Raw genomic sequence first — 143,101 nt, 5'->3', positions numbered from 1 at the left:
ATGTTTTATTGGCAGGGACAAATGCACATGTTCTGAATATTGAGGAGGACGTGTCCCCTGTATCCCCCTTAAAATCTACAGCTATGCATGTTAATCAAAGAAATACACTGATTTGAGAGCTCTTATTTCTTTAAGCTGACTCACAGAACTTGTACAGCTGCAGCACTCTGAGCCTTATCCTTAGCTTGGCGCCATTTTTGTGGCAGTTTTCTGTCGCTGTTTTTCCTGCTCACACACAGGACGATGGCACTCCCATTCTTAATCCTATTTACGAAGGTATGATTTGCAGGGTTGTTTTTTCCATAATGGACATCATTTGAATTACTGAAAAAAAAGTAGTTGTAGACAGCTCAAGGGTTGTTTTAATGTGCCATTTATGTTTTACATGATGTTATTGATTATTTAATAATCACACTTTTGCTGTGATTTTGTGGCATATTTTGTATTATCTGTCTCATGTTGTTAAATTCTTGATATTGCTGCCTATCTCAACCAGGGCGATACTGAAAATATATGTTTAATCCCATTAAGGCTTTTCAGGTTTATCGGTGGGGAAAAGATCTGAGTAGCTCTGGAACCAGGTTTTTCTTAAAATACTTTGTGGTAAAAAGGTACATAAATACAACATTTTCACACTTGAGAATGAAGTACTTTTATATGCATCCTTAAATCACATCTCCTCCTCACATTGCTTGTGAGGGGTCTCTGCAACCTTAAGACCCTGATCCACTGCCTCTCACCCAAGGCCCTGATCCTTTTAATGCCCCCTTTGATTGGCTCCCTGCTGTCGCTGACAGGAAGCACTCATGGGTCACCTCAGGTCTGCCCCAGGCACACTGGAGTCTGGGACAGTTGCCCACATTCTTGAGACAACTGTGAAGCCACACAGCCGGCTAATTTTTCACCGCCACATGTGCTTGTGTGTGCAGAGCTGGCTTGTGATGCATGAGTAGCTTTCGCCCAAAATGTCTCATTTTCTCATATCCATTTTTTTATATCAATAACTTGTTGGCATAAATATACTTAATTATAAACAGACTCATTTAAGGTGGCTGTTCTGCCATTAAGTCTACCTTTATTATACCTATGATGTTCAGGGTTTTTACACTGTCAGAGAGGTGTTAATCACATTATATGTTTTAGTACTAAGGGCCCTGTACATGGTGGTGGCGGTGTCATTCAAGAGCAGCAAGGTGCAAGAACATGACTCAGTTAAACCCAGAACATCAGACAGATTGCCACAGACCTCCCCCAAAATATTTTTCACATCCTTGCATTCCCAATACATATTAGGAACCCATGAGTCCTTCTGTGCACAAGGTGCAGTTTGGGGACCATTTCATAAGATAAGCCCTTCTCGGAGTGAGGTTGGTCCAATGAATAAAGCTCATCGGTCCATACTTTTGTTGTGGAAAAAGCGTTACAGGAAGTATTCTGGAACAGTAAGTATAGCTAAGAGTCTTCTTTTTCGTCCTCTGTTGACCAAAATGGAGTGCAAATTCACTTGTACACTTGTGAGACAAAGGAAAACGCTGCTGTCAATTCGTTCTCAAGACACTTCTGACTGCTGTGTTGTCTAACACTTAAAATACATTACTGGTCCAATCCCACTGTGTTTGTACCCTACACTTAATTTCCACTGGCCTGACAGAACCTAAAATGTGCATGGCATGAATTTAACTGAGGAGTGCAGAGGCTCTGGAAGAAAAAAAAAATCACTTTCTTGAGACATCATTTTACCGGTCAGTGAATCCTATTTCTTCCCGCGTAAAGGATTCTAACCTGCAGTAATGCAATAATCTAACATGTTTCCTCTGGGCCTGCACTGCTCAACATCAATTTGGAGTATTTTCAAGGGAAGGCACACAGACTCTTTGAGCCATTCTGATTTTACTGTGAATTTCCCTTCCCTTCCTTGTTTGCTTAGTCATGCAACATTGATATATTTTTGTGGGTGAAGTGGCCTTTTGTTTTTAGACGGTCAAGCTGAACCAAAAGGACAGTTAAAAACAAACAAGGGATTATTTCTTTTATATTACATGTTCAACAGTGAGACAAGGTTCACAGGAAGTGACCTACAATAGCATCACTTCAGTGTGTGCAGCAAACCCACAAAGGGACACTGCTACCGTGTTTCCAGTGTGGATTGCTGCACTTGTTTAATGATACAGCAAACATCTGGGAGTTTGTATTCGCTGAAAGCTTTCCTAATGTAACAATAAAGTGTCTGAGAGTCATCCTTGTCCACTGTCCAGGAGTACAAGTATCAGCCTGTGTGGGTGAGTGTCTCTGTGTACACAAGCACAGATACTCCCTGTTCATTAAAGCCTGAGAACAAAACTCACACTCTCCATCCACCTGCTCAGGCATCTCCATCAGAGGGGAGTGAGGAGAATACAGGGGCAAAATAAATACACTAATACTTCTCTGGATTGTATAGCATACTGCATCCTTACTCTCAGGTTTATCAGCAGGTTCATTCTCTCCCCTTAAACCCCACGCAGCCAAACTTGGTGTTCTCCATAGAGGCATATAAGAAAAAAAAGAAGTTGTGCGATTTGAATATTGCATTGTGTTTACATTCTGACATCTATTGTGAGCACTGCACACAGTTTCAGCATCTGCTCTGATTGCTGCTGGGTTAATAAAAGCTGACAAGCAACATGGGAAATGTGTGTGCAAATGTATCAGTTTGTGTACATTTCTGAAAAGCATAAGGTGCAAGTGTTTCAGCAGGTTAAAGGGGCTTTTAAAGGATAGGTTCGTCAATGAATACTACTCACATGACCAATATGGACACGAGGAACAATCACAGCTACTAAAAACTGTTCTTATGTACATATAGGCATGTGAGTGTTTAATAACGCATTGAAAAACTGTCCTTTAATGTTACACATTACACTGTAAATAAAGTGCACAAGGCTGTTCTGGGTAACCAGAACCTGAATGTTTTGCAATCTAAACGTTACATCTCGTTTCTGTAAAAATGACAAGTTGTTGTTTCACAGAGGAGGTTATGTGCCGGATTATTTCTTGGCCAGGCACAGTGACTTCCTGGAGTCGTCATCTTGAGGTTGCCAGTGGGGGTGTGCAGGATTTTTGACGAGACGATTAAAGATCAACTACCCTTGCTACTTGGTACCAGAATTACTAGTCGGTAAAACGTCATGTAAAGATACCCAGAGAAAAACAAAAGTTTGGATCAGCAGGGGAGATTCACCAGTGGCTCTGATCATCAACGGCTCATCTTTCCCACACATGCAAACACACGTGCTTTCAGACTCAGCTGATGGCACCATGTGCACACGACTGGCACAAGCCCTGAAGAGTCTGCGGATGTTCAACATGGAAAGTCTGTCTGAGCCTCATGCACACTTGTGCCGGGTGGATGTCCCCTTGCCAGGGTGAATCATAGGTGCATTTGGGTGCAGGGGAGACCCCAACAAGACTGGACATATGTTTGTGTGTGTCAGTTTACATGCACACTCATGCATGAGAAAGTTACCGTGTGAGTGAGTTTTTGGATGATGAGTCGGGATGTTAAAAACTCAGTAAATTAATTTTATTTGATAACTTTTACTTAGTGAGTTGTCATGTTCTGTAGAATAATGTGCAATGTTCATAATGCACGGTGCAAAGTACCACACATTTCAGCATCATTTCAAATATGATTTGGTAATTGAAAAATGTGATTACGCCCTCAAATAGCTCTTATTGGCTTAATATATGCAATATTTTTTTTGTGGGCAGGGGCTTTTTGCCTTTATTTGATAGGACAGCTTCTGTATAGCGTGAAAGGGGAGAGAGGAGGGATGACATGCAGCAAAGCAGAGTGGGTTGCTGCTACAACAACGACACAGCCTTTGTACATGAGGTGCCTGCTCTACCAGGTGAGCCAGCAGGTGCCACAGTAAGTGCAATATTTCTGACGACAATTGTTAATCTTATAATTTGTGCTCAATTTTGCCTGTTTTTTGAGTGTTTTCTTACTTTTAAACTAGTTGTCTGATCTTAGTCATTATGAACATGCACAGTTACCATGACGTCACTGCATCCGGCCAAGAAACAGTCACACTATAGTAACGGATGGACATGAGAGTGTGTGTGGATCTTCTCAGTAGCTCAATTTGGAGCGGCAGTAGCTCAGTCCATACGTACCTATAATGAAAAGCTGAAGATGGGAGGATGGTGTGTCTGTGGTGAAAGTTGTTGTTTTACATGGCAGGTCATGTGCCAAGCTATTTCTTGATTGGCACAGTGACTTCCTGGAATCTTGTCATCACCATGAGGTTGCCAGGACGTCACACACAATAGAAGCAGGTAGACATGAGCGTGTATGTGGATCTTCTCATCCAGCTCTCTGCAAAAAAGCAACCGAAATGTAGCCTATATCTTAAAAAAAAAGCAAACTGTCCAAAACAGAAGACAAAAAAATATCTTTATCTACCTTCCGTATGATTCAAATTCAAACATGATGACTGCTTTCCCTATAGCTCACTAAAAAAATAAATGCCTAAAACCTATTATAAAACCTATAATGTAAAATTGAAAATGGAGGGATGGCGTGTCTGGAGCGAGATGATTAAAATGTGTGGAGCAGTAATTAGCACAGCCTCTGTGAACTGCCAGATGAGAGTTAATCACACCCTCACTGAGGTGGCATTGGCCAGATATAGACGAACACACACACACACACACACACACACACACACACACACACACACGGCTCTTTCCCACATCTCTGCAAGCAAGCAAAACAGACTCACTCTACCAAGTAAACACAGCCGGCCACGCCGGTCTGCTGTGTGGACAGCGAAAGCCAGCGCAGCGGCGTGCTGCCCTGCGATGGCACCAGTGACTGCTTTATCAGCATCCCATCATTTATGTTGTGTTAATTAGGTCCCTGTGGCTGTGGCTGGCTGGTAGCAGTGGCTGTTCCCATGAAGGGAGAAAAGGATGGAGGCAAGAAAGGAAAGGAAGGGGTGGTCCTCACAGACACAGTCACATTAACATGCCCTCAGCAATGGCACCAGACTGAGATACAGGCATGTCATAGCCTAATTAATGTTGAATGTTAATAGTGAATTATTAATGCACTCGATATGTTTGTGTGTGCAAACTCTTGTGATTGTGCATGTTTACCCACAGTCTCCTGTGATTTAGAGAGTGCCGAGCTGCCTCCCTCGCATTCTTTCAGCGATGAGGACGAATGTCATCATCTGGAACTGGGAGTAAAGCTCAGCTGCCGTAAGGCCCCCAGCTCAGCTATCCTACCTGCTCATTAGCCCAGGCCGAGGTCAGCAGGTCAGGCAGGGGAGAGCTGCAGCACGCCGGCGCCACGGTGCACAGGGGCCGACACACAGGCGGTCCTGCAGGCCCCGCTGCCGTGTTATTAGCTCACAGTCATGCTGCAGAGGGCCGGTGCAGGTCGCACACTATGGTCCTCTGCAGCTCCTATGAGGATCCTACACAAGTACACAAACATACACACGCTAAGCTGTGAACAGTAGAATACAGAATAGAGTACACTCATAGAGAGTACTTCCCAGAAAAGGGGGGGAAACTTGCACACACACACACACACACACACACACATAAAATGGAAAGGCTGAGTGGTATTAAGATCCATATTGACAGAGTGGAATCCCATAAGCACCCCAGTTCTCTCCGTATGTCAAATATTCCTCTAGGTGCGGATCATTCAGTTTTATTACCTTGCTTTAAAATTCAATTGCACGAGAGATTTAAGTCTTTGGGTGGAATAAGAACACACACACACACATACATACCAGCACACATTCTCTGGAGGTATTATTACTGACAAAGTGAAATACAGCTTAAAGTACCGATCCTAATTTTTGCGACCATATAAATTTGAGTTAAATCCACTCATATTTGACCTACACATAAAAAAAGCCACTTGTATTTAACTTGAGTATTTCCATTTCATGCTATGTTATATTTCTAATCTACTACATTTTGAAAGGAAATATTGTACTTTTTACTCCACTACATTTATTTAACAGCCGGTTACTTTACAAATAAAGAATTTCCACATCCAGTCATATCAGTCATATCATGATTCATCCGTAGATTGAGTTTCCTCAATTGTCATGAAGTTGTGGATGTTTAAATTTCCAGTTTTCTTGGGTCACTTTAAGGAGTTCGTGCCATGGTAGCTTAGATCTGATGCTCAAAGATTACAATGACCTTGGAGATGTGGAGAAAACAAAATAAATCGTCTAATGAAAACAATCAAATCAAAAGATTCAGGAATCAAGTTGTTGTGTTTGTTTTAGTTCATATATAAAAAAGACCTACCAATTAAAATTGGGAGCATACGAGGTGTTTCGTCTTTTGGAACTTCCCTTTTGATCAGCTTGGGATATAGTAGCAGAGCCTGTGCATTTTCTATTATATATTTGTATTTATTCCGACCACAGGCAACCTGCACCTCTTTAGCCCTTCTCCAGTGGCTCCCTTTGGGTTTGACAAAAACTTATACGTAAATAAATAACAGTTAGTAATTCTTACATTTTCAAATTGAAAAAAAAGTGTAGCCTTTACACCAAATTTAAAAAAAAAAAGAAAAAAAAAAGGTTATCACATTTCATCAACTAAAATGTGCATCATATGATTATGGCTTGGCACCTTTTTCTCTTTTGCCGGACCTGGCTAGTCTTGAGTTTCCCTAGCTAAGCCAGATGTGGATTCCAAGTCCAAGAAACATCTTGGAGGAAAATAAAGACTTTAATAGTGTGTGGACAGATTCATCTGCTTGCACCTTCTACGCTGCAAAGTAAAAGTATCAAATATTCATAAATACCCCACTGCAGAGTAGCCACCTTCTGCTAAAACATATCAGTGAATGCTCATTTAGACCTATTAGTAATGCTGAAAGAGTTTGTTTGCTTTGGTCCAAATCAGGGACTAATTTTGTTACACAGTTGTATAATTGCCTAGAATTGGATTGTGTTCTCACAACAGCATTTACAAGCGGACCAGATCAAATGTCTTGCATGAGAAAGCTGCTCTTGATTGGTCAGAATTTCCATGCAGGAAAAATCCATGAAGTAAACAAAACGTTGAAGAAGAGTACACTTGCAAGATAAATGTGACACTTTCTAATGTCACAATGGAGGGACAACTACGCAGGTTGATTTTAGCGCTGCTCATCGTGGACTATATTGCTGTCATTGTTCATTTTAGTCAAACCATACAGTTTGAAAACGAGGCGCGGCTCCAACTAGAAAACAATGTTTTGATGCATTGGATGTGCTGAATGTGCATATTAAGGCAGTACAGGAGGAGGTGCACATTAATAATCCTCCAGGACTGTAACATGCTCATGTTTAACCCAAACAATGTGTCATGTGACTGCAGTTGGTTTGGATCAAGGTCGGAACACCACCATTTGTAACCAGACCGAGACCACCTCTTCAAGAAGGTCTCAGTCTGGTTGTTTTGGTGCACACCCGAGTGTGATCGCTGTGTTCACACCTGCCCAAACAAACCGCACTTAGGGGGCAAGCGAACTTGAGTGCAGTTGAGCCGAACCTAACAGGGCAGGTGTGAAAGCACCCTTAGACTTTATAGGGTGTGTTGCCGTCATTATAAGGCTCAAATATGTTTTGCAGCTTCAGACAGATTTTTATTAATTTTGCCAAAAATGACTCTTTTGATAGTAAAGGTTGCTGACCCCTGGTGCAGGCAATTAACATATGTTGCTGGTCAGTGTGGAAAAACACAAGTTATATTCAAACATTTTGCTGAAATGAAAAATACAATACAATGTTAACTGTTGGGATCTCACGTTCCTTTAACATAAGTTATTTTATTTGAACTTACATCGAGTGTTGCAGCACGTGATACATTTTCAGAAAATAAAACAGTCTCACACCCAGTCAACAACATAATTTATGCATCTGAAGCAATGAGGGAATAGATATGCCTTTTGAACACACATTACAGAGGCATGGCCTGACAAGTAGCAGTTTTATTTTTCCTTTTACATTCCCCATATAGAACCCTCAAGACATTTAAATTGCTAATCACCACATAGCTTTAATATCATACAGACAATAAATAATTTAGACAAATGTCCAGTCGGCATAATTCATTAACTCCCGCTCAAATCCCTCTTTATTTCCAATCTGTCCAACCTTGAAACACTTTAATCCAGCGATGTTAAATGAGATAAAATCATAATTATGGCAGCAGTGGTTGTTATTTAAACCAGATCAAGGACAAGAAGGACTGCAGGGATGGAGGGATGTAGTATGGATAGCCATGTAGTAGGAGGAGGAGTAGTAGAGGGCTGTAAATGGGCCAAATCCTCCCAGACCCTTTGTGGAGGGTGTATTTTAAACCCATAGACCATGAATGTCTTTATGAACTAAAAACTAACCTTGTAGTGACCCCTTCAAGTGAGCTGAAACAGATACAGACCGTTCACACTGTCAGGCTAAGAGGCTTTTTGTGTTTTAGTGAAACACCAACATTCATACACTTTGTCTGATAGATACCGCTGGAGCCGAACGCAACCCAACGCAACACTGTTTACCATTTGTGCATTGGTATTTGGCACTGTCCACGCGTTGGAGCATTTTGCGTCACTCTTGCATCAGTGAGCTTTGAATAAAGAAATAAAGTTTGTCTTCTCTCCTGCTTGTGTCTTGAGCTACAAGTGCGAGCAAGGAGGAGTTCAGACCAAAAACAATGTGCCTGAAAGTATCCATAACTGTGTGGTCAGGAGCGAAGGAGTCACTGATGGAGAGAAGACTGTTATTTGATAGCAGTCTTGTGTGGGTCCAGATGACTTTGGCTGGGTGTGCATGCCATGAAGAGGTGTGTTCATGCGTGTGTGTGGCGGTGGTGGACGGTGGCCAGAATAGCTGCCGTCTGTGTTTGCGCAGCAGCGGGCCAAGAGGAGCACGTCTGTGTCGTAGCCACAACCTTCAGTGCCCTGCCCATGCACAGCCACCTTAGCCCGGCTGCAGAAGTACAGGAAAACCACGGCAGGAATAACAAGTCCACGATGTTGGATAACATCAAGTCTCTATCCACAAAAGTCAAGAATCAACATGAAGAATGTCAATGTTTGTGCAGAGAGGGAGAGAGAGGGGAAAAAAAGACGTCTTAAAATATACATTTATTCAGAGCCTGTGCAAGATCAAACAGCAAAATTGATCTGCTCTTCCTTCAACCCTTGCTCTGCTCCCTTCCCTCAATTCCCCTTCTCACCAAGTATCGACTTTCCACACGGGCCATCGCCATGACGACTCCAGCCTGGCCTGCTGTCACCTCTCCTCAGGGCAGAACCCTGGCTATTATGGGATAGGGTTCATTTGACTGCCTTGGGCAAAGATGTGTTTGGAGGAGAGCCTCATTCACAGACACACACACTCACACAGAATCATAAACTTCTTAACCGGGCCCTCTTGTCTTACAGTAGTGAGCCACTGTTTCCCAGGGGCCCCTTTCAGACCACAAACTACAGTCTAATCAAGACTATGAACGTGAGCCAAACTACTGCTACAATTCTCCAGGATCCTGTTGCATTGATCCAACAGGAAATCAGATCACTCACTATGACCCATCAAATCTAATTAAACAGTCAGATCCTTTAAATTGCTTCCTCGCTGACACTTTTTTACAGCAAATAAATGCCAGGAAACTTCCAGAAACGCCACAGGAAATTAACATTTTTAGAGGCAGGAGGAAACTGAAATTTGAGGTGACATCCTGTCTTGCAGTTCAGTTCAGTTTGCTTTAGTGGTGTGAAAAGTTTTGACACGTTATTGCTTACAAAATAGGCTGTATCATGGATAAATATTAAGGATTTAAACAACAAAATAATAATAGCAACTAAAGTCAGGGGAAGACATTGATACACACAAATAAATAAATAAAAATCAGTGCCACAAAGGCCAGATTTAAAAACAGGGCTGGTGATATTCTATACTTTTGTTATTGTCAGCAAATCACATTAAAAGACCAAACCCAACAATGCATTCTGTCTCTCAATACTTTATGACTTCCCCAGCCTGTGTCCGTCTCTCAGCCTCAGGCCAATTCATTCAAATCTTTACAAAAAATATTCCATAAATATAAAATTTCATTATTTAAAAAGGCTGATTAATGTCCTGAAACAGATGGCCGCTGTGACTGCCAACAACTCCCATGAAAATCAACAAGACATTCATCTGTCTGTTGAAACCTTTTGACATCCCTTTCCTGTTTGTGGCACTCAACCCAAGTGTATTGTTTTCTGCTGAGGATGTAAATCTGTAGGATGATATGATTTCAATTTTTAAAAAGACTCAGTAAATACATAAGATGGCTGGGCACTGTAGTTTTTAGCAAGTGTTACTCAAACAGTGAAATGCTGCATTTGTTGGGGACTGTTTTGCAAGAGGCTGGAAGGACACAAAACAGTATAAACAGGAATGCACTTTGCAGCGACATATGATGTGACCTTGGTCTCGGCAAAACATTCATCAAAACACACGTGCAATTGTGGGTTTGGGAATTTTTTTTTTAATTTAAAATTTTTCACTTTCTTCGCCACCAAGGCCCGTAACAGACTGACTTCCTGATTTTAACGTGGTCCAGACTTTCGCCTTATAGAGTTAAAGCCACAGTGTGTAGCCTGTGATTTCATTGGCCTGGCCTGCCTCTCTCCACCTGGGAAAGGCTACCCCGATGTTGACCCTCGTTTTTTGAATTTGCCGGTCACATTGCCTTTTTGATTCCCTTTTGCTCTTTCTTGGTGACGAGGATTCCGTCTCCCGTGATGCTGCATATGCATGATCCTGCAGTATGCTCAGAGAGTGGGACTTTGTTATGCTGCAGTAGTGCCAGGGTAGTAGCGAAGCACCTCTTGCTCCTCTCCTATGGCTTCTAAGTCACACAGCGCTGGCCTGGCACTCAACGAAAACGCAGAGGGCGGGGCTATTACCTGGTAGTGCTATTGCCAAATAATCTATTTATTTGTTTTTATCAAAACAACATTTAAAAAAAGTGTTTAATTAATGTTACACTGTCACATCCCTATGGGTTATTCCTTCAGGAAAAGTCTGCAGAAATGTGGACTTAAAGGGCTGGATAAATGTCTTCAAGAGAACAGCCCTAAGGGTCCTGACACACTAAGTACAGTCCTCTGTCGGTCAGTGCTGTCAGTGAGCGTCTGTTGTGTTGTTTTTTGCAGTGTGTCCTGTACCGCTTGCACTAGTCAGACCTTGTCTGCATTTTTTGGATAATTCAGCATGTTGAATCGGTGCTGGAGAAGGCAGTTTCTCTAATGGAAACAGTTTGTAATTTTTTGTGTTATTGTTCCCTAGCGCATAGGTACATATCACCTGTTCATTCAACATCGAGATACAGTGGTAATGTGCTAACTGGCTAACTGGCTAACTAGCATCTTGAATCTGTCCTTTTGGTCTTCTGGCTTCCCTTTTCAAACAACAAAAACAGGCTACTGCCACCTGGGACAGTTGGCCCTTGCTGCCACTAATTTTTTTTAATGTTAAGCTCTCACGCACTTAGTGGGAATGCACCTTAAAATCAGTGAGTCTGTGAGTGTGGACATTGGGATTGGGCCACTGACAACCTGCAGAGCCAACCTGCGCTTTATGCAAAATATGTGATGATGTCATTTTTGGCACTACAGTGAGCATAAACCTAGTTTGGTAAAGAGAAGCACTGCTGAGACATATTTAAAAAAAACAATCAAATGGCTGCAGCTGTTGTGAAACTTTCTGTTTAAGCACCAGTTCTGGTCAAATCCTGTTGACAAAAACTACAACATTCATTCACAGATATACTGATGACGCACCATCACAGCTCATCTCTGCACGCTCTAGCCTGTTCACATATCTGTTGCTCGGCGCTATGCTACATGTTTGGTTGCTCTGATTGGTTGTAGGTCTATCCAATTGCGTCTGTGGTCGTTCATAACACCCCTTGAAAATCAATAACAAATGGAGAGGCTCCAGAAGAACTTGCTTTTGCAATTTTGGTCTGGTGATGATGATAGAAAGGCTGAGCCACTGTCACAGTTTTAAGGCTCACATATTGTAACATGATTAGAAGTTAATTTTATTCATCAGTTGGGTGTTTTTAGAGACCACAGAGTCCAAAGTCCAAAACACAATTAATTTGATACCATAAGTAAAGAAGTGCTGCTGTGGTTGGACGGACGCTGGGTTTGGTCCAGTGGTGCAGATATGGATGCAACAGCTCCTGTGGAGGCAGATCTCAAATTGGTCAGAGAGGAGGATCAATACCACCAGGAACAGATAGAGAGAATGATGGGCATCCCAGGCATCTCACTGAAGTAAATTACATTAGAAACTCAGACACTGATTCATGATGAAAAAAGTAGAGTAAGGAGGAAAAAACAGCCAGAGGGAGTTTTTTCAGGATAAGTCAGCTCTTAAATTTATAGACTCTCAGTTCCAGAAACATCAGGTATCATTTATAGCCTGAAGTACAGAGGAGTTTTTTTGTAGTGTTGAAGTGAGGTAGAGAATTTTGGAAACTATATTTGCAGCAATTTGAGTTTGAAATTGAGATTAATGTGACAGCTGTGTTGAAAAAGATTTGAATCTGTTATCCTAAACCCCCTGAATCCCTAAATACAGGTTATCACTTATATTCCTCACAGCGTGATCATTTTAAAAGCAGGAAACAATTTTGAAAGACGAGTTTGGATCCTTTGCTTAAGTAAATGTAGCGACAGTGGAATAGAAAAATACTGTCTTGCACTGAAAATGTCACTTGAATGATAGGTATTAAAAGGAAAACATACTCAAAGTGTCAAAAGTACTCATAATGCAGAAAAAATGGCCCCCGTGAGTGTTGATATGATATGATTATTATGTTATCAGATTATCAGCTCTGATGCCTTCTCATGTAAGCATCATTAACTCTAAATATATTTGGATGTAAAATTCTGTAAAGGCAGCTTGCAATTAAAGCAAATGGAAACATTCGAACTAAGATACAGCATCTCAAATTTGTACTTAATAAATATACTTAGTTACATTGCACCACTGGCAAGAAGTGAATAAGGTCCTCATAAGTCTGTCAAAGTGGTTTGTGGAATATGGGCCACTAATGTGATAAACACATATCCACAGTAGAGACTGTGCTCCAATTTCTTGACCTAAAGCTCCTCCTCTGGTCAAGCTCATCAACACTGGGTTTCTTTTTTAAAGACCGTCTGCTGATGATCATGATCTCTGCGTCTCTGCAGTCCGTCATGTTGGGTACCCGCCCCCAGCCTCTCGTGCGATGTGACAGTGTAGAAGTAGGTGACCAGTGGGTGGCCCCCGTGAGAGCCAGCCCCGAGGTCAGCCGGTCACTGTCCCTACGAGGCAGTCCTGCGGCGGGTCACCTGCTGCCTGCTTTCCCCTCGTTATTTATCTCTCCCTGACAGTTCATTCCTCTTCCTGTCAAAGCCCCTCCTCTTCCATCTCCCCATTTTCTCCTCTCCTCTGCTGAGTTTGGCACCGGTCCTCCGATCCTTTCGCCAATACTGGCTAACCGGGCCAAGGCGTGCTGAGTTGACCCCTTCGCATCACCCCCATCCGGGTCATATGACATCCAGCTTCAGGGGCCTCCCTAACGATGGGGGCCGGGCCACAGGCCCATAAGTGAAAGCCCACAGTGTGTGAGTTGCTCTGGCCGGCTGGAGGGGCTCCTCTCAGCGGTCCACCAGAGGGGTAATTACTTCCCCAAGTTGGACTTGGAACTGGACTTCTTGCCCCCTGAAGTCTCCGTGGACTGACCGGGACGCAGCACCCCCTTTCATTAGGAGAGCAGCTTATGGTGGGAGAGCCTCGAAAACAGAGAAAGTGAAGGCCCTCCTTTGGCCGGTGATAAATTGGTCTGCCTCGCAGACGGGGGGGTGGAGAATGACACTCAGAGGACATGAAGGGGATGAGGAAGTCACAAATACAGTGCAGGAGAGCAGGGATTTTGCAGATAAAAATATCTTAAGCTGAAGGTACAGAAGAGATGAGACACGAGAGCTGTGCAGTTTGGCCTCTATTCTAGGTGTATCAGCTGGGGAGCACACATCAAGGACAGAGCCCAAAGTGTGAGCAAGTGGTGGGCATTAACATCAATGTAGCACATGGTAATCACAGGAAAATAATTGCTATCATCTACGCTCGGTCACTTAGACATGATTATCCCAAAGCAAGTTACAGGTATTCTGTACCTTCCACTACCTCCCTGTGATCACAGCCAGTATAAAGTGACATGGTAAGGAGAAAAAGGAGCGAAGTGAACATGTAATTAGCAAGTGGTTTCATGTAAGTACTCTTTGATTTATAATTCAGCATAGCGAGAACCCCTGCTACCCAAGGCTAGTGCTCCTCTGAATTAGTCCTGCGACTGGGAAAGGCTGCAGCGAGAGAGGGAGGGGGGAAACCTAACTAATTTGTGCTCTGTTTGAGGTGGGCTTAAAAAGGGAAGGAGACGTGAGGTCCATACCTGGACCTGCTAGGCGTCAGATCATAGAATATGGCACAGGGAGGTTTAAGGATGAACTGTTATGTAGGCATCTCTCTCTCTCTCTCTCTCTCTCTCTCTGATGAGATGAAATGATGGTCAGAGTTGTAAATGACTTTGTAACTTAACTTTAGAGAGAAAAGTTTGCTCATTTCTAGTGTGACTCAGCAGTAAACTCACATGGTGGCATTATGCAAATGGAAACATACTTCAAGATAATTTTGCTGTTTTTCGAGCCAAACCTGTGTATGAAGTTATTTTCTGTGGGGATTGAGCAACATTATTCCCACTCTAACTGCATCTTTGATAAGGAAGCCTTCGCTGTCAGCAGTGGCCTCATTTTTCCTCCGCTCAGCTTGGTACATACTGGATTCTCTTTGGTCCCCCATGGGTCCAATGATCCCCTGATCATCCTATATTCTGACGCCCTTATAAAGCTAATGTGCTGATTTTACGTTTTCAACCTGCCATGATCCCCCACAATCCCCTCTGTTCCCTCCGGTTCCGCTTTCACACTCAAGTGAGGATCCGCCGCCGCTTTGATCACAGTCCCCCGTTAAAGGTTTAAAACGTCTCAATTCCTGACGATTGTTGGGGCCTCTGTGGTTTACGTTAAGCATTTCCCCATGCCCCCTGTCCAAATTCACCACTCCTAAATGAGGTACCCACTCTCCCAGCTTCCCATCCCAGCGCTGCTTTCAAGTTCCCCCGATTGGGTGCCGCAGCTGTAAGCCCTAGATTTTGTCTCCTCCATCTTTGTCAAGCCCATTTGCCAAATACAAAAAAGACCCAATAAGCTAGGTCTTCATTGCTGCTCTCCAAAGTAATCCCCAGATCTCCCACTCTCTCGAAAATCAATGCAAAGGTTGAGATGAGGTGAAACTCCCTTCTTAACTCATCGGGCTGGGAAGTGATAAAGTCTTAGGATCACTTTTTTTGTAATCATTGTGGCTCCATGATGAAACTAATTGTCCTATTTCATGCAGCCTCACATCTTTTCCAAATGTCCTTTAACAACACACGTAGAAAACAGTAGGAGATGTTGATGCTGTGCTGGTAAAAGAAGTTGGTAAGCTGAGGTAAGGCAGAAGAAACACTCTGAAACAAACTTGGGCGATGTGACAGCAAACAGTTACTTAACTTATAACACAGCAACAAAAACATCCCACTGGAGCCCTCTTTCTCACCACCTGTCGAATATCAACCCAATATCACTACTTTTTAGCTCCTGAAACAAAATATCTGGGTCACTCTGGCTTTGGGATGTTCGACTTTCTTCACCAGATACTCATTTATTTTGGCTCCCTGCCATTTCACGCAGGGCAGGTATCATACAGTTGGCATGTGTGGGCTTGTTTTCTGGAACAGGTTCCCACAATTTATATGGAGGGTTCGGTGAAAGCCATGGAATTGGAGTACATAGTCTCTGTAAAGTAGGTAAAAACTACAGAAAGCTTTGGAGGGTTAAGGTAGTGTTTTTTGTGGGATCTGCAACTTTTTCATTTTATCTGACTCACTAAATCTGCAATAACTGACTTAAGGGCAACTAAATTAGCTGTGAACACAATATTGACATAAATAACAAGTTAGTTCCAACAAAGTAATTTGATTGAACAAGAGTGCTGATACAGAGTAAAACAGAGCTGGGACTTTTAACTATGCATTTATCACTCCACTTCACAGGGGTTCTAAAGTGGTGATTACAATTAACCATTCATTAACCTATATTATTGGTCATCATAAAAAATTAGTAATGGTCATGAGATGAGAGCAAAGGGAAGTAAAGAAGCCTGGATACTTCACTGTAAACCTCCAGATGTGCTAATGTGACATCAGCTGATGTTGTAACAGTAACTGTCTGATCAAGCTGTTAAGGCCCTGACACACCAAGCTGACGGTCGGCCATCGACCAAAGTCGGGCCGTCGGTGAGCGTCTGTCAGCCTAGTTTTTGCGGTGTGTCCTGCACCATCGGCCCTTCGGCGTCGGCGTCTTTTCGGACGATTTAGCATGTTGAATCGGCAGTGCAGCTTGTCGGTGAAAGAGATCACTCTGACTGGCTGTTTAGGTTTTATTCCCTCGCCCCTGTAGCGAGTGAATCTGACTGTAGTGAAACCGGGGCTAACCAGTGCTTCCTCCTCAGGCTACACTTCACTCAGCTGCCTGACAGATCCGCTGCTTCTTCCCACTTTAACCTGAATGACAAACTGGAGCTAGCTGGGAGCATGACTGGAGGGAAGCACAGCCAGTTAGCCTCAGCTAGTCTTTGAGCTAGCCCCGGCTCTCCGTTTGGATCCAACCGGAGCACCGAGCCCTGGTTTGTTATTCAGGTTAAAGTGGGAAGAAGCAGCGGGTTTATCGGGCAGCTGAGTGAAGCTGAGTGAAGTGGAGCCCGCGGAGGAAACACTGGGACAGTCTGAATGTAATAGCCAGTGGAGGTGCTGGGGTGCTGGGCTGCACAGATAGGAAACACCTCAGCTGTCAGGATGTACCACTTTGTCACTCCGCTCTCTCTCACGCAGGCGCAGTATGCACGTGCCACTTGGCCGTCGGATGTAGTCCGTGTAGTGTGTTCAAATGCAACTGACACAGGGCGCCGTAAGGCGACGTACACGACGCAACAGTTGGCTTTCATCGCCGCTCGTTCTTTGATGTTGGTTTGGTGTGTCCGCACCTTTAACCCATCGGATTCCATGTATGCCACCAAAGCAACCGTTAACAGACTCTTATTTTACTGGCTGCCCAATAAATTGAAACTTACAGGGGCAGTGCCCAGTGGCTTAATGGGCAGAGCAGGTGCCCCATATACAAAGCACTTAGACTATCCTATAAAGCCAGGTCCATGGTAACATGTAGAGCTAGCATACACAAAGTAGCAAGCTAGTGTGCAGAAATGTTTGTGTAGCTGTTTATGTGGCAACAAATAACTTTTTCATTATCCGTTGTTGCCATAGACTGTAGAAAATATTGGACCTAGCTACCATGACATCACCACTTGGTTTGTGGACTCCCATTCTGAAGCCTCGATTTCTGCAGCTTGATTTTTTGGAGCCAGAAGTGACCATATTTGGAGGAGAGGTTGGACCTGTGGTTGAGCCAGAGGGCGATCTGACTCAGAGACGGTGGTGATGCCTCGCAGACAGCTTGTCACTCAAAGCAGCCCCGCCTTTACATATGCATAATTTTAAGCCGTAATGAAATGTAGACAGTTGAACTGTATGAAAATACACCCACCGTTCAGGTGTCATGAACGGGGAGATTAGCTATAGAGAGTAAAACCATTTTTACCAGGCTGTAAACATGTTTATTTCTGCTGTAAAGTTGGGCATTTCAATAAATTGGCAACCAACGTCCAGGGCAAAAAAAAAGAGAGACCAATGCTGAAGTGCCAATAACTGCATTTCCTCAAATGACCACTTGAGGCTGGCTTCAGAAGCAATAGAATCCCCATAGACCTCATGTTAAAATACTTAACTTTACAGCTGAAATAAACATGTCTACAGCCTGGTACAAAAGCAGTTTTGGTCTTGATAGCTAATTTCAACATTCATGACAACTGTATGGGGGTCTCAACAATTTTGTTAAGGCTTTAAGTTACGCATAATTAAGGGCGTGGCCGCTTTGAGTGACAGGCAGTCAGATCCACCTGTCACTCCTCCACAGTTCCACCCTCTCGTCCAACTATGGTCACTTCCGGCTCCAATAAACCGAGATGGCGTTGGCAAAAATACCGAACTCGAGGCTTCACAAAAGGAGTTCACAAATCAATGGGTGACATCACGATGGCTATGTCCATTAATTTTTTAAAAATGTACGGTTTTAACATGAGGGTCTATGGGAATTGACTCGCTTCTGGAGCCAGCCTCAAGTGGCCATTCAAGGAACTGCAGTTTTTTGGCACTTCCACATTGGGTTCATTTTTCAGCCCTGGCTGTTGCGGTTCATTTGGTGCTACTACTTCTAACTAATAAATGATGTGTGGTCTACGACAGTGATATTCAGTACTCATCAGTACTCCCCCTTGTGTGATGTTACTACCTTATACATTTGTTCTAGCAATCATGTTAACCAACAGCTGCCTATTTAAACATCCAGCAGGTATGGGGCAACATAATGTATTTGGAGTCATGTGTCTGGCCACCTGGTGAATGTATGCCCAATACTCTCTCTCTTTTTAGCTGTGTTTTTGGTATCAACCAATTCCTGAGAGCAACATCTGGCTTTTTTAGCAGCTAAATGCTCCATGTTCACCAGCTAGAGTCGCTAATCTTGTCCACTTGTGTTTGTAGTTAGGCAAGTAACATAGTGGGTTTATTAGTTTTTCTTGTTGTTGCTGAAAACAGCTGATGTGAGCGGTGACAGGAAACCAAAACAATAAAGTTTAGCAGCTGTAAAATCGAAACAGTGAGACATACTAAATAGTTTTGTAGAGCTGTGGGGGACCTGCAGAGTCGGGTGATAATTCTCTGTTACAACTAATGACCCCATTCACATTAAATGAGTCATTTGATCCATTGTTGAAATTAAAATATTGATTAGAGCAGATTTAATGGAGCTTTAAAAACTGAGGTTTTATGTTAAATGCAAACTGTTACTTTTGGATATCACCTCCGACATAACAGTTAGCCAGTTGTGATTAAACCGGTCCAAACTGCTGCCGCTGCATCAGTGAGGTCTGGTTGAAAAAGAGGGCTAGTGCTGGGACAGCAGTAAATCTGCCAGGCAGCCTTGGCTAATGTCAGCCTGATGGAGGCTCCAAACCAGTGGGGTGGGATGTTCCGCTACAACCCTCTGCCCTATGGTCTACCGTCATAATTAATATGTTGTTGTATCAAAGTTGAAGCATTTGCCTCCGAAATGTCCCGCGCCCAGCCCCCTTATTAAAGACCTGACCTCCAAGCAGCTGAAGGTTGCTCTGCAAACTTGGCACACCCCCGAGCGAAAACATCTGCTTTCCTCACAGGCAGGACCGCCACGGACCCCATGTCTCAGCTGGTTCCCACAGCTCAGAGAGAGAGCCCTTCCCCTGTCCTCGCGCACTGACCCCCACATTTATAACCCCCTCCCCCCCATCGCCACTGAGACCTCCTCAAGCCTTGGGCCCAGGCCTGGAGCTCTCCATCACCTCACCCTCTCCCCCGTCCACATGTAGCACCGTGCCAGTGTGGTCACTCTACTGCTGAGAGGACTGCTCCTGTCTTGTTATCCCCACATCACAGCCTGTCGAGAGGAAGGGAGGGATGGAGGCGGAGGAGGGGGTGAGAGGGAGGGAAGGCGTGGAGGGAGAGGGGGAGGAGGCATCTGCGCTGCTCCCACAAAGCGGCGACTGTTGGAACGCTGACAGAAGCATCTGTCATCCCCTGCCTTCACACACTCACCTGCTGTCCGAGGGCCTGACTCTTTCTATCTTCCTCCTTTGCTCCCTCCCAGTTTCTCTCCGAAATCCGGCCTCTCCAAGCTTTCTTGGTGATTGCTTGAAGCTCTTGGACGGCTCCTTTACAAATTCCAAAAACTGTACTTTCTCCCATCCTCACTCTTAATAAATCAGAGCCTCCAGTGCCAGTCTGCATACGCAAACGTGTGGATTTCTATCAAACATGTGTTGATGTTATCCTAAAGTTTTTTCGCACATGCCTAAATAATACAACCAAAATGTAACCCTCCAAAAAGAGGACTGTCTCTGAACAACTACACAGACATACATGAGATCCCACTCTGCCAAGTCGCTGCCAAATTAAGCAGTATTTATTAACAAATATTGCTATGGTGTTAATGAATGTACTGACCTGTCTAGCGACTACTTTATCATTCTCCAGTGGCACCCCCGTCCATTCCCCTAACATGCTGAAGGGTTGCCAGCAGTAAGGGGAAAGATGCCAATCCATGTGTATGACACACACATAAAAAACACACACACGCTCAAGGACACCATCGCTCATTCAAGTGCGGGGAAGGTGCCCTTCAGATGGTGCCACACGGGAAAGTGTAAGAACCCAAAAATCAATGATTTTGCACAAAGTTTGCTGCAGAAAAACCTTTATAAATTTTCATCAGTATTGATAATTAGACTCAGTAATGGCGGATGAGGTTATTTAGGGTGAGGTCTCCTCTCTTTTTCCCCTGTTAGGGGTTCTTCTGGGGAGTTTTTTCTTATTAAAAAATAAGGTTTAATTATAGAAAGTGCATGGCTGTATAGATGAAATTAACTTATTAGTTTCTTAGCAGCATTTCTATTGCCATTCACACAATGAATATTTAAAGGTCCAGTGTGTAGGATTTAGGGGGATATATTGGCAGAAACTGAATAAAATAAAGTATTTTTTAAAGTTTTCTATTGTGTATAATCTCCTAATAATAAGAATTGCTTTGTTTGTTTGTTTGTTTTTTTATCTTAGAATGAGTCATTTATATATACATTGGGAGCAGGTCCTCGTCCATGGAGATCGCCATCTTGCACTGTCACGTTCCTACAGTAGCCAAGAATGGACAAACCAAACACTGACTCTAGAGCCATTTGCATTTTCACGTCAGCCACCATAATTCACAGCCCCTCTGCGATGAGTGGTGTCAGAAAAAACATGATTTTTAACATAAAACTACTTTTTACTGGTTTAAATCAGCGAAACTTTGCAGAACTTTGCATTTTGCAGAACAACCACCGCTCTCCCCAGCTTGGTCATGGAAAGGTGCCGCAAACATCAATAAGTCCAGACTGGTAGAAAAGATTTCTGAACACTTAAATCTATGCAATGTTTCACTTTACTGTTAAATTTCTGGTTTAGTAGACCATCAGAGCGTCTATGATGTAACTGTGTAAAGTCTTGTCTACCAGCTGGCTGCAGTCTGCAATCCTCACCACTAGATGCCATTAAATCCCCCCAAATCTTACACACACTGCTACTTAAAAATTGCATAGTTTTACGATGGTAGAGACATTTATGTTGACCACTAGGCACATTTGTGTGTGTGTGTGTACTTGCTCACATGCATGTACACACACATAGAAACACACACAAGGTTTGTTTCTCCAATAAGGTTGTTTCATATAATATGTATTTGCTTATGGAACTTGCATTATGTGGATGTTTTAAAGTGATATTTCACATTTTATTTTGTCAATGTAAATCTGAGTGTTAATCCAGATTTGAATTTAAGTTTCCTGAAGCTAATAAAATAGTGCTTTTATGACAGAGCCAAACATTGATCCATCTCTAATCTCCACTTGTTTTTAGGGTTTATAGAGTGGGGAAAGAATGAGTCCTTGTCTCGAAGTTACTGGGTTTTTAGTTAAATGTCTGAAATAATGTCTGTGGTTGACAGGAGCTTAAGATGTTTTGCTCTACCGCATAAAATAAATCAGTAAATACCCCACTCATGAAATTTGAAGCTTTTACGTGTCTTAAAAAAGGCGCTTGCTAAAAGTGGCTAAATGAAAGTACAGGATGTCTTCACACAGAACACGACTTGATAGCTTTGTTGCGGGGACACTGATGTCACTCAACAGTAGTTTGTTTACAGCTAAACAATAGCTTTTTACATCTGCCGATTTTCACTTTAAAAATCATAAAAGAGGCGTTCATTTGTGAATATTATTTTGCTGAACAAAACTTGTCAGTATCATAAATGTTTGTTTGCCACAGAGCTTATTTTCTGCAATAATTGTTGAGGGAACCAGGGCAACGTAACTTTGGTTGGGCTACCAAAAAACGTCAACCCTTCAGCACTCTAATCAGCTCATAAACCAGCATGTTACAATAAGATTGGAGCTCACCTGCCTGTGTGTCTCTGTGCTGCAGGACTTCTATAGATCTAATGTTGGTCAAATTACTGCATTTCCTGAAACCCGCCTGTTCCTTATCTGCATTGTCTCATTGCCGTGATGGCCAGAGGGCAGCAGTTAAGTACAGCGAGGTGATTTTGAATGGCACTGGTCATATATAAAGTAGCTTCTCTCAGCATGTGAGCGAGGACGCCACAAAGAAGAGAGGCAAGTTAACAAATGAGTGAGGAAGGATAGCAGGACTTTGTGGCCCTCAGAGACAGAGTGGGTTGGGATGTTCTGCCAACACCTCGTCTGCCAGGGTGAAGGATACACACTCAACGTTCATATCCACACACACACACACACACACACACACACACTGTCATCTCTCCATAGCTCCCTCCCTGGCCTCTGTTACAGCCGTGTGTCTGAGCAGGAACCCCACTAAGCTGGCTGGGGTCCAACACCAAGGTCTCTCACCTCGCAGGCTGGGCAGGGGGCCTGGTAGCTCCTGTGAGTTATTCTTGTGCACGGACCTGGGTTCCACCTCTCTCGTCTCCTTTTGTCTCATCCACTCGCCTCTGGCCCAGCCTGGCCTCCCCTTCTCCCTTATCCCCCTCTCTGGGTCCCTGTGGCTGATGAGCCTGTCCTTCAACTATCAGCATCTTCTATTGTCTTTAACACACACACACACACACACACACACACACACACTAGACTTGGATTTATGTAAGCTTGCTTCTGTATCAGTGTGGCCACAAATGTTGAGGTCACCTTCATATACGTCCACCATCTGCAGTGTTTTATAAGTAGAAGGCACTTCAGAGCTCAGTGGCGGACTGATGTTAAGATTTGTTCTGAAGCTCTTGATTATCCCTTTAACAAAGGTTTTTTTCAGCCCAATAAAAAACCTTAGAGACACAAACAAACAATTAATAAGAGAAGGTTTTGGTTCGTAATGAGAACTAAAACTATTTGAATTAATTCTTTTTGTCTCGTTCCAGCTACTCAGATGTGAGAATTTGCAGCTTTTCTGTGTTTTATGTCACTGTAAATTGAATATTGTTGTGTTTCTGCACAGTTGTCGGACAAATCAAGACATTAGAAGACAAAAATTTGGGTTCCAGGTAATTGTGACAGCCATTTTTCAGCAGTGCCTAACATTTACTAGAGTATAAACAGGTAACAGAAAACAAAAGTCACATAAACTGATAATTAAGATAATCATAAGTTGAAGCCCTAACTAGAATCTGTAATAATTTTGTTTGTGAAGATGGGCCCAGAGTTTAGACAATATAATAGATCAGCTGTGAAAGGAGATTTTACAGATGCATTACACTCACAGAGATAAAGGTGCTGACTAGATCCATATAGGGTTGGTTGGCTTGTCACCATTTTGAGAGGGCTCTTTCAGAGGGTTCTATCTAGAAGCCAGCATAAAGGGGACCTAAAACCATATATGACAAGTTCCACCCAGAGCCCCCTGTGACACGTTCTACAGAGAACCCCACTGGTGTCACAGCTCTGCTCAGAACTCCCTATGAGAGGTCATATCCAGAGCCTTTATAAGGGTGCTGACAAGAGCCATAGGGCTTTCTACCAAGATACCCTTACCCAGGGGCTCTACTGAGAACTATTTTATATTACAAGGGTTTCATGGAGAACACTCATGGCTCACAATATTTTTTTTCATGGGATGGAAATTTTGTGAAATCACTTCTACTACAGCCTTTACTATTTCAGTGGTGCAGTAGGTTCAAGAACTGAAAGTTGGTTCCTAATTAGAAATGAATACAAAATGCCAAGTATAGGCTACCCTTAAGACCAAAAAAGTATTTCATCAGACCATATGGTATGGATGGCATGGCATGAAATGATGATGAAGATATCAACTATGACAGAGAACGTGTAAAATGAATTAATTAAGGGGATGAACATCTACATTTGAAATGAATTTGAATTTAAATTTTGAATTTGAAACATGGATAACCATTTCAATAATTGACAAAGCATAGTATGAGCTTGCTGTTCTAATTGTTATGCTTTTCACTTCATAAAGCAAACACCAACACTAAAGCCTGGACTCCATCACATTTGCTTTGCTACACTTTAGGTGTTAGGCCTGATCTCACCACTGGAGGTCACTGAAGAGCAGCCAAATGGAGTCCAAATTCATTTTCATATTCTGTCCATAATTTTGCCCATCAATCTAACATGTAAATGTAGGCCTGCATCTAAATGCAGATGTTTATTGGGACTATTAACACACTCATACAATGATTACATATTTTATTGCTTAAGAATTTGAGATTAAAGTGTAACGAAAGTGAACAAAAAAGATTGACAGGGATGTGAACCATGTTGTTGCGCTCCTGAATATGAATCCAGTCCGACATTAGCCTTGGACCCGGGATAAACCTGCATATTGTTATTAAAGCTGCACCCTGCAGCCTCAGCATCAGTCCGGGTACCACACATGAGAGTGGAGCCGCTACAGAGCTCCCACTCTGATCCTTTTTTCAGGTACCAAGACCACCCGAGATATAACCGCTGATACACAAACACATTTAAGCAAATGTACATTACATGTATATGTTATGAGTCGGATACTCTTAGAAAAAGGATGTCATTGTAAGTTTGCCTCTAAAAATGTGTATAGCAACGACGTTTAGTGTGGCTGTTTCTGTTTGTAAATGTTGAATTGACAACGCATGCGTGGAAGTCAACGCCCACTTTTTTCCCAAACCAAATGCTGGTGTAGACGATCTTTGTACGGAAGATGCTCAGCCTGGGTACTGTAACAAATAATGCACTCACAAAATCAGATTTGGCGTAATTTTGACTCACTGTATAACTTTACAAACATTTATTTTTTTTCCTAAAGTAGCTAAAGCTTTTGAGTCTGCTTCTTAAAAAACCGAAAACACAGGTAATGACGTGTTATAAAAACAGACTCCCCCCGTCCGGACATATAATGGTACAGTCTTTCGACGTCCTGCGCGGGAGCGGAAAACGTGCATCCGACAGAGGAGAGAAGAAGCGTTGTGTTTTCCTGTTAAGATATTTTGCTGCTAGAAGACTTTACCAAATTACAACAGATACTCGGCTTCCTTACAGGCGTCTGCACAAACCAGAAGGTCAGTGAAATGGAGGGGACAGTTGTAGTTCCGGTAGCATTTAATAGCTACAAGCTAGCTAGCGTGTGTGTTTGTTGATGAGGCGTCCTGCTCTGCTCACGCTTGTTAACTTAGCTTCTGTGCACTGCCAAGTGTCAGTGGCATTAGCTTGAGTACATTCAGTGCCTGTGTGTTATATAGGATCATTTTACTGACACTGAATGTGACTGTCAGGTTTGAATGAAGTGTTGACTCCAGAGGATGTTGGCTGGTGGTCAGGGGGAGGGGCACTGAGTGTGGATGTGTACTGCACACGTTTTACAAGCCTGAGCAGATGCACCTTAATATGGATGATGTGAGTTGCATAGCAGATCTGTAAAGGTGTGTATCAAGTTAATTTTGCCTGCCCTTTTCAGCCTACTAACACATCCAGCATGACTCGAGATTGGAAACCTGGTGATCTGATCTTTGCCAAGATGAAGGGCTATCCACACTGGCCTGCAAGGGTGAGTAGGGGCCTTCATCATGGGCACATGTACTGTTATACAACATTTTATTACAATTAAAGTTAATGTGATTAAAATTAAATGCATGTGCAAACACCCATCCACCAGAAGTGAGCAAATAACCCACATCCACTCCACAGACCAAAACCACGGACACACCCACACAGTGACGTTTGATTTGTCATTCACGGCTGTGGATAAATATATATTTTTCCTCATTTGTTTACCAGATTGATGAAGTCCCAGATGGTGCTGTGAAGCCATCTAATATCAAGTTCCCCATCTTCTTCTTTGGCACCCATGAAACGTGAGTAACCAGCCACTAACTATTTGTTGTGTCCTTTACTTTAATGGGCCCACATAAGATAAAGTACCATTTGATATTGATATTTAATATTTCATAGGTCTAAGTAGTCAAAACAAATAGAAGGTATTGCAGGCAATGCAGGAAAAAATAATAAATCCATTGTTATATGGTTAAAACAGATAGAGACAAGTGTGTTGCCCTTAAAAAATGTGGAGAAAAAAGCCAACTGCATATTAAATTTTAAGTCCTCCTTGCAAAATTTACCACAACACACTGGCCTTCCAATATGACTTACATGTTAAAGTGCTAGAAAATTGAAGAATTTTGTGGCAAGCTTTTTTTCCCTCATGCACTGAAATGCATGAAGCACGCGTCTCAGTGTACTTATAAATCCCCCTGGGTGAGTGAGTAAGCGACAGTGGTTATTCCAAGGGTAAGAGTTTTAAAATTGTATGCACAAATTGACATTTTAAATAGTGAATTGTTACAATGACATAGCACTTTTATCCAGTTTAGTATATTGAGTTATTGTGTTCTATTGGAGGTGTTTCTGTAGATTTGTAAATGTTGATGATTGGCTGGACAGAGTTACCTGTGTCTGTGTGCTGCTGCAAACACACACTACATTTTTAATACTTCAGAAAGGTTTAAATGAACAGACATTCTGAATTATCTTCTTTCAAACAGAGCATTTCTGGGCCCAAAAGATATCTTTCCATACCAGCCCAACAAAGACAAGTATGCCAAGCCCAACAAGAGGAAAGGCTTCAACGAAGGATTGTGGGAGATTGAGAACAACCCAAAGGTTGAGCTCACTGCACCAAAGGTACATCTTTCTTCTCTATACCTCCTCCAAAGATATTTTTCGGTGTTTATCCTCCAGTCGTTGGCCTCAGGCTTGGATTGACTGTACCTCACATTCTGTTATACCTCCCTGAGTTTTTGAGAGGTTTTTTTTATGAGTGCTTTTGTGTTTAATTTTATCCTCACTGGGGTTCTTCCCCTGGCTATCTAAACATACAGTAAATGTTTTATGCTTGTAGTAGTTTTAAGCTACCAGAGAGAAGTTGGGGTAAACAAAAATAGCTGGTTTAGAGCGTCTTAGTTACTGTGCTTTTGCTGATTTGTTTCATTTAACTGAATTTTGTGCTTGTTTAAAGCCGGTCCCCCCTGAATCTTTCACTGAAAAGGATTCGGACAGCGGCCCAGAAGGAGGGGAGGAAGCAGATAACAAGGGGATAAAACCCAAAGTAAGTTTTTGCCCTTCAAATGTATCATTGACAAATAGATATATACACAGTTGCTTCACTGCATTGACACCCCAAGGGTTTGTTCCTGTGTTGTCAGCTTCTTTCTTTTGCTTTTTTTCCTCTAATCTTTCTCTAATGTGTGTCTGCGTCACTTTGAATTCCACATCAGTGCAGGCAATAGCTTTATAAATTACAACAGTAACAGTGTCATTCTGTATTGATAGATTAAAAGGCTTGTACGCTAAGAGTAGTGTGTGGAACAGACGGATACTCGCTGACTTTTCTCCCTTTCAAGACTCGTTTACCCCACCACACTGCGTCCTATGCTGTGTCTTGGGTGCATTCAGGTTCCAGGAAGTGAGGCTGAGCAGGAGAAAGAGAATGTGGAGTTGGAGGAGGAGGAGGAGTTGGAGGAGGAGGAGGAGGAAGGGTCTCTGATCTCTGAGCAGGGTCCTCAGAACCAGGATGTACGTACTTTGCATGTTGGGATCCCATAAAGCGGCGCAGGTCGCCCCACCCCCCTCCCCATTGGAAAGCATGTGACACTTGGTGGTTTTTTCAGCCGGTTGTGTGTTTTCTGTTTGAATCAGAGTTCTTGTCGATGGCCACAAACATCCGTTGGTGCTTGATGTTTTTATTAGAGTGCCTTCTCTGGGTTTTTCTGTGTTAACGCCACTGAGGTGATAAATGATTATCTGAGAAAATCGTCCCTGTGTTGCCACAAAAATGATTGATAAGATTGAATAATATCTGGTAAGCACAGCTGGTTCTGGATCAAATTGATTTAGGTTTGGGACATGTGCGAAGATGAGAAAAATAATTGGTTTCCTTCTTCTCTGTTTTACCTCTCTGAGACCACCCTGACAATTTTAATTATTGCTTTCCATTTCCTGCCTCTCCCTGTCCACATATTCACAAATCTACTGTTTGCAATTAGTTGATTTTATTTTGTTTCTGCATGGCTTTCCGTGTGCTGCGGAGAAAGGTAAGTTGTTTATGTCTTAATGTCTTCTGCTCAGGAAGAGACGGACTCTTCTTTGTTTTCTGCTGTCTCTGCAATATTTTAACAAGTCATAAACTGTGTCCCAATTCCTTACTGTAAACACTTAATATACCCAATCGTTAGTATGAATACCAAAAACACATGCTGGTTATTTACATTATTGTTCCAAAATGCATAAAGGCAGTGAAGCTCACTGCTACAAAAATAATAATAGTAATAATTCAAATGGGAATGAAACAGATCCACAAACAAAATATTGAAAAACAAGCCCCCTCAAAAAGAAAGCATTTAAAAAAGCAGAGATAAAAACAGTTAATTATGTGTATGAACTGCCAAAACTGTACACACTTCAAGTGTCAGTTTATATTGTGTACAATGAGTGTGTGTGGAATTTGGACACAGTTATTCTCAATGAAACACTGGCACATTCATTACTGCAGATTGTAATACCACAGCTACGCACTAGATGGTGCTATTGATTCACACATTTAAATTGTTCTTGTCAAGCGGTTGCAATCCAATCATCTAATTGTCCAATTGACATGATTACTTGGCTTTCACTTCAGCAGACGTTGGTGCTATATTAATGAGAATTAACAGAAGCTGTTGATTTCAGGGTGCTGCACAGAAAGAATCCACAGATGCTCCTAAACCCAAGCGAGGAAGAAAGAAAAAGGTTTGTAATTTTGATTAATGGGTTTACTTTTAGTGTGTCAATATAATCTATAAATAATGGTTTGCAGGAAACGTATAAGATGGTGTGTTATATTTTTTCCCCAGAGTCATGTTGAGCAGGAGACTGAAAAACAGGATGCACCTGCCAGTCCTGTTAGTCCCTCAGGTAATTGTGTCCCCTGTTATGTTAGTACTAATAATGCTGTTTAAAGGAATGCTTTACCCATAAAATCACCATTTGTATATCGGTTAGTCAGCTGTGTTTCCTTGAGTTGGGTAGAAAACCTGTTTTTCTCACAGAAAACAGTGAACATATTAATTGATTAGGGGACACGTTTAACAAAGACGAAAAAATAATCCATTTACGAACTCTCGCACAACTTGCACAGTATAACACACGTCTCATTTATCCAGTCATATGCTCAGTACTTCCCAGATACACGCATTTTCACTTAAACCCTACTATTAAAAACTGAACTAATAATTAAACTTATCTATGCTCTCTTCAAAGCCAGACCCCAAATTTTATGCATTTGAGTACGACTGGATAAATGAGACTCGGATTATACTGCACGAGTTGTGTGAGAGTGTGTAAATGGATGTTTTGACATAGTTTTGCTCTTAAACGTGGTCGCCAGTCAATCAATAAATCAGTATGTTCGTTGTTTTCTGTGGAGTTATGCGAGAAAAACAAAGTTTTCTTCACAAATTCAAGGTAACACGGCATGTCTAATTGATTTACAAATGGTCATTTTGGGTGAAGTATTCCTTTAATGGCTTTGTGCTATTGACATAAATAATGTTAGAAAGTTCAGGCTTATTTCAGATGAGAGAGATTATATGAGAGAGCAATAATGAGACAGCTACAGGTACACAGGAGATGCCATGGATATATACATTTAGAAAAAATATGAGACAGTGACAAACATTTTGCAGCGTGAGATTGTAGGACATCGTCACCATATCAAATTTTAGATTTCATCTGTCAGTGGAAATCTTTCATTCAGTCATTCAGCTCTCCTTTGCATTAACTGGATTTGTGGTGTGTGTTTTTGTGTCCATGTGACCAGCTGCAGAGGCTCCTAAACGACGAGGCAGGAAGCCCAAGAGTGAAAAGTTACTTTTGCTGCAGCAGCAGCAGGAACAGCAAGGCTCAGGAAGTGAAATGTAACCACATGATCACACCACGTACACACAGAATTCTCACATAAGTTTATTGCTTGTACGCTACCTTTTTCCTGATGGTGGGCAAAGAAGACAATAATGCCAATCATGTGTATTTTTTTTATCATAAGTTTGTTAATTTGACACCCCATAGCCTCTTCACAGACATGTTCTGTCACATTTAGGGAGACTGCTGAGTCGGAGAGAAAGAGAAAGAGGGCAGCAGAGGACAAGTCCAAGAGTGGAGAGGAGGAGAAGAGAAAGAAGGAGGACAGCAAAGGAAAGGAGGCAGAGGGGAAGGAGCCTGACGCCAAGAAGAAGAAGAAGGAAGAAGGATCCTCAGGCTCTGATGATGAAGAGGCAGGTGTCCAGTCCAACACAATGCCTCCTTGTTAGAGATTTGTATGAACAGTCAGTATGATGATTTCATGCACGTGATTTTTGATTTCTTCTACCCTCAGAAAAACAAAGGCAGAAAGAAACACCAAAACTCAGAAGTGGACAAAGATGTGCGGCGGCGGAAAGCAGATGAATTGAGAGAGTACGTATACATATGATGTCTATCGAGTTATCAGAGCCTGAAATGATGTCCTCTTGTTGCTTATTCTGGTCCAACCATCAGCCAACAATCCAAAAGTATTTAAGTTACAGTTATATGAGGAGAAACGTTTATATTTGAGAAGGAATCATCAGAAAATGTTGCATTTTAACTCGAGAAATAACTTGAATATTAAGTGCAATAAGAAATAAATCTTGTTTTATTTATCAGCCAATATTATAATATACATAAATTCAAAAAATCAGTAGAGGAATGGATATGTTTCTGACATGGTGTAGTTATTTTGTCTTGCAGGACAAACAAAGATGACGGGAAGAAAAATGAAGAGAGGACAGGCGCCAAGAAAAAGGGTGAGTAGAGAGTTCCATGGCTCAGTGTTGTAGTCAAGACCACCTAAACCGAGACCGAGTCAAGACCAAGACCAGACCAGTGCGAGTCCCACAATGCATGACACATGTATGATAAAAAGTGGAACATGCAAACTATTGACACTCCTCAAACTGATCTGAAACATCCACATTCCCATTAAAACATCCACTGAAAACAAAGGAAGATTCCTCCTTCCTCATCTCTTTCATTGCCATACTGTATATGTTCATATGTATAAGTGTCAAAAACAGTAGAAAAGAGATGCACATCCCAACATCCAGTGGAGTGGGTGCTGGACCAAAGAAACATCTGGCAGGAGTAGAAAACGACTGTGTCCGCACACCAAGCTTTGTGCTTTGGTTTCTACTTTGCTGTATGTATCAGTGTGTCATGAGAAATGTCTTGATAAAATAATGAAAAGGCATTGCAGAGGTGAATTTTATGTACAGGATCTTTTCTTTGCTGATATCCCCGCAGTTATGGTCTTGACCAGACTGAAATCCCAAGTCCTCTTTGTCTGAGACAGGATGAAACCAAGACCTTCACAGAGTGATTCTGAGACCCGTCTCGGGACTAGAACAGATCTTGAGCACTACAACACTACTGTAGCTTAAATATCAAAATGCAACCGGTCAACGTAATGTAACTCTGTAAAATGAGAAAGTTGGTCTGGCCGGTACACAGTGGCAGAGCAAACTCTTATTTTACAGCTTAACAGTACACTTAAATATGTTTCTGGAAATATTTCAGGTTAGAAATGGACAATGCAGTAAAAGAGTCTTCATCCGTATTTGATCAGCGCTGCCTACTCTGACAGTTTGACCAGAGTTCATGTGCAGTGATTGATATGATCGACAGCTGCGTGTTCGGTTGTTGCCGCAGTGGATTCTTGCAAATGCCATTAGAGGCAGTAGAAAGAGGAGGAGGGACATGATGCTTTTTTCGCAGACTATCCGTCTTATGCACATCTTTCAGATGTAGTGACAGTTTGAGCAAATGTAACTCATAAAATGACCCGCTGTAGCTGTAATATGACCCCCTCAACATTTTCACAATTAATCCTTATCAGGTTTTTGCCTGACTAAATGTAAGGTAGTGTCCATATTCAGTGCTGCAGAAACTTAATCTTCAGGCTGTTTTAATTTTGTCCCGCAGTCTGACATTGTGACAACTCAATGAAGGGTCAAGTATTCGGACTCGAATTTAGTTCTTCGGTGGCTTTGACAACAAGTCGAAGCACATTGCTTCAGCCAGATTAAAACAAATTTACACAAGGGTAAAAGGTTGTTGTGTATCCCAAAAAACAGATATCCTTAAATTCACCCTTGATTTAAAATCTGTAAAACAGTGATGTAATCTAAAGTATTTCCACCTTAATGTTTTATTTTCTCTTCTCTTCTCCACAGAAATATCAACTGACCTGAAGCTCCAGCGACTGCACAGTGAGATCAAGATTTCACTGAAAATTGACAACCCTGTAAGTTGTGTTCTCCACTGTCAGATTATATAACGTACACCTACATATTCTCTTCCAAGTCCGTCTTTCTACACTGACACCTTTGTGAATCAGTGTTTGTTCCTTTTCACCCTCATGCACTGAACTAACAAAGACAAAATGCTCAGACTCTCAATTTGCAGCTCAGGGTTTCATCTCTGTGTAGTATGATCATTTCATCTAAATATTATTCATCTTTTAGAAGTCTATATTCCTCTTCGTGTATTTCATGTGTCCCAGAATCCCTTGTGTTGGTAGTCATTCATGACCAAAACACTGTGACAGTATCCCAAGGCCAGTGACCCTGTGACTCACATCCTTATAAACCACTGTACTTGGTGAATCACAGATCCACAGTTTCACAGTTCTGACATAGGAAACGTTGTCATTAGGGGTGTAACGGTACACAAAAATCTCAGTTCGGTACGTACCTCGATACACAAGTCACGGTTCGTTTTTTTTTCGGTACAGTAATGAAAAAAATAGACAACTATTAAATATCTTTTACTTATTGGTAACCTTATTAAAACATACCACCACAGCAGTTAACTCTTTTTACACAATATTTGAATGAAACAAATATATATAAAATCCTGCTTTTTCACATTGTTTGAATGAAAATAGAAATATAAAAGTGAAAAATAAAATCCTGCTGTTTTTTTAACACATTTTTTGAATGAAAAATATAAATATACATTTCTGCTTTAACAGTTTTACTCAATTAAAATAAAAAGTATAGTGCAGCTGGTCAGCTTTAAAGCCTGCTCAGATTCAGTTTTACTAGGAACTTACTTAGCTTTCCCACTTTGTTAAAGTGCAGTAAACAAAACATGCTTATATCTAAAGTGCAGCTTAAACAATTTTACTCAACTCCAATGGCGTTGGTTATTTCTTTAGCGCGATGGTCAGGGAAACGCTCTTTCTTTTTAAACGACGACGATATCGTAGTTTGCACCAGATTGCTTTTTCTAGTCGTGCCGGTTAACGTTCAAACTCGGGTGGTGTCGCTTTAGATGCGTTAGCATGTTAGACGTGTTTCCAAGTACATACCCGACCGCTGTTCTGCAGTGTCGGCACACTGCTTTTGTCTTGTCCACTTGTTTATTTCCATCTTCGTATTTTACCCTGAAACCAAAGTGTTCCCAAACGGAGGACTTAAGGTTTGCGGGTGGGTCTTCAGGTTCGTCAGGCTCACTTGCCATGTTGTCAAAATGCGAGAATGCGCTGCACAAAGTGAAAGCGGAGATTTACGGTCGGACTCGGTCCGTCACTCAATTATGTCCGTCGGGGAACTAGATATTTTAAATGGTTCGGCTCACAAAAACGGAATTAAAATAAAACAAAATAAAATAAAATAATATCCTGCGGCCAATAATTCGGTACAGGGTCGTGCCGAACCGAAAGTCGCGTACCGAACGGTTCGACACAAATACATGTACCGTTACGGCCCTAGTTGTCATGAATTTACAGAAACTGGGCCACGGAGGTACGTCGGCAACATGAGAGTCAAGACGCTGTTATCTGTCACAGTGTCGGCGACATTGGTTGTCTTTAATGACAGACCGTAAATGTAGAGGACTGTTTGTAATACTTCATGACTAACTTTGAATCTGGCCATCAAGACACCCTGGCCCATATCACTGGCAGAGGTTGCTGAGGTAGTCAAACAGCTCCTTGGTGGCAAGGCACCAGGTGTGGATGAGATTTGCCCAGAGATGCTGAAGGGTCTTGAGATTGTTGGGCTGTCTTGGCTGACATGCCTTTTCATTGTCACATGGAGGTCAGGTACAGTGCCTCTTGAGTGGCAGACCGAGGTGGTGGTTCCTGTTTTTTTTAAAAGGGGGACCAGAAATCAGCGTGGTATCACACTGCTCAGCCTCCCTGGGAAAGTTTATTCCAGGGTGCAGGAAAGGACCCATTGTCAAACCTTGGATTGAGGAGGAGTAATGCAGATTCTGTCCTGGCCGTGGAAAAAGTCGGGATGAGAGTCAGTACCTCCAAGTCTGAGACCATGGTTTTCGGCCAGACGATGGTGGCTTGCCCCCTCTGGGTTGCGAGAGAGTTACTTCCCCAAGCAGAGGAGTTCAATTATCTCAGGGTTTTGATCACGAGTGAGGGTAAAATTGAGCGCAAGATGGACAGGGGGTTTTGCTTTGCCAGACTGTCGTGGTGAAGAGGGAGCTTAGCGAGAGGCCATGCTCCGATTTACTGGTCCATCTATGTTCCAACCCTCACCTATGGTCATGAGCCTTGGGTAGTGACTGAAAGAATGAGATCACGGATACAAGCGGCTGAAATGAGTTTCTTTCAAAGGATGGCTGGGCTCAGCCTTAGAGATAGGGTGAGGAGCTGAGACATGTGAAGCGAGCTCAGAGTAGAGCCACGTCGAGAGGGGCCAGTCGAGGTGGTTGGGGCATCTGATCAGGATGCCTCTTGGGCTCCTCGTGATAGAGGTTTTCTGGGCATGTCCAACTGTTAGGAGGCCCAGGAGTAGACCCACAACATGCTTGAGGGATTATATATCTTGTCTGGCCTGGGAAAACCTCTGGATGCCCTAGCAGGAGCTAGAAAGCATTACTGGGGAGAGGGACGTCTGGAGTACTTCGCTTAGCCTTGTGCCCCCTTGACCTGGTCCCGAATAATCAGATTAAAATGAATGGATAGATGATTAAGTTTGATAATTGTTTTTTTTTTCTTTTTTTACTTTTAAATTCCTACACATCTTTCTTGCTTGCTTCAATGCCACTCTTATCCATGACTCCCTCCTCACCAGGATGTGAAGAAGTGCTTGGATGCTTTAGATGAGATCGGTGCCCTTCAAGTGACGACCCAGCACCTGCAGAAACACAGCGAACTTATTGCCACACTGAAAAAGGTACACTCACTCATCCAAAATCCATTTAATGTACGACTGTTTCAAATTGAGCAATCAAAGTGTGTGTCCAACCACTTTATTAAGTGGTGATATGTGTGGGTTTTTTCCCTATGTTTTAGATTCGCAGATTCAAGGCCAGCCAAGACATCATGGACAAGGCCACCATGTTGTATAACAAGTTCAAGAGCATGTTCCTGGTTGGAGAAGGCGACTGTGTGCTCAGCCAGGTGCTTAACAAGTCTTTAGCTGAACAACGGCAGCACGAGGAGGCCAAGAAAGGAGCGCTGAAGAGAGTGGAACAAGCCAAGGAAAACACCACAGGTACTATGTACTAAAGATTCAGTTACTTCATTTCTAGTCATTTCTAACTCCCTACAGTGAATTGTTACAGCATATAATGTAGACAGGAAGTTGTTAGTTTGTCCTTAAGGGACCTTTCTATTTCACTGTAGCTGCTTGTTTCAATTTAGCATTTAGCTCACATGGGTGCATGGTTCATCATGGTTTAGTATTACTGGTCCAAGGGATGATTATGACTCATAGGCGAACAAGAAAAGAGTTTGATCATGAGAGAGTAGTTTTGACTCTTTAAGACACTGGCTCCCTCTGTGTGTGTGTTCAGTGGTGTAACTAATGCTGGGTTTCCACACAGTTTGGATAACTGCACTGAGTGTATCACGAATATTGAAGTTCACACAGACCGAAGTGAGCATCTGTTACCTGCAGCTCTCCATCTAACCAGCTCACTGTTGTTGCTTTTCTTTTTTTTTCTGGTTTTTTTTTTTTTACCACTGCTCTCTTGCTTTCGTGTCCCTTGTTAAAATTAATTTGATACAGCTTGGTGTCTTTGGTGTTAGAGGCTCATCTAAAACAGCTATCACTATTTTACTGGTCAGAGTTTTGAGGGGAGGGTTTTTTTTTTCAGTCAATAGAACTTTATTCATTTTCATTAGGGTTGGGTCGGTATGAGGAAAAAAAAACACGCATTAAAAAAAACGGTCCGGTTTTTGTAAAAAAAAACAAAAACAAAAAACGCATCAAGTTGGTAATACCGGATTTTCGCCACTTGGGGGCGCAGTTGACTCATTTAAAATAAAAAACGACCTTAGGACAACAGAGTGACAGTAACAAGTTGTTTCTTTTATTCCTTACAGATAAATTTTGCAGCTTAGTCAATCAGTGCAAACAAGGGTTGCCTCCTTCGTCTGGCTCAAAGCCAAAGTGTTGCCATAGTGGCGCATTCTTTGATTTCGTCGAGACAAAATTGTCACCGTCACTATTAAACACACTCTAGGCTACAGTAGAGGCGCATGCGCACTCGCACCTCCTAGCTCAGTCCCCGCCCCACCCCCCTCTCTCTCCTGCTAGCTGTGCGCTTGGTGAAGAGGCAGACACAGGTGCTCACAGACTCGGGCGTACTATAAGCGGAGCTGACTCCGTGTAAAAATGTCCGTGAAAAATCCCCACGATGTGAAAAATACATGCCGAACAGTCTTTTGTGTGACACCGGTGCGCGGAGCGGAGTCCGCACAGTCGTGCTTTGCGCGCACAGGGCTGGCGGACGTCCACTTTTACCGGGCGGACCTCCGCGGTGTCTATGTACATGTATAACAATACCTTTGTTGGGAAATACAAACATGTTTTAGCCCTTTTTTATTTTAACAAAATATACCAAACTTTGCATTACACCCTTGTTTAAGGTATATTATGGATGATTGTCAGTTACTGTTTGTAGACACGCTCACCGGGTCGACTCTTGTTTGTCGTTTCACCTTGATTTATTTGTGTTTATCGATCCTGTATCTCTCAGATGCTTGTTGCTTACAATATGGCATCTAGTTGCTACCTTTTTTTTTTTTATAAAGCCCTGACCTTACTTGAGCACTCTGGCGATGCACAACCCTAAATGGCAGAGCAGAGGAAACACAGGGCAGAAAAATACACCACCACACACTGCTACTGGGTCATAAGTGTTGATTGAGAGGGATTACTTTTGTATGAGACTATACATTGTTTTTTAGGAAAATCCTGCGATGTTGTGACACTGAAGGAGTTAACAATAACACTATTATTGTGATATCTAAAGAAAATTTAAACAAAAAACATCATGAAAATAAATTATCTTTGTTTATTGTGCATTTTGCCTCCTTTTTTGGGGAGCAAATGAATAACACCCAAAACATGCGTGTAGGGAGGTGAAGAGAGTCTGTAACCATAACTGTATAGAAGCATACGAACAGAGCAATTACACTTAATGGATAGTGAAAAGACAACAAGATGGTGTTGAAGGTGGGAGATAAGATATTATTAAGATATTTTTGGGGGCATTTTAGCCTTTAATTGATAGGACAGACAAGTGTGAAGGGGAAGAGAGAGAGGGAGTGACATGCAGCAAAGGGCCACAGGTTGGAGTGGTACCTGGGCCGCTGCGGCAACAGCCTTGTACATGGGGCGCCTGCTCTACCACTAAGCCACCGACGCCCCATCATATGTGTACTATTAACATGATAGCAATATTTCATTTCCAGTGATCACGGTTATCGTCACTATAGCAATTGATGTCAACTTTTAATACTTTTCAGTACTTAATAATTATGTACACATTAAGGCCATTCACAGGCTGAGGTCTCGAGACACACATTATTTGCTAGCTATCATTATTGATGATTATGATTTTTGTATAAAATGTTCATGATATGAAGAGAAAGATTAAAAGTAAGGGATCTTCAAAGCTGGTCGTATTTTAGCACATTAGTACAGTTAGGACCGTGAGAGATGGCAGGGTCATAAGTTATGTCATAAATTAGGTTTTGTCTGCTGGTTATTGGTTAATCAAGTATGACCAGCTGAGTCAAATATGAAAACCAGCCAGACAACAGAGACATTGAAGCTTTCATTCAGTTTATTTTATCCCTTCCAGGAGGACATCATAGGATCTCTGTGGTTAACTTTCTCAGTAGGAACACTGAGTGTAATCAGAGGTCCGGAGCCACATCCTTGCTCCATCAGCTTGTTATAATTATACACGTACTATACTTCCACTAAAAGTAGTGACACCGTGAAAGGTCTCTCTTTCACACCAAGGCATGGCAAATGGATGGAAAATCCAGTTTATCTCAGTAAGGTCTGGAGCTCAGCATGTGTCATCACATGCTCCTGTGAGGTCTCCTCTCTGCGGTGTTGTAGGTTGTGTAGTTATGTTCTGTCTGACTGAGTCTGTGTGTCTCTCTGTGCACCGCCTAAAGACAAGATGACAAATGGTGATATCAGCCCCGAGGAGAAGAGGCAGGAGACAGACAAAGAGAAGATTCCTGAAGACACATCGGTGGGAGAAAATCACAGGTAGTTGACCCAGGGGCTGCTAACTACAGTGGCAAATGCGAAAAAGCTAGAGCCAGTGTTTGGTTTGTCCATTCTGGGATACTGTAGAAACATGGAGGACATGCTCCCTGTGTAGATAAAAATGACTCAATCTAAGGTAAGGTAATACACTAAAGAAATTAAACTTATTATTTTCCATTTCTGCTGATAACGCCCCCTAAATCCTACACACTGCTCCTTTAACCTTTTAAGTTCAAGTTTATACTGCCATTTTTAAAGTCATTTCCTAAAACAGCCGGCTATTTTAGTTTTCAGCAGATTTTATTAAACTGCAGTAAAATGTTTTGTTGGGGACTATTTTAAGCAGTGGATTAATACACATTTGGTGCTGTATGGGTGAGCATCAGGACACAGTGTATGTGGAATTGACTCGAGATTAACCACAGCAGCCGTGTTTGGTGTACATAAAGAACATGGCACCCAGTGTAATATTGAAGCGTTAAGCTACACCACACAGCCGATACCGTCTTAACTCATTTCTTTATTCTCTTGGACCATAGTGCTCCAAAAGATCAGGAAGAGTCCACTTGAGTGACGTACATGCCTGAAGGAAGGAGAAGACATTTGCTGCTGTACTCGTGTCCAAACTGGGCTGAACAACTGGGATTTCCTGTCCAGTTCCTTTTGATGACTGATCATGATCACTGGTTTCCAGTTTACCAACTGTCTCTGTCAGTGATGCTGCTTAAAGGTTCCAGGACATCAAACCCATCCACTCCCAACATGAAGACTGACTGCATATTTTATTTTTTTACTTTGTGTCACACCTGTTGAATTTGAGTTACGTCTGTGTCAAGACTAAGAGCTTGTAGCAGCAACTTGAACGTAGATCTTAGTGAGCATGCTCACAGGGACGAGGTTAGCACCTTTTAGTCCCATTTTTCAACTGGAGTAGATGGTTTTGATTAAACGCAATCATTTCATATACATTTAAATAGTTTTTTTGACATTTACAAGTTGATCTTAACTTCACTTACAGATTATTTGAAGGTCAAAGATTTAGTTAAACTTAGAAGCAACATTACTGTGTCTAATGTCGGTTTCATTAACATTTTAAAGATTCACAAACAGAAAATTTGCCAAAGTTTATTTTGCCAAGTTTTCTCACATTCAACTGTCTGTTTTTAAAAGTTCTGTTTTTAACGTAGATGTAAATAAGAATATTTTTGTGCCTGTCTGATGACCTGTTTAAGCATCCAATAATAAAGTATCACTTAAAGTACTGCTTGTTGTCTTTAATCAGATATGTACAGTGATTGCACAGATATCACATGGTACGCTCAAACACTGCTGTTGTGTTTTTTAGAGCACTTCACAAAGATGTGGAAACAACACCGTTGATTATCTGTTGAAGTTTAATTTTGTTTGCAAGGCTTTGACCGTTTCATCAGCAGGTTTATTGCTGTGTCATGTTACTATTGCTACTGAGTTATATTTGTTCCGCTGGAAACTTGTGGCCAAACTAGTTTCCTTAATAAGCTTCTAACTATGACTGATGGGGTTTTAGTTATTCAACAAAATTTCCGTATTTTTGGCTGCTGTCAGCATTTTAAAGGGAGTGGGACTCGTTTGGTAGAAGACGACAAAAAAATATGAATGTGTCCCGATTAAGGTGTAGCAATAGCTAAATCAAAAGCTAATGACCTTTGCCATTGTTGCCAGGCTGCTCTCCATCAAATCTGATCGAAACCCACTGAAACATCTTGATGAAGCAGATTATCTGACTGTAGTGTGTCATAACGACCATCTAAACCAAGACCAGAGAATCAAGTCTGAGACATGACCAAGACTGTGAAAGGTTGAGACCAAGACCTGGGGCGGTATTCACAAAGCTTCCTTGATCTAAGAGTTGCTCCTTGTGATGATATTCTAGAAGAAAAAAGTTATTCACAGAGCATCTTTGCCCTCAAAAGATCTTTTAAGGTGAAGAACTGTTGGGAGTAGGGAAGAGGACTTAAAGAGTTTCTTAAGGAGAAGAGAAAATAGCAGACAGACTAAGAGGTCACAATGAATGAGTGAAATAATGAAATGCTACACATTAGATCCTGTAGTCTGTTTTGTAAGAGATATGCACACATTTCCTACCTTACATTACAACGCCAGATATTAATGTGATCACAACACCAAGATATTTGGCAACTGGAAAAATGCAACAGCGATGACAGCCCTCCATCAGCAGAATGATCACGCGAACAACGCCAACACTTTCACAGTCTGATATTATCACACAGTTAATTTAATTTCCACTGGGTGTTCACACCTTGCAGGCTCACAAAAGGATGTCTGTGACAACCAATCACATCTGTTAAAAGAAGGGATCATACCTAGCAACTGGGTCAACCATGCCTCTTCACTAAGGTAAAAGTTGCTCTGAGAACTTTCCTAAATCACTCCTAAGCTAGGACTCCTTACTAATTTTCTTAGGCTAAGTTAGGAGCTCTCTGAGGGTACCCACAGAATATTTGGGAACACAGCCCCTGACCAGTATGAGTCCCACACTGCAAGACTCACTTTCCATAAAATGTGAAACATGCTAACCAGGCACTCCTCAGATTGATCTAAGAGATCCACATTCCCATAAAAATGTCCTCAGAAAACAAATACAAATTCCTCTTCATTCACCTTTTTTATTGCCATACTATACACCGATCAGCCAAAACATTAAAACCACTGGTGGGTTAAGTGAGCAACATTGATCATCTTGTTACAGTGCAATGTTCTGCTGGGAAACCTTGGGTCCTGGCATTCATGTGGATGCTACAGTGGCCCCCCCAGCAGGACAATGCACCATGCCACATCACAAAAACTGCTCAGGCATGACCCGAGGAACAGGACAAAGAGCTCAAGGCTTCAGCCTGACGAACATTTGAGGGACGTGCTGGTACCCCAGAGGTACCTCCGATCCACGGTGGGTGCTCCAACTAACGAGTTTTGACTAGAGTGTCATCAGGGTTATGAAGGGTGATGAGTCTTCACCCTGATTAAGAGTCTCTAGTCAAAACACGTTGATTTGTTTGTTTGTTTGTTTTTTACAGCTATCTACATACAGCCTTACCCAGTGCAGCACTCCCTGTTTTTCCTTATAATCAAAAGGAATTGCAGAGGTGAATTTTATGTAGGAATTTTACTTTGATTTTTATGACCAAACAAATACAAACACTAAGGAGCTGAAAATAACTTCACCATCTCAATTTAACACTACATTTTCTTTGCACAGGCAGTTTAGAGATATCTGCGCAGTTGTGGTTTTGAATTGTCTTGAGATAAAAGCCAGTCCTCTTTTGTCTGAGACGAGACAAAACTGAGTTAAAATGCTGTCAACTCACAGACGAGACCAAGACCAATCTCGAGTACTACAACACTATTTAACTCATAATAAAACTAAAAACCTTTTTCAAACTTACATGTGATTTTTGTTTGATGTTGCAATTAGTAATGAATATTTAATGTTGCAGGGAGATATGTAAAATGTGAAACAGTTTTTATGATGGGATCTTTTTAAGATCTTCAGTGATTACTTTGTCAACTGAAATGTGCAATGAGGCTTTGACATGAAGAAATTCACAGCTCAGTAAAACATTTACATTTGCTGTTTATTTCAAACAAGGTAGTTTGTAAAATCAAAGCATTACTAAACGAAAACAGTTCATTTTTTAACAAAATAAACATCGTAAATCCCAAAACATTTCTCTCGGAAATATCAAAACATTTCACTGTATTATACAGCATTTATCTTAGAGGTTCACCAAAGAACAGCATTAGTTGAATGCACCACGGTCCACGTAGGGATAGGCCAGGAAGTCTCCTAGCTTGTTGCCTTGAGCATCGTAATGCAGCATCCGGAAGCACTTGTCACAGAAGAGACACGGGTCACTCGGAGCAAACTGATCGTTGGAAGTAATCCATCTGGAAAGAGTCAGGGATGTCAAACTTGAATTCACAGTCTGAGAACACCAAAGCCGTTAATGCATCGCTGATTTTTACACACCTTCCAATGAAGACGTGGCAGACGGCACACTTCTGGGTGACGACCCTGTGCTTGTGTGTGAGGAGTGGGTACAGCTTCCTGTCCAGGCAGTCCTTCTTATGGGCCAGTCTGTAATAGATCAAAGGACCAAGTCAATTTCTTAAAAGTTTGAACGATGAGAACACAGATTTGCCCCACATTCACGATATTAAGAGCTGCTTTCAAGCAGACAATAAATCAGCTGGAACATTTACGCATCTATACGTGCTGTAAAGCCTTGTGAGTGCAGCGTGTCTGACAACGAAGTGCTTTATTCCAAAATCTTGTATAAATAATACAGAGATTCAGAGAGCATCATGTTGCAGGCACTCTGCCCACAAATCAAACCACTGTGTAAAATTGTTGTAGGCGTATAGTTTGTTTAAGTACAGGGTATGATCGCGACATTTTCCATACCAGCATGTGCTTCGAACTCAGAACAAGCACCTAATTCATGATTACAGTTCCAAAGAGATAAAATGACCCCTGGAAGCTGCACTGGTAGTTCAATGTGGCAAAGATGTACTTCACTGACACAATGCACTACCTCTACTCACACACCCGATATCGTGAACTATCTTGTTTTTAAACTGAGTGCATACACTTTGGTAACAGAGCGAGTACCTCACAAGATGGTGCCCGCATCCCACACGGTGTGACGTACCTTCACATTTTCTGTTGAAGCAGTCATGTTATAGACTGCAGAGTACGACTAAAAGTAAAAAACCACTGCCACCCCTCTACATTTCTATATAACTATATAACCTGTCAACATTACTGCCCAGGGTGTACCCCTCAGGAATGATCAGGACCAGCCACAACAAGTGGTCCCTTCCCAGTCACCCCAAGGGCAGAAAGGACCAAGACCTGCCTTGACAAAGCACTGCCTCCCCTGTCCCCCAGGACCCCCATGCTACTGAAACAAAACTCACATCCTGGGTCTCCCCCTTACGAATGACCACAACCAGCCACAAAAAGCGCTCCCTTCCCAGTCTTCCCAAGGACAGGAAGGACCAGGGCCAACATGCTCTATCCTCCTTCCCTCTGGCTGCAGATATACAAAACTACTCTGCAAGAAATCTTGCTTTGGGAGGAGTCTTGTGCCCTCAGCCATCACTGCTTTAAATAGCCTCAGGTCACTGTTGTTGACTTGTGTCGTGTCGTTGAGATTTTCTTGGTTGTTTACTTCCTGTGTGTTACTTGGTTTGAGTGTTTGAAATGTACAGATTGAAAGCAAATTTCCTCTTCTTCCATACGGCAAAACAATGGATGGTCACTCGAACTTGTAAAATGGACAGGTTATAGAGCGTTTATATAGGACTGCGCATTGATGGCACAGTCCATCTTGGTCAAACGCGTCCCAGACCACCTCAGCAAGTGGTTTGAGTGGTCAGATCACAATGCATCTTGGTGGTTGTTTACACTTTCATTAAGCGCTGTCCACTTGTGATCAGATCATACAAGATGCATGTTTATACAGGGTATAAACAGGACCTTAAAAGCGTTCCGCTATGCTTGCAGCTGTAGACAAATATCAACTTGCTAGTGGCACTAGAGGAAAGGTCAAAGGTTCACCAAAGTCATTACAATTCATCCCCTATGGGACATGAATCTTCGTGCTAATCCATCTTGTATATGTAGAGATATTTCTGGATAAGTGAATGATTTGATCTGCTGGTGGCACTGGATTTCAAGTCAGTTGGATGAATCCTCTGGGGACCATGACTGTTTGTACAAGATTTCATGGCAATTCATCCAACAGTTGTTTCGACATTTCAGTCTGAACCAAAAGTGGTTGGCCAACTTACAGCCATGTTGCTAGCGGGACCACATATAAAATAATACAAGATGATGAAGAACAAAATGTGAAACAGAACATTAAATACAATCATAAATATCAAATAGCCACGTATGATATATAAGAGTTATTTCCTGCTATGGAACAGTAACAAAGAAGATGGATAAAATAACTGAACAGCTGTTTAACAATATAAAGAAAAAACACACAGCACTGACCTGACGTCTGTGATGATGACGAGATGTTCGCAGTCTCCCTGGTGACAGTAAAGGTACGGGAAGCCCACTTTCACTTTCAGATCCACAAATCGTGTGTCCTCCATCTTGGCCTGGCTGTAGGATGGGAAGTTGTGGGCCTTTGCCCATTCAATGGTAGTCCTGTATCGTAAAAATGCAGAAAATACATCATAGGATCATACGAGACACTTCTGTTCATTTTTAAATAGCATGTGGCATTAAACTTCCAGTTTCCGGTAGCTTCCATGTTTATTGGTTTAAACCTGAGAAGACAGTTTTGTTTTGTGGCAACACCATCACATCCATTTTCCGGCAACCATTTCACAGTTCAAGACTTTTGAGTATTTCAGTGTGAATGGAGGTGCAATGTTCTGCCCTAAATACTTTTAACCACTTTCTCTGCTCTAAATAAAAGCATGATTAATTATTTTAATAAACTGGGCTGTAATTCCCGTAAACAAACATCTAGTTCCAAACAGCAATCACAAGGAGTCACAAAATACACTCTGAAACCAAGATGTCATTGTTCATGCTGCTATCAGCAGCTAATTGCATAACCTGTGGTGTTATAAACAGCCCCAGAATGATATTTATCTGAATTTTTGTCCAGAGTTCACAGCCTGCCCTACATTACAGTAGAGGCCTGAAGATGGCATTTTGATTAGAGATACCATTTTTTCTTTCCAAATAACAATTCCAGTACCTGAACTAGCATATCAGCTGATGCCAAGTACCAATCTGATACTACTTACAAATTTCTGTGTCAATAAGACAAATTAAATGTGTAAAAGGGAATAAAAAGTATCATATCTGACATATATATCCATGAATTGTCAGTATGCCCTGGGCACCTGCCTTACAATACCATCCAAGAGTGCAAAGGATAATCTACACATTATTTATTACACTCATGATATTCTACTCATCACTTCTGTTGCTGCCCAAACGGCACAAGTCTACTGACGCAAGGATGGGGTAAATGTCATGTTCCACTGTGCATGGCCTCCGGGATCAGTGCTGTCATGACATATGCTGATGGCTAGGAACAACTTCTTTCAACATGGATAAATGGATAGATGATTATAGAAGACATTCATCATTGGATTTATTAGTCTTATAAAGGTGCTAAAAAAATGCTCTTCCATGTTGTATTACAAAGCTTCTGAAAGGGATACGATTGCACTTAAGTGCTCGTTGGAAAGCTACAACGGTGAGGAAGTCGCTGCCAGTTGAAGCAAATTTCTAGACCCCATAGAGAGATATTCTAAAAATAGTAAAGAGAGTACTTTGATGTCCTATATGACATAGACAACCTCGGGTATTAATTCAGTGGTACCGGATCAGTACATAAAGTCATACTCCCAGTACCCAATCCATTATTTTAGGTAGTATCAAAGGAAATGGCGTCAGTATCTAAGCAACTCTAATTCTGGTGTGGATTCATAGGTTTTAGACTCAATATAAAGAAACGTTTCCCACAGAACTGGACTTTGTGGGTCCATGAACACAGTGTAGGCAGTCAATCCGATGAGAGCTGATCAGATTGATGGATGAGAGGAGCATCTGTTTGTGAGTTAAAGCAAACTTTTAGACCATGCCTCGTGAATGGTTCAGTTTCACTTTCACTGCGCCTACCATTCTGCTGCTCAGTTAGAGCCCTGAGTACACTCGGCGCTGTGAGACTGAGGCGCTATGAATAACCGAGTGATATACATGTTCCAACAGCGCACCTAATGAATGGTCCAGCTCCTAAAACAGAAAATCAAAACATGGCGGCATATGTTTGAATCATGGCTGCAGCGAATAAATGAATGTGTGGGTGACCCTGCCACGAAATAATCTAAATTCAATCAAAACAACAAAATGTTTTCACATTATTATTACATATATTACTATGCTGTTACAAACTGGTTATAATGAAGACATTGAAAATGTTCCACTTAAAACCACAAAAATATGATAGTGCACAATGCGTGATGCACTTAAATGGCAAACTCTGAATGTGAGAAAATTTACAACAGTATTTTCTTGTACCTTTTACCTCATATTACCAAGTTAGGTAATCTGTCCAGCATTATATCTCTGTTGCTTACACTGAGAAAACAATTGGGCAAAGTGCTGGAATAATTTCACTGTTGATATCAGATCCATTTCAACACTTAGTATGTTTGAGAAAGCCCTATTTACTTACTTTGAGATGGACTTATCCAGTCACACCTTACTATTATTGGTCACTTTGGCCACCTTGTGGTTGTAACATTTGCACAATTTAATTTAATTCTGAATGTGGTTTGTCTCTGTTTTGTGTGTGTGGATTTTTTTTTCCTATTGTCTGTACAGTGCCATATTTATAACTGTATTTCCATTTTCTTATTTATTCTGTCACTCCTCTGTTGTTTTGTAGTTATTGTGATATATGTTGGGAGACCTTCGAAAACGAGATGGCACAGGTTTTATCCCAATAAATTTACTAAGAAACTTGATTAAATGATTTGCTTTCTTCCTCAAATCTTTTTTTACTAATTTTACACCAGTATTATGAACAATAAACAGTGACATATCTAAGATGAACGCTTTGCTTTAAATTCTGCGCTCATGTGTAGTCTTATCTTTTAACTCTGGAGTGAGCAGGGATAACTGTTTCACCCTGCTTCCAGTCTTTATGCGCATCTAAGTTAATCACCTCCTGGCTGTGGCTTCTGCTTAAAACACAGACATGAGTGGTATCAATCCCCTCATGTTGGAAAGAAAGTGAATAAATGAAAATGTCAAACTTTTCATTTAAATGATCAGGCAAAAAGGGATTTTGGTCGAACAGAAGTTTTACCTTTGCAGCTGATTACAGCGAGAGGAGATTACCATAACCCATCATTCAACTACACAGGAGGAAGAACTTACATGCTGATGTCCTGACACTCTCGGTATCGCATGTCGTTATAGAAAACTCCTTCGAAGAAAAAGAAAGCTGACTTGAAATGATCCTGAAACAGAAAACGTAAAAATATCACCTCAAGGTTTTAAGAGATTTTTTCCTAAACTGAGAGGTACAGAATAATTATGTTCAGGTCTTGCTCGTGATTTCAGATGAACTGTACGTGCACTCACTTTGCTGATGAAGTCAGGCGCCATGTCCGGCGTGTTGCTGAACTCTCCACACACTTGCAATTCGCTGACACAGCAGATGGCATCCCTGAGCTCTGCCAAGGTGTGGGAGCCCGTCATCAGCAGACTTATGTGGGGTCTGACGTAGCTAAACTAAGGAGGGGATAGAAGGAAACTGTTAGGACCATGGAGAATAACACACTGTCATATCTGGAGGGTTTCTGGCACCCTGAGAAAGGTGAAAGCTCACTCTCTCAAAAACAGCCGGGTAGTAGACGTTGATGGTTAGAATGACTTCTCCTTCAGGAACAATGTTGGCCACCTCCTCTGGTTTCCTACCAACAGTTAAACGCTCCTGGAAATCACACAGAGAATATATTATATTAAGATTTAAGGAAGGTTACACGTGTCTTGCACCACCTCTGTCAACCAGAACAATATCTATTGTACTCTAACGGACCCACCAGTTCATCCGCGTAGAGGTCGTGTCTATTCTTGTTGATTTTTAGAGAAGCTCTGTAATCTTGTCTCTTTTTTCTTTGTCTGTTAAACACAAATCACAGAACATTTCATATGTTTACATGCTTTTGGTTTGTCCAACACACAATATAAATTGTAACACATGAGGAAGAATCATACACAAGTGTTTTCAGCGTTGGGTCTGGAGGAACAACTTCTGTATCAGGCTGCTGATCCTCAGGGTGGCAACGGAGCGAATCAACACTTGAAAGGTAAACATAAAAACATAGTAATGTAAGTAGTTTGCAAACATGGTAAATACTGACAAAAGGAAGCCTTCAGTAGACTGACAAAATACTGTTTTCTTTGTTACAAAATACTGTAGCAGAGAAAGCAATGTGCAAAATACAGTGAGCGTGCACCCAACTGTACGTTCATTCATTCATTTCCCGTAACCACTTATCCTGTTATGGGTTGCAGGGTGGCTGGAGCTTATCCCAGCTGACATTGGGTGAGTGGCAGGGTACACCCTGGACAGGTCACCAGACTATCACAGGGCTGACACATAGAGACAGACAACCATTCACACTCACATTCACAACTATGGACAATTTAGAGTCACCAATTAACCTGCATGTCTTTGGACTGTGGGAGGAAGCCGGAGTACCCAGAGAAAACCCACGCTGACATGGGGAGAACCACCATGCTGCCTACGATTATATGGTCATACTATAAATCACAGTAACACACATTAGATACATAGAAGTTGTAGTTTTTAGTGCCCAACTTTGTTACTTACATAGCAGCTACGTAGGTAGGGCTGGGAAATATATCCATCCATCCATATTAAATCAATATCTTGATATGAGACCAGATATCGTCTTAGATATTGTAGCATTGTAAGTGTTGTCTTTTCCTTGTTTTAAAGGCTCCATTACAGTAAAGTTATGTAATTTTATGATCTTACCAGACTGTTAAATCTGTTCTATTATTAGTCTTTACCCTCTTAGTCATTGAATCCACATCTCTGATGATTGTTTATCAATAATCTCATTGTGTAAATATTACAATCGCTATAATGATATATCTGGTCAAAAATATTATGTTATCTGATTTTCCATTCTCCATATCGCCCAACTCTATGTCTGGGTGGTGTATCCTAGCATTATCGCTGTTAATGTAAATATTAACACAAAATACAATGCAGCCTTATTTTCTCACAGGTGATTTGATGAAGACTTGAATTTGAAATGAAAAAGTCAAGAGACACATGTTGTCTTCTTCATTAGAGGAGGGAAACAGCTGTACTGTGCAAAAACGCTGCCATAGCAAAACATCTGCAGTATGGACTTGGTGCTGCACAATATGCAAAAAAGAAATCCGATTGTTATTATTAGCCTTCTCGCCTCACAGCAAGAGGGTTCCTGGTTTGAACCCTGGGGTGGGGGAGCCCTTCTGTGCAGAGTTTGCATGTTACTCCAACAGTCCAAACACATCTGCATGTGTTTGGACTGGTGACTCTAAATTGCCTGTAGGTGTGAATGTGAGCATGAATGGTTGTCCGCCTCTGTCTGTCTGTCTGTGTCAGCCCTGCAATTGTCAGCTGGGATAGGCTCCAGCTCCAGCTCCAGTAGCCCCCGTGACCCCCAAAAGGATGAGTGGTTACAGAAAATAAAATGATGGTGCTGTGATATTTTTTGGAGTCTGTCCCAACCAAGCACATTCCCTTATGCCTGGAATTGGTCTGTAGGCCTGGACATCATGGCACCACAATGCTTCATTTATAATGTTATGTTGTGACACATTTTACTATCATAAAAAAAATGCAGCTCTTGCAATTTGGATATTGCACATAGCCATATTGCATTTTCAATATCACCCCATTAACTGTGCTTATGTAAGCTACCTACATGTGATTAATATCACAATTAAAACTGTATACACACTGTGCAATGACTGTAAATTCTCATTTTCATGCCCACTTGCAACTACTGTAGCTGTTATGTAGCCTACAGTATGCTTATGTTTGCTTATCATTGGTGATCAGTGTTTGTTTATTTACACATATTTAGCACTGGTAGAAAGAAACTAGGCTAAGTACATTTACTCAAGTGTTATATTTGAGTACAATTTTAAGGCACTTACACTAAGTATTTTCATTTTCTGCTACTTTATACCTATACTCAACTACATCTTAGTGGGAAAAATTCACTCAGTTACATTAATTTGGTTCATTTAGTTAGCAGTAACTTCGCAGATTGAGATTTAAAATAGAAATAAAATAAACATATAAATTGGTACTTCAACAGAGTATTTCAACCCTGAGTGCTTCTTTAACACTGATACTTAGCCGTTAGCTAACTAAGCTAACCGTTACAGTGTAACGTTGGTGTGACGACCGTTACCTGCAGATGGACTTGAGGTCAGCCATGGTCTCCGCACTGATGCCCATCTCTTTAGCAAAGTTAGCATTGAACGTGTCCTCGTCCTCCTGCTGGTAGGAGAAGTTACTCGGCTTCAGTCTCTTCAGCCACTCGTCTCTAAAAGAGCCGATATGAAACACTTTACTGTTGACATCAGCGTGTTCATAATCTGGGATGTTTGTGTTGGGGTCTGTCGAAGGTTTGGACGAAGTCGCCATGTTTTCCTGAATGACTACGTAAGGGCGTGGAGGATCATGGGTAATGTAGTTTTTACGACGAACGGCAACACGGCGTTGTGGGAGCTTCAAAATAAAAACTTTTCAATACCACAAGACAAGTTACGCATAAATATCTCCAGATTGTTTTCAATACAATAAAATAAACAAAAAATAAATAAAAGAAAAAAATAAAATAAAATAAATAAATAAATGATACATTTATTTATTTAATAATACATATATGAGCAACAAAACATACATGTAACAAAATATTTAAATAAATAAAAACATTTTAAAAACGTGTGGTAAAATATAGCAAAATAAAGTATGCACATTGAAACTTAACATTTACATCTGAATGCAGGTGCAAAGGCACATACAAAAATATACACAACCATACACAGATAAAACTGAATATAAGCAGGATAACTGTGCTCAGGGGAGACTTCTCCACTCACTCAAGAAAGAACCGCATGCAATTACGATTAAAATATTTTGATATACAGTGGGGTCTAAAAGAGACCAGTTCTCAAGATACATCTATTTTGAATTTGTTTTTAATGTAACACTGTTTTTTTCTCATTAAAATGATAATATCAGCTTCTCAAATTCAGTGAAAAGTTGAATCTTTGAAAAATGAATTTTAGAATATCTTAGTTTTTGGTATGCCCCCCTTTTGCTTAAATGACAGCATGCTCTCGAGCTGGCATGGACTCCACAAGTTTGAGTAAAACCTGATGACCCATTTTATCCCAGCCTGATTCGACAATGTTCCAAAGAGCTTCTTGTGATCTCACAGAGTGCTTGGCTTTCTAAGTATTCAAGTGGCTGAGGTCTGGTGACTGTGGAGGAGAGTCCATGACAGTCAGGACTACTTGATCTTCTTTGGTTTTCATGGTTAATTGAATGTGCTTGTGCTTTCTGTTTTGAATCTTCTGACCACTCAAAGCGCTTTAACTCTACATGCCACATTCACCCATTTGTACATACACACACATTCTTCTTACAGTGGTGGCCGAAGCTACCACACAGGCTCCATCTGCTACTCAAGTTAACCATTCACACACTCTGTGCAATTTGGGGTTCAGTATCTTGCCCAAGGTTGACATGTGGAGTAAAGGGGCTGGCAAATGAACTGCCGATCTTCCAATTAGTAGTCGACCCGGTCTACTTCCTGAGCCACAACCAGTCAAGCAGGCTAGTTCTTGCAAAGTGTTTTAGACTAGAGATTCATCACTGCCCCCTGAGAAACCTTAAGTCTAGCCATGATTTGATGCTGAGAAAGCCTCTCTTTGCTTTGAATAACAATTAAAACTATCTTGACTAAAGCTGCCTGCCTTGAATCTGCATTTGGGTCCTCCCTGCCTGACATTACAAATAGACTAATAAAAACTTCACTTTGACAAGAAAGTAGAAAATGTATGGAAAGAGTTGGCGTCTTCTTTTATATCACAAAATGGACAACCTACCCCAACACAGAATGTCACAATCTCACTGCTCTGCACAAAAAAATAAATACAGCTGCACATGTTTAATGATGTGTCTGTGATCAGTGTTGTTGGGAGGGGATCCCTTTGTCTGAAACTGTGTAAAAACATGAGTCAAATGACAAAATGACTGATTGCAGTGATATTGGCTGACCACAGGAATTCATTTTTCATGTTTGACCAGTCATGAACTGCTCTAGGTGCTTGTTTAAACTCTCTAAAAATGATGCTCATGCTCACTCTTCATTTCCTTTCTATGACGTGCGTATTAAAAAAAATGAAAGAAAAATGCCTTAAAAGGCTTCTAATAGTGGAGTGGCAGAGTGCCGTGCAGCAGCAGAAACAAAATAATCCACCAGAATTAAGTAGTTATGCAGGGACATCACATGCAGGCAGATAACCCTAAAGGGTAACCAAACCTACGTAAAACATTACTTGTTCTGTCAGAGTGGAGTCAAACCACTATTTACTGAGGATGGAGCTGGAGCGATTTGTCCCTGGAGGACAAATGATAATTTGTGACAGTGATTCCTTTCCCTTCACTGCCTCCTCTCTCCCTTGTCTCTGACAGTGGTGTAAAGTAAGTATGGTTTTGAGGAACTTGAATTGCCATTATATACTACTTTATTCATACTTCTCTACACGTCAGAAGGAAATACTGTACTTTTACTCCAGTACATTTACCTGACACTAAAATCACTTCAGTAGGTACTCATCAGATGAAGATCTTTCATACAAAAAAAACAAGATTATAAAATACAATTAATTCATGGCTTGTATGTTAGCGCACATGACCATATTGCTTACCTGTGACTGCATGTTTTAACATTTTATAAAAGTAATATGTTTATGTTCTATTGCTGCTCTGCATATCTGTATGTAATGCTTGGCTGGGTGTTGGTACTTCATGTTGCATGTCTGTTTGAACTGTATTGTTTGCTGTTATTGCTTTATTGTATTGTACCGATGTTCTGCTGTTGCTTGTTGCTTTGCATGGCTTCTGTTCTATCTTGAGAATTTGTGTTTGCTGCAATTAATGCTGTCTTAATGTCTTTATGCTGTCTTTGTCCTGTGAATTTGATCCTTGTATTGGTTTCAAAACATCTTGCCAAAGGACTGCAGTTGAAAATTAGCTAGCTGGCTAACACTGGCACATTTACAGAAATGTTAATTAATGTGCATTGTCCTTATAAATAAAAATGATTAAATGAAACTAAGCTAGTGGTTTCAATCCTTTTTTTGGCCTGTAACCCCCTAGAAGACAGTTGTCTAGTTTGGCCCCTTTGTTACATTTCAGATTAGTTGTTAGTAGTTACTCCAAAGTAAGCTTTGATTTCCCCTCCAAACGTTTTCAGTGGTTTAATTACAGTCAATTTTTTCATGAAAAAGAGGAGGGGAAAGAAGTCTGAAAAATGAATTCAAATATGTGCAGCAGAATTGTTTTTGTTTTTTTTTCTTGTTTGTTTTTTGTCATTAATCAACTCATGACCCCCCAGAGTCATCGTGTGACCCATGGGTGTGACGCCAAAGGGGGCCCGACCTCTGCTGACTGGGTTACACCTGACACACCAAATAAGAGAAAACATATCTCAAAGCCCCTTGCACACTTTTTTTTAGATTGGACACACACTGTTTTTAATTTAAAGGATATCCTGGTGTTACCAGAGCATCTTTGGTGTTACCCACTCAGTAGCAGGGTTTTGTGGCGTCTGAAGACTCCCCAGATATCCCCATGCAGGACTGCGTTCACCCAAAATTAAAAGTTTATTTAAACAGAAATGATGATGCATTGAGCACCCTGTTGTTTTAGATGCTCAGGGGTATTATTGGCATGGGAAACACACGTTTTCATTGCCAAAGCAAGTGTAAAATAAAACACATCTCACCTGATTGAGTAACATCTCTGACACACCCACCAAATGACAGAAAAAGTACCTCAAAGCCTGTTGCACACCGTTTCACACCTTTGCAAGGAAACATGTCATTTAACCTGAAACCCGTAGCAAACAGGTGCACACAGTTTTGATATCGAATGCGCCCCAGTTGCTCAGCGCACCTGTGTCATGTCATCAGTCTGTTACCTGCCTGTGCAGCTGCAGCTCATTGGTCTGTCTGAAGTTGGTCAACATTTTCATACTAGCGTTGCCTTGACAGCTCATCTCGTCTTAATGGGAGCATTTTGTTTAATTTTTAATTCTATGAAATTATTTTTTGACCTTTCTAACAAGATATTAACATTTATGCGCATATCCAGTTCATTGAATTGCTGGTCTCTACACACATTCATTGGTTCCACTCACCTTACTAGACTCGTAAAGTCGGTAAATTTATCTTAATAAATATGGATAAAATATTTCTTGTAAAGTCTGCTCATAATGTGCAAAGACTGTCAGCTCCAGATGAGAAATGATCTTTATATATCGGTGTCACAATGGTGCGTTTTGACGTGAAGCCACAGATTTGTGGGCCGTCCCTGCAAGTCCAGGCCACTCCTGACTCAGACCTAATAAATACTGCGGGAGGCCAAATGATCATTTTGTGTGCAATTACAAGTGAAGGGATCGGTGAAAAGTTCATTTTCCCCCGCAAAGAAAGGGAAATACATCAAGTCTCTCAGCGACTTTTTAGTGTTACTTTTTGTTATTTGACTCAAATTCCAGCATCAAATGGAGTCGGGAAAAGACAGTGCACTGCAACAGGTAGGTTAACTGCAGATTCTCTACAGGTGTTTGGTAATCTAAGTTTTCTAACGTGCTTTTTTGTACTGTTTTTAAAGCTGTCTGCCTCTACCTTTAAATTAATTCAATTATTCATGTATAAGACGGGTGAGGAGTGAAAATTTGTTATTCTGTCAATGCATGTTGACTGGGATATCATATTTTACCCTACTTGAAATGTTTGTTATGAGCTAAATAAATTATACAGGTAGGTTAGTGTTCTCTAGCAGTTTAATAATCACAAGAATCCATTTTAAAAACTGATTTTAAGTTAGATATTTCTCTTGTTTCTCCTTTTTAGGTGGACCTAAACAATGTCACTGAGGATTCAGTGTAAGTGAAGTGACACAGTCTTTTATTTTACAGGTTTAACAGGAATTTGTTCGTGTATTTCAGTGATTGGCACTTGATATAAATAATAATCAGGCATATATAATAAAGAAACACAAATAATCCTAGAAATATGTGCTTTATACTTGCAAATCTCACTGATATTTGACTACATATTCATTCTTCAATCGATACATTTTATATTTCATCTCACAAGACTGAGAAAGTAAGGTGTGAGGTTTCTTGGCTTTAATATTCCCGTCTTCCCAAATATTTATGCATGGCTCAGATGTGTGTGTGTGTCTGCTGGGATGTAACGGCTTGAATTAAAATGTCAATCTCTCATTCAGATCATCTGAAATGGATTTGGAGAGTGCACTTAAGGAATGCTCCACAGCCCTTGAACTTTTTCTGAACAACAGGTTTTCTGATGCTCTGACTCTTTTAAAACCCTGGTGAGTCACAGACACTAATACCAATCTCTGCTTTTGCTTTCTTCTCAAAGTATTTTAATTTCATACTTGGAATATGCATTTTGTTTTTTGTTTTTTAAATGAATTTGTCCCCTTTAGGAAGAGTCAGAGCATGTACCATGCAATGGGCTACAGCAGCATCCTGGTGATGCAGGCAGGCATGACTTTTGAACCAAAGGACATGGATGCTGCCATGGCGTCACTGAGGGAGTCCCTACAGACATGCCAAAGGTATGGAGGAGCAGTTTCTTAAAATTAGACATTAACATTGAAGAAAACATCCTGATACAGAAGAATTCATTGATCTGTTGAAACTGTCTTTGTGTTCCTCAACGTAGATTTCGGAAGAAAACTGGAATAGTGGAGACTTTAACCAGCCTGTGGTACAGACAACCATCTGACAACTTGACAGAAGGTAAGTGAAAAGCTCCCAGACTCTGTGGCTGCGTTTCCACCAAAGGCTTTGCTATGGTACCTTTAGAACTGGAGTGTACCTAGAGTAGATCCAGTTGCGTTTCCATCGCAGACAGTACTCTTAAATGTAGGCGGAGCTGGGATGGAAGTAGCTGTGTCACTGCTCCATCTAGCCCTCACAGTATTTCCTCTTCCTGGACGATGCAGAGAAACTTCTGCACCTCGCTGGAATGGGGTTGTTTGACATTTTCAGCACAAATTTTTTTTTAAGAGCTTGAAGATCCAGTAATCACTAAAGCATGTGTGCAAGAAAGCCAATAAAAACAAATGTACGGTCAAAGTTACACTAACATTTAATGTGTGTTGATTGATTTATGGCGTCAACTCATGCATCAAGTACCACGCAAGAAAACATTCCACCCTTAAAGTTCGGGGTAGCTCCTGGCGGCGACCTTTGAGCATCACTGAGATGCTAAATTAAATTGTTTTTTCTCTTAACTGTTAACTAGTAAATATAAAAGGGCAGCAAAATATCATTTGATTTTTGTAGTTATAGTTGACTAATGGATGTTAAGTTTGCCACTGTAGTTCGACCAAGAGTATCGATTCTCTCTTGACCAATCAACAGACCGCCATGCTTCTAGCCCCACATTTTAGTATTGGATCAGTGTGCTTGGTACCCCAACAGAGGAGACGTAATGAAATGGTTCTGAGTTTTGACAGTGTAAACACAAAAATAACCGTTGTGTAACAAACTGAAGTGAACAGGACGGTTTGGTGGCAACAAGGCTCCCGAAAGAGGCGAGGCAATAGAATTAAACAAAACGTAATTCTGTACAGAGGTTGAACACAAGGTGTGGAGAGTAATTTCAGCAGTAGTAGTTGGAATAAAGAGCATGATGCCAAACCAAAACTTGTAGGGTGTGGAGCTTAGGTGTCAGAGGGATAATAAGAAGGTGCGAACATTTAATTAAGATAAGGGTCTCTCTGTGACTGCAGGCTCCTGCAGGAGCAGACATGTCAGTGGAGGCAGAAAAGGAGAGGTTATAAACACATGCTTGACTTTGTGTAACACGATTGCTATAAAGGGAAACTTCAGGGAATTTTCACCGCAAGTTAAGCAATGACACTTAGAGCCAGAAATTACCAGGCAGTCATCATGTGGATAAATGCCACTGATCCAGTGAGTCACGGCACAAGAAGCAAGTGTGGTCACCATGTGTACATATAAAGATTACTTTTTTATTTTAAAAATACATAACCACCTATCTTTCAGTGATATAGACTACCTCCAATATCCTGTTCTGTTTGGTATTAGCAGCATAAAACCCTACAAACATCTACATCCATTGCTGTTATTACCCCAGGGCACTGGTTACAGCTCAATTTCACAGTGGCAATATGAGAAAATGCAGTTTGGCACAGCCCACGATACGAAAGGTCAATGTGAATTGTGGTGTTTAACACAATTTTTTGCAGCTCTAAAAAAAAAAAAAAAAAATGTTTCCACCCAGCACGTGACGTTTAATTCTCGTTAACAGAGGAGATGCACGCAGAGCTGTGCTATGCTGAAGTTCTGCTGCAGAAAGCAGCGCTCACATTCCTGGACGAGAGCATCATCGGCTTCATCAAAGGAGGAATGAAAATCCGAAACAGTTATCAGATTTACAAGTAAGAAGCTTGAATAGGGTCTTTTACTTGGGACGTGATTCCATAACCAGACACTGAGAAAAGGAAAGAGAAAAGCATTAATGTATTTAAGTATATTTTTTAATATGTTGTCTTCCTATCTAGGGATTGCCAAGCCTTTGCCAGTGTCACAAAAGACTTGGAAAAACAGAAGAGCACACACATTCATTTCAGAGGTGGTGTCAGCATGGGCATTGGATCATTTAATCTGGTGAGAGCTGTAAAAAACAATAGAAAATTAGAGATTTTTCCACATCTTATAGCCATATTTTTGCACTTCTTGAAGCAGTATTTATACGCAGATATGCTGCTGTAGACCGGGAAAAATAAAAGGCAACTGAAAAGTCTGAATGAACAAAGTATTGCTGTTAAGCCTAACCAACTTTTCACCTTCTTTTATCATCAGATTCTGTCACTGCTCCCATCCCGAGTCCTCAGACTGATGGAGTTTTTGGGCTTCTCAGGAGACAGGGTAGGGGCCAGCAGACACTTTTCTGTCACTGTTTCTCCAGAATTTTTTAAAAGTTAAATCAAATAATACTTCCCTAATTATCTTACAGGAAATGGGGCTGTCAGAGTTGAGAGAGGGCGCAGCCAGCAACAGCTTGCGCTCGATCCTCAGCACCCTGACTCTGCTGATGTTTCATCTCTACATTTCAGTCATTCTAGGTAAACGTCCAGGACTTTAAATCCCCACATTTTGTAGATAAACAGCATTCTTTCCTGATTAGGATTAGTAATGGTTAGGAAATTCTTACTCTGCTCATGTTCTCCCTTCAGGTACTGGTGAACCAAATCTTTCTGAGTCTGAGGCTCTGCTGGAGCCCTACATCGAAAAGTTCCCGAATGTGAGCTTTTTTTTCTGATTCTAACTGATGGCAGATGTCACTACTTACTTGCTAAAGATGACACTATTTTTTCTGCATCTTGTCCACAGGGAGCCCTCATTCTTTTTTACATTGCAAGAATTGCTTTGCTCAAAGGAAACTTCACATTTGTGAGTACTGATAATAACTGGTCTAACTGGATGTGCCTTAAGTAGCTCAGTTGTTTTGCATATGCAGCTCATGTAGTTTTTGTTCAGAGGAAACTGAGAGCTCATGAGTTTGGGGTTTCTCTGCAGGCCGAGGAGAAGTTCCTGGCATGCATCGCAGCACAGCAGGAGTGGCGTCAGATTCACCACCTGTGTTACTGGGAGCTGATGTGGGCGTACTCCTTTGAACAAAATTGGAAGGAGGCGTATCGATACGCTGACCTGCTCTGTAAAGAGAGCAAGTGGTCCCAGGTAATGAATATAGCTTTTTCTCCCTTTGCTCTGTTGTAAGACTGGCTTTTTTTTACCTCTTATGTTGAGCTGTTTGCCCTTCTTTTACAGGCCACCTATACATTCCAGAAAGCCGCCATCTTGAGCATGCTACCAGAGGAAGAAGTCACTGGAATGAAAGAGAATGTGGTGGAGATATTCAGGTGTGTAAGAGAGAACCATTATCTGTGCATACGACTTTTCCTATCCTCATACATTAACTGTGAAACATGGTTTGTCTGTAGGCAGGTGGAGGGTCTCAGACTGAGGATTGCTGGGAAGTCGATTCCCACAGAGAAGTTTGCAGCACACAAGGCAGAGCGATACTCTTCTTCTAACCCTGTGAAACTAGTCGTGCCTGCTTTGGTGAGGGCACACGTGTACGCCTAATTTCTAATGACTCAACATCGAAAATGAGTACTGGCTTGATAACAATCATCGGGGTTTTTTTCCCACAGGAAATGATGTACGTGTGGAATGGTTTCACAGTAGTTGGCAAAAGACCTGAGCTGACTAAAAGCATTTTGACCACTTTGGAAAAAGCAGAGGAGGAGCTCAGAGATGATCCAAGTGAGAGGAACAGCAAAATCTTTAACACACATTGATCAACATGTTGTTGTTTTTTAGCAGCAACCTGAAACTAACAGTATTTTATCAAATGTGTAGACCCATCGGAGTATCACATGGATGACGTGTGTGTTATCCAGCTGCTGAAGGGCCTGTGTTTAAGACATATGGGGCATCTGATCCAGGCTGAGCTCTGCTTCAATCATGTCATCGCCAGGTGAGGTCATCTCGATGGCTTTGCAACACACTCTCTCAGCAAAACCCTGATTGCAAATAAACTGAAACATACATGACACATTGAACTGTAACATTATGTCCGACCTCAACACATGTCAACTGTAAAATGAATCTCATTTGCTTCACATTCAATAATCTCTACACAAATGTGTTAATTTATTAAAAAAGTGTCAATGTCTCGGTCACCTGGACCTTTCTCAAGAAATATTCAAACATCATAAAGTGACACTGTGCTTAAATACGACCCATAATAAATCTAGTATCTCTACTTTCATTTTCATTCATTCATTTTCTGTAACCACTTATTCTGTTATGGGTCGTGGAGGGCTGGAGCCTGTGCAAGCTGACATTTGGCGAGGGATGTGATACATCCTGGACAGGTCGCCAGACTATCACAGGGCTGACACATAGAGACAGACAACCATTCACACTCACATTCACACCTACAGTCAATTTAGAGTCACCAATTAACCTGCATGTCTTTGGACTGTGGGAGGAAGCTGGAGTACTTACTCCCGCCGTTTACCCGCACCACATATATGAGTTAATGCAACACTGAACACTGCTGAATAGGCCGACTTAAATGACTTTAACTGTCTATTCTTTTTTTCTTTTTTTAAGTGAAAGTGACATCAAGCACGACAGCTACCTGGTGCCATTTACCATGTATGAGCTGGGCCTGTTGCACAAGCAGAAAGGTGACTTCAACACAGCCATCACTGTGATTGAAAATGCCAAGTAAGTGGTTTTATCCCATTCACATTCTCAACAAATGCGTTGACAAAATTCCACAGTATACTGCCATATGACACAAATGGCTAACGAGTGATCTTATTTGCAGGACGAACTACAAAAACTACCACATGGAGTCGAGGCTACACTTCCGCATCCATGCAGCACTCAACACCATGGGCTCTTTTTTAGCCAAACTCCCCCCGTCACGCACGCCGGCTTAAAAGACTCCATGACAAGAAATTAAATAAAAAGAGTGAAACGTGACACAAAGTCTCTCAACCATGTGCTTAAAATCCTCCACATGGTGATTATGGTACTGTATACATCCAAACTTACAACCCTGTGCATTCTTTTGAAATTCACTGAATTGACTTTCAATTGGCTTGAATATTATTTGGTTTCTACTGAATTACACTACAACCAGGGCGGTAAACCCCAGGAGAACTAAACGTTGTGGATGGGACACAAATTAAAATGCACGGGTGAAAAGGGAAAACACCTTTTGCTCTTTGATGTTTCCAGATGTGTAATATCCAGAGACTATTTCACTTGTCTTGCTTGTTTTGTCATGAGATTAAATGTGTCAGTATATTGACATTGTTTTTATTTATGAATATACAGTATGCCCTGGTACAGTGTTGCCATGTTTTACAGTTAGCGATCCTATTGTAAATAACTTTTTGTGTGCAGTATGTATCCGTCTGCTTTGATAAATTATATCAGTCATAATAAAGCTTATAAATGAAATTGTCTCGTTTTTAATGGTAGCACAAAGTGTAAGGGACATGCTGATACATTTGATCACTGAACTTTATGAAATATGATTCTAAATACAAAATGCATCTGTTTAAAAGGAGAAATATACAAATCAGGGCTGGTAACTATGTTTTTATGGTAACTGTGTTAGAAGTGGAAAAAATTAGGGGAGTTAGACTGTCTAATATTTGCTTTAGCACCCTGATACATTATATGATGTTGACTTTGGTCAACTTTGAAGTTTGCAACGTGATTTTAATCTTGTCCAGTTGCACTGTACATGCTTGCCAGTCAGAATAAGTACAGCAAATCCGTCAGGCACATACAGTAATACTGTGGAGGTGTTTCCACTTCCACTGATTTGTTTTCCCTCTCTAGTTGTAGGTGTGCACCTTGTTTAAATTATATAGTGTAGCTCATATAATGTTAAACCTAATATTATAAACCCAATAAACAGGCTACTTCTTAGAACTGGCCCCCGCATCTATGTCAGTCTGAACAACGCCTGCTAACAAGTTGTCACAGGTGCTGTTTTTGTTTTTTGAGTTCTTGTAACTTATAGAACACACTGTTAGACCAATGCAGGACTATACGACAACCACAAAAATATATTTGTTTTTGTAAGCACTAAGACATAGTTATATTCATTTTAGAGGGATGTAGCCTACCTATCACTCCACTACATTTATTTGACATTTACTAGTTACCTTCAGATTATGATTTTACATTAAAAAACTACAACAGATAATATGATCATAAACTGTAATGTATTTTTTAATGTTAAACCAGTGGTTCCTAATCTTTTTGACTTGTGACTGCTTTCAACAAAGCTGTGTTGGGATCCCTTGTCACGTTCTGTCTATCTGAGTTGTTGGCAGTTAAACCAAAGAGTGTTTTCCTCTCTTTACTTTTTAAATGGTTAATATAAGTAACTGTTTGATAATACGCCAGTCATACTCACAAAGGGACATAGTACTTAAGCTTTATGGTACCTATGTAATGCTTCTGGCTGAGCCTTAGAGATAGGGTAAGGAGTTTAGACATCCGGAGGGAGTTCGGAGTACAGCCGCTGCTCCTTCGCCTTGAAAGGGGTCAGCTGAGGTGGTTCAAGCATCTGATCAGGATGCTTCCTGGGCGCCTCCCATTAGAGGTGTTGCGACCATGTCCCACTGGAAGAATGCCCCGGGGTAGACCCAGAACATGCGGGAGGGATTACATACTGTATCTCATCTGGCCTGGGAACACCTTGGGGTCCCCCAGGAAGAGCTGGAAAGTGTTGCTGGGGAGAGGGATGTCTGGGGTGCTGTGCCGAGTTTGCATGTTCTCCCCATGTCAGCGTGGATTTTCTCCAGGTACTCCAGCTTCCTCCCACAGTCTAAAGACATGCAGGTTATTTGGTGGTGACTTTGAATTGTCCGTAGGTGTGAATGTGAGTGTGAATGGTTGTCTGTCTCTATGTGTCAGCCCTGCGATAGTCTGGTGACCTGTCCAGGGTGTACCCGCCTCTTGCCCAGTGTCAGCTGGGATAGGCTCCAGCTCCCCCGCGACCCCAAACAGGATAAGTTGTTCAGAAAAATGAATGAATGAATGAATATATTTATTGTAAATTTTCTATTCTATATTTATGTTTCTCTGTATGCACCCAAACACCAAAGCAAATTCCTTGTAATGTATGTGACAACCTTCTTGACAATAGGCCAGATTCAGATTCCCATTTATTTATCACAATCAAACACAAATACAGTAAAATAAACTGTAACTAACCCACTGTAACTAGAAGCACCCTGTGTGTATCTCAGGCCCTGCTGTCAGTGCTGGGGACCACGTGGGATGATGATCAGCTGACTCTGCCGGAGGAGGAAGAGGGATGAAAATGGAAGGGAACAGAGACGAAGCAGAAAAATGTATAAATATAGCGACGAGATCCCTCGAAGCCGGAGATAAAGATAAAGCGTTGAAGTTTCTAATCAAAGCAGAGAAGCTGTATCCAACTGACAGAGCCAAAGGTAGGGTGTTTATGATTGACAGGTCATGGCTAACCTTGCGAAGGAATAACATCACTGTAAATCACCAGGTGTTAGCTAGTAGCTGACGTTTGTTAACACCACTCACCGGTTAAGCTCGCAGTAGGTCACATGTAGACTATTGTATAACAAATATTTGTGTGATTAGTTAACGTTAGTTAAGAATAAACGGCGGCTTTGAGACAGGAAATTAGGCAACATACATTCGAGTTAGCTTAGCTTAGCTGTGGGCCTAGCGTTAGCATGGTGTTAGCTGACGTTGACCTAGCCTAGCTTCACTGTTGGGGACTTTACAGTAACATTGGGTAATATAAGGTGAAGTTAATTGAGTCAGTGTTAGCTTGTACGTTTGTTAGCTTACAGTGAAGCATTTTAATACAATAAATAACACAAATTAGCCAACTGTGAAACGTCAATCCAGGATGAAGCCATCACTGATTCAGTGGCTAATGCTAGCTGTCAGTTAGCGCACCGTCTTGAAGACAAGCTGGCATTTAAAGTATTTGTCAGCTGTGATTTCACTTTCAGTCCAAGTTATAGACTTGGGCCTTCGTTACTGATAATGGTGATGATGTGTTAAGGGCAGAACAGGCAAGTAGAGCCTGTTGAAGGATGTAGTCACGGCTAGTGCCTCAGCCGACTGCCAATCCTTTAATTGAATGATCGACCCGGAGTGTAGGCTAATCCAGGACACAGCTGTCTGTGAGGAGACTGGAGACAGGTGTTTAGTAAGGATGGACTCACCACAGTGCTCTGGATTGTAAAAAGCTCTTTACTATACAATATTGTGAGTGACCGTGGGTACATAGACTTGCACATCTGTGTCCTTTCACTGCATAATTATGTGCCTGCACCCTCAGGTTTGGCTGTGTGTGTGTGTGTGTGTGTGTGTGTGTGTGTGTGTGTGTCTGTCTGTCTGTCTGTATGTGTATAAAGCGACAAGGACACTTCCCAAGTTTCCCACAGGAAGCTAATAGATAACTGTCTTTCCAAGGCTAGACCTTGAATAAACTGAACAGCCCTCAACAGCACACATATTGCCACCAATATGCAGTTAAGATTAGCCTGATCAGTTTTCAGTTATGAGTCAAGGAAGTGTAAGGATTTTCACTATCCACATGCACGCCACAGATCCCGAGAATGTTTAATAGAAAGCATTAGAATATGTCCCATATGTAGATAATCATTTTGCAAATGAGAAAGTATAGACAAAACATTTTAAACAATGTGCCAAAGATTGCTGATGTTGTGAGAGGAGTTAAATTTAATACTAATGTAACACTTCAATTAGTAGCCCGGGCTATTATTTGCTTAAATCACTGAACGCAACAGGATTATATTTGGGACAGGTGTCTGTATGGGATAGGCCTTAAATTCCTTTTACACAAAACTGTGGCTCAGCAAAGATGGGAAATACCAATACCAGTATGAATATTACTAGAGTAAAATCCAGGTTTTGAATAACATATCAATCATATGTTGTTTTGTGACACTTGTTTCACGACACCTGAAGACAGCGGCGCTCGGCATACTGACAAAACACCACTTTATCCTGGAATATCACTTTTGATTCCTTGATCAGTGGATCCTTACAGACTTAAGGAATATTAATAACTTTCTGGGTAATCGTAGGATGGACACATAGTCTGACTTTATGACAGCTTCAGAGGGAGGGAGTCACCACTTGTTTTTTAGTCACGCCGGTAAATCTGAATGAATTATGGTCTTCTCTACTGCTCATGGTTTCAGTAAAATGAAATGAACCGAGCTAATGATGTGTAGCATCTCCATATTGACAACAAACATTGATACTTGTATGTGCGATCTAAACAGCTTAGTAATCAATCAACAATACGGTTTTATACATCCAGAAACTTCTATTAAAATGAACTGCTTGACAACCAGACCAGGCGTCTAATTGAGACAGGCCTGTACTTGTGTAGCTGCACCAGGCTAGTAAAAGGGACTGAGCGTTTAATAGGGACTAAGTTTTTAATTAAAGTTTTAGGATGTATTGGAAAAAAATATGTATATTAAGTGTGCATCCAAAGGAGCAGCGTAGTGAGAGGACCGTGTGGGTTCCCTAGCTTGGGGCAATGGAGATTAGAGTTAAGAATCCTGATTGTTTAGGTGAAGAATAAGCTCTGTCTGAGTCTGTGTGTGCGGAGGTGAAGAATAAGCTCTGTCTGAGTCTGTGTGTGCGGTGTGAGATAGCGTACAAGTGGGGGAAGTTAGTAATTGTTCTACATCTTGTGCTGCAAAGTGAAAGATTGACATAATAGAAAGTTGCCTCCTTGGTAGAAGTAATCATCTGCTCTTTCCTACTGACGTAAGAGGGAGAAAAACAATTTGCCTTTTATATTAAAGGCTATATGCTGATATGGAAAAAGAGACAACGCTCCTTGGACTGAAGTTCACACCTTTTATGGTGCAATTAAATAAGCGGTGAAATCAGACACAGGAAAACAAGAGCTGAGTTTCCAGTTCCTTCATTACCTTTTATGAGTACATTTGGAGTCACGTCTGCTTCACATCTCTGGCACCAAGTCTGAGAGTCTCTGAGAGGGTTTTCATGTGTCTGGCATTGAGTGACCAAGGAGTGCGTCACGTCCCCTGAAGTTGCAACCCAGGGCATCACTCATCAATGGTTGACAGGAGAAGACATGCCAAGACAGCACCTGCACACCAGCATTTCTCACAGCAGTTTAGATCACAGCCGCCACATGAGGGGTCGTACCTGAATCACAAGTCACTTTTTATATTTGTCTTACTGTCTTTGAGTTATGTGGCATCAGTAAGCTGGTTATCAACTGGCTCAGGTTGATCAGTGCGGGCAAGTTAGGTTGTTATAGCTGCAAAAATACACAATTCAGTATGATAGAATGCAGTAAACATGAAACTGCTGTTATCATTCTCAACATGTTAAGTCGTCTGTGGTATGGGAAAGCAGGATTATGGTTGTGCAAGAGGCAGAAGTTGTGTGCGTATGTTACGCGTGACTCCATAATGATGAATAATGTATTAATACACAGTGGAACATTATAACCGTTGAAAGCATTTGTGAGAGAGAGATGATTAAGCTGCTCTGTTGTTGCTGCACTGTCTTTGACTTTGTATTTTTTTTTTTGTATATTTTATCACTGGCCATAATTCCTTATATGGATAGTGATCTAGAACTTAAGTCTAAGCCCACTGGAGGGACACTGCACATTGTGTCAGTGAGTGCACATGAGCATTTTTCAAGTTTGCATTCTTTATGAATTGAAAGTCTTAAGACACGGTGGGCATATTTTGTGTTTATACAATTATCATCTCTGTGAGTCTATTCAGAGTCTTCCCTTGGCTGCAGTAGTTTAGATAGTGCAGCTCAAAGGGATCCTGTCAAAGAATTCTACAAGTATTATTCAATTTTATTAATCATTGACAACTTGTTTATGTTCAGCTGCTACCTGCTGGATTTGAATGCTTTTGATTATGAAAGGCAAAACTGGATCTGCAAACGAAATGAATGGTATACTAGAGTACTGTTGTTACTTTTGAAGGTTCAACCTGTGACTGGTGTACAACAACATTGTTGGAAAGCTGTTTTATGTTAGGATGATGATACTTTTATTTTCAAGAGAGGTAGTCGGTGGGAAGAAAGGCTTTTATTAAGTTTCGATGTCATCTTGAGTTTGCAGCATTAACTAGCGTGGTAATTTTCTCTGGTTATGAGTGAGCCACTGATATGACACTGTAATGCGAGGTCCCAAGTTGGCTTGTCCTGCATTACCCAGTTGTATGATTGCATTACATCACATGTTAATAATGCATGATTTGCTCGTCTCTATAACACAAAATGCAGTAATAAAATGATCATTTAAATGAACCTAAATCAATCATTTGTGCCAGAAGAATGAGGCTTGCAAGATTTCCCTTTGGCTCCAGTTGCTGCAGGATGCCAGAGCTGGCCCACTGTAAATCATTATGCCCCTTTATCCACTGCACCCCTATAGCCACCTGAACCTGGTTCACAAGTCTTGGTTTGACTCTTCCTCTTGCTTTGATGTACTTGCAAGTTATATCTTCTACCTCTGTGCTGTCGCAAGCATCTTCATTGGGAAATTAAAGCCAGTACTTCCTTGTGCATTACAGAATTTGATTTCATTGGCTGTTTTTCCTGGCTCAAGTTTGGCCTTTTCATTTATTGACTATGCTTTAATTTAAGAGCTATTGAAAAGTCTGGTTTGGCATTGTTCCAGCTGGAACTTGTGTGATCAAAAATGCACCTGGGCTACTTGAAAATCTTTCAGCTGTAAGTAACTGTAGCATGTTGTGTTTCTGTGTCTGGGTAAAGCTGCTTAGTATAAATGTGTTTTGTTTTTTAAACTTTTTATTTATGAGTATTTTTTACATTGTCAGGAGTAAACAAAACAATACAGAACGAACATATGAGGTCATGGGGTCAAGGCAAATTTAGCATCTTTACAATGTAATGTAGTATAAATGTGTTTTAAAAAGAAATTGAGCAGTAAATCAAAATTCTGTGGAAATTTAATTGAGTGTTTTCATAAATACTCTTTAGTGACCCATTTTAATTAAGGAAGTTGTTAAAAGCTTGGACACTTGAAAAATGCTGAAGGTAGTAATCTGTCATTTAATTCATCTTTGGCTTCTCCCTCTCTTCCTCAGCTTTGTTGGAAGCATTAACAAAGAATGGGAGCTCAGCGGGTAACGGTGCTTATCGAAGGAGACCAGCACAAAGCTCAGAAAGCACCAATGCCCAGCCAGAAAAAGAAAACCATGAATCTGGAGGAGGCGACTCTTCTAAAGGCTTCACCAAAGAGCAGGTTGAAGGTGTGCAAAGGTGAGAGTTTTAGGATTCACCAGGTCTTCTCTTTCACTAAGTTGTACTGAATCTGTCCCACTTGTATTTCATATTTTGGTGCTTTCCTACAATCAGCCCCGTGACAGCAGTGATGTTTCTATCATACTCGATTAGCCCTTTCATGTGTGGCTGCAGGATGACACTGTAGTCTCTGCAGTGTTGTGGACACGCAGCTAATTACCATGGGAACCATTTCAACTTGGTGCTTTGCCCATGAGGGAATTAGTGAGAGACTTTTAGCGGTGTGGACTAGATACCAGGTAACCACTACATGCTCTAAGTTGAGATCACTATATGTGACTACAGAGAGACAGAGAGAGATAGGCAGCTTGTGAATTATATCCACAGCATTCTGCCTCTAATCGTAAAAAGTTGCTTTATTTATAGGATAAACATGCTGCTCATAATTTTTCAATCTTACCAGTGTATTGCACTTAAACACAGGCTCCCATATGACCCTGTTAATACTCTTATGCTGCATTCATGTGCTCTTTGGAAGGTCCCATTTCCCAAGTGGGGAAGTCATTCGTCCAACTTGAGTGTGTATGCTCAGAGCATTTACGTAAGTTGAAAACAGTTTAATGTTTATATCACAAAATGATTTTGTCCTAGACTTGCTGCACCAGCAGATCCCCTAAAACAACTAAAATATTGCTTTACCTGACTTGTTATCAGGGTAATGCTGAGAAATAACTTTTTCAACAAATCTAGGTCACCCTACATGGGCAGGAACTGATGGTTACAACCAAATACCATACTAAAAATTACATGTGAACAAAAAATGTACATGCAGTGTGTGAATTAATAAAATGTTGTTTATTATTAAGGCAATTTGGCAACTTGTATACCAGAATTTTTGCGGACTTTGAGTTGTAGCAACTTTAGAGGGCGTTCACATGAATTTTACCAGCTAGAAACTCATTTCTCTGCTTATGCCAACACCACATAGAAGTAGGGTTACTCTAATCATGATTCAGTGATGGGTAAACTGGGCCAAAACTCAGTATTACATAACTATAACTTTAACTATATCATGATGATTTGACCAGCTAATTGTAATTGACAGCTAACAAAGTGGCTAATTTATTTTTTGTTTTAACATGTGTGAAGAATTATGTCTGATGTGTAACAGTGAAATACAACCCCCATTTCCAAATTAGGACACTGTTAAGCGTAAATAAATACACAATGCAATGATTTGTGAATCCTTTCTAACCCTCAGTTGAAAACAGTTCAAAGACAAGATATACTGTTCAAACTGGTAAACTTAATTGTTTTGTAAACACACTCATTCTGAAATTAATGCCTGAAAAAAGTTCCAAAAAAGTTCAGACAGGGCAGGGGCATGTTTACAACTGTGTTACACCACCTTTTTATTTTAACAACACTTAGCAAGTGTTTTGGAACGGAGGACACTAATTGTTGAAGTTCTGAAAGTTTCCCATTCTTGCTTGATATACAACTTCAGCTGCTCAACAGTCCGGGCTCTCCATTGCTGTATTGCACTTCATAATGTGCCAGTGGGAGACAGCTTTGGACTGCAGGCAGGCCAGATTAGTACCTGCACTCTTTTTTTTACTGTGAAGCCATGCTGTCGCAACATGCGGAGAATGTGGCTTGACATTGTCATACTGAAATAAGCAGGGACATCCCTGAAAAAGACGTCGTCTGGATGAGAGCATATATTCCTCCAAAACCTGTATGTAGCTTTCAGCATTCATGGTGCCGTCAAAGATGCAAGTTACCCATGATGCCATGGGCACTATCACACCCCCATGCTATCACAGCTTTTGAACTGTGCGCTGGCAACAGTCTTGGATGGTCCTTTTTACTCTTTAGCCAGGAGGACACGACGTCCATGATTTCCAAAAACAGTTTGAAATGTGTTCTCATCAGGCCACGACACACTTTGTCTCAGTCTATCTCACATGAGTTTGGGCCCAGAGAAGTTGGATGCCATGTCTTTAACCTTCTCTCGCTCTGAAAAATGAACCAACTTCATGCTTGCAGCATCACAGGGCTCTTGCACACACCGAGCCGGCGTCAATTGCATCCCACTACTGGTTGGCTTGGTTGAAAGCCCGAACTGTTGGTCTGCGGCGGCGGTGGCGATTTTGTAACATGTATATGATCTGAAAAACAAATACACAGCACATGTATTGTTTACACAATAGAGGAAATGGTCAGATCCTTTATTTAAGTACTAGTATAACACTGTAAAAAATACAGCCCAACACCCCAGTCCTGCATTATAAATGCTACCTCACATATTACTTAAATATAAATGTTACTTATTCACCCAGTAGAGGGGAAGTTTGGGTGTTGCAGATTTTTAGTTTAATTAATCTGTATGTGATTTGTCATACATTTGCTGATTTGTGATGCATATCAATGTTTACGAAATATTGATTGAATAAGATGTAATGTGATTCATATTAATATTATTTCAACCATGTGGCCCAGCCCTAATGACAGATTGGAAAGTGTTTGTGTCAATCTACTGTTCATAGTAAATAAAGTATACATGATTATTGTTCAGAAGGTGACATTTAAAGAGACTCTTTCTCACCTGCCTTTCTGTTGGGGTGGTCAAAAATGATCCACTGGACTGTGTTCAGTTGCTTCACTCTCTGTCCCTGTCTTTCAGAATAAAGCGGTGTAAGGACTACTATGAAGTGCTGGGTGTCAATAAAGAAGTCAATGAAGATGAGCTAAAGAAAGCCTACAGGAAACTCGCGCTCAAGTTCCATCCAGACAAAAATCATGCGCCTGGAGCAACAGAGGCCTTTAAAAGTAACTCAACTCAATTATGATTCTATTTGATATAAAAAGGCTGTATGCAATGCAAACTTTGAATATCTAAGTCATGTATTTTAACAGCCTTTTTTAATGCATCAACTGTGTCCTCCCTCAGAGATTGGTAATGCATACGCAGTGCTGAGCAACCCAGATAAAAGACGGCAGTATGACCTGTCAGGAGAGGAGCCGAGCAGCCCAGGTCACTCACATGGGGGAGGAGGCTTCGACTTCCAGCGGGGCTTTGAGGCTGACATCACTCCTGAGGACCTCTTCAATATGTTCTTCGGAGGAGGCTTCCCCTCCTGTAAGTGAGCACCGGTGTGCATATAGACCAATGACTGTATATAAAGATGGAGGGCATGACAGCTCAGCAAAGTCAAACCAAAACATCTTGATTGCCCACTGGTGTTCAAGTGTTTGTCCTTCTGATAAGTTTGTTATTAATTAGTTAGTTGATGCTGTAAAAAGGGGGTGTGACATCGTGATTGATAGCTGTATGTGTCAATCGTGGTTCTTGTGATTTTTGTACAGTGGGAGGAAGTGAAGATATGTTGTCCATCTTTTCATACAGTCTGTGATATAGTTCATGATTTTCCACCAAAATTTCTTTGTGTTTCATTCAAATATGTTGATTTTATTCACATATTCTTGTAACATCACGTGTTAATAAGTTAGCAATCTTGTCTTTAAACTCTAATGGGGTATTTAAGTGAGAAATATAATCATGTTATCTTTGCTTTTTAGTGAATGGTGACTGGTGCACCCATTTCTTTTCCATTGCATTCCAGGCCTTATTTGTTTTACATAACAAAGCATGTATATAGAGTTTTTAAAACTGATCTTTCAGAGGAGGTGTAATTGATGACATAATCCATATTCTTTGTGTCTGACATCAGTCAATATTGTTTGTCTACAGCAAGTCCACACACCTTCACCAACAGCCGAACGAGCTACAGCCAGCAGACGGATTACCGGCAAGAGAGAACAGAAGAAAGGGGAGATGTACGTAGATGGGTTCAGATTTCTTACATTTAAACATTTTATTTACAGATGCACATTGTCATTTTGAATTGACGTGCACCTGTAGAAACGACATGCTTTTATATATTTGCGTATATGTTTTTGGAAAAACATGAAGTACTCATTGTGCTGTGTTTTCCTCCAGGGTGGTTTCTCAATGTTTATCCAGCTGATGCCAATCGTGGTCCTGATTTTAGTGTCAATACTGAGCCAGATGATGGTGTCCCCTCCACCCTACAGCCTCTACTCTAGGCCGTATGTACACACACACACACACACACACACACACACACACTCATTTTCTGTTTATTATAACAGAGGCAAACTTGCTTGTTGTTTGCATTGTAAAGTAGTTAATCACAACTTTTTTTATGCCACATTTACTTACATCTTACAACATGTAATGTCATGATTGATTATCTGTCAAAGAGGCATAAGGTAAGGTATAAGTCCACCTAATACCTTTTTAGGCTTTGTGTCCACCCAAGCGTTTTTTTCCCCACCTGAAAACGCTCAGGCCCTTCTCAGGAAACGCCCAGATGGGAGCAACTGAGAGCACTTGGGAGGTGCAGCGTTTCTTCAGCTGAGACACTTTGGTTGTGTCTGGTTGCTATGTGCGGATTCATGAGTGAAAACATGTATAATATACAGTGTATTAATAAATTTCTCCTCCATAGTTGTTGTTGTTCAGCACTTATGCATATAAGATGTGACAGTTTGTGGTATTTGTCAAATAAGATGAACGGATGTCCAAAGATGAACATTTTTCAATTCTCTGCTCACACACTGCGCTCCCATTGCAAAGAATAAAAAAAAAAAAAAATGCTGGCCTCAGGTAAAACAATGCTTTGGTGGACACAGCCCTTTAACATATACTATTCTGGCTCAGACAGCTCATCCTGGTGTCTCAGTACAATCTGATACTATAAAATACCCTCAGGATTCAACATATGTAGGAAAATACTACAGATTTTCATGACAGCTTGTACCTCTTTTGTCTCCTCCAGGTCCACGGGTCAGACTGTAAAACGGCAGACAGATAACCTGCACGTCGACTACTACGTCACTAGAGATTTCAAGTCGGAGTTTAAGGGCTCAGCGCTGCAGCAGATTGAGAAAAATGTGGAGGACGACTATGTATCTAATGTCAGAAATAACTGTTGGAAGGAGAGACAGACAAGTGAGTAACCGTGGTTATAAGACAGTCAGAAAGTAGCTCACTGAATTCAGTAATAATTTCTGCTTTGTATATTTTTCCTGTAATATCAGTCATGTTGCTTTTCTGCTTTGTCTCCCCCAGAAACAGACCTGTTGTATGCCGCTAAGGTGTACAGGGACGACCGAATGCGCAAGAAGGCAGAGCTTATGACCATGGATAACTGCAGGGAGCTGGACAGACTAAATAACCTATTCAGAGGCGGATGAGTTGGACGCTTTTAGATCATATAAGTGTATATGAATAGATGTGTATGTTCATGTTTTTTAAGAAAGAGTCTTTACACTAGGAGCAAAAACTTAATGAAATAATTTAGCTCTATCGTTGAAGTTTTAAAGAATTGTCCCTCTCCTCATATCTCGACACCAACTTCCTCACTCCAGCCTGACCCCAGGAGCCGCCTTGTTACATCTTAATGAACCAGTCTACACACACTGTAGAAAGCTCCAGACCGTTTTCCTTTTTTTTTTTTACTCTGCTTTTCTTATATTTTGGAAACAAGAAGGACAAGGACACTTGATTGTAAAGGCATGTGCTTTGAGTAGTGAGAACCCAAACAATTCACTGTCTTAAGATCAACCAACAGCTTTTCGGCATCATCTGCTTGCCATAAGATGAGAGACTCTGTAGGTGCGTTCGGAGGCGCTGTCCTCCAGCCAAATCCATTTTGTGAAGAACACGGGAACAAATGAAGAAAAGAAAATAACAGTGCTTCTTCTAGCTTCCTACTCACCTCAGATACCTGTGATTTTGCTACTAGAGAACATTTTACATCACCATCTTCAAAATGTAAAAGTTGGTCGGGACTGAACATGGAAGGACATTGAAACTGTTATTCATAAATGGTTGTACATTTTCATTTTTGAATGTTTGAACTTTATGCAGTTATTTAAGAAACTATAGAAGAAACAGAGTTTTTCTTCAGTGCTCGCCTAATCATTTAAATAAAGTAAAATTATTACCATAGACTGGATGTATTTGTGTCTCTGACTCAGCTGTCAAAGGTTCAGTCCACCCCCTATAAACCTGAATAAATAAATGAATAAATAAATAAGCACACTTTCTCACATCTAGTGGTCGGCTATGTTGCCATGCAGACATGTTGGCTTTATTTACCAAAGTTATGTCATTTCTGAGATTTCTGCTGCAGCAGTGGCAGTGAATGGACTATTTATTTGGTACAAAGTCTCAAGTAACAATGACATTGTTGATGCGCTGCACAGTACATTCACAAAAGTTGTGTTCTTCAGTGTCATTTTGACTTTTTTAATCTTCAACATGTAAAAACCTGCCAGATTCTTTCATATAGCCCACCACAATGGTTTAATTTGGACTGCAGCTGGGTGATCATGTGTAACTCCTGTCTCTGATAAGCAGGCTTACAATAACTGACTTTCAATACTGAAATGGGACACTGATAATCTTACACTAAGATCATGCCATGGCCAGATGAACCCACTAGAGGAAGCTGTACAGCAAAAATGGAAGGTGCCCCCACTCTGCCTTAAATGATGGTAGCAGTCCTGTCTATATGTAGAAGAAGAAATAGTCCATCTATTTCATTTTTTTAGTCATTGTCTAACAAAATACAGTATGAACCATTGGTGGAAGAAGTACTCAGATTCTCTCAATAAAAGTCTTACATTCAAAATATTATGCAAAAGTGATATCAGCAAAGTGCAGCTAAGGTATCAAAAGTAAAAGTACTTAAGATACATTATGCAGTATGGATCCTCTCATAATGTTATGTTATTATGATCTTTTTTATTACTGGTAGCAATGTTGCAGTGAGTCAGGATGGAGGTATTTAAACAACTTTATGTTTTGTTGTGTAGGCTAATTTATAACAATAAATCCTTTTTTAATTGTAAAATCTTAATCTGCAGAGTAACCAGAAACTACAGCTGTCAAATGAGTGAGAGGTATAAAGTACAATATTTGAAATGTAGTGCATAAAATGTAAATACTTAAACAACAAATAGCTCAAATTGTACATTGGTATGCATTAATTATAACTAAAATATGTGTTATATGTGGACTGATCATGGTCAAACAGCCTCCATAAATGCTTCATTGCATTTTTATTTCAGAGGTATACATGTAGTCAGAGTTAGATTTTAAAATGTACCTGCACTCTTCATGCGGTGCCATTTTCTTTGTACTTTGAGTAATGTAGGCCAAAGGTGAACTGTGGATCAATATGAATGAATTGAATTGTGCTGCTCCAAATACGAGAAAGCTAGATTTTTTTTAATTGATAAAATACATTAAAACAACGTGCCCAGCGCTAAAATTAATATTTAAAATATACATTTTTTAACATATTTTGATTTATCACAAGCCTGTATTTTTCTTTACTGACGTTTCATCTGATGACATCATCTTAATTGGCTTATCAGCAGTCACGTGACATCGTCAAACCCGGAAGCGACGTAGCGCACTTAACTGCTATGTGTCAAGGCCAGGCAGAGAAATGAAAACAACCAGAAGTGAAACTTGAGATGCCTTCAAGACAACATTTTTAGGAATATATCCGCCGAAGTTACGCCAAGGTGCCGCGAGACGCTGGTTTCAGGCTCTGACGTCAAGTGGACGATGCTCTACCACACCTACATCTGTGTGTTTCTGTTGGGGTTGTACTGTTGTGGATGTGTCCCATGTGTGTCTGCCTGCAAACACGAGCCAGAGACCCCAGACTGGAGGTTGACTCTGAAGACTATCCGTAACGGAATACACAAGATTGACACGTACCTGAACGCAGCACTGGACTTGTTTGGAGGCGATGACGGACTGTGTCATTACAGGTGTAGTGATGGTAAAGGTTATTTCTTTCTTCTGTCTTATACATGTGTAACGAATGACACTTAATGTGGCTATGTGTCATTTTGGAGTGCCAGGACTCTTGTGTCATGCATGCTGACCTACTGACACACGTACATATCATTGAATATTCATACATGTGCTTGTCATGTTAAATCAAAATGAAAAATCCATGGACAAAGCTACAGGAGACAGTGAACGTTACAAGATAGACATTATCGCCCCTTGAGCAGCTCAGTAAGCCATTAAATTGTAGTACTGTTTGTCCTGATGTGGTTATCACTGACAGCAAGATAACTGACCGGCAGAACAAGACACATCTTCACCTTTGCTCCTCTCTCACAGGTTACAAGCCGGTGCCTCGTCCCGGGTACAAGCAACCACCACCCAATGGATGTGGCTCCCCGCTGTTTGGATTTCAGGTAGGCTGACAGAGTTTGGGAGCTGGTTTGAGGTTTCTTACATGTCTGGGACACACACAGATGGTTACCATGTGATTCCTGTTGTGCACGGAAACCCAAACACCATTATTCATGTACACTGACTGTTGCCTTTATTTTATTGCAAAGGTGTACACACATTATACAACACGTTTAGTCTACATTACATCAAGGTACTTTGTGAATAAAAAAATAATACATATCATGTTGATATCAGTCTATTGCAGCTATATTGATATTGGCATATATATTGTCCGATGAATTAAAAAAAAAATGCAGTAAAGACATGCCAAACATATTCTAACACTGTCACCATTCCATAGATTATACACCAAAGTTGGGGTGGGTGATATGGCCTCAAAACAAAATCAAAATATTTCAGGGTATTTTTGCGATAATGATATTCTTAACGATATGACAAATTAGTAAAAAAAAAAAAAAAAAAAAAAAAAAGTATTATTAATGAATTTTCATAAACAATAACAGTACCTCAGAGTGAGTTTCAGATACTGTATACAATATTAATAGTACAACAAAATAAAATCTACCACAAATTACACATTTAAACAGCTCCTAAATACAAAAAATTTCCCCTGGGATCTATATATATAAATCAACAGGTGATTTCCTTCTTTTAGCAAAAGCCTAAATGATTGGGTTGTTTTTTTTTCCACCTGGACCTTTATGCTCTGCCATTTCTCCTCTAATCATCACGCTGTAACCTGTGACANACAAAAAATGTCCCCTGGGATCTATATATATAAATCAACAGGTGATTTCCTTCTTTTAGCCAAAGCCTAAATGATTGGGTTGTTTTTTTTTCCCACCTGGACCTTTATGCTCTGCCATTTCTCCTCTAATCATCACGCTGTAACCTGTGACAGGCTGTTATGAAACCAGAGCTATCGCACATTCACATACATGTAGTTTTTTTGTCAAGCTGCGGCATGTAGGTTTTCCTTAACAGAGGTAAATGACAAAACGACACTGAGTCCCATGTGCGCACAGCGAGAGAAGAGAAGGAGAGACTTTGTGCTGCTGCCAGAGGAGTCACTGAATGAGTTCCCTCTGCATGGAGGGTAACTTGCTAAGAGTCTGAGAAGTCCGAGGCTGTTCATAAAACATTCAAGATGCCCAGGCCTAATGACGCCACAGTTTATTCCACACCACGGAAGCTGCTCCTCCTTTTTAAACCACAGCAGAGTCGCTAATAATTTTGCTTTCAGCCATGCTTGTTCTTGCAGTGGGTGACAGGAGTGTCAAAAAGTCTAAATATTGCAAGTATCAGGATATGAATTTTTTTATGTGATTTTAAAATTATACCAATATTATCGTCAACAAGTTGATATGGCACAACCCTACGCCCATGAGTATTGTATGTTTGTTTTAAAACCATAATGTGTACATTTTAGTGTATATCTTGGGCACGACTCTTAAATAACCAAGGTCCAGTGTTGCAATGTTGCAGCCTCACTGCTAGATGCTGCTAAATCCTACACACTAGACCTTTAAGGATCCTTATCAAAATTGTCAATTTATGTTATACATTTACGTACATTAAAAGAAAAAAATATTGACTGGTATATTGCTATCAGATTTTCTAACTCTCCGATATTAATGTCAGTCATGGGCTCAAAAATCCAGTATTATTGTGAGCTTCAGTAAAATGCACTTAAAGATACTAAATTGTAAACAAATAGCAACCTTTATTTTACACTCTTTTTTACACACTCGTCGCTATTGAGTTATGTTTCATTTACAGTATTACTTTAAAAATATGTAGTGAAAACTCACTTGAGCTCAACATCACAAAGACCAAAGAGCTTTGCTGTGTGGGCAGAGAGAAATCACCATCATCATCACCACGTCTTTTCCAACCGCTCAGTATCCAGGGTCAGCTGGTGGAGGAGATTCAGTCTTTTAATACCTCGGAACAGAGACAACCTGACTGTCCTTTTCACAGCACACTGACTGTGTACAAAAAAAGCACAACAGCGCCTCCACTTGATGAGAAAACTCTTCATGATGCAAGGACATTTGAACTCTGGGTTACCGTCCACTCATTGAATCCATTCTAACCTTCAACAATTCATCATCAACTCACTCACCACCCAACACAATGCAAAACTCTCCTGCATAACTAATCAGGCAGGCAAAATAATCGGCTAACCCCAAACTCCTCTAACTGGACTGTGTAACTGCTCAGTGATTGGAAAAGTCACCCTGATAACTGAGGACCCTTCTCACCCCTTCCACGACTCCTTCCAGTCACTGCCATCAGGCAGACGCTACAAAATCCCACTTGCCTGGAACAACATTGACAAGAACTACTTCATTCCCTCTGTAATAACCACCCTGAACAATCTAAAATAGACACTGCCCTTTAACCTGCTTTCATCAGTTGCTGTTTTATCAGTTCTTTTTTTAAAAATATTTGAATTAAATGTGTTTTGAATGTGAATCGTGTATTGTTGAGGCTTGTCAAGGGAAATTCTGTCACTGTTTGGACAGATAATAAAGTATATCTATTCTATATAACTAACGTGGATCATTGTGTCCTTACTTACTGCTGAAAATATATTTTTTTAGATTTTACTAACCAATAACCGAACCATTATCACATCTTTTGAATTTAGGGAAATGCATGTCTCCTCCTTCATTCTAAAATACATAATAAAGAGTGACAATCCTTTTTTTCCCCAGTTTGACATAGGCATCCCGTCCATGACTAAATGCTGTAACCAACATGACCGCTGCTATGACACCTGCGGCCGTGAGAAGCACGACTGCGATGAGCAGTTCCAGGACTGTCTCGAGACTATCTGCAGGAACGTGCAAAGGACTCTGGGATTGGCTCAGAGTGTCCAAGGTAAGAGCCAAGTGTTCAAATTAGGTGCAGGATGAGATGTTGCACCCGGTACCAGAATTAGGTGACAGTCTGTAGATGATCGTAGATCGTCATTTACAAACACATTTGTCAAGCACCGTATGGCAATATAAGTTTGGGTTTGCACACAGAAGAAGCGGATAAACTTTCAACAGGTGCATTCTTATTATTTTATTCTGATATTGGTGTTTAGGAAGTGTTTTCAGTTTTCGTTTAAAAGAATAATAGGATCTAAAGATTTATCTGCAAAATAAATCAGTGAATGCATAATCTGTAAGAAAAACAAAAACAAATTTTAAATACAGAATTGAAGTTGTTAACATTTTTGTCACTCATTGGAGCCTGACCCATACTTGAAAGCAGTTGTAAAACACATCATGTCCAGCAGAGTGCGACATAGAGCTACTTTTTAGACACTATGTCTAGATACTGTAATCCAGTGGTCCGGCCACAGGGTCCAGATTCCTCCTTAGTCATTAGTTCAAGGTCCACACAGTTTGATACATTCAACATCATACTTACCCTTGGCTATGTGTTCGAGCTAGTGTGCTGTCTCTGTCAAGTAGCTGTCCCTTAGTCACTCGCGTTACAGTTGGAAACAGCACTTCAAAATAAAAGCTCTGTGCCGGAAATTTACTGTACTTAAAAATAAAGTGGGTTTTTTACAAACTTTTTCTGGTGGGATGCTTATGGACCGCGACCCACCAGCTGGGAACCACTGCTGTAAACTGTAAATGAATACTGTGATAACCCCACTTGACAGTTAGATTACATTTGATGAAGGTTTTAAAAGAATTATCCAAGTGCTACATATATATTTAGAGTCTAATCAAACCTGTCTTGCCACCTTGCTCTTTATGCTGCTGTGATTTTAGATAATGCTGTGACGCTGTTAATCTGGTTTTAATCTCAATTAAAGTCTGAATTTGATCATTAATGCATGCTGTGTTTAAATACAAACAACTCACGTACAGTAAGGTGTAAGCAGGTACCTGTTTTTAAAGCAGCTCACCTTTGCCCTGTTGTGTATTAGCTCATGTTGTTTATTTTGTTCTGTCTTTCCCTCCTGGCAGCTTGTGAGTCAGCAGTGACTCTGCTGTTTGACGCTGTCATGCACATGGGGTGTAAGCCATACCTGGACAGCCAGAGGGAGTCTTGTGTGTGTCAGTATGAAGTGAAGAGGGAACTGTGACACCGCCACAAGATCAAGCCTGTGGAACAGACTGATTGAGAAGCACAACACTGACAGAAAGCTGCCAGCAATAAACTTTTTATCAGGGTTTCTCAGGGATAGAGTCTCTCTGCACTGCTCTGACCTGTGTTTATTGCCTCCTTTGTTGGAGTTTTGAAATGTAGGAATCTATTAGACAAGGTGAATGTGAAAATGCCAAGTGGATAATTAATATCTTTACTATGTAGTTAATTATTTATATTGTGTTAATACTGTGTGATGTGTTTGTCCAGTAATAGGCTGCTAACATGGTGTTCAGGGTTACCCAGGTTTTTGGATGCTTGGGTAGCACTTTATTTTATAGATTCATACACTGAAAATAATTCCCCAATAGGTTTTGTGGTGGTAATGAAAAACAAACAAACAGCAAAAAAAGGAACAATGTAAATGGAGCTGTTCCTTCAAGCACATTCTTATGGAAACCAGCAACAGCCTTTAAACACACATGATGACAGCTAAATTAAAGTCTCAGGATTTTCATTATTTCCCATACAATTAGGATTAGAAATTTTTATAGTTAAGTTCAGGAAACTGTGAGGAAATTATCACAAAAACTGTAAAATAAACCATTACAGCTGACCCCTCCCGTCCGATAACACTAAAGGAGCATGTGAGAAATAGTAAGACAATAATGTCTCTTTCTACAGCATCTGAAGTAATTGTGTTTTTTCTAGTAGAACATTTGTAAAATATTTAATAAGTATCATCTGACAGATACTGCACTGTTGCCAATGTGATAACACTGTGAAGGAAACCTTTGTTAAACTGTCACAAAAATAAAGAAACATGCTTTTATTGATAATTCTGTGTGTCAGTTGTCATCATTGACATTTTTGTAGAAACTGTTTTCTTGCAAACAACATCTAGAGTGATGTTTAGAGACCCCTGAGAATCTGTGACCTGCCTCCCATTGACTTCTCATCCAAAAGCTTTTCTGTCATTTATTTGATAATGATGTAAAAAAAGAAAAAACGGCTCACTGTAATAAGGCCTGGAATAGATGTTAAGCTCTCCTGAACTCTGGCTTTACTGACCTTAAACACACTTCAGTTGTTTATGTGTTTTGTTTTTTTTTAAATCCCTGTATTTGAATGTTTTTTGAGTTGCTCTTGCCCCAGAGGAAAGCCCTGATTCACAGACCCCGTAAATCGGCCAAAATGATGCTGCAGGGAAATCAGGGTCCCCTTGTGAAGCCAGACATGGGAGATGAGCTTGTTGGTGGCCGGTCCTTGACCTATGAATCATTGGTCAGGCACGGCCCGAAAGAACTACATGGAGCCGCTGCCCTAAAGACCCACCACCTGCAGGGATAGGCATTGGGGTTGGATGCTTTTGTCTAGGTCCTCGCCTCTGACTGCCATTCTTTGCCCCTACGCATGGCACTGGAACCCATTGGAACCACGGTCCTGAAAATGGGGCTGGACTCTCCTTTTTTTGAGTTGCCCAGTGTGAGAGGTGTCAGGCAGGTGGGGGATCTTGAGCTGAGTACTGCTGTGTTGGAGTTCTCCCTAGAGAATAAGAAGGTTGCCTCATAGTGACTGAGCTGCTGAGACTCATAGTTGCTGAATTTTGTTAATGCCAATTCACCAAACAGCAGTTACAAGTATTATGTCTTCTTGGAATTTCAGAGTGGTGTCCCGAATAGGATACCACCTAGGGTTTCTATAGCTTGCCGTAGGGACTCACGCTAGCAACAATGGAGAAACCTAGAGGGAGTGAATGGGAGTAATGGCTTGGTGCTTTGTTATTGGACTTGAGCTAGTCACAGATTAACCATGATAAACACCATGTTCAAGCACAGTGTAATTCTTATTTGATACCAGAATACCTAAGGCCAGAGATCAATGATTGATTTCGTGGTCTTATTTTCAGAAATAGGGGTGTATGTCTTGGAGACTCTGATGAGGACAGGAGCAGAGCTGTCAGCTGATGGATGTGACGGATCAGATGGCAGGGGAGACAACTGGACCAACCCAGTAAATCCAAATGTGTAGTTAGGATGTACTGGGGACGTCTGACTGGGTCTCCTGTCAGCAAGGTCTTTCACCTCCACCTCCGAAAGAATTTCGAAATTCATCTAAGGGGAGTGGGGACAAGGAATTCGAGTAGGCCATGGATAAGAGTGTCCAAAATTAGTTTTCTCCATACGGTGGCAGGGCTAGGGGGCTCTGAGTAGAGCTGCTGTTCCTGTGTGTAGATGTAAGTCAGTTGAGGTTTTTTGGGCAACTGATCTGGATGCCTCCTGGGCTTCTTCCTTCAGAGAGTTTCTGGGTACGTCCAACTGGTAGGAGACTGTGGGGTAGAGCCACAACACATTGGAGAGATTATCTATCTCATCTGGCTTGGGAATGTTCTGGGATCCCCCAGGAGGAGCTGGAAAATGTTGCTGGGCAGAGGGACATATAGACTGGAAGCTGCAGAAAATGGATTGATGGATCAGAAGGTGTTGCAGTGTGGCAATCACAAACTTCCTGGCTGTTGACCTTTGACTGACAGATGTGAGCCATGTTCTCTGCTTGTCACTTTCAGCCAATGACATTGAAGGGGAGGAGTTTAATCCTAGTTTATCAGTGTTGAATTGACCGAGCAAATACATTTGTCAGCACCTGCAGTTAGAGTGAAGACAACCTGTGAAGATGTCAAGCACAGCAGAAGACGGATGTAGAGGTAACACATTTAGATTTATCTTTTAAATCAAAAGTAGACATAAGTTGTGGGCTCCTGCATATGGAATTTCAAAAGTTGAAAAAATAAATACAATGAAGTTTTAATTTCCAATGTGACTGAGGCTCAGTATCATGAGAGGAGAGCTGTTTACTATTGTTTACTACAGTCTTACATGAGAGTTGTCATGCCTTTACTGTTCGTCTTCTTTCTCTTCAGTCAGTCACAAATTTAGTACAACATGTGAGGCATCATAAAAACATCCTCAATGTCAGGACTTAATTGCTCTTTCTGTCACCTTCCCAGGAAGTGTTGCTAAAGACAGCAAAACAGCAACAGACAGGGCAGGTGAGTGCTTTACCTGTTACATACTGTTTTTAAAGCTTGTGGACAATTATTAAAGTTTAAGTCAATTTTCAAACAGGGGAAAGGTTTGCCATGATGAAAGCAAAAGTGAAATGAACAGGGTGAGGTTGTAAAGAAGTCAGATTTTATTGCCAATGGAGCCAAAGTACTGTGAACTCAATAGGATGAGATTAATCATTAAACCAGGATGCCTTGATTATTACTGTTTATCACAGGACATCATTTCCCCATTTTGTCATCATCCTAGCTAAATTAATTTATGACAGACAAATGCTGTGAATTTATATTGTATTAATACAAAACAGTTTAGCTGGATGGGCTGTGTCATCTTTGATACTCAATACCTCTGAGTTCACACTCCGCACAAAAAGCACCATTATAGTTTCATGTTAACAAGTTTGCAAATGTCAAAGGATGACAGTAAATATGGGGAAGTGATATCCTGTCTACATAATACACAGTAATAGTCAAGGCAGTTGGGGTTAATGATCAGTCTCACCAAATTTATATTACCCATAGTCCTGTAAATAATACAGTGACCGAAATAACCGTTAAGTTAAATGAACACCTCTATGAAACCATTTAAAAAGAATAAAACATCATAACTCTCATACAAGTTGGATTTTATTTCTGGACTTTGTACAAACTGCAGTCAGGTGTCACTTTTGGCCTTTGGAATAATGCTGCTTGACCCAATACCAGCAGCAGTGGAGCAATTCATGCACCTGTAGTTGTGCTGCTTAAAACATAAGCAATCGCCCTAAAATCTCAATCCCTCTCTCTATTTTTGGCGATTTCAACGACATGTTCCCAGTAATTATTAGTTATTTTATACCATGATGCTGTCTACTTTTAATATATTTATCTTTCAGGTTTGTCTATAACATCTTGCCAAAGGGCTGCAGTTGCGAATTAGTCGGCTGGCTAAAACTGGCACATTTACAGTAACACTGTTGATTAATGTGTACTGTCCTTTTGTAAATAAAATAAACTGAAACTGAAACTAATTGTGATATCTAAAAAGCTGTAAAGCTAGATTTTTCAGTGTATTATTGCTTAGTAAGTATATTCTATATCATTACATGGATTATTAATGTGTGTTGTTTTTTATAGCATGCACGGAGAACCTAACAGAGACTGACGCCTTCATCAGAAGGTAAACTGGTTATTTTTGTCTTTGTGGTTATAAGCTGGGAATTCTCACCAGCACTCACCTAATATTGTCTCTGTTTCTGTGCTCTTTTTCATCATGAAACAGCTCTTTGCCTTTGGATCCTGCAGAGGAGTACAAGATGGACAACAAACGACGAGGCCTTGCACTCATCTTTAACCAGGAGCGCTTCAACTGGCGCGTGGGGCTAAATGACAGGCATGGAACCGAGGCTGATGGGAAAAACTTGGAGAAAAGGTATCACGTCACAGCCAGCTGCTGAAAGAACACTGTGTTTTTATAACTGTGTGGTTATGATCTCGTCTGCACTTGTTTGGCATCTATAAGGTTTTTCTTTGGTAAAACTTTGAAAGAATTTCCCATGTATTTCAATATATGCTGAACTTTTAATCACCTCTCTTTTAGACTGACGGATCTAAAATTTGAAGTGAGGGCTTATGATGACCTCGGAAAGAAGGAAGTCGAAGATAGAATCACTGAAGGCAAGCACATGCATCATCACTTATACCACTTAAATGACTTAATGTATATTCAGGAACCAGTTTAAATTTGTCCCTGCTTCCTTGTTGTCCTGTAGATACAAAGCTCAGATCCAACATGTGATAGTCTGCAGTACAAGCCACTTACTTAACAAAATACCTGATGTCTCACCAGCCGCAGAAGCCGACCATTCAGATGCAGACTGCTTTTTGCTCGTCTTCCTGAGTCATGGCGATGATGATCATGTTTTTGCTAAAGATGGCAAGATCAGCATTCAGGATATCACATCCCTGTTCAAAGGAGACAAGTGCAGGAGCCTCGTAGGAAAGCCAAAGATCTTTATATTTCAGGTACATGCAAACAAAACCCAGTCGAATCCATCAGCGTATGGCAGCGTGCAGTATTACCTGTTTTTAATGCTTTACTTAAAAATCCACAGGTCTTAAAGGAACTCAAAATGATATTCAGAGCATGCTAACAGTGCTAAAAGCGCAAACAGTGCTATCAATGGCAAGAGTGCTGACAAAGCTAACGGTGTTAAATAGGGGGAGTCTGGAGGGTGGGCGCTGAGCTTCCATTAGCCATTATTAGCAGTTACCACCAGTGCAGAGAGGCGGCAATGAGCTAGCCAGTGGGATACATGCACAAGACTAATATACTCACACACACACACAGCTGGACCATTGAGAAGCTCGGATGACACACGCACGCACGCACGCACGCACGCACGCACGCACGCACACACACACACACACACACACACAGAGCGTGACTACATTCTCTGCTCAAGATGTCATCACTCCACTATATACTTTCTACAGAAAATACTGGTCTGCTGCCATATTAATGTTTCGAATATCATATAGAGTTTTGTTAAAAATGCCCTCTAAGTAAACGTGGCTGTGTCCATCACTAGGCATGCCGCGGTCAAATGTATGATGATCCAGTTACTGCCTGTGGTGGAGCCGGTGGAGCGCATAGTGTGTTGGAGACAAACGAGGTGGTGGTGGAAGCCAGCGGTGTACACACTCTCCCTGCTGGGGCTGATTTCATCATGTGCTACTCTGTGGCTGAAGGTGAGCCGGTGGGAATGTTTGTCTCAGTACAGTGGGAAGGTTCACACTACATTTGACTGAGTTCATACTTTGAAGATGTCACGTGGATACTACTCACTTGAAATATCCCTTTTGCTGGTCAGTCAGTAACTATCCTGTCCTGTCATCTGTGTTGTTCCTTAAGGTTACTATTCCCTCCGGGATGCGATCAAAGGTACCTGGTATATTCAGGATCTGTGTGAGCTGCTTCAGGAGTATGGGAACTCCCTTGAATTCACAGAATTACTGACGCTGGTCAACAGGAAAGTGTCGATGAGGAGTGTTGAGAAAAGTAGAGACAGGAATGCCATTGGGAAGAAGCAAGTACCTTGCTTTGCTTCAATGCTCACCAAGAAACTTTACTTCCGACCAAAGAAGTAACCGTTTCCAAGCTCAGTCATAAAATGAGCTGGACTTATATTACTCCTGATATTCACACATACATTGAACAATCAGCTATTGGCAGTCTTAGTTTCTACATTGAAAACAATAGTAACAGAATAACAGGAGTAACTTGTGTTACATTTACATTTTATAAAATTAACAAATTCATTTCTGCTGTGGTTCATGCCAGGAAAGTTACAGAGCTTGCTTGTGCAATAAGTTCTCTAAATCTGGTTACTGCAATAACCCTAATTGACAGCAATTCTTTAATACTGACTCGTAAATAAAAAATCAAGCTGGTCCTGTAATAAGATTAGTAGATTTATATTGATCTTTGAAAATGTCCCAAGTTCTATATATTTGACAATCAATATTTAGAGTCTGACAAAACCTCTTGCCGCCTGGCTCTCTATGCTGCTGTGATTGTGGATGTTGCTTCGAGGCATTGTAACTTTAACTCTCAACAAATTAATAAAGGCACCTGCTTTCAAATCAGCTCACCTTTCACCTGTTGTGTACTTCCTCGTGCTATTCTTCTTTGGCTCTGGATATCAGCCATACCTGGACAGCCAGAGTGAGTCTTGTGTGTGTCAGTATGAAGTGAAGAGGGAACTGTGACACTGCCACAGGATCAAGACTGTGACACAGATGGATTCAGAGTACAACACTGACAGAAGGATGCCAGCAATGTAAACTTCTTTGAGATTTTCTCAGTGATAGAGATTATTTTGCCTGCACTGACCTGTGTCACCACCTGCCTTTATTGGAGTTTTGAAATGTTGACATTGGTTACACAAAGCGAAAGTGGTTGCATCCTTAAAAAGAGAGCAATCAGGACAGTGCACAACGTGGGGTACAGGGAACACACCAACACACTGTTTTTTAAGTCACATGCATTGAAATGTTTAGATCTGGTCCAATTTAAAACTGCAATAATCATGTTTAAAGTGAGAAATAATTAACTTCTGGGCAACATTCAAAAAAATCTTTTCTGACAGGGAGGGGGTTATAATTTAAGAGGAGAATTTTATTTTAAAAAACAATCCTTTTGTACAACTAAGAAGAGTCTGTGTATTTCAGTGTCTGGGGTGGACTTGTGGACTTGTCTGCCTGATGAGTTGCAANAAATGTTTAGATCTGGTCCAATTTAAAACTGCAATAATCATGTTTAAAGTGAGAAATAATTCACTTCTGGGCAACATTCAAAAAAATCTTTTCTGACAGGGAGGGGGTTATAATTTAAGAGGAGAATTTTATTTTAAAAAACAATCCTTTTGTACAACTAAGAAGAGTCTGTGTATTTCAGTGTCTGGGGTGGACTTGTGGACTTGTCTGCCTGATGAGTTGCAACAAAATCAAGGCCTAGATTAGATGCTAAACTCTCCTGAACTCTGGCTTTACCGACCTGAAACACACTTTTATTGTTTACAGTTTTTTTTAAATCCCTGTGTTTGAATGCTTTTGAGTTGCTGTTGCCCCAGAGGAAAGCCCTGACTCACAGACCCCATAAATCGGCCAAGAAGGTGCTGCAGAGTTGCTGCCCCAAGTGAAGGAGTTCAAGTATCCTGGAGTCTTGTTCATGAGTGAGGACAAAATGGAGCACAAGGTCAATGGGCAGACTGGTGAGGTGTCAGTAGGTCCAGTTGTACTGGACCTTTGTGATGAAGAAGAAGCTGAAACCCAAGGCAAAGCTTTTGGTTTACCAGTCGATCTAGTAGTACCAACCCTCAAATATGGTTATGAGCTTTGGGTATTGACTGAAAGAATGAGATCATGGATAAGAGTGTCCAAAATTTGTTTCTCCATAGGGTGGCAGGGCTAGGGGGCTCTGAGCTGAACTGCTGTTCCTGTGCGTAGACAGGGCTGTACATTAACTTTTTTAGCCCATAGCACTGGTGCTACAGAGGGTGATAATTTTGTAGCACAAGCCAGAAAGTTTGTAGCACCTGTCACGATAACAAATTTTGCTGGGCGATTAATTGCGTCAGAAATTATAATATTGCGTAACATTGTGCTTTTAAGACTATCTTTATTATTGTTGTAATTTTTGCTGTCTTTAGACCATTTTTAAAACATAAACATAATGATAATAAAGGCATAATGATGCAAGTACACCCTTTTAAAGAGAAATAAACATTTATTTAACAAGAATATTTACAAATGCAAAAAAAGAAAATTTAAATACACGTAAAAATACCAAAAATAAATAAATAAAGACCTATAAATACAAAAAATAGACTCAGTCTCTCACTCTCAGGTGTGCAGTTAAGTTGGTCATCTTCGCTCTTTTTGTTGAGATGGTTTTAGAACAAACCCGGCAAACCGGCTCGTCCAAATTACTTGGCTGCCCTCTGTCATTTGGTTTAAATCCAAAATACTCCCACACAGGGGCGGTGGCATTTGGTTTAGGAACAAGTTCCATGTCTTTCTCTTATGCTCAACTCTCTTTTTTTTTCTCCACCCCCAAACCCCCCCCCGAAGATCGCACTGTGTGTGTGTGTGTGTGTGTGTGTGTGTGTAGCCCATAGCCCCGCCTCCCCCACAGACACAAAGACACTCATTATGCTAATGAACCAACTCACCTGGCTGCCAGACGATCCACGGCAGCGAACGCTTTTGTCGTCTAGTGAAAAAACGAGAAAAAAAGAGACCATACACAAGTGGCTCGCAATCAGTCTGTCGCACGTGTGCTACTAGGCAAATAAATTCATTGCACAAAAGTTGCAGCCCTGGTAGATGTAAGTCTGATCTGGTAAAAACTGTAGATCCACAACACATTGTAGAGATTATCCATCTCATCTGGCTTGGGAATGTTCTGGGATCCCCTAGAAGGAGCTGGAAAACGTTTCTGGGCAGAGGGACATGTGGACTGGAAGCTGCAGAAAATGGATTGTTGGATCAGAAGGTGTTGCAGTGTGGCAATCACAAAATTCCTGGCTGTTGCATGACTGACACATGTGAGCCATGTTCTCTGCTTGTCACTTTCAGCCAATGACACTGAAGGGGAGGAGTTTAATCTTAGTTTATCAGTGTTGAATTGACCGAGCAAATACATTTGTCATCACCTGCAGTTAGAGTGAAGACAACCTGTGAAGATGTCTAACACAGAAGAAGACGGATGTGGAGGTAACACATTTAGATTTAACTTTTAAATCAAAAGTAGTCATAAGTTGTGGGCTCCTGCATATGCAATTTCAAAAGTTGAAAAAATAAATACAATAAGTTTTAATTTCCAGTGTGACTGAGGCTCAGTATCATGAGAGGAACGCTGTTTACTATCGTTTACTACAGTCTTACATGAGAGTTGTCATGCCTTTACTGTTCGTCTTCTTTCTCTTCAGTCAGTCACAAATTTAGTACAACATGTGAGGCATCATAAAAACATCCTCAATGTCAGGACTTAATTGCTCTTTCTGTCACCTTCCCAGGAAGTGTTGCTAAAGACAGCAAAACAGCAACAGACAGGGCAGGTGAGTGCTTTACCTGTTACATACTGTTTTTAAAGCTTGTGGACGATTATCAAAGTTTAAGTCAATTTTCAAACAGGGGAAAGGTTTGCCATGATGAAAGCAAAAGTAAAATGAACAGGGTGAGGTTGTAAAGAAGTCAGATTTTATTGCCAGTGGAGCCAAAGTGCTGTGAATTCAATGCCTTGATCATTACTGTATATCATAGACAGGACATAATTTCCCCATTTTGTCATCATCCTGGCGAGGTATACCTGATTAACATGTAGTGAATTTATATTGTATTAATACAAAACAGTTCAGCTGGATGGGCTGTGTAATCTTTGATACTCAATACCTCTGAGTTCACACTCTGCACAAAAAGCACCATTATAGTTTCATGCTAGTTTCTAAATGACAATGGATGACAGTAAATATGGGGAATTGATATCCTGTCTACATAATACACAGTAACAGTCAAGGCAGTTTTGGGTTGATGATCAGTCTCACCTAATTTATATTGCCTGTACTCACTTGCAATAAATAATACAGTGACCGAAATAACCAGTAAGTTAAATGAACACCTGTATGAAACCATTTAAAAAGAATAAAACATTGTAACTCATACAAGTCCGATTTTATTGCTGGACTTTGTACAAACTGCTCTTTAGCTTTGGATCCTGCAGAGGAGTACAAGATGGACAACAAACGACGAGGCCTTGCACTCATCTTTAACCAAGAGCGCTTCATAAAGTCAAACACCAGGGATGGAACCAAGGCTGACCGAGACAAATTGGAGAAAAGGTATCATTTCCCAGCCAACTGCAGAGGGATCACTGTGTTTGTAGAAGTGTGTGGTTATGAACTTGTCTGCACTTGTTCGGCATCTGTAAGGTTTTTCTATGGTAACACTTCTCACGTATTTCAATATATGCTGAACTTGTAATCACCTCTCTTTTAGACTGAAGGAGCTAAACTTTGAAGTGAAGACTTACAATGACTTAGGACAGGTGGAAGTCTTAGGTAGACTCAAGGAAGGTAAGCACATGCGTTGTCCCTTATGCCAGTTTAAATTCTTCTTCCTGCTTCCTTGTTGTCCCGTTGATACAAAGCTCAGATCCAACATGTGATATGCTGCAGTAACAAATACCTGATGTCTCACCAGCTGCAGAAGCCGACCATTCAGATGCAGACTGCTTTTTGCTCGTCTTCCTGAGCCACGGGGAGAAAGATCACGTTAACACCTACGATGACAAGATCAGCATTGAGGATATCACATCCCCGTTCAAAGGAGACAAGTGCAGGAGCCTCGTAGGAAAGCCAAAGATCTTTATATTTCAGGTACAAGCAAACAAAACCCAGTCGAATCCATCAGCGTATGGCAGCGTGCAGCATTACTTGTTTTTGATGCTTGACTTGGAAATCTATAGTTCTTGAAAATGCATTCAAAGTTAAGTGTGTTACTAGGCATGACCCAATAACTCCAAAACAGCGACAAAACCCAGTCAAATCCATCAGAATATGGCAGCATGTAGTGTCAGCTGTTTTAATGCTGTACTTAGAAATCCATAGGAACTCAAAATGATATTCAGAGCATGAAGGTGGTGGATCCAGTGGCTGGCAGCTAACGGTGCTAACAGAGCAACCAGTGCTAACAACGACAACAGTGCTGACAAAGCTAACGGTGTTAAATAGGGGGAGTCTGGAGGGTGGGCGCTGAGCTTCCAGTCGCCATTATTAGCAGTTACCACCATATACCACCAGTGCAGAGAGGCGGCAATGAGCTAGCCAGTGGGATACATGCACAAGACTAATATACTCACACACACACACACACAGCTGAACCGAGCTCGGATGACAACACACACACACACACGTACACACACACGCACACACACACACACACACACGCACGCACGCACGCATGCACGCCCGCACACACACACACACACACACACACACACACACACACACACAGAGCGTGACTACATTCTCTCTGCTCAAGATGTCATCACTCCACTATATACTTTCTATAGAAAATACTGGTCTGCTGCCATATTAGTGTTTCGAATATCATATAGAGTTTTGTGAAAAATGCCCTCTAAGTAAACGTGGCTGTGTCCATCACTAGGCATGTCGTGGTCAAATGTATGATGATCCAGTTACTGCCTGTGGTGGAGCCTGTGGTGGAGCATGTATGATGATCCAGTTACTGCCTGTGGTGGAGCCTGTGGTGGAGCCAGTGGAGCGCATAGTGTGTTGGAGACAAACGAGGTGGTGGTGGAAGCCAGCGGTGTACACACTCTCCCTGCTGGGGCTGATTTCATCATGTGCTACTCTGTGGCTGAAGGTGAGCCGGTGGGAATGTTTGTCTCAGTACAGTGGGAAGGTTCACACTACATTTGACTGAGTTCATACTTTGAAGATGTCATGTGGATACTACTCACTTGAAATGTCCCTTTTGCTGGTCAGTCAGTAACTATCCTGTCCTGTCATCTGTGTTGTTCCTTAAGGTTACTATTCCCTCCGGGAGACGATTAAAGGTTCCTGGTATATTCAGGATCTGTGTGAGCTGCTTCAGGAGTATGGAAACTCCCTTGAATTCGCAGAATTACTGACGCTGGTGAACAGGAAAGTGTCGATGAGGAGTGTCGAGAACAGTTCTGACAAGAATGCCATTGGGAAGAAGCAAGTACCTTGCTTTGCTTCAATGCTCACCAAGAAACTTTACTTCCGACCAAAGACGTAACCGTTTCCAAGCTCAGTCATAAAATGAGCTGGATTTATATTGCTCCTGATATTCACACATGCATTGGCCAATCAGCTATTGGCAGTCTTAGTTTTTACATTGAAAACAATAGTAATAGAATATCAGGAGTAACTTGTGTTACAATTACATTGTATAAAGTTAACAAATTCATTTCTGCTGTGGTTCATGCCAGGAAAGTTACAGAGCTTGCTTGTGCAATAAGTTAGTGTAGAAATGGTTGTAAAACACAGTATGACCTGCAGAGGGCAAGATAGAGCTCATTTTAAACACTGTAAATCTGGATACTTCAATAACCCTAATTGACAGCAATTCTTTAATACTGACTCATTAATACAAAATCAAGCTGGTCCTGTAATAAGATTAGTAGATTTATATTGATCTTTGAAAAAGACCCAAGTTCTATATATTTGACAATCAATATTTAGAGTCTGACAAAACCTCTTGCCGCCTGGCTCTCTATGCTGCTGTGATTGTGGATGTTGCTTCGAGGTATTGTAACTTTTACTCTCAACAAATTAATAAAGGCACCTGCTTTCAAATCAGCTCACCTTTCACCTGTTGTGTACTTCCTCGTGCTATTCTTCTTTGGCTCTGGATATCAGCCATACCTGGACAGCCAGAGTGAGTCTTGTGTGTGTCAGTATGAAGTGAAGAGGGAACTGTGACACTGCCACAGGATCAAGACTGTGACACAGATGGATTCAGAGTACAACACTGACAGAAGGATGCCAGCAATGTAAACTTCTTTGAGATTTTCTCAGTGATAGAGATTATTTTGCCTGCACTGACCTGTGTCACCACCTGCCTTTATTGGAGTTTTGAAATGTTGACATTGGTTACACAAAGCGAAAGTGGTTGCATCCTTAAAAAGAGAGCAATCAGGACAGTGCACAACGTGGGGTACAGGGAACACACCAACACACTGTTTTTTAAGTCACATGCATTGAAATGTTTAGATCTGGTCCAATTTAAAACTGCAATAATCATGTTTAAAGTGAGAAATAATTCACTTCTGGGCAACATTCAAAAAATGTTTTGTGACAGGGAGGGGGTCGATCTAGTAGTACCAACCCTCAAATATGGTCATGAGCTTTGGGTACTGAACGATGGAATGAGATCATGGATACGAGTGTCTAAAATTAGTTTTCTCCATACGGTGGCAGGGCTAGGGGGCTCTGAGTAGAGCTGCTGTTCCTGTGTGTAGATGTAAGTCAGTTGAGGTTTTTTGGGCAACTGATCAGGATGCCTCCTGGGCTTCTTCCTTCAGAGAGTTTCTGAGTACGTCCAACTGGCAGGAGACTGTGGGGTAGATCCAAAACACTGGAGAGATTATCTCATCTGGTTTGGGAATGTTCTGGGATCCCCCAGGAGGAGCTGAAAAATGTTGCTGGGCAGAGTGACATGTGGACTGGAAGCTGCAGAAAATGGATTGATGGATCAGAAGGTGTTGCAGTGTGGCAATCACAAACTTCCTGGCTGTTGACCTTTGACTGACACATGTGAGCCATGTTCTCTGCTTGTCACTTTCAGCCAATGACACTGAAGGGGAGGAGTTTAATCTGAGTTTATCAGTGTTGAATTGACTGAGCAAATACATTTTTCAGCACCTGCAGTTAGAGTGAAGACAACCTGTGAAGATGTCAAGCACAGCAGAAGACATATGTGGAGGTAACACATTTAGATTTATCTTTTAATTTAAAAGTAGACATAAGTTGTGGGCTCCTGCATATGGAATTTTAAAAGTTGAAAAAATAAATGCAAGGAGTTTTAATTTCCAATGTGACTGAGGCTCAGTATCACGAGAGGAGCGCTGTTTACTATCGTTTACTACAGTCTTACATGAGAGTTGTCATGCCTTTACTGTTCGTCTTCTTTCTCCTCAGTCAGTCACAAATTTAGTACAACATGTGAGGCATCATAAAAACATCCTCAATGTCAGGACTTAATTGCTCTTTCTGTCACCTTCCCAGGAGGTGTTGCTAAAGACAGCAAAACAGCAACAGACAGGACAGGTGAGTGCTTTACCTGTTACATACTGTTTTTAAAGCTTGTGGACGATTATTAAAGTTTAAGTCAATTTTCAAACAGGGGAAAGGTTTGCCGTTATGAAAGCAAAAGTGAAACGAACAGGATGAGGTTGTAAAGAAGTCAGATTTTATTGCCAGTGGAGCCAAAGTACTGTGAACGCAAACACAGTTAGATTAATCATTAAACCAGGATGCCTTGATCATTACTGTTTATCATAGACAGGACATAATTTCCCCATTTTGTCATCATCCTGGCGAGGTATACCTGATTAACATGCAGTGAATTTATATTGTATTAATACGAAACAGTTTAGCTGGATGGGCTGTGTCATCTTTGATACTCAATACCTCTGAGTTTACACTCCGCACAAAAAGCACCATTATAGTTTCATGCTAGTTTCTAAATGACAATGGATGACAGGAAATATGGAGAAATGATATCCTGTCTACATAATACACAGTAACAGTCAAGGCAGTTTGGGTTGATGATCAGTCTCACCTAATTTCTTTGCCTGTACTCACTTGCAATAAATAATACAGTGACCGAAATAACCAGTAAGTTAAATGAACACCTGTATGAAACCATTTAAAAAGAATAAAACATTGTGACTCATACAAGTCCGATTTTATTGCTGGACTTTGTACAAACTGCTCTTTAGCTTTGGATCCTGCAGAGGAGTACAAGATGGACAACAAACGACGAGGCCTTGCACTCATCTTTAACCAAGAGCGCTTCAACTGGCGCCTGGGGCTAAATGACAGGCGTGGAACCAAGGCTGACCGAGACAACTTGGAGAAAAGGTATCACTTCCCAGCCAGCTGCAGAGGGATCACTGTGTTTGTAGAACTGTGTGGTTATGAACTTGTCTGCACTTGTTTGGCATTTGTCAGGTTTTTCTGTGGTAACACTTATCACATATTTCAATATGTGCTGAACTTGTAATCACCTCTCTTTTAGACTGAAGGAGCTAAAATTTGAAGTGAGGGCTTATGATGACCTCGGAAAGAAGGAAGTCAAAGATAGAATCACTGAAGGCAAGCACATGCGTTGTCCCTTATGCCAGTTTAAATTCTTCTTCCTGCTTCCTTGTTGTCCCGTTGATACAAAGCTCAGATCCAACATGTGATATGCTGCAGTAACAAATACCTGATGTCTCACCAGCCGCAGAAGACGACCATTCAGATGCAGACTGCTTTTTGCTCGTCTTCCTGAGCCACGGGGAGAAAGATCACGTTAACACCTACAATGACAAGATCAGCATTGAGGATATCACATCCCCGTTCAAAGGAGACAAGTGCAGGAGCCTCGTAGGAAAGCCAAAGATCTTTATATTTCAGGTACAAGCAAACAAAACCCAGTCGAATCCATCAGAATATGGCAACATGCAGTGTCAGCTGTTTTTAATGCTGTACTTAGAAATCCATAGGAACTCAAAATTATATTCAGAGCATGAAGGTGGTGGATCCAGTGGCTGGCAGCTAACAGTGCTAACAGTGCAACCAGTGCTAATAATGGCAACAGTGTTGACAAAGCTAACAGTGTTAAATAGGGGGAGGGTGGGCGCTGAGCTTCCAGTCGCCATTATTAGCAGTTACCACCAGTGCAGAGAGGCGGCAATGAGCTAGCCAGTGGGATACATGCACAGGACTAATATACTGACACACACACACAGCTGGACCATTGAGAAGCTCGGATGACACACGCACGCACGCACGCACGCACGCACGCACGCACGCACACACACACACACACACACACACAGAGCGTGACTACATTCTCTGCTCAAGATGTCATCACTCCACTATATACTTTCTACAGAAAATACTGGTCTGCTGCCATATTAATGTTTCGAATATCATATAGAGTTTTGTTAAAAATGCCCTCTAAGTAAACGTGGCTGTGTCCATCACTAGGCATGCCGCGGTCAAATGTATGATGATCCAGTTACTGCCTGTGGTGGAGCCGGTGGAGCGCATAGTGTGTTCGAGACAAACGAGGTGGTGGTGGAAGCCAGCGGTGTACACACTCTCCCTGCTGGGGCTGATTTCATCATGTGCTACTCTGTGGCTGAAGGTGAGCCGGTGGGAATGTTTGTCTCAGTACAGTGGGAAGGTTCACACTACATTTGACTGAGTTCATACTTTGAAGATGTCACGTGGATACTACTCACTTGAAATATCCCTTTTGCTGGTCAGTCAGTAACTATCCTGTCCTGTCATCTGTGTTGTTCCTTAAGGTTACTATTCCCTCCGGGAGACGATCAAAGGTTCCTGGTATATTCAGGATCTGTGTGAGCTGCTTCAGGAGTATGGAAACTCCCTTGAATTCACAGAATTACTGACGCTGGTCAACAGGAAAGTGTCGATGAGGAGTGTTGAGAAAAGTAGAGACAGGAATGCCATTGGGAAGAAGCAAGTACCTTGCTTTGCTTCAATGCTCACCAAGAAACTTTACTTCCGACCAAAGAAGTAACCGTTTCCAAGCTCAGTCATAAAATGAGCTGGACTTATATTACTCCTGATATTCACACATACATTGAACAATCAGCTATTGGCAGTCTTAGTTTCTACATTGAAAACAATAGTAACAGAATAACAGGAGTAACTTGTGTTACATTTACATTTTATAAAATTAACAAATTCATTTCTGCTGTGGTTCATGCCAGGAAAGTTACAGAGCTTGCTTGTGCAATAAGTTCTCTAAATCTGGTTACTGCAATAACCCTAATTGACAGCAATTCTTTAATACTGACTCGTAAATAAAAAATCAAGCTGGTCCTGTAATAAGATTAGTAGATTTATATTGATCTTTGAAAATGTCCCAAGTTCTATATATTTGACAATCAATATTTAGAGTCTGACAAAACCTCTTGCCGCCTGGCTCTCTATGCTGCTGTGATTGTGGATGTTGCTTCGAGGCATTGTAACTTTAACTCTCAACAAATTAATAAAGGCACCTGCTTTCAAATCAGCTCACCTTTCACCTGTTGTGTACTTCCTCGTGCTATTCTTCTTTGGCTCTGGATATCAGCCATACCTGGACAGCCAGAGTGAGTCTTGTGTGTGTCAGTATGAAGTGAAGAGGGAACTGTGACACTGCCACAGGATCAAGACTGTGACACAGATGGATTCAGAGTACAACACTGACAGAAGGATGCCAGCAATGTAAACTTCTTTGAGATTTTCTCAGTGATAGAGATTATTTTGCCTGCACTGACCTGTGTCACCACCTGCCTTTATTGGAGTTTTGAAATGTTGACATTGGTTACACAAAGCGAAAGTGGTTGCATCCTTAAAAAGAGAGCAATCAGGACAGTGCACAACGTGGGGTACAGGGAACACACCAACACACTGTTTTTTAAGTCACATGCATTGAAATGTTTAGATCTGGTCCAATTTCAAACTGCAATAATCATATTTAAAGTGAGAAATAATTCACTTTTGGGCAACATTCAAAAAATGTTTTGTGACAGGGAGGCAGTCGATCTAGTAGTACCAACCCTCAAATATGGTCATGAGCTTTGGGTATTGACTGATGGAATGAGATCATGGATACGAGTGTCCAAAATTAGTTTTCTCCATAGGGTGGCAGGGCTAGGGGGCTCTGAGTAGAGCTGCTGTTCCTGTGTGTAGATGTAAGTCCGTTGAGGTTTTTTGGGCATCTGATCAGGATGCCTCCTTTGGAGAGTTTCTGGGTACGTCCAACTGGCAGGAGACTGTGGGGTAGATCCAAAACACACTGGAGAGACTATCTCATCTGGCTTGGGAATGTTCTGGGATCCCCCCCAGAAGGAGCTGGAAAATGTTGCTGGGCAAAGGGACATATGGACTGGAAGCTGCAGAAAATGGATTGTTGGATCAGAAGGTGTTGCAGTGTGGCGATCATAAAATTCCCGGTTGCTGACCTTTGACTGACAGATGTGAGCCATGTTCTCTGCTTGTCACTTTCAGCCAATGACACCGAAGGGGAGGAGTTTAATCCTAGTTTATCAGTGTTGAATTGACTGGGCAAATTAAAGTTTCAGCACCTGCAGTTAGAGTGAAGACAACCTGTGAAGATGTCTAACACAGCAGAAGACATATGTGGAGGTAACACATTTAGATTTATTTTTCAAATTAAAAGTAGACATAAGTTGTGGGCTCCTGCATATGGAATTTCAAAAGTTGAAAAAATACAAGGAGTTTTAATTTCCAATGTGACTTAGGCTCAGTATCACGAGTGGAACGCTGTTTACTATCGTTTACTACAGTCTTACATAAGAGTTATCATGGCTTTACTGTTATCCTCAATTACTCTTTCTGTCACCTTCCCAGGAAGTGTTGCTAAAGACAGCAAAACAGCAACAGACAGGACAGGTGAGTGCTTTACCTGTTACATACTGTTTTTAAAGCTTGTGGACGATTATTAAAGTTTAAGTCAATTTTCAAACGGGAAAGGTTTGCCATTATGAAAGCAAAAGTGAAACAAAGAGGATGAGGTTGTAAAGAAGTCAGATTTTATTGCCAATGGAGCCAAAGTGCTGTGAATGCAAATAAGATTAGATTAATCATTAAACCAGGACGCCTTGATTATTACTGTTTATCATAGACAGAATATAATTTTCCCATTTTGTCATCATCCTAGCTAAACTTATTTATGACAAAATTAAGACAAATGCAGTGAATTTATATTGTATTAATACAAAACAGTTTAGCTGGAGTTCACACTCCACACAAAAAGCACCATTATAGCTCCATGTTAACAAGTTTGCAAATGTCAAAGGATGACGGGAAATATGGGGAAGTGATATCCTGTCTACATAATACACAGTAAAAATCAAGGCAGTTGGGGATGATGATTAGTCTCACCCAATTAATGTTGGCTGTACTCACTTGCAATAAATAATACGGTGACTGAAATAACCATTAAGTTACATTTACACCTCTATAAAACCATTTAAAATCAATCTAAACATTATGACTTTCATAAAAGTTGGATTTTATTGCTAGACTTTGTACAAACTGCAGTCAGGTGTCACTTTTGGCTGCTGGGCCAATGTGCTGCTTGACCCAATACTAACAGCAGAGGAGCAATTTATGCACCTGTAGTTGTGCTGCTTAACAAAGAAGCAAACGCCTGAAAATCTCAGTCCTTCTCTCTATTTTTGGCAACTTCAATTTAATGTTCCAAGTACTTTTGATATTTAAAAAAGGTATAAAGCTAGATTTTTCAGTGCATTATTGTTTAGTACTTATATTCTACATCATTCTGTGGATTATTAATGTGTGTTGTTTTTTATAGCATGCACAGAGAACCTAACAGAGACTGACGCCTTCATCAGAAGGTAAACTGTTGCTTTTTGTCCGTGTGGTTATAAGCTGGAAATTCTCACCAGCACTTACCTAATATTGTCTCTGTTTCATCATGAAACAGCTCTTTGCCTTTTGATCCTGCAGAGGAGTACAAGATGGACAACAAACGGCGAGGCCTTGCACTCATCTTTAACCAGGAGCACTTCCAGGACAACTTCTTAGACGCCAGGCGTGGAACCGAGGCTGACCGGAAAAACTTGGAGAAAAGGTATCACTTCCCAGACAGCTGTGGAGGGAACTGTGTTTGTAGAACTGTGTGGTTATGAACTTGTCTGCACTTGTTCAGTGTCTGTTAGATTTTTCTTTGGTAAAACTTTGAAAGAATTTCCCATGTATTTCAATATATGCTGAACTTTTAATCACCTCTCTTTTAGACTGAAGGAGCTAAAATTTGAAGTGAGGGCTTATGATGACCTCGAAAAGAAGGATGTCGAAGATAGACTCAAGGAAGGTAAGTACATGCATCATCACTTATGCCACTTAAATTAATTAATGTATATTCAGGAACCAATTTAAATGCTTCCCTGCTTCCTTGTTGTCCTGTATATACAAAGCTCAGATCCAACATGTGATATGCTGCAGTACAAGCCACTTTTAACAAATACCTGATGTCCCACCAGCCGCAGAAGCTGACCATTCAGATGCAGACTGCTTTTTGCTCGTCTTCCTGAGTCACGGCGATGATGATTACGTTAACACCTTCGATGGCGATATCCGCATTCAGGATATCACATCCCTGTTCAAAGGAGACAAGTGCAGGAGCCTTGTAGGAAAGCCAAAGATCTTTATATTTCAGGTACATGCAAACAAAACCCAGTTGAATCCATCAGAAAATGGCAACATATAGTGTCAGCTGTTTTTAGAAATCCAATGATTTTAAAGGAACTCTATTCAGATATTCAGAGCATGGAGGTGGCAGATCCAGCAGCTAGCAGCTAACGGTGCTAACAATGCAAACACTGATAACAATGGCAACAGTGCTGACAAAGCTAATGGTGTTAAATAGGGGGAGGCTGGAGGGTGGGTGCTGAGCTTCAGTGAGGATACTGTCCTGTTATTAGCAGTTACCACCATATACCACCAGTGCACAGAGGCAGCAATGAGTGGGATACATGCACAAGACTAATATACTGACACGCACATACAGCTGGACCATTGAAAAGCTCGGATGACAACACACACACACACACACACACACACACACACACACACACACACACACACATACATACAGAGCGTGACTTCATTCTCTGCTCAAGATGCCAATACTCCACTATATTTTTATGTTCACAATACAGGTCTGCTGCCATATTAATGTTTCGAATATCATATTATATATATCAGTTTTGTCAAAAATACTCTCTAACTAAACGTGACTGTGTCCATCACTAGGCATGCCGCGGTAAAATGCATGACGATCCAGTTACTGCCTGTGATGCAGTGGATAGTGTGTTGGAGACAAACGAGGATGTGGTGGATGCTGGCGGTGTACACACTCTCCCTGCTGGGGCTGATTTCATCATGTGCTACTCTGTGGCTGAAGGTGAGCCGGTGGGAATGTTTGTCTCAGTACAGTGGGAAGGTTCATACTTTGAAGATGTCACATGGATACTACTCACTTGAAATGTCCTTTTTGCTGGTCAGTCAGTAACTATCCTGTCCTGTCATCTGTGTTGTTTCTTAAGGTTACTATTCCCACCGCAACACCTTCTACGGCTCTTGGTATATTCAGGATCTGTGTGAGCTGCTTCAAAAATATTGGGACTCCCTTGAATTCACAGAATTACTGACGCTGGTGAACAGGAAAGTGTCGATGAGGAGTGCGAACAGTCGTGACCCTGATATAAGTGGGAAGAAGCAAGTACCTTGCTTTGCTTCAATGCTCACCAAGAAACTTTATTTCCGACCAAAGAAGTAACCGTTTCCAAGCTCAGTCATAAAATCAACTGGTTTTATATTACTCCTGATGTTCACACATGCATTGGCCAATCCACCTGTTGGCAGTCTTAGTTTTTACAGTGAAATCAATGGGTATAAAATAACAGGAATATCTTCTATTGCATTTAATGAAATTAAATTCTGCTGTGGTTTATGCCAGGAAATTTTCAGAGCTTGCTTGTGCACTATTTGAGGAAGTGTAGGCTACAAATGGTGATAAACCACAGTATGACCCACAGAGGGCAAGACAGAGCTCTGTATTGCAAAACCTCTTGCCACCTTGCTCTCTGTGCTGCTGTGATTGTGGATGTTGCTGTGAGGCCATACCTGAACAGCCAGAGGGAGTCATGTGTGTCAGTATGAAGTGAAGAGGGAACTGTGACACAGCCACAGGATCAAGACTGTGAAACAGATGCAATAATGAGATTTTCCCAGGGACTGAGATTTTTCGGCCTGCACTGACCTGTGTCATCACCTTCCCTTTTATTGTTGAGTTTTGAAATGCTGACATTGTTTTTAAATGGAAAGTGAAGATAGTATTGAAGTTGACGATTACATTCTTTCCTATGCGGTTAATCATTTGTCAGTATGGTGTAGGCTTTATGTATTTGTTCTGTGATAGACTAGAAACAGGTTCAGGGTTTCCCTGGCTTATGGGTGCTTGGGAAGTGTCCATCTGCAGCATCTAAATCATTTTTGTTGTTCTCCTTTTAAATTTGTGAATATTTGTAAAGATTATATAAAGATGTCCATGTGGCATCCCTGGAGAAAACATGTATAAAAAGGTCTTCATAAATAAGATGTGATTTTCTTTATCAAATTTTGTGCCAGTTGACATCATACACATTTTTTTTTTTGGGGGGGGGCATTTTACTTTTTGAAGGGGCCACTTGGGTGCTCCAATTGATCCTTCATCAAAAATTAAAAAGTTTCTCCATCATGTGTTTGAAGTTTATAATGTAAGAGAGGGCCACTAAAAACTCTGGATTAGATGTTAAGCCTTCCTAATCTTCGGCTGCACTAAACCTAATCTCACTTTCGCTGTTTATGCTTTATTAAATCCCCGTATTTCAAGCTTCTATGAGTAGCTGTTGCAATGTGAAAAACACGGAAGTCCTGGCTGACGACCTTTGACAGACAGACGCGAGAGCCAATCGTATTCTCCGCTCTTCAATTTCAGCCAATGAGATTTTAAAGGGGAGGAGCCATGTCGTGACTCATAGGCGTTGCCTTGACGAAGCAAATTCATTTTTCAGTAGTGTCAGTTGGAGAAAAGACAACCTGTGAACATGTCTAACACGGCACAAGACAGATATGGAGGTAACGAATTTTACATACATGTTTTTAATTTAAAGTAGACAGAAGTTGTGGACTCATGCGAACGGCATTTTAAAAGTTAGCAAAATAAATACAGTGACTTTTAAGGTACGGTGTCTCTTAGGCTCAGTATCATCACTGAAGCGCTGTTTACTGTCGTTAACTATGTTCTTATTAGAGAGTCGACACACCTGTATTGTCAGTCTGCTTTCGCTTTAATACATTTGAAGTTAGCTCAACATGTGAGGCAGGTTTTGTGTATCATAAAACACTCTGAATGTCAGGACCTAATTGCTCTTTCTCTCACCTTCCCAGGAACTGTTGCTAAAGACAACATAACAGCAACAGACAGAGCAGGTGAGTGCTTTACGTACACTGTTTTTTAAAGCTCTTGTACTTTTATTTAAGTTGCCTGTGAGTTTTATTTGCTCTCACCGAAGCAAAAGTGAAGCAGACAATGTAAACATGTACAAATATCAGGTTTATTATGAGTGAAACTCAAGTACAGTCACTCAGGCAGGGTGAGATTAATCATCAACTGAATGTGCCTTGGTTATTGCTGTGTGTCATCTAGACAGGATGTCATCTCCCTACATTTCCCGTCATGCCTTGATATTTTGAAACTGATCAGCATTGGACTATAAAGGTGGATTTTTATTTGGGTGGAGTGAAAATTCAGGTATTGAATATCAAATTTGAGACAGCCCATTCAGCCACATTGTTTGTCATAATGTAATACAAACCTGAACAAGTGCATTTTAATGCAACAGCCCTGCAATAAATTTTCCTTTCATTAAGGTTATGAGTCATTGTTGAAGCTGTCTTACAGAGGTGTTGAATTAATTGTATCGTCAGATAGGGGGCTGCGTTTATGGTGATGTTGTAAATCAATATCGTGATATAAGACTGGATATTATATTCGATTTTGGAGGTCACAACTTGTGTTATCTATTCCTGATTTTAAAAGCTGCATTATCCCTGATACTGTTCTAGCTGCTCTATTATTTGCCTTTGCTCACTTATCCATTATTTCCACATTACGTATGATTATTTACAAAAGCTCTCAGAATGAAAGCACCAACAGTCAACCCTACGACATATCCACAATATTGATATTAAGACATTTGGTCACGAATATTGTGATATTTGATTTTCTAATTGTATTGTTATATTGACAGGTGTTTTTCACATTTTGTCCACCCAGTTTATTGAACTTTTAGGGTACACTAAATATTAGAAACACCTCTATGTGTGCAGACTCCAAAATGACCAGTACGTTGAATCTACACTTCAGTAAAACTGTTCTAAAAAGAAACTGAACATTATGAGGTACTTGAGTTACGCTGCAGTACTTTTAGCTTAGTAAACCAGATAAACTGCCAACTGAGTGTACACAAGCAAAGATATGTGTATATATGGATTAACTTTTTTTTCAAAAGTCAGATAATACCGTTCAAGTTGTCAAACACCCCATAGCTGCTACCTTTAGCACGCAAAGTCTAACCTACATATCAGTAGGGTGGGGTATGGAGATGTCACTTTTGGCCTCTGTTCTTTTACCAGCCTTTGCCATCTTTCTCCAGCTGTCAGCCAGCTATTGACGGCCATGAGAACTCTAAGCTGATGGAACAATGGCTGCTTGACCCCATACCAGCAGCAGTGGAGCATTTCGTGCACCTGTAGTTGTGCTGCTTAACAAAGAAGCCTGAAAAGCTCAATCCTTCTCTGTACTTTTGGCAACTTCAATGACACATTTAGAGTATTTGTGACACAAAAAGCTGTATAATCTGACTTTTAAGTGCATTTTTGTTAAGTAATTACTAGTAGCCTATATCCTGCATTGTTGCCTGGGATATTAATGTGTGTGTTGTTTTTTATAGCATGCACGGAGAACCTAACAGAGACTGATGCCTTCATCAAAAGGTAAACTGTTTCCTCTTGTTTGTGTGGTTATTAGTTGGAAACTCTCACTTCCCACCAGTCCAGTACTAAAACCTAATGTTGTTTCTGTGCTCTTTTATTTCTGAAACAGCTCTCTAGCTTTGGATCCCGCAGAGGAGTACAAGATGGACAACAAAAAACGAGGCCTCGCACTCATCTTTAACCAGGAGCGGTTCTTCTGGCGCCTGGGGCTAAATGACAGGCATGGAACAAATGCTGACCGCTACAACTTGGAGAAAAGGTATCACTACCCAGCTGCGTGGGAGGGAACACTGTATTCTGCAACTATGTACTTAAGAACTTGTCTGTACTTGTTCAGGGATTGTAAGTCTTTCCTATAACTCTCTTTTAGACTGAAGGATCTAAACTTCGAAGTGAGGGCTTATGATAACTACAAACAGGTGGAAGTCTTAGAGAAAATCAATGAAGGTAAGCACGTGTATGATCCCTTATCACACTTAAATGACAAAATATATATGCAGCACTACAACATCACTACTGTAATTTAAAATCTTAACAGCTTCCTTGTTGTCCTGTGTATGCAAAGTGTAATCCAGCATGTCATATGCTGCTGTACAAACCACTTTTAACAAACACCTGATGTCTCACCAGCCGCTGAGGCCAACCATTCAGATGCAGACTGCTTTTTGCTCGTCTTCCTGAGCCACGGGGAGAATGATCATGTTTACACTTACGATGGCAAGATCAGCATTCAGGATATCACATCCCTGTTCAAAGGAGACAAGTGCAGGAGCCTCGTAGGCAAGCCAAAGATCTTTATATTACAGGTACATGCAAACAAAACCCAGTGTATCCATCCATCAGTGTATGGCAGCATGCAGTATTACCGGTTTTTAATGCTTTACTTGGAAAGCTATTGTTCTTAAAATGCAGTCAAAGTAAAGTGGCTTTGTCTGTCACCAGGCATGTCGAGGAGATAAGCATGACAATCCAGTGACTGCCTGTGATGCTGTGGACAGTGAGCTGAAGACAAATGAGGTGGTGGTGGATGCCAGCGCTGTACACACTCTCCCTGCTGGGGCTGATTTCATCATGTGCTACTCTGTGGCTGAAGGTGAGCTGGCGGGGATGTTTAAAACCCTTAAAGGGATACTACACCCTCAAAATGACAGTTTTTATATCAGTTACTCACCCCTGTATGTTGATTTTTTTGAGGAAAAATGTGTTTTTCTTGCATGCTTCTGGTGACGAAGAATCCAAAAACATAAAATTCTTGATGAAGTTGAGTCATTGGGGTCCACATTTAACAAAACTATATCAAAACATCCTTTTACAAACTCTCACACAACTAATATAGTATAATCCAAGTATCATTTATCCAGCTGAATGCTCTGTACTTCCCAAACATGCATTTTTGTTAAAACCTTGAAAGTGAAACCTTCGTATGCTCTCTTTAAAGTCAGACTCCAATGACAAAAACAGCCATTTTATCTTGCTGAGCAGCCCTGTCCTGCTTTGATTGGTAATTTCTTTGTGTTACTGTGAAACTTTAGTGTTTTAAAGAGTTAGTATGGAGTGAGTGACTGATGTACAAATGGTCACTTGGGTGTTAAAGTATTCCTTTAATTTAGTTTTGTCCCAGCACGATAGGAACATTTATATTTCAGGTACTTTGAAGGTGTAGATGTTCAATATTAAACGCAGTGGAAATTAAGAAAACACATGCAAATAGACAAAATAACTTCACCAATTTGACAACGCATGTGCAGCATTTAAAAAAAATGCTGCAGAAAGCTGATTCTAGAGGACCCAAAAAAGAGCTCTCACCTGGGGCATGCTTGATGTTGCCATGGTCTATCCAACTTATTAAGTTATTGAAGTCAGCTATCCATCAGTGGTGTTTGAAAATGGGCTAAGTGATTCAGATAGTATTGCGGATATATGCTGTTGACCTAGCTTTAGCCTATTGGTTATTATTATAAATTTCATTTTATTTATCATGTCAGCAAAACCTTGCGATAGTTTAAGTTGCTTTCTGCTATAACAGGTTCTAAAAGTTATTATAAACATTAAAGCCAGCTAAATAACGTTAGCCTGTTTCACATTTAATTTTGTGTATTTCATTGGAATAATAACTTAGTCAGATCAACAGCTTTCTTAGTCACAAACCATGGCCATACAGGGTGTCTGTGGCTTAGTGGATAAACCAGTCGCCCCACGCACAAAGGCTTCGTCCTTGCCGCAGTGGTCTGGGTTTGATTCCAGCCTGCAGCCCCTTGCTGCATGTCGTTCTCTCTTTCTCCCCCTTTCACGCTTATCAATTAAAGGGAAAACGCCCAAAAAATAATCCATGGCCACACTATGCGTGCATCACTCTTTAGTGTCCCACGGAAACAGCTTCCGATGATGTCTGTGCTATTTGCAGAGCTTTTCTGTTTTTGGTTGTTTTCTGTATTTACAGGGTTTTTTTTTTTGTTTTGTTTTTTTTATGCTGCCCCCAGGGTCACCGTACATTTAAGTCACATTAAATGTCCTTTTTGCTTTTCAGTTAATAATGATCCTGTCCTGTCACCTGTGTTGTTTCTTAAGGTTACTATTCCCACCGGGAGACCATCAACGGCTCCTGGTATGTCCAGGATCTCTGTGAGCTGCTTCAAAAGTATGGAGACTCCCTTGAATTCACAGAATTACTGACACTGGTGAACAGGAAAGTGTCGATGAGGAGTGTCGGGAACAGTTCTGACAGGAATGCCATTGGGAAGAAGCAAGTACCTTGCTTTGCTTCAATGCTCACCAAGAAACTTTACTTCCGACAGAAACAGTAACAGTTTCAGACCTTAGCTGTAAAATGAGCTGGTTTAAATTCAGATCTGGAAAACAGGCTCTCCTGGAAGATTATTAAGAACTTTGCTGTTTTTCTATAGTCCTCGCTGTACTTTGCTCATAAACACTAATATTCACACATCCGTTGAACAATCAGTGAACTGGCAGCTGTCGTATTTACAGTGAAATCAGTGGTTACAAAATAACAGAAACAACTTGTATTCACAAGCACAGAAGAAATACGACTATTCTTTGCCTTAGGCCATCACTACATTTCTGAAACCTCATGTCATTTGAAACTGTGGTTTCATTTGTCAGATAAAGTTTCTTCTGGAGAAACTATATTTGTTGGCCGGGAAAACCTTGACCTGGTTTATAAAAGGTTTTTGTATTCACACGATAGATAATCAGGACAGGGAAGTATCTATCTGATGAGGGTAGAGGAGAAATCTGATTATAGACCAGGCAGCTACTCAACATGTTGTAGCATGTGAGTTACTGGTTTATCTTACCTTTCTGAGCCAGATGCCTGTACTACGAAGCAGGATTTTCTGTTAGCGAGGTAACTTCAGGGTTAACTCTGGGTTTTCAGCATTATGAAGCTGGTTCTCCTTTTACAGGGATAAATCACCATGGTAACTTACGGAGAGATCATGTACAACACTTAACTTTAATGTTGATTTTAGCTGCATTTACAGTGTGGCTGATTATACACTCTGATTCCATCACTGCAGCTCAAATAACATAAGACACCTGAGTCATGAGAAATGGAAATGAAAAGACTGTATTTCAGTAGAGAAATAGTCCACACACTTTTAATTGGCTCCTGTGATTATACATGCAACATTTTGGTCAGATAGACCTCATCAGTCATGAACTACTTTTCCACTCTTCAGTAGCAGAAACCGTCTGGCATAACTTTAAAGAAAGTAGCAAAACACACTCACTTTACACTTAACAGATATTTACTGATACCTCCACGTATTTTAAGACTTTTATTTTTTTCTGTTGTAAGATCAGAAGCTATCATTTACATTTCACTGCCATGAACAGGACAATTTGCTGTTGCTAAAACACATCTTTCACACTGATAATTATGAGCACCATTGCATCTAATATAACATGAAGTAAGCTACTTCATTCACGGTTCTGATGATGTCACTGTAATATAACACTGTAACAACCACACCTCTTTCACATAAACCTGCTTGTTGCTGGATAGAAAAACCCAAAGCTGCCTGAGGGAGTTGTTAACCAGCTTTGTGATACCGCTTATCCAGACAGTCAATGTTAGCTAAAAGATATCCTTTTAAAAAACAAAACATCAGCCTTTAGGGAAAAGAACAGATGTATTTGCCAGTATCCACCAATGTGCTTCCAATAGTCTAATGCAAGGGTGACTTTACATCCAGTACCAGCTTATAAAAACCATAATGTGAATGTTTTGCGTATATATGACAGAAATGCGGTGAGTCAAATCAGGGGTAATTTTTGAGACTATATGGTCTTGTTGTATTTCATTATGTTTTAAGTTGTTCCTGTTATTTTGTCCAACTCCTGTAAACATGTTGCACTTCCAAGTAATTGCTTTTAAACTGCAGGATTATTATGGACCGTATTCTGTGTTCTTTTCTTAGCCTTTTGTTACCATTTTATTTGCTTCGATAATCTAGTTTCAACTACTGTGGTACCACACAAATGTTGCCTTATCCCGCAGCTGAGAAGACAGTAGAGGTTGACATTTCCAGTGCCCATACACACGAAAGCTTTCCTCAAACTCTAAGTAAGCTGGAAATTTCAGATGAGTCTGGTTTTCTTGACTGTAAAATCAGTTGCAGGAATGTCTGCAAACCAAATACTTTCCAATTAACTGTAACTTGCGAGGCAGGTGGCAAAACAGCACAACAACCAGGTAACACTACTTCTGTTTATCCCATCAGGGTTTTGTACTACAATATCTCTCTATAAACATGCTGTTTGTCCTCAAGCTCGCTCCATCAAAAAGGGAATTCATGTTCGTGCTGTTCTTTGTGTTGTAGCAGTTTTTGGTACATTTAAAAAAAATGCATATTTGCACCCAACATGGCAACAAACACCTTTGTGAGAAACACCTCAGGGAGGAGGCTGTACTGTGGACCTAAAACACTTCTAGCTGTGTCACATGATATGACTCAGGAAAAACAAAGCTACCAGCATACACTGATCCTGTATCTCTGTGGTCGTACTGTTGTGACTTTGTGTAATAAAATCTATGTGACATGTTAGTTGCTCCTGTTAGTTATTACGTTTTATAAAACGTTCATGATGTCTCCATTTCACCTGTGCCTGAAATCTCCATTGTTAAAATGAAAAAGGATTTTTATTTGTCTACCAGCAGTGAGTGCAATCACAATAAGACATCAGACAGACAGGAGACTCTCTCGACGTTTGGGAAATACTTTTTTATTTCAATAGTCCTCAGTGTTCGTACTTTTCTCAAAGACATAGTTGGCATCAAGACTGTAAACAAAACACAGAATGATATGGATTCCTAGTAAAAAGGCGCCATTATCAAAATAAAGCAGAAAAGTTGTTTTTGCTCTGGATCGTTGTTAAGTGTGAGTGACCGTTAGTCATGGCTTGGCTTTATCCGTGCTTTGGCTGGATCTGTTCAAGTGGTAGCTGATATTGAGTCGGATATCTCAGACGTCTCAGGTCCTCCTCCACCTGATGCACACAAAACACAGACCACTTGTTACATCAGCACATTATGTAACACTAGCTCCACCATGAGGTTCATATTTGTGGTTTTGAGTGAAATGTCTCAACAATTACTGCATGGATTGCCATGACATTTGGTACAGACATTTATATAATCCTTAGGGTGAATTATAATAACTGGTGAATCCTAAATTTCTAACCTAGCTTCATGAGCTCAAAGCTGTCTGATACTTTAATTTATGATTCATGACATTCCAACAGTGTCAGCTGTGCTTTGTGTTTAGTGCAAATTAGCAGATGTTACCATGCTAATATGCTAAACTACAATAAATAACATGGTAAACATGACACCTCCTTTACATCAGCATGTTAGTACGTTCATGTGAGCCTCAAGGAGCGTGGCTGTAGACTCTTACTGTGTGTTAAAATACACATACTACCTTACAATAAAACATCCCTGAAACAGACTCAGTATGTCCCCTACTGCATCTGGTCACTTTTTGCAGCATGCTTTCCTGGCTATTCTGACCCACAGTTCTCTGCACAGCGGAATATTAGTCACATCGACTGAGCCACAAACAGCTGACAGCTTGACAGCTCATTTTGCCTGCTGTCAGACGCCGCAATGACGGATGACTGCGCATTCAAGTGACTGATGACCAGCTGAATAGATGGTAATAATGGGAAAAAGAATTGTGTAAATGAACAAAATAATCAAGAAGCGAAAGGACATAACTATGAAAACTGTCGTGACACTAATACTGCATGTTAGAGTCTACAGTGTATGCAGTTACTACTTAAAACGTAATCCACAAACACTGCAAAAAACAACAGCAGAGCTCTCTGGGTTGACCTCAGTTGGGTGAGCTCAGCGAATGGCGTTTTGTATCTCCAAGGCAAGAGGTTAAAGTTAAAGGTTCAGTAGTATGTGCCAATAGTATGTATACTCCATGCCAGTAGTTCTCAAACTTTTTGTGCCCAAGGCACACCAAAGGGCGAGCCAAGATCTCAAGGCACACCTGTATTTATATCTGTGCACAATAGCTTCTATAATGTGTGTTATCGCTCTTATCACGACATAAGACAATAAAAATAAGGAAAAATCAGACAGGTAGGTTTCGTGATACTGTCTACTGACAGTTTTCTTTCAGTGGTAGGTCGTCTTCACTGGTGTTTTGCTGTAATTTGCTCCGTACAATAAAGCGATCCACTGTCCCACTCACAGCTTTCTCCTTTTAACTGTTATCATCCTGCATGCTGGCTGCCAATCAGGGCTTTTGATGTGTCAAACACTTATAATTCCCATGCGTGAACAGCAACAAATAGTTTCCCTGTAAAGGTTTTTTTTAAATTAAATTCAATTAGAGTTTGCCTCTTGATTAGGAAATGGGTGACATACTGATGCAGTCAACTAATTGGCATCATGGCACACCAGTGTACCGCGGCACACCATTTGAGAACCACTGCTCCATGCAACAGGACGTACTTCATGAGGGCAGCTGCAGTATGTGCTATACGACTTGTAACACAGTAGGCTAGTCTTGTTTGCTAATGTACATGCTGTTATCTTGAGAAAAACAAAAATCTTTTAAACAATGTCTGTGTGTTATTTGGCTTGAATGGGAACTAGTAAGTCACTGGAATTTCACAAATTTATCTTCCATGTTTGCATGTCTTCATGTCTTACACATTAATTACTGACAGTTAAATTGCAGTATGTGCAATTTACATGCTCTTCCTATATTTTTATGTGTCCAAATCATGTTGGTGAGGTAGACTGTAACTCTAAAATGTCTGTATTTATGGGGTTGTAAAAAGAACCAATTAACCAACCTCAGCCAGCTCATCTTTCAGTTCGTTGTATTTTTGCACGTTGAATTTCTTCTTGCTGGCCACCTTATGAAAGTAATTCAGGAACTGTCTGTCTTTAACGTCTGGGTACACATAATCCTGAGGGGAAGAATAAAACAGGATTCCTATTAATGTGGGGAGGAAATCATATCTGCACAAGCGCTAAGAAGTCTTAGCGCTTGTGCAAAAGTCTTGCTAAGAGTTAGATGAGAAGATTGATATTACTGTTATATCTGTCCATTAAATATGGAATCACAGCTAGCAGCTTGCAGTTGGTTCAACGTAAGGACTGGAAACAAAGCTAACCACCTGCCAGCACCTCTAAAGGTCACTTATTAACACATAATTCTTAGTTTGTTTAATCTGTACAATAGCCAGTGTGTAAACCTGCCAGTTTGTGGTTTCATGATCTGCTGTAGGTGCCGAACTTCCTCAGGGTGTGGCGTGGTAAATTCCTGAAGTCTGAGAAGTTGTCAGGCAAGCAGCAGAGGCAAGAAGCGACCTCAGCAGGCCAATAAATAGGCCAAACCACCAATTATCTGATGCTGGTAGGTGGATTTTGTTACCTTCAGACAGGGCCAGGCTTGTTGGTTCCAGTCTTTATGCTAAGCTAAGCTAACTGCTGCTGTAGTTTCCTATTTAACAGACAGACATGAGAGTGGTATCGATCGTCTCATCTAACACTCTGCAAAAAACTCCCAATTAGAATCCACAACTGGAAAAGAACAAATCTGGGGTTATTGTCTTTGGTGCCTGAGACTTGCCTGTTTGGTGAGGATATAATAGGCGAATGCTCCCATGCTGGTGGAGTAGGTGATGAAGTACGTGACGGGCTCCATGACGTCCCAGGAAAAAACCCACCAGGTGAGCCAGGCCAGAGCGCCACCCTGCACAGATAACAGGGCCAGGCCGGTCCAGGCCACCCTGGAGCTCTTGAAATCTGCTGTTTTGGACATCTGGGCCATCATCTGTCAAAGTCAGGCAATGATACAAGGAGGGATGGGTTACCAGTCAGCAAAACTAACAGGACAGAAGTGTCAACTGCTCCTTTAAAAACACTACAAACAAACTGTTGCGCGGACGTAACGAGGGAGATAGACAAGTTTAATGGCGTATAGATGTTTGAGACACATGTACTACCTTCTCCAGAGGTGACAGCTCCTGTTTGAGGTTGTCCATCCTCTCCAGCAGCTCCCTCTCTTTAAGCACGTGGTGTTCGGGCAGGTGGAGTGCCATGTGCAGCAGGTGCACAACATGCTTCATGTCCTCCAGCTCCATAGCGTGCTCGCTGGAGGTACACACTGCAACAGAGGGCACGACAAGGTGGATGAGGATGAGAAAGTGAGACGGGTCGTGCCTGGAGGGATCACCGCTGCTATTTCTCAGCAAGCCTGAGTCGTAATTGCAAAGCAGACAAACTCAGGATCGTTTATGACGTTAGAGAAATGTGTTTGTACCCTTTTTGGGAGAGCTGACATTATAAACGGCATCGTTGATGACAAGCTGGAAGTCCTTGTCCAGCAGGCTGTCTATCAGCGTGGTGTTGGCTACACGCTCTCCATCTGTCAGAGGACGACAAACATACAACTCAGTACTTTTATTGCAATCATATTTTTTAATAGCTCAGACAGACTGCCCACATAAACGCAATAAAAACTGAAAATAGACACAAAAATACATAAAAAAGATAATTAAATAGCCTACTAAACAGCTCACCTCTGCACACCTCATAAAAAGAGCAAGTTAATATCTTAAAACAAAGTTACTCATCACTGCAAGACTACAGGTTTTATAAAGGAATGAGACACATGGGGAGAATAAGGAAGACTCCAAGGTATAGTACAAGATCTGAACAACGTAATTCCAACGTGCCCTATTTCCTACAGTGATACAAATCAACCTGTCAGCCTGCCTTGGGTGATGTTTTAGGATCCATTTCCTTCTTAACAGCATGCCTGCATGTGTTGCATTGAGTTGGTGTACATGGACAGAGCGATGACTACAGAAAAAAAGCACGTTCTTCCAGTCTGGAGAGTGTGAGTCACAGCCTGTAGTTAAAATGCATGCAGGGGTTTTACAGTATGGACCAACAAGGACTGCTAAGATACTTAACTTAATTGTAACTGCCATATATAGATGACCCTTACATCACCTATTGCAATGGGGTCCCAGGGATGCAAGGGGTCATAAGATGATTCAAAGGAAAGGGACAGTAAAAATATATTTCTGTTGCTTAATCTTCAACTTTTTTGTACTTTTTCCCCCTTTTGAAACATTGGATACTTTTACCTCCTCAGGTAAATGAAAATACCTCAAACGGAAAATCACCGCTCACAGCTCACGCCCACATTAATGCACCCCACCAGTTCAGTCAGTGGTGAAATTAGTTAATGGTTTGTAAAAAGATACTCCGCAGGCACTGTGCCAAATCGCCCTGAGCTGCTCTCCAGCTTTCACTCCCAGCAAAGAACCTGTCAAACCGGCTTGCAACAAAAATGGCTAAACCTGACTGACTAAAACCTCAAGAAAGTGACCTGTCTGGGTTGCGCATAGCCGACACACGTCCTGTCCTACCCTTGGAGAAAATGGAGGCCGTGGCTCCGGGGTCCTCTCTCCGCAGATCTGCGATCAGGTCTCCAACACTCATCAGCATGGGTCGGAGGAAGAACAGACACTTCTCATTCCTGGAGGGCAACGGGACCTCCAGAACCAAACGGCCATATTTGTACTTCAGGGATGCGTCTGCAACACAGTGAGGGTGAAATCATATTCATGCTGTATGTCCTGTCAAAGATCATCAAGTCAAGCTGACACATTTAATTAGTTTATTTGCCCAGCAGGTGAAATCACAAACAGGCTGCAGCAATTTATTATCAAGCTGGTGTAGTAACTATATCTTACCACTGGAGGGTGCAAGTGTACTGCAGAAAAGAGCTTGGCAATTTCCAAGTAGAGGTGGCCTCCTCTGAACCTGAAAAAGAAAGAAGGGAGAAAGGGAGGGAGGAAGGAAGACGGGAATGAAAGAACAAAAAAGATCATCAGCAGCATATACACTTTATTTGTTCTCTCGTCTTAAAAGCAAATCCCTCCCTTGGTAAACTGACATTGGAAAGCAAACAGATCTCGAGCATCCTGAGAAGAAGGATCTGAAAAAACACCCACTCAGAAACAGTCTGCCAACAAACCACATCAATTGAGTTTTCTGGGCTTTGGCTTTGCTCTGAGAGAGCTTTTACGCTAATATGATAATTCTTGAATAACAACAATGGGTGGCTGCTGAAACACTTTACACTCCCTTTCTAAATGGTGTGTAATCTGACCATCTGATAATACAGACTGCTGATTAAAACCAGCTCCTTTTTGCTGATGCACGACTTTTCATTAAACGTTAAGGCTGCTGCCTTTAATGCTTGATAAAATGCTTGTGTCTCTCTATGATGTACTCCAACACTCCTGATTATAGAGAGGGCATCCACAAGGTACTGCTCATTATTCTAGTCAGCAGGAGTACTTTTCTGTACTGTACTTGACATTCTTAAAGCAAAGTCTTTTTTAGTTTACATGCAGTGTAATTAATATTTAAAGCCACTGGGACGTGCTACAAGCAGCTTTGAACATAAAGCCATAAACACAAAGAACATTACTGTATACAGTCAGCTTAAAGGTCCAGTGAGCACGACTCAGGGGGATATATTGGCAAAAATGGAATATAATAAGTGTGTTTTCTTTAGTATGTAAGCACCTGAGAGTAAGAAGCGTTGTGTTTTTGTTACCTTAGAATGAGACGTTTATATCTACATAGGGAGTGGGTCCTTGTCTACAGAGTCTGCCATGTTGCACGATATTGGACTTCATGCCGATATCCGATACGCCAATAGGTAACAACTCCTTTGACAGATAACCGATACCAATATCAATATATCCACTTTTTCCATCCATTTTCATCCGCTTATCCGGGGGCAGCGGGGGCAGCAGGCCCAGCAAAGCAACCCATTCATCCCTCTCCCCGGCAACGCTTTCCAGCTCCTCCTGGGGGACCCCAAGGTATTCCCAGGCCAGACGAGATATGTAATCCCTCCAGTGTATTCTGGGTCTGCCCCGGGGCCTCCTACCAGTGGGACGTGCCCGTGACACCTCCAACGGGAGGCGCCTAGGAGGCATCCTAGTCAAGTGCCCGAACCACCTCAACTGACCCCTTTCGACGCGAAGGAGCAGCGGCTCTACTCGGAGCTCCCTCCTTATGTCTGAGCTCCTCACCCCATCTCTAAGGCTGAGCCCAGCCACCCCACAGAGGAAACTTATTTCCACTGCTTGTATCCGCAAGGGAGTTCAAGTATCTTGGGGTCTTGTTCACGAGCGAGGGTATCCACTTTTTTCCCTACCTAATTTTGGTGATGATCAAGTCACTTCTGTAGTGGAATCAACATCATATTATGCATGCATACTCTTATCATGATGGCCCACCAGCAGATGGAGACATGAAATAGAATACTAGAATACTACGATTCCGATATTTTATTTTAAAACCATTATCGGCTGATACTGATGACGTGCCGATATTATCATGCATCCCTAGTTGCACTGCCATGTTTCTACAGTAGCCCAGAATGGACAAACCACACACAGGCTCTAGTTGGGGCCATTTGTGTTTTTGCGTCTCCACGATGTTCCGATTCAGAAGAGAAATGATTCCTGACAATATGTCGTCCAGTTTCCTACTAACAGCTCTGAACATTAGCTTCCTGGTGCTGAAACACTTGAACCTCTCAAACAGATCCCTTCACATCATTTTCTATTTAGCTGAGAGTCAGAGGGGTCTAACTGACATCCATGGGATGTGGCAGCCACTCTCTCCCACCCCTTTGTCCTCCAGCTGGGAGTTTGTTCGTTCGATCAATATCACATTAAAGAGGAACAAGGGAGCCGTCCATTTTTGTGGGCTGAGAAAGCAGACAGGCCTTGAGGCACAGTGACGGAGTGCAGGCCAGATGTGCAGAACTCCCTCACACTCCACCGGTTAGGAGACGAGGCTTTAACGGGAGAAACAACATTCACATGCAGCGATGACAAACTGCCCACGTGACCAGAGGTTTTATGTGGGAACATGGATCATAAAGACAATGAGCCGTAATGGAAACATTATAAAAGCAGCTTGAAGGGTTTGTGTTATATACAACTGTGTGTTGATAGCTTGCTAATAACATAGTGCACCACACCGTGAAGGACAACATGATTTTATGAATTCTCTTTGTCCCAAAAAGAGCCACACAAACTAAACCCAATGAGACACAATTTAAGCTGTTCAGCTTGTGTGAGATCTCCAGATGTCATTACAGTTGGAAACTGTCACAGAGCTTTACCACCTACGCTTCAGCACACCAGCTCCCCATGGACAGTGGGGAAAAGTATTTTTAGGAAATATACATATATATTCTTTGATACCAGTGAAACAAGCACAGTTGGCTTAAGAACAGTTGGCTTAAAAGATGGGTTTAAAGGAATACTTGACCCACAAAATGACCATTTGTAAATCAACCAGTAATGCCATGTTACCTTGAATTTGTAAGGAAAACATTTTTCATACATGCCTCCACGGAAAATGGTGAACATAGTGATTTATTGATGATTGGGGACGTCATTTAACAACATCAAAACTTCCCAAACACATGCATTTTCACTAAAATGTTACTATTTAAAACTAGGGATGTCCCGAGCACATTTTTTTTGCATCCGATCAGATACCGAGTCCTTTATTTTGAAACTGAGTCCGATACAGAGTCCGATACTTTGCAAAGCATTAAGAAAGAAAAAAAAAAGAATGCATCCACGTTGTCCCATAAGGTTTGTTTTTTATGTAAATAGTATCCAAAAAGCTTATCGGTGGTTCAGCAGCACAAAATGTAAACAAATTCTGAATTGTAAACAAACTGTCCCTCCAGAGGTGCCGTAGGGCTGTGGTAGGCGAGGTTCTGCCATTAGGTGTGGCTGTGTTGCTCGGAATAAAGAGAGAAGCGGTGGCCGCTGAACCTGTTGTCTCGACTCCTGTCCGTTTATTGCTCATTAGCTGCACTCAGGACGCTCTGTGTGTTTAGGAAGTACTGAGCATACTACTGGATAAATGAGACTTGGATCATACTGGACGAGTTTAGTGAACGGATGTTTCAATATAGTTTTGCTGCTGATAAATGTGGTCCCTAATCAATTAATAAATCAGTATGTTTGCTGTTTTCCATGGAGGCATGCGAGAAAAAAAGTGAACAAATTCAAGGTAACACAGCTTGACTACTTGATTTATAAATGGTCATTTTGTGGGTGTGGTATAGAGTGGGTGATATAAATAAAATCCTCTATCCCTTTTGATGTACTTAATTTTTCTGCAAAATTAAACAAGAAATAGTTAATGGACAGTTTCTGGCTAATTTGCAAATTAAATACCCGACAGACCAAGCACTTCATCACACTAATGCAAAAATCACCAAAAACAAATTATCCACACTGCTTTAAATCTGTGCCAGTTATTGATTTGCAAAATTGGCTCATACAGTGGCTCCATAACCGGTGGGTCTTAAATAAAATACTTTTTCTCACTTAAGTCACCCAAAATCTTTCAAATATCACAACCTGAGAAGTAAAAATTTGTCTTTGTTTGAGCTGCTCACAACTCACATCCACACTAAGGCCACTACCTGTCACGTGGAGTTGCAAGAAAACAGTGATGACATTTACATGCACAAAATATTCTGGCTTTTGCCCTTATAAAAAGACAATACTTTTACTAAGCTGTTTACATGGCTAATATTCCTATTTACATGCAGCTCTGCATACTCCGATTAATGTGCCGTAACGTGTCGTTTATCACGTCAAATATGGAAAAGTGGAACAGCTGGAGTCGCTTGTAATTTGGCTTCTTTGCATCAAAGTAGGGTTTCTTCAAAGTTTCCTACTGGTGTCGGACTTGTCTGACTGTGCTAACACAGCCTCCCTATTTCATATCTTCAACCACCTTCTTACTAAGGTCAAACTGTGATATTTGTGCATATCCAAAAAACTTAATATCCAAGTCTGTCATTATGTTTGAAAGTAGGTGTGTTTCTCCTTCTCACCAGAAATGTGGGCTTTTCTTATGGCCGTGCATTGCCACACCAGCCTTGTAAACTATTGGCGGGTTCATTTGTGTTTGTCTCCATGAGAACACAGACAGAGCTGACCGTCAACAGACTAGAAGCTGTGTGTCACAAACTGCGGTTAAAACTCCAACTGAGATGCATATTCCGAATGCACTATATACATATCCAAAAAGTGCTCCTAAAACCCAAATAATATCACCTTATCCCACGTGTTAAAGCAACACAATGGAATTTTTGAGCCCTCAAAATATATATCCAAGATCATTGTGATGGTACATCAACTCACAATAGGTTGGATGACACCTCTGTCATTGCTTGAGAGTGTCTGTTTCGCTTGCACTGGCACTATGCAGTTTCGGGGTTCGGGTAGGAACCCGGACACAAAAAGGAAAACAACATTTGGCTGCTTTGCGGCATACATCATATCCCCCTCCTCTCATTAGAATAGCGTAGCCGAACTGAGGTGAACGAAGTTAGACGTGGTTGTCATGGCTGAAGTGACAAAGAAAAGGAAGAAGGTGAAGGTGTTGTCCGCGGAGACAAAGAAAAGAGAATGGGAGAGCAATAAAACAAGAGCTCGAACAAGGATTAATATTGGCCTGGCTTTCACGCGCTGGCGAGAGCTGAAAGAGGAGGAGGGATGCCTGACCGATGGTGACCTGGCGCTGTTACTGCTGTTACCCTCTACTTAGGAGACTCACTGTCTGCAGGTCGGCTGCCTCAGGTGCTTTAATTGGAAAATGTTGAAGCTGGACAAAGGCTTAATTCAGAATATCCAAATAGAATATGCTGTTAACATGACCTGCATCAAATTCAGAATATTGTCTTATGTGGAATAATGGTTAAATATGAGTGTGCATGTATGCGTAGTCACTGCCATGAGCCAAAAAGGTTAGGAACTACTGGTCCAAATACAACCAGAGGAATTATAGAGACAGCTGCCACAGTATACACGGGATAGGTACATCATGTTTGACATAATTGTAAGTGTCACTGTCATCGTATCACCCATCTGCTGTACATTTGTACATATCCATGCCGTCCCTGAAACCTGAAAGAGTCTAGGTATTCTGTGACTCCTCGTAGTTAACCTCAGAGAGCAAACCCATTACCAGTATGTTAAACAGCCTGGAACAGCATCTTATAAGCCTCCCGTACCGCTGCAGTCACAGCGCCTCATTAAACTGAGTGGTCGAGGCGCTGACTGCCAACACATACAGTGTCTGCATTAGAATAAAATGCCTACAACATGTCACTCTCGTTAGCAAACACTCCACGTCCAAGTAGGTTCACAGGAGAGTGAGCTGACACGTTTGTGCTCACATTGCTAATGTGAAAACAGCGGATCTGGAGCTGAGCATCAAGGGCGAGGCAGGACTATTTGTCTCTTTACCGAACGTGTGTGCATGTGTGTGTGTGTGTGTGTGATCATTGACCAGAGTTAATTCAACGGCTGACCGACCCAAGGCAGTTTATATGCTACGTGCACACATACCAGCCCTATTCTAAATCAACAGAACGTGGCCACTGTGGCAGATAATGCAGCTTGAGAGCTGTGTGATGAATAATGGTCCCTTTCCAAAGCCATGCTGCTGCCCTGTGTTATTACTGTCTGGCACACTGCTTCACACTGACCCCTTTCACTTCCCTCGCCTACATGTGGCAGTTACAAATGCTCTTACACCACAGTGCGATAACACTAAAGAACAATTTGGCAACAATATGGTATATTAAACGCAATCCATATACATCTAAGGGGAGGAGTGTTGCTTGACAGGCGACTTCTAGAGTCCAGTTCTTTGTAACAGACCGCTGAAAAGCAGCAAACAAGCACTCTGGTCTCATTAAGCTCAAAGACAGGCACATAAGAAGCAAGTGCAATAAGGCTTTTTATTTGTCTTGTGGGAGTAATCTGACTGCTGCTGTAAATGCCTAGAACAAACAACACAGATAATCTTCTTAGTATCAACAGTACCTACAGCAGGGGCGTCAAACATGCAGCCAGGGCCAGGATCGGCCCACCAAAGGGTCCAATCCGCCCTACTGGATGTCTCTGCACACCTGATATTGATGCACTTGTGAAGGCTAAGAGCAGTCAGGTGCAAAGAGCAAGTTTAACAGTGAGTAGCCTACTTGATGGTAGTCGTATTTAAAGACAACATTGTAATCAGACTTAAAGCCCAGTATACACTGTCACACAGTCACGGTCTTGCAATCAAGGACAGCCTGGGATAAAATTCTGACACACATTTGGGATGACCACCTTACAGTGTGACTGCTGTTACGACCTATGTCTGCTAAACAACCAATAGAAATACAGCATAAAATGACACAGTGGAGCTAAACCCAAACAGACAGACAGATAGCAGCTGGCCATGGAGGCAAAAGGCGCTAAAAGAAACGTGTGGGATTCCAGCAAAGTAGAACCTTTTTGAGTTATGGCAGCAGAAGCCTTGCCTGTATGATGTGTCCTCCAGCTCTTGCCATGATCACATAAAGAAGGATGAAGCATGGAAGGAAAAAGCAGACGCCCAGACACACTGCAATATATAACGCCCACAAAACTGTTGTGCTTCACAATTAGTGTAAAAACCCATGCAGTGTCCCTGTGCACTCAGTATGGGAAGCAATCGTACGTCGTAGCCTGCGATTCAGTTGACGCTGTCATTGTACAGTCTACATACATCAAACTTGATGTCGTACCCAAGTTTATTAGATCCATGCCGCACAGTGTAGCTGCACTAAACTTATAAGATTACTAAAATCTCACAGTCTGTAGGAGGCTTAAGACGATTTTAGTGGAACCCAACTGCTAAGGCACTGCCAACACTTTTGATTTGTGAATAGATTGTAAGGCAACTGCTTCTTAAATAGGTCCCACTTTAGTTTGGTGTGATGATGCAAGCACTTCTACACAGGACTGAAAATGTATCATGTGCACATGTAATGACACAAGTAGTAGTTGAAAAATAGGGACATATTGTCCATATTGCACTCATTTTTCTTGACATCATTTGTTTTGCAAATGGACCAACATTTTCAGAATGTACTTGTTTACACTAAAATAACGGGGAAAATGGAGGTGTTGTTATTTCTAGGTTGTTATACAATGATTTTACTGATGTGGCCCACTTGAGATCAGACTGGGCTGTATGTGGCCCATGAACCAAAATGAGTTTGACACCCCTGATCTACTGATCTACAGTAGCAGCTCTGTGAGGCTCCTTAAGGCACCGCAGTGCTTTGAGATGTATTACACATACTGATACTTAGCAGATAATGTTCACGGCGTTAAAGGGGAACATGACCTAAATTAAGAATTCCAATAGGTTATATAATTATTTTAATGGCCTTGGAAAGTTTAATCAATATCTGTGAACACGAGCTACTCTCTCTCAAAGCCAGAAACAGGAGCAGTAAGTCTTAAACTGGTGATGTCATAGCGTATAAAATCTGGAGCTGCTCCACTGACAGTAAATGGGAGACTGATTTTATGGACCCACAGAGTGTTTGTTTTCTTTTTATACCCAAATGTGCTTAACTCTGTGTTCTCTGTTCTGTAACAGAAAATGTACCCATATGCTCAGATCATTTCCCTGGGTGCTCTCTGTGTCGTCTATAAAATCTTTCCAAATTCAATGTCTACAGAGCAGCTTCAGACTTTATACGCTATGACATCACAGATTTGAGTTTTAGCACTGTAGTTTTTAGATTTGGGAGAGAGTTCCTCATGTTTACCATTATTTTTGGACCGTTTTAGACCACAGGAATAATGGATGAATTTTGAAAATGGGCGTAGCTCCCCTTAAACCATCTTAGCGCTAATTAGAAGTAAACACAACGTACAGTTAAGCTGGATGTCATTAGTTTTGCAGGTATTTGGTCATAAATCAAAGTACTGCACAATTTTAAATTTGACCTATTACAAAATGTGCTAGAATTTGTCCTCTAGGAACGGTGAATGTCTGGACCTAATTTCATGGCAATCCATCAAACAGTTGACAAGACACTTCACTCAAACCCCCCCCCCCCCCCCCCCCCCAAAAAAAAGTCGGGGGGATCACAAAAGTCATTAGGCTTAAACCTCTGGGGATCATCAATGTCTGTTCAATATTTCACAATATTCCTGCTGCTAACGTGGCTAGAAATAGCACAGCAGGTGGGCAAAATAAAAGGAAAAATACTGTTAATCATTTATCACTCTAATGCTAAGTCACTTACGTAACACTTCAACACAGGCACTGACGAAGATTAGTTAAGATAAAATATAAATAAATGAATCTAATGGTTTATGCAATATGGCAAAATTTGAAGGAGAAAGCTTTTTTTTTTTTAATAAAATGACACTTTCATTAAGATAAACTGAGGTCATACACCTTTTTACTGTGCATTATAAAAAAAATTCTCACACGCTGACAGGTCAATACTTCTTGGTATCTGTTCTGACATGCAGGATGTGAGACAGACAGAGATTGAAAGCCTTGCACTGGGAGTAGCTGTAAATCAAATATCCAGCTTCAGTGCTATATACAGTATGATCTATGGTTGCGGCTGCTCCCATGTAAAGAGACAGACACACCCAGAGATCATCAAACACAAAGGGATGAAACAGGCTGCACGATTAAGGCTGTACTGCCTGAACACGCCCATCCACAGCAAACGTGATCAACCCTGTACCATGTCACAAGACATAAACACAGCCTGCAGACGGGAGTGGGCCCTGCTACTCCACAGGATGACTAACATCCCCACTGGCTCCTCAATTGAACATTTGTTTGCTTATCAAAACAAAACACATTCCACAGTTAAACAACTAATCAATATTCAGATTCAAAATGCGAGGCGGTCGCTGTTTATCCATTGTCCTTCACATATTTCAGGAGTCAATTTGGAGCTGCAGAAAACAACGCCGCGCACCTGCTCCTCGTCACCACATAATTTCCTCCAACTGCTCCTCCTCAAAATAATCAGCTAAAGGTATATTTACCCCTTGAGCTGTACATTTCTTATTTATGCGACGCCAACAGGGACAGAGGAGCGAATGAGACTGTGCAATATAGTGACAAACTGCCATCTCCCTCCTCTGCAGTAAAGCAGGCTGGGGCTTCCCGCTCGAGCAATGATCAGGGTTATCAGGGTGACAGGCATCCTCATTTTCCCCGCAGTTTCCCAGCAGGTCCCTCCATTATGAATCCTGTCAAACTGAGCTGTGGCCTGTTGCATCATGACTTCCTAAAGATACCTCCTCCCACCCTCGTCAAGGGTTTGACACCACTGAGGAAAGGGAAAGCGACTTTTATGCATGTGCACACGGACACACACACACACACGGTAATAATGTAGACTTTTCAACATCTTGCAGGCATGACTTGAGGAAAGGAAAATGTGTGAGGGTGATAAACGGCCTCAAAAGTCTCGGGTGAAAAACGATGGCTGCCAAGAGGAGAAATTGAATTACTCTGTGTCGCCGTCGTAAGAACAGCCAGCACTGTACCGTGAAAATAATTTGCATTGAAGCATTTGTCTTCTGCTATACAGTTAATGATGTGGTCGAGTCAGGAATAGGAATACGAAGAAGAAATACAGCCGGAGGAAGAGGACTGCGATACCTCCAGGGCTGAAAAATAAAGCCAACATGGAAGAGCCAAAAACTGCAGTTCCTTAAATGACCACTTGAGGCTGACTCCAAGACTGAGTCAATCCCCATAGACCCCATGTTGCTGCCCAACTTTACACGTTTACAACCTAGTATTTAAAAAAAAACAACAGTTTATGCCTTTAAAGGTAATTTTCCCCATTTTTACTACTGTATGGAGGGGATTTTTTTTTTTTTTTTTACATAACTCACCCATTTAATCATTATTAAGGCTTAAATTTACACATATAAAGGCATGGCTGCTTTAAGTGACAGGTGGGTGCCATCCGCTGCCAATTCGCTACCACAGCGACAACTGACTGCATAAAACAACTATGGTGTAACCCCAGACTCACTGCGTAGCTGTAGCCATCGCTATTTTAGTGTGTTTTCAGTTCATTTACGTTATCTGTAACGCTTGGGTCACCTAAAAAAAAGTCTTGTTCAGCATTTGGTTGTACTAAAAGACCCTCTAAGAAGGTGGAAATTCAGATATTCCAGTAAGTACATTTTGTTTTAACTGTCTTGAGCCTGTTTTTGCTGGTGGACATTAGCATTATCATTATCACAACTAACTATCGCACCATGCTAACCAAGCTAGCAACTAGTGTGAGGGTTACGTCCAACCTCTTGTTCAAATATGGTCACTTCTGGCTCCAAAACTCCAAGACAGCAACTGCCAAAATGCCAAACATGAGGCTTTAAAATGGTAATCTACAAACCAATGGGGTGGATGTCACGTTGGCTACGTCCTTTCTTTTTTACAGTCTATAGACACGATGGTGGAAAGACAAATTTTGTGTTTGCATAGTGCTTTTCATGAAAATATGACAAACAAGTGGTAAATGAAACATACTATAAAAATATGTTTAAAAAAAACAGTGAGGGATAAAAACAATTGAAACAATTGGTACACAGTATTACCCCAGATGCCAGATTTAATTTATTAAATTCATGCTGAGAATATGAAGATGGCCTTTTAAGCAAGCAGGTCCAACAAGTTTCTGGCAGCTCTCTAAATAGATATTCTGCCACGAGGAAAGGGTAATTGTCTGTTTGAAAGACCTTCTCATCTGTTGTCTTGGCTCTCAAACTGAATGGGTGGTGCAGGATGACAAACAGAGGCAAGCAGACTTTTATTTACCCATTTGAGTTTTTTGCTCTCGCAGTTCAAATCACTACTCAGCCCAAATACTCCAAGTTTAAATCCACAGACAGTTCTCTACCCTGCAGCCAAGCTTAACACAATGAAGGAGCTGAATACTGAAAAGAGTGGGACAAAAGGGGGACACTGAATTAGGAATTCATGTGGTGTTTGCAAAGGTCAAATTTAAAAAGGAGCAAAGACAGCTCTTCCAATGCAAAAAAACAAACAACTTCCAGTCTTGAATTAAAAAGCAAAGCTGCCACTAAAACTGTGCCTCTGCTAACTTTGGTGAATCATATTTCCCCTTTGGCCGCACATTGCCGAGCAATGCGTCATCAGAGGGCCACGCAGGGACAAGAAGAGCACTCAATGGATATCTAGTTTGTTGGATTAAAAGCGACCTTGAATTTACTTATAGAAACTTTCAGGAGGCAAAGTCTCTGGTAAAACAATGCAAATTATTGGATTAATTTGTCCTATGAACACACTTAGAACTTGGAAACGTGATCATGCAGTACGGTACAATATGCCTGAGCAGGTTTGTTATGGGATTGTTATCATTAAGACCAGTTACAGTGGTTTCATTATCACACCCATATGTATAAAAGTCTCTTGCCAAAGGCTTTAGTTGGTGTATAAATATCATGTGGCCATATGATTGTAACTAGGGCTGGGTATTGATTAAAAAATTACAATACCAGTATCAATACCAGCAACCCTGAGGTTATACCAATATCAAAGTGTACTTTATTTGATATATTTTTTTCTATTTCATTTGATACCCATCATGTGAAGTGAAGTATTCAGTTGTGTAAAATGCCACCAGACAGCACAGACATGTAATGCAGCCATACTTTCAAAGTTTTGGTGCCATCTTGGCACGCTGAACTGCCAACTCCGCACAATACACCGCAATCAGTGTCACCACACTACAGACTGTATGGGTTATAGCTGCTGTGGTAGTGGGCCAATCACCCATTACATTAAATCGAAAAACATTGGCGGTGATTGATGAACAGTCATTATTTTTTAGATGTGGGTACTAAAAGGACCAAATGCAGGTATTGAGAAGCTTCAGTACTACTTACAATTTTTTGGTCAATACCTTTAAGGTACTGAATTGTAACTGTTTAAAATGAAGGATTCAATAACACCTTATTGATCTTACATACACTGATCAGCCACAACTTTAAAACCACTGAGTGGTGAAGAGAATAACACTGATTGTCTTAACACCAGCAGGACAATGTACAATGCCACACAGCAAAAACTGCTCAGGAATGGCCCGGGGAACATGACAAGGAGTTGACCTGGCCTCCAAATTCCCCAGAAAAGTCTGAGCCATGGCGGCCCCACCTTTCATCCCACAGGACTCAAAGGATCTGCCACCAATGCCCTGGTGCCAGGAGGCCCCCACTGTAGATCGGACTTCACCCTGACCTGTTGAGGCATGGACACAGGACCTCTGGAGTGCTGGCATACCCTAGGATGCTCAATCAGATTGGGATCTGGGGAATTTGGAGGCCAGGTCGATGCCTTTAGCTCTTTGTTGCATTCCTTGAGTGATTGCTGAGCAGTTTTTGCTGTGTGGCATGGAGCACTGCCATCATGGAGTGCTGTTGCCATGAGGGGTTGTATTTGGTCTACAACAATGTTTGGATGGGTTGTGCGTGTCAAGTGACAGCCACATAACTGCCAGGACCCAATGTTTCCCAGTTGAACACTGCATTGTAACGATCAATATTATTCACTTCACCTGTCATTGCTTTTAATGTTGTGGCATCTCTTTCAATGTCCGTCATGTATTACTGACAAAACAGACCACGTCATGAAGCGACAAATTCATGTATCTATTTTAACCACAGGGATCAAACATGGAATTTTATTTTCTACCAGTGTGCACATTTGTGCAAGGAATCAATCATAACTTGGCTCAAGCAGACTGCAAGACTAAACCTTAAAGCCAGTGCCAGACAAAAGATCCCAAGTGTTGCATAGCAGCTTTTTCCCATTATTTTCAAGTTTTGAGAAAGACTGAAAACTAAGACCCCTTTCACATCCATCTGGCATTACCTTGTGGTCTATATTTAGATCAGATAGCGTAGTACTACAAAAAAGTAGAGAGGCATTATTTGCCATTGCATTCACATCTGGTGTGACTAAGTCTCCCTGTTCTCTCAACATGCAATTGGCAAATATGCAAATTTGGTTGGTGAGGCAGATTGACTTGTCAACAAACATGGAGCATCATGGAGTGAACCGATGCTGCTGTATCGACCCTGCTTACGTTTCATTTGCAGAGGAGAGGGGCTTGTCTGTTGTGTTTTGCCAGGCCTGGGGATGATGCAGAGTAAGGTGACCTTTTAACTATGCTTTATGTAAGAACGTGGTTAAACTTTATTGATCACATTTACACCTGGCTCCAATTTGATTACACTGCCAACCAGACCACCTCCAGATGTGCTCTACCTGTCAGCATCCTGATTACAATGGGTTTCGGTTAGATATACACTTTGCACTAACATGTCTTTTCCTTTATACAGATTCGTGTTTCTTCTAGTATTTTTCATCTTCACTGGACAGTTGATAGTAGAGACAGTAGGAAACAAAGGAGAGAAAGGGACATGCAACAAAAGTCCCCAGCTGGAATCAAAGTGGAAACACTGCGGTTGTAGGCTCCATCACCCGAAATTCTATGTCAATACTAGGTGTAAATGGAGTCTAAAACTCTGCTGCACCATTTCTCTAACTACAGCTCTTTCCATACTGAGCAGCACTGGTGAAGATCTTGATATCTAAGGAGTGAAACACAAGTCTATAAGACTCCCTGTGGGTGTTGTCCACGTGTTTCCTTCAGAGGTTCATTCCTATTCTATTTCTGTGAGAGCTGCACCAATAAAGAACAGCCTCTATGCCTGGAATGGCCGGTACTGACACTGAGAAACTGGCAGCCAGGCTTGCAGGAATGAAACCTCCTCTGTATTACATTCTAATGCCAGTCCAGACAATGAAAAGTGCAAGACAGCAGACGGAGCCAGCTGTCAGACAAAAATGTCAGTGACACAGTGATGCTTGTTTCAGCTGTCTTGACGTTTTGGGGGTTTTCAGTTTTTGTGGAGTCGACATTCTCTATTTCAGGCATACAATTCTTTGTATTGCAGCACACTCATTATACAAACTGTAAATGTGAAGGAATGGCCATAACAAACAAAAATAACAAACATAAAACTGTTTCTTCCTGATATGATCCCGCTGTCTGTGGCTTGTGCATGTTTTGTTTTCACAATGAGCAGTGTTGTCACTCCATGCTTAAAGCAACAGAGTTGTATTTTGGGAATAACACCCACAGTCAAATGAAGTGATCTGTATCAATCGTCTCCGTGCCTCCAGTGCAAAGGCAAAGTATGCTGGGAGTATGTTTAACACAGCGTAGAAACTGGGAGCATAAGAACTGCTACCCCACCTCTGTGAAAAGTGGAAAAAGTATGCTTTTAAAGAACTCCAGAGATGTCTGCTTCACAAGTTCATCTTGTAACCAAGATGCCACAAACACATCTAGGAGTCGCAAAAGCCCACAAACCTGGCAACCCAACTATGAAAGCAGGACTTTAACTATCGTCTGTGCAGTGATTACAGAAAGGGCTCTTTCATGTTCAAGACATAATGTGTGAATAAGAAAGCTTTAGACAAACTGACAGACATGTTTTCTGCACTTTTGATGCAGCGACGCTTGTAGTTCCCGTCTTCCTCCTGTTTAGCCTCCTGAATCTTTCAAAACTGGATGCACAGAGATGAAACTGATATCTATCCTTTCATCGGACTCAGAAAAAAACCACAAACAAGTGTATTTCCTAAAATGTCACTGTTCCTTTTGTGTGTCACTGTAAATACAGGCAGTGTACAATGGCCGTCTGTTGCAGAACAAACTCACTATCACTTCTCGTTTACCGCAGGTCAGTCAAATCTCTCTCTCCGCACTCCCGCCCTCCTCATAGTATTTCCAGCTCTACCATTTAATACCTGTGAAGTGTTACAGTGGTGAGTGTGGAAAAGTAAAATATGATCTGACAGCACCATCACTCACAGGGATAAAAAACTCAAAGTCCCTGAAGCCTCTCTCATAAAAGTGAAAGTGTTTGCCTTGATAATAGTTTCCAAGTGGCAATTGTTGGTTGGGTGCACAAATGACAGCAGATGTTGTGAGAGGTTTTATCTCCTGTGGACTCTGCAGGGACATAAATATGATACTTTCCTCAACTACCTACAGGAGCAGCTGTGAGAGCAGCCGACAGCGCATGCTCAATATTAAACTCAGGTCTACTCGCACTGACTATTATTGTTTTTAGCTGCTGTCACACGGAGGTGTAGAAGCAGTCAATTAGCAAACATCTGTTGAAGAAGTGTTTTACTGCTGGAAAGATTGTGTTTTCATAAAACTAGACTGTTTATGCAGTGAGGAGACGCAAATACTTTTGGGATTGGTGCTATATGACCAGAGGAATCAGAGGAAAAGAGCTGTGGTGTTTGCGTTTGCTCAAGAGGTAAATAACCTACAACTACCAGAATGTGTTGCGCAGCGTCACACCAATAAATGCTCCTGCTGCTGGGTGACATTATCAGGGTTTCCCCACACATTTTCATGGACAAAATTTCAAAGCTTTTCCATGACTTTTCAAGGACTCATGATCATTTTTTTTCTTGCCCCACTTGCCAGATCAGATTCAAACTCTATTCCAAACAGAATTTTCAGCTACGGCCGTACATGAAGGGAGAGACGGCATGCGGGGAGAGATTGGAGAGACATACGAGATGGTAAACAAAACGTCACACATCAGTGCTACATTACGTCTTCAGCTCCAGAAAATAAATTTGCTGTTATGTTATATCATGCGGAAGTTTTTCCAAGAGGAATTACTCATTACACACAACAGAATTCCATGACTTTTCCAAAACTTTTCAATAATTTACCACGCCTGGAAAATTTGATAGGGAAATTCCATGACTTTTCCAGGTTTTCCATGACCATAGGAACCCTGCATAATGCTCGTTCGGCAGTTTTGACACAGGAAGCGATATAGCAGCCAGCTGATAACAAACAATGTCGATTTTCAGTTCAAGAGTAAGCTGAAATATGTTTCTGAAAACATTTAAGGTGAGAAATAGACAACGCAGTACCAGAATCTTGGTTTATATCTGATCCACACTGCGCTGGTAACATGGAGGGAAGTTTCCCACAATTCATTTCCACATACAACCCAAATTGTTAAGACACAAAGCTGGTTGAATATCGGCAAAGTATCCCTCTAAGTAAAATCTGAGGAAACACATTTTCAGTTGCTTATCAACAACCTCTGCAGTGATCCCTGTTATTTTACTGGCTAATACCACTTCCTTGATTCCTCTCATACAAAATCGGCAACTTGCTCTCTAGATTCCTAGGATGGTTTTGTATGCAGCAGGGAGAGTTTTAAATTCAGCAAATATCTATATCTCAAAAGCCTTTTTGATCAGCCTGGGGCAGCAAATTACCCAGCATAGCACTGAATCAGCCTGTTTGATATTCCACCTTATATCTATCTGTTGAGTATCAAACACTCATACAGTCTGTAGGTTAAGGGGAGCATCTTGGCAACCTGGGGGTTACAGACGCTGACACTGTAATTGCGGGGACACTTGTTGCATGGATCTAAGCAGGCTAAATAAATACACTGCTTCTGCTGTGGCCTCAAACTAGTGGCCTTAATCATATTTTAGTGAACCATATGACTTGTAACATACTGAGCATTCTGCTGAGTAAGATGAGCTGAGTTCTGTTTCTGAAACAATGGCTGTGTTCAGTGTGTCTCGGGGGTCCAAATAGGGATTGCTGATGTGTGTGTAGCTGCAGGAGCACTTACAGTAAGGCATCTGAAAAGAGGAAAACTGCAGCTGCGATATTATATACGATTCGGTCTAAAAATAGAACTCTTCTTAGTCATTCCTGCATGCAGGAGTGACTCATGGCAGCTTGCCAATGTAACAGAAATAATGTGCTTTTTCCCTCAATCCCTCAAACTGAATGTCAATACTCAAGTCAGTATGGAGACTATATTGGTGTTAAGCTCCACAGTACGCCTGTTCCACCTGCACTGGCAGAGATTTGAGGCGTCCGCTTGGGATCAGGCTGCTCACGACTTTCGCTGACCTCTGCAATTTCTTGCAATGGATGATCTAATGGGTAATGAAATAAAGACTTAACCGACCATTTTAACAGTTCGTCAATAAAACACTTGAGTAAAAACCTCACCACGAAAACCTCTCTGTGATGCAATGTGGGACTTTCTGCAGCACTCTGACTATGGCTCAGGCATAGTGATCAGTGTTCAACTCCATATTGTTTGTGATGTCTCTTGGGATTGTGTTGGGCGAGTCTCTACTTAAAGTTCAGAAGTATATTTAGCAGCATAATCATGTTCTCTGAGGGGTAATTGAATGAGTGACTGCTTTAGTGATGAGATAATGTACAGTAATGGTCAGACACACACTTTTCAAGGCTGTTAGGCTTGATCAGCCATGTAGGCATGTTTTCAACCCCCCTGTGGAGGTAGGTAATGCACTTGAATAATTTATTTGTTATTGTGGAGGTCATAAAAGAAAATTACAGGACATAGAAATGGAGCAGCAGCTGCAGACAGTGACAGATAGACACAGAGGAGGCAAAGGGAGAGGTGCTTTTCTCCACAGTTTAGGGGGAATGTGAAAAATGGATCATGTTCAAGCAAAAGTAAAATCAATTTGCATCTGTTTTTATGAAGTTTACATCTATTTTAAAGCTTTAAGTCACAGAAATAAGGAGTTGAGACAAGAAATCCCCTTTGAGTAGTGATCTTAAATGAAGTTGTCCTCTCAAAGCGAGCAGTAACTGTTGTGCTCAGAAAGCAGGAAACCAGTCCACCAACCAAATCCCGGTACACTTAGTGACAAAGTTGCACCGTACTGTAACAAACCTAGGACGAATTAAAGCAGTTAGCGAAAAGATTAAATTACCTGATGAAGAAATGTAACCGGACGAGTAGTTTTGAGACCGCAGTGAAGAGGCTGAACACTTCCCAAAAGTCTCGCCGTAACTTTGCCGACCATCCGCACCGACGCCATCGCCTTGTTAGCCGAGCACTGTGGGCATACCGGGTACAAATACTTCCACAAAATGTGCCTCAAAGCACCGTGTTCCGGGTGGAAATGGGCTGTAGTCTGTGTAAATACAAACAGATGAGACGATAGCTACGGGACAGAGGGAGGAACAGCCCCGCCTGAGCTGCATACCATTTCCTCCAACAACGCGCACGGCTCGTGCCACACTCTGCTTCCTTTTTCCCGTCGTTTCTCTCGTTGGTGTGTTTTGCATGAAGCAGCCAGCAGGAGACACTGAACATTATGTGCCGCCCCAACCCAAGTGAATGTGAGTTGACATTGCATCCGACACACCACACCCCGACTGTAAAGTGCTAATACGCATGCACTGTACAGGTGGTTATCAAGATGAGGCTGGAGGACCCTCTGACTGGACTCACAAGACTCGGACCTGTTGAGAAGGACACCCTCCATTGACTTCTCTTCATCCCAAGTTAGCCTTCAGGATAGGTAGGTTTGGTGTCTTGAGCGGGAAACCTAAAAAGGTAAATGTGTGTGTAATACAAAAACAAAAAAACATGGTAATTAGCAGTTAGCATTAACACCCAGCAGCACTCCACTGAACAGGAATCACATCATATCCGCCATTTTAGATGTGTTAAAATGCTGTACTTTTGTGACTTATAAGGTCCAATGTGTAGGACTTAGGGACTGTTCATTACTTATGAGAGGGGAGGGGGTGAAGCAAAAAACGGGAGGCATGTAGAATCATTTTTTAAGCACTGGGGAGGGACTTATGTTTTTTCATATCAGCTTAGGGGAGGGGCAAACAAATACCAGTGATGGTATTTTACATTAATTTTCAAAGAAAACAAGCCTGCATGACACACATACCGGTGGTGACACAGATACAGGAAATGACTCTAAAGTGAAGAGACCTGGGTGTAGCGTCATAGGCAAGACCCTATTCATTCCTATGACAGTTGCCCTGTGGCAAATGAAGCAAAAAAGATTTATCCGCTGTATATAAAATACCCCAGATGCTCTGTGTTACTTGTGCATCATTGGGCTCATAAAGCAGGCGCACTAGAGATTTCTGCCGGCCGAGCCTGCTTATTCTGCTTCAGAGCTCTGCTAACTTGAATGGAGATAAATTGATTTAACTGAATGTCTCTTCTAGACTTTCCAAATGTTATTGGACTAAATGGATCAAATTCTGATAGTAAAACAAGTCATTTTGCGGGGGTTGAGAGGCTAAAAAAAACAAAACGCGACAGTCATTTTCACAGTCCATAGGGACTTGGCTTGGGAACCGGAGGGTCGCCGATTCAAACCCCGCTCGGACCAAAATATGGAGTTGAGCAAGGCACCGAACCCCCCATTGCGCATGGGGCGCCTGTCCACGGGCAAACCCCTCACGCTGACATCTCTCCATTTCGGGCTTGTGTGTATATGTATAGGACAACGGAGTCAAAACATTGAATTTTCCCCTTGGAGATTAATAAAGTGCATAAGATTAAAAATTATAATTAAATTAAGTCTATTGGAAAGTCTTTTTTGGGCTGAATGGTATCACGTGATAGGCTCGGAAGTTGTAATTCCACTGTGGGCCACTCTCTGAAAATTGGCCTCAAAGCGGAGGTCTGCCATGTAGTATTCTATAAGCTCAGAATGGACAAATTAAATGCTGGTTCTAGATAGGGCCAATCACGTTTTCACATCCACCACCTCGGTTCTTTACACGTGGCACATGGGAGAGGTTTAAGCTCTGCAACCTCAATGCTAGATGCCACTAAATCCAACATACTGGATCTTTAATGAACATATCCTACATAAACTTGAGCTCAAAATGTTTCTTTTGATGTGCTTGCACTTTCAATATTTTTTCAGCTTTCTTTTTGCTCAGCAACTTCATTGAACTGCAGTGTCCACAACTGTGGCTTCAAAAGCACTGTCGGGCAAATAAGTTGAAAGGTGTAACCAGTCACCCATTACTCATTTGAAAAAGACTTTGCTTTTTTTTATTATGCAGCAGCAGAAGTAATTAGTGACATTACTCGTCACACCCAGCCCTAGCCCCATATCAGGCAGACCATACACCTGTGCAATCACGTCAGAAAATAAAAACTGCTGCTTGTTCTCAAGTAACAAAATATGAGGTTTGTATCCCCCCCAATAAGCTTTTAAACCTGTGTAATGGAGTCATGGAGTGTATGGAGTGCCAAGGTCACATATGCAGTCACTTCAAGTAAAGAAGAGAGTGATATAAATTCTTCTCTTCCACTGACCTTCTGCTGAGACAGCATACACATATAAAATGTTGGTGTAAAAGGAGCTTTTGTGAGATTACTTACTTCTGAATTTCACATTGTAATTCCTAAATTAGACAATGATGTAAAATTTCCCAAGGTTTTAAATTATCCTCCTTCTCCAAGACCCCTTCACGTCCCTGGACCTTTGACTTGGACTCTGAGGAAGAACTAGACTGATGTTACCCTAGCTAATTAACACAATAAGTGATGAGTTAATTGGGTAAATGCATATTTGCACGTGAAGGTGCTTAATTACTAAGTTCCGAAATGATGTTAAACAAAGACCAAAGCACAGGAAACACACACGCATGTTAGTTGAAGAGATTTTAGTTAAATAAAGGATTTTGTAAAACTAAATATTTGACTAAGAAATATGTACAACAGCCGGTGTGTTTGTGCTCGTCTGTGTAATTTAAGTGTTTGTGTGCTGGAGAAAGTCCTCAGCTCCTCTCTTCAATTGTCACAAAGCACACATTCAGTTTTAATCAACATTTACTTGTTTATGTTTTTTGGCACAGGGAATTAAAGCATGCATCACACATTTAATCAGCTTGATTGATGACTTCAGTTTTCCCCCAAACTAAAACCTTCCCTGATTCATGGGTATGGACGTTTTAGTCCTTTGCCTCCAAACGAATCACTGAACCCTCAGCACAGCTGTGCGGTCGGTAGAAGCCATAACTAATTTGCTCATGGCTCTGATACCACAAAAGGACCAGTCATCAAATGGTGGACAAAATGCCAGTTTGGAAAATCAGATTTAAAATAGGATTGATTCTGGTGACAGCTGTTTGCTCATTAATATTTAAGCATTGTACAGATAAGCTGTGCCGTGTGCAAGCTGAGCCTCATTAATAAGATCTCAACAGACAACATGCTATCTGATTGTCTCTTCACCTATTGACCTTCAAGCCCAACAAAATGAAACAACTGCTTTGAGCGTGCTCTTAAAAAAAGATGTCTCATTTCCTACACATCATCGTTGTGTCAACATATGTGTTGTTTCTCACCATTTGTACAACATACTGCAAGACTATCTGTTGTCTGGAGGGTGTGTCGCCATAAGAAGTGACTGTGTGTGGACCTGTGTTTATGGTAATCCCCATTAGAGAGCATGTTTCCTCAAAACGAGCTTCTCTCTCTGAACCTCGCGGCTAAAAAATACCTCTTCTATAATAAAACAGATACAAAGGAGAGGGAGCATTATTCATAAAAGCAGCTGCTCCATTTGTCAGACTTCCTTTCTTTATGCCGTACAGAGACCGGAGCACTGAATCCTGTACGACTGCTCAAAGTCATCAATATAGACGGAGAAGACGGATGACAGAAAGGCTCAATGCAATCAATATGCTTTTGGCAAGGAGTCAATTTTTCCTTTTGAAATTCACCTTTTTGTTCAACATTTTTACAAAGGAACTGCAGAAAGAAAATGTTACGTCATCAGTGTACAAAATAAACTTAACTCAACTACACTGTATTATAAGAAGAATGAGTGTCTGTCATCCTGTGTAAGCTTCCCTCCACAGAGACACGTTAATGAAATTGCAGAGGAAATCTTCTGCCCAGTTACTGCTCTTTTTTTCAGGTCAGCTATTATCCATCACCTGCTGTTAGATTTATCCTCTCATATTGGCCACAAGCTGACTGGGTAAGGCCTCATTCAGCTCTCCTGCTTAATGAAGTCCTTTATGGGAGGTGGACCAAGTTTCTTTTTTCTAATGAGTTGGCTAGTGTGCTTTAGGCCATTGAGACAAGCTGCACTTTAATATCAAAATTTGCTTGCGTAGAGATTCGTCTGCAAAGCGATCGAATCCAATGGCACGGTGAAGCACGGAATAATTCTATTATGGGAGATGACAAAAGTCTCTGAATCTAAATAATATCACTGTGGACTTTAATGTGTTTATTTTCTCGAGCAAGTTTTAATTCTACAGTAGTTATATTGATTAAGAATCAAAAACACTTAGAGCAAATACAAAGAACTTTAATTTTGTGTTGAGTTTGGCTGCCCCTGTGTACATGAGAGGTAGTGTTTCCAAGATCTCAATCTGGCAGTGCTGATTTGTTTTGGAAGCGAGTAAAAGAAAGATACAGCTCATTTCTTTTACACAATTTTCCTTGTTAAACCAGCTGTTTGCACGATACATAGTGATGAGGTAATGTATTGATTTTTGGTGTTGTCAGATGTCAGATTAATACCTTTAATATGGAAATGGTGAAACGAAGTCAGCTTTGTCTTAGACACCAATGTAAATTCATACATTGATGTGAAACCATGTCTCGCAATGTGTATCATATATAAAATAAGCACATGATATACCTGTCTAAGAGAAAGAGGGGTCAACTCAGGACTGGTTGTGAATACATTTAAATCCCATAGATCTCTCCATTTATTGAATGACCAACAAAGGTTGACTTGTGTTTTCGCTCATGCTCTATCTCCACCCCTTATTTCCTGCCCCAGTATCAGCCGTAACCACAAAAAAATAACATCAAAACTAAAATTATCTTAAAGGAAAATTTCCTCCTGTTTCCTTTTAACTTGCTAATTACGACTTACTGTGAAACTTTGCTCGGGAGAATGTAAACATAGGCTCTTCCTGTCTGCACTGTCTGATTTTGCAGAGGAATACTTCACCCCCAGAATTACTTCTTGTAAATCAGTGAGTCTTGCCATGTTACCTTGAATTCATGAAGAAGAAAGCTTTGTTTTTCTCACATGACTCCATGGAAAATGGCGAATATACTAATTATTAATTGATTGGGGTCCACTCTTAACAACAGCAACACTATGTCAACTCTCACACAACTCTTGCAGTATAATTAAAGTCTTGTTTATTCAGTCATATGCTCAGTACTTTCTTTCACGAAAAACCTTAATATAAAACTGAACTGAAATTGCTACTACCTATTTGTCTATGCTCTATACAGTGTGCAGTTCAGGGAATGTGCTCAATGTAACGTTAGTGCCCCCCTGCAGCACCCATTCCAACTATGTTAGCTGCTAGTTAGCTAGCTGCTGCCCTGTGCTTCCTCTCAGCCTCACTCCCAGTCCATGACACTACCATGTGGAGAGCAGCCGGCACATCTGGAGAGGAAGAGATGGACTTGCTGAAGCAGCTCAAATTCAGCCAGAGCTAACCAGCTAACCCAGCACCAGGGGCCACAGTGAGCTGGGGGCCAGCGGCAGTGCAGGGTCTGACCTGTGTAACGACATTAACAGGAGTTTGCAAACCTGGCAGGGAGTTGGGGTTCGTGCTGGCTGAATTTGAGTTGCTACAGCTGCTAATTGAAGGTCCATCTCCGAAGCAGATAGGTGCTCTTCTCTCAGCTCAGTAGTCTTATACACGGGAGTGAGGTGGAGCGACCATGGGATACAGTATGGTCTGACTCTGTGGAATATGACAACAGAAGTCTCTGGTTCTCTGGCAGTGAAGCAGAGCACAACCTGGGTCAGAGGGGCATTCCTCCAATATGCTTTGCAGGCCTTGGCTCTCCTCTCATCCGCTATGACTGCCTCTCCAACCTCGGTAAAACCTCCAAGCTCCATGGGCCCTGGCTTGACTCTCAGCCTCCTGGCTCATTCCCACAGCCTATAAGCAGCCTCCAGCTGACCCATGCTGTGCTCCGCTCTTGCAATTGCGTCCTTATTTCTTTATATGCAGCCTATTTTTTTATTACAGAATATGATTATACTACAAATATACCGGTGTAATATGTTTTTAAGGCTGCAGTGTGCATAATTTCCTATTAACGTCCACTTTCAGGTGGTGTTGTCGAGTAGGTCAAATGTGCTTAATGTGGGCGGAGTTAAACGTTTGACTGTGCCCATGATTGCACATTGCAGTGTAGAGGTACTTGCTCTTCAAAGCCAGACTCCAATACTAAAGTTTTTAAATCAAAATGCATGTGTTTGGAAAGTACTGAGCATACAACTGGGTAAATAAGACTTGGATTATACTGCACGAGTTGTGTGAGAGTCTGTGAATTGATGTTTTGGATTTGCTGTTGTCAAACGTGATCTTGAATGAATCAAAAATCAATATGTGCACTGTTTTCTGTCGAGGCATGCGAGAAAAACAAAGCTTTCTTTCTGATTTCGAGGCAACAAGACTGTTTCATAAAACTCCTTATAGTTGCTTTAAATACATTCTTTTATTCTAAGTGGAAGATTGTAGATGGTAAACTGCACCACAGTATGGCCTTGTTGCACCTTTGAAAAAATTTTTTACAGCATGTTATTTGTTCCACAGGTCTATATTGCGGGCTGGATGGCTCCTGGAGAACCTGCTCAGCTACACAGTTGCTGGGATTGGCATACAAAACAGCAGACTCCACACAAACAGCCTGATGGGTGAGTTTGTCAATTTTACTCATCTTTTGAATGGTGTGTCTTGTTCAGAAGAGAAAGGCTGCCCCCTTGTGCACTTGGAGTAGCATTGCAAAATCATAAACACAATGAATACATCACAGAAAACTCTGTGCAGCTATTATAGAGGTACTGAACTCATAGAAATAGAAATAAAACACAGGATTCACCACTTTATCAAAAAAAATCTACATAAATCTTGCTGTTTACTCAAATTGAAATGATCAATAGAGCAGCGTTACAGTACTCTCTGTAAAGTCCTAAACTTTGTGAATGTGTAGCACCATCTTGTGGTATCAAACAGTAAGATACACTGAATATATTCAACTTTAGTTACAGTTTGAAAATGATGTCTGAGATAACAGTATGGTTTTATGTCATTACAAACACACACACACACACACACACACACACACACTGCTCAATGTCAAAATATCTTGCATCTTTAGGAGAAAAGGACTGTATAATTTCTAAGCAATTTCATTTACAGTTTATTGATGACATACATTTCTTTATGACTAATATTTTCACCAAAGTTTCCTTTTGATATGTAGTTCTGTCTCCATATCACATCAAACCCAAACCCCTGTGTTGAGAGACTCCTCCACACACAGAGGCACACAGGCTGAGAGACAAGTTAACCCTGAATTTTTAATATCTGCAGACTGAATATCAAAGGCTTGTGGAAAATTATAGATGAACCATGACAAGTTAAATCCATTTGAGTTAATTAGACAGAAAGACATACATAGAGAGAAATTCACAAAACTACTGTATGATCTTCATATGTACTGATACTTTCACTCAGAGTATACTGTACCTACAGTGTGTCACTCAGTGGCTCCAGTGTCCAAAGTTATCCAGTCAGATGCCTCTGTAACTTTACTTCTTCTATGGTATTTAGATAGTTGCCATCTACTTTTTACAGGTTGTTTGTAGTCAGTATAACACTTGGTTAGGCTTGTTTAACCACAGGGAGTTAACTGGTGTAACACAAGTGTTGTTGCTTTGGTTAAAGGGATAGTTTTGATATTTTGAAGAGGGGTTGCGTGAGGTACTTATCCATAGTCAATGTACTACCTGCAGCAGATGGCGGCACGTCTCCAGTTTGAAGATGCAGGCTGGAATCTGACACAGAAGCTAAGCAATGTACTGCTGTGGAGGGGTCAGCAATGAAACAGATTCTAACCACCTAAAACACTCAATATCAGGTTGAATGTACGGTGTGTTTATAATACTTTCACAGCTTTACCTAGCTGTCAGACAGTGATTTCTAACGGGAACTGAAGCTGCTATATTGCTCTCTTCAAAGCTAGACTCCATTGAGAAAAACAGTGATTTAACATCGCCGAACACAGGAGCGACTGGTCTACCGCTGCCTTGATAAGTTTTATTTTTTGTGTGCATGTTACTGTGTGACTTTGATGTTCAAAGTGTTTTTTTTTCGGATAGACCAAAGTCAGATCCACAGTTTCGTGTTCAGAGAATCAAAATTACTGTTTTTGTCACTGGAGTCTGGTGGCTTTGAAAAGAGCATAGATAAAGAGCTGATCCGTTAATGGCTTCCCTGTTGGAATGGTCTCTGATGAAAAGGTAAAGCTGTGAAAATAGACACTAAATATACTGTAAACTTAATTTGTTATTAATTTTTTTTGGGTGGCACTTTTATGAGGTAGCTAAAATACGTTTTATTGCTGACCCCTCGGCAGCAGTAAATTGCCAAGCTTGTGCGTCCTACTCCAGCCTGCTTCTCTGGGGGCGTGCCGACCGCCACCTATTGTAGGTCAATGTTTTTCAAACATTTTGTGCCCAAGGCACACCAACAGTACCCTGGAAATCCAGAGTTCTCGCGAGAGCACAATTTGAATTTGCTGAGCGAGTC

General features: G+C 41.1%; 9 protein-coding genes and 1 pseudogene across 13 annotated transcripts; 8 read left to right on the top strand and 2 right to left on the bottom strand.

Moving 5' to 3' along the window:
• Positions 1-25,275: 25,275 nt before the first annotated feature.
• psip1a (PC4 and SFRS1 interacting protein 1a) lies at positions 25,276-39,710 on the top strand. Of its 4 annotated transcripts, none has more exons than XM_050043874.1 (17): positions 25,276-25,417; positions 25,813-25,902; positions 26,133-26,209; positions 26,897-27,035; positions 27,370-27,459; positions 27,807-27,926; positions 29,079-29,138; positions 29,243-29,303; positions 30,214-30,304; positions 30,487-30,661; positions 30,763-30,842; positions 31,155-31,210; positions 32,636-32,706; positions 35,498-35,599; positions 35,719-35,920; positions 38,845-38,941; positions 39,481-39,710. In XM_050043874.1, the coding sequence occupies exons 2-17, from the start codon at positions 25,831-25,833 to the stop codon at positions 39,509-39,511; spliced, it is 1,524 nt and encodes a 507-aa protein (XP_049899831.1). In that variant the 5' UTR covers positions 25,276-25,417; positions 25,813-25,830; the 3' UTR covers positions 39,512-39,710. The 4 variants fall into 4 exon arrangements, with proteins under 4 accessions (XP_049899831.1, XP_049899830.1, XP_049899833.1 ...); XM_050043873.1 differs by having other exon boundaries at positions 30,208-30,304; XM_050043876.1 differs by lacking the exon at positions 27,807-27,926.
• Positions 39,711-42,487: 2,777 nt separating this feature from the next.
• Positions 42,488-51,234, bottom strand: snapc3 (small nuclear RNA activating complex, polypeptide 3). Its single transcript, XM_050043878.1, has 9 exons — positions 50,987-51,234; positions 48,762-48,845; positions 48,587-48,665; positions 48,373-48,477; positions 48,126-48,275; positions 47,919-48,001; positions 45,003-45,161; positions 42,969-43,076; positions 42,488-42,886 (listed from the first exon to the last, which is right to left on the bottom strand). The coding sequence occupies exons 1-9, from the start codon at positions 51,220-51,222 to the stop codon at positions 42,739-42,741; spliced, it is 1,152 nt and encodes a 383-aa protein (XP_049899835.1). The 5' UTR covers positions 51,223-51,234; the 3' UTR covers positions 42,488-42,738.
• A 4,019-nt stretch (positions 51,235-55,253) lies between these two features.
• LOC126389904 (tetratricopeptide repeat protein 39B-like) lies at positions 55,254-61,903 on the top strand. The gene is made up of 18 exons (XM_050043865.1): positions 55,254-55,408; positions 55,728-55,759; positions 56,107-56,211; positions 56,329-56,460; positions 56,568-56,644; positions 58,185-58,314; positions 58,438-58,543; positions 58,739-58,804; positions 58,893-59,001; positions 59,113-59,180; positions 59,270-59,329; positions 59,456-59,617; positions 59,708-59,799; positions 59,881-60,001; positions 60,094-60,205; positions 60,302-60,419; positions 61,061-61,177; positions 61,281-61,903. Exons 1-18 carry the CDS (start codon positions 55,376-55,378, stop codon positions 61,393-61,395), a joined length of 1,755 nt encoding a protein of 584 aa, XP_049899822.1. The 5' UTR covers positions 55,254-55,375; the 3' UTR covers positions 61,396-61,903.
• A 1,851-nt stretch (positions 61,904-63,754) lies between these two features.
• dnajb14 (DnaJ heat shock protein family (Hsp40) member B14) lies at positions 63,755-74,822 on the top strand. Its single transcript, XM_050043882.1, has 8 exons — positions 63,755-63,936; positions 68,626-68,800; positions 71,469-71,614; positions 71,736-71,924; positions 72,537-72,622; positions 72,786-72,895; positions 73,648-73,820; positions 73,941-74,822. The coding sequence occupies exons 1-8, from the start codon at positions 63,798-63,800 to the stop codon at positions 74,063-74,065; spliced, it is 1,143 nt and encodes a 380-aa protein (XP_049899839.1). The 5' UTR covers positions 63,755-63,797; the 3' UTR covers positions 74,066-74,822.
• Positions 74,823-76,262: 1,440 nt separating this feature from the next.
• pla2g12a (phospholipase A2, group XIIA) lies at positions 76,263-82,036 on the top strand. The gene is made up of 4 exons (XM_050043899.1): positions 76,263-76,671; positions 77,022-77,098; positions 79,820-79,985; positions 81,077-82,036. The coding sequence occupies exons 1-4, from the start codon at positions 76,452-76,454 to the stop codon at positions 81,193-81,195; spliced, it is 582 nt and encodes a 193-aa protein (XP_049899856.1). The 5' UTR covers positions 76,263-76,451; the 3' UTR covers positions 81,196-82,036.
• Positions 82,037-83,826: 1,790 nt separating this feature from the next.
• On the top strand, positions 83,827-87,865 carry LOC126389918 (caspase-6-like). The gene is made up of 8 exons (XM_050043894.1): positions 83,827-83,901; positions 84,205-84,246; positions 85,378-85,420; positions 85,523-85,672; positions 85,841-85,917; positions 86,090-86,265; positions 86,832-86,991; positions 87,155-87,865. The coding sequence occupies exons 1-8, from the start codon at positions 83,871-83,873 to the stop codon at positions 87,388-87,390; spliced, it is 915 nt and encodes a 304-aa protein (XP_049899851.1). The 5' UTR covers positions 83,827-83,870; the 3' UTR covers positions 87,391-87,865.
• Positions 87,866-90,264: 2,399 nt separating this feature from the next.
• On the top strand, positions 90,265-94,207 carry LOC126389920 (caspase-6-like; annotated as a pseudogene).
• A 997-nt stretch (positions 94,208-95,204) lies between these two features.
• LOC126389921 (caspase-6-like) lies at positions 95,205-102,906 on the top strand. 2 transcript variants are annotated; one of them, XM_050043897.1, is made up of 8 exons: positions 99,695-99,725; positions 99,951-99,992; positions 100,918-100,960; positions 101,050-101,196; positions 101,363-101,439; positions 101,609-101,784; positions 102,381-102,531; positions 102,674-102,906. In XM_050043897.1, exons 1-8 carry the CDS (start codon positions 99,695-99,697, stop codon positions 102,904-102,906), a joined length of 900 nt encoding a protein of 299 aa, XP_049899854.1. The 2 variants fall into 2 exon arrangements, with proteins under 2 accessions (XP_049899853.1, XP_049899854.1); XM_050043896.1 differs by lacking the exons at positions 99,695-99,725; positions 99,951-99,992; positions 100,918-100,960; ... (3 more) ...; positions 102,381-102,531; positions 102,674-102,906 and adding exons at positions 95,205-95,277; positions 95,580-95,621; positions 96,296-96,437; ... (2 more) ...; positions 97,551-97,710; positions 97,874-98,591.
• A 1,248-nt stretch (positions 102,907-104,154) lies between these two features.
• LOC126389919 (caspase-6-like) lies at positions 104,155-111,232 on the top strand. Its single transcript, XM_050043895.1, has 8 exons — positions 104,155-104,246; positions 104,559-104,600; positions 106,124-106,166; positions 106,276-106,425; positions 106,537-106,613; positions 106,797-106,972; positions 107,109-107,259; positions 108,735-111,232. The coding sequence occupies exons 1-8, from the start codon at positions 104,216-104,218 to the stop codon at positions 108,968-108,970; spliced, it is 906 nt and encodes a 301-aa protein (XP_049899852.1). The 5' UTR covers positions 104,155-104,215; the 3' UTR covers positions 108,971-111,232.
• Positions 111,233-111,388: 156 nt separating this feature from the next.
• On the bottom strand, positions 111,389-134,759 carry LOC126389915 (calcium uniporter protein, mitochondrial-like). The gene is made up of 8 exons (XM_050043889.1): positions 134,455-134,759; positions 116,421-116,490; positions 116,094-116,261; positions 114,977-115,081; positions 114,660-114,820; positions 114,284-114,487; positions 113,502-113,618; positions 111,389-111,674 (listed from the first exon to the last, which is right to left on the bottom strand). The coding sequence occupies exons 1-8, from the start codon at positions 134,560-134,562 to the stop codon at positions 111,594-111,596; spliced, it is 1,014 nt and encodes a 337-aa protein (XP_049899846.1). The 5' UTR covers positions 134,563-134,759; the 3' UTR covers positions 111,389-111,593.
• Between the last annotated feature and the right edge of the window lie 8,342 nt (positions 134,760-143,101).

The sequence above is a fragment of the Epinephelus moara genome, chromosome 5 (assembly GCF_006386435.1).
Source record: "Epinephelus moara isolate mb chromosome 5, YSFRI_EMoa_1.0, whole genome shotgun sequence".
Classification (NCBI taxonomy): Eukaryota; Metazoa; Chordata; class Actinopteri; order Perciformes; family Serranidae; genus Epinephelus; species Epinephelus moara.
This window is presented reverse-complemented; position numbering and strand designations above follow the sequence as displayed.

Coding starts and splice junctions, on each gene's coding strand:
- snapc3 (XM_050043878.1), bottom strand. CDS start 51,222: ATGGCGACTTCGTCCAAACCTTCGACAGACCCCAACACAAACATCCCA. Junction 48,002..48,125: donor CGCCTGACTTCATCAGCAAA/GTGAGTGCACGT, acceptor TTTCTGTTTCAG/GATCATTTCAAGTCAGCTTT. Junction 45,162..47,918: donor GAGTGTCAGGACATCAGCAT/GTAAGTTCTTCC, acceptor TTTACGATACAG/GACTACCATTGAATGGGCAA.
- pla2g12a (XM_050043899.1), top strand. CDS start 76,452: ATGCTCTACCACACCTACATCTGTGTGTTTCTGTTGGGGTTGTACTGT. Junction 76,672..77,021: donor TCATTACAGGTGTAGTGATG/GTAAAGGTTATT, acceptor CCTCTCTCACAG/GTTACAAGCCGGTGCCTCGT. Junction 77,099..79,819: donor CCCCGCTGTTTGGATTTCAG/GTAGGCTGACAG, acceptor TTTTTTCCCCAG/TTTGACATAGGCATCCCGTC.
- psip1a (XM_050043873.1), top strand. CDS start 25,831: ATGACTCGAGATTGGAAACCTGGTGATCTGATCTTTGCCAAGATGAAG. Junction 27,036..27,369: donor TTGAGCTCACTGCACCAAAG/GTACATCTTTCT, acceptor GCTTGTTTAAAG/CCGGTCCCCCCTGAATCTTT. Junction 35,921..38,844: donor AGCCAAGGAAAACACCACAG/GTACTATGTACT, acceptor CACCGCCTAAAG/ACAAGATGACAAATGGTGAT.
- LOC126389915 (XM_050043889.1), bottom strand. CDS start 134,562: ATGGCGTCGGTGCGGATGGTCGGCAAAGTTACGGCGAGACTTTTGGGA. Junction 114,821..114,976: donor TGTCAGCTCTCCCAAAAAGG/GTACAAACACAT, acceptor CCTCTGTTGCAG/TGTGTACCTCCAGCGAGCAC. Junction 113,619..114,283: donor ATTATATCCTCACCAAACAG/GCAAGTCTCAGG, acceptor TCTTCCCCTCAG/GATTATGTGTACCCAGACGT.
- dnajb14 (XM_050043882.1), top strand. CDS start 63,798: ATGAAAATGGAAGGGAACAGAGACGAAGCAGAAAAATGTATAAATATA. Junction 71,925..72,536: donor CGGAGGAGGCTTCCCCTCCT/GTAAGTGAGCAC, acceptor GTTTGTCTACAG/CAAGTCCACACACCTTCACC. Junction 73,821..73,940: donor TTGGAAGGAGAGACAGACAA/GTGAGTAACCGT, acceptor TGTCTCCCCCAG/AAACAGACCTGTTGTATGCC.
- LOC126389921 (XM_050043897.1), top strand. CDS start 99,695: ATGTCTAACACAGCAGAAGACATATGTGGAG. Junction 101,197..101,362: donor CGGAAAAACTTGGAGAAAAG/GTATCACTTCCC, acceptor CCTCTCTTTTAG/ACTGAAGGAGCTAAAATTTG. Junction 101,785..102,380: donor CAAAGATCTTTATATTTCAG/GTACATGCAAAC, acceptor GTCCATCACTAG/GCATGCCGCGGTAAAATGCA.
- LOC126389904 (XM_050043865.1), top strand. CDS start 55,376: ATGGAGTCGGGAAAAGACAGTGCACTGCAACAG. Junction 55,760..56,106: donor AATGTCACTGAGGATTCAGT/GTAAGTGAAGTG, acceptor TCTCTCATTCAG/ATCATCTGAAATGGATTTGG. Junction 58,315..58,437: donor AACAGTTATCAGATTTACAA/GTAAGAAGCTTG, acceptor CTTCCTATCTAG/GGATTGCCAAGCCTTTGCCA.
- LOC126389919 (XM_050043895.1), top strand. CDS start 104,216: ATGTCTAACACGGCACAAGACAGATATGGAG. Junction 104,247..104,558: donor GGCACAAGACAGATATGGAG/GTAACGAATTTT, acceptor TCACCTTCCCAG/GAACTGTTGCTAAAGACAAC. Junction 106,426..106,536: donor CGCTACAACTTGGAGAAAAG/GTATCACTACCC, acceptor ACTCTCTTTTAG/ACTGAAGGATCTAAACTTCG.
- LOC126389918 (XM_050043894.1), top strand. CDS start 83,871: ATGTCAAGCACAGCAGAAGACGGATGTAGAG. Junction 85,918..86,089: donor CGAAGATAGAATCACTGAAG/GCAAGCACATGC, acceptor ATGTCTCACCAG/CCGCAGAAGCCGACCATTCA. Junction 86,266..86,831: donor CAAAGATCTTTATATTTCAG/GTACATGCAAAC, acceptor GTCCATCACTAG/GCATGCCGCGGTCAAATGTA.